This window comes from Phacochoerus africanus, chromosome 2 (genome assembly GCF_016906955.1).
Source record: "Phacochoerus africanus isolate WHEZ1 chromosome 2, ROS_Pafr_v1, whole genome shotgun sequence".
Lineage (NCBI taxonomy): Eukaryota > Metazoa > Chordata > Mammalia > Artiodactyla > Suidae > Phacochoerus > Phacochoerus africanus.
Window position 1 is genome coordinate 19,745,036 of NC_062545.1, and position 144,179 is coordinate 19,889,214.

Below are 144,179 nucleotides of genomic sequence, written 5' to 3' on the forward strand. Positions count from 1 at the left end.
CTGCTATCTATGACAGTTCCTGGGCTAGGGGTCAAATCGGAGCTGCAGCTACCAGTCTATGCCACAGCCACAGCCACACCAGATCCAAAACACATCTACTACCTACACTGCAGCTTGCAGCAATTTTGGATCCTTAACCCACTGAGCAAGGCCAGGGATTGAACCCACATACCACGCAGAAGACTTTTAGTTTGATGTCATTTCATTTGTCTATTTTCACTTTTGTTTCTCTTACTTGGGGGAGACACATCTAGAAAGATACTTCCAAGACTGAAATCAAAGAGTGCACAACCTATTATTTTTCCTAGGAATTTTGTGGTATCTGGTCTTACATTCAAGTCTTTAATCCATTTTGAATTAATTTTTGTCTCTGGTGTGAGAAAGTGGTCTAATTTCATTTTTTTTTTTTTGCATGTGGCTGTCCAGTTTTCCCAACAGCATTTATTGAAGAAACTATTCTTTGTTTTAATTTTAAAAAGTTAAAAATAGAGGTCCTGTAAGACTTAGCAATTCCATTTGCAAACGTGTACCTGAGAGAAATGCAAACATATGCTTACACAAAAACTTGTACCCAAATATTCACAGAAGCTTTACTATTATTTGCCCAAAATGGGAAACAACACAAATTTCTGTCAATTATGAATAGATAAAAACGTGGTATATTCATACAAGGAAATATTATTGGCAGTAAAAAGAAATGACTGACTTATACATTCTATGACATGGTTGAACACTGAAACATGCCTATGTGAAAGAAGCCAGACACACAGGAGGTCACATATTGCATTATTCCAAGTACATGAAATGTCCAGAATAGGCCAACTCATAGAGAAGGGAAGTTAATTAGTGGTTTCCAAGGGCTGAGGTAAAAAGGATATGGAAGTTACTATTTATGAGTATGGGGTTTCTTTTTGTGGTGGTGAAAATATTTTGTAAGTATAAACTAAAAAGCGGTGAGTTTTACACTTAAAAAAGGTGAATTTTGTAGCAAAGCTCTAACTCAGTTTAACATATCATTCATAGAGTTTATTATCACTAACCTACATAGGGTTTTGAAAATTTCACCTGTGCTTTGTTTTGTCTGCTCTTATTTTTAAAATTTATTTATTTTTGGCCATACCCACCATTATGCAGAAGTTCCTGGGCCAGGGATCCAACCTGCGCTCCGGAAGAGGCCCAAGCCACTGCAGTAGCAATGCTGGATCTTTAACCCGCTGCAGCACAAGAGAACTCCTGCTCTTAATTTGATCATCAAAATTATGTGCTGTTGCAAATAGAAATGTTCAGAACATTAATCTCAGTTGTGTGCTGTAGAGTAGATCTAACACTCATTTATTTTTGCCTTCTTCTGCATTAAAAATTTATCCGTGTGTAAAATTAAAAAACATGATAACAGCATCACAACTCATTTTCAGTAATTGATAATCCTGCAACAGGTAATGGTTTAGCAGTAATAGTCACCCATCAACGACTGTGGCACAGAAATAGACTTGGGTTATTTATCATTCTCTTCATGCCGACTCTAACATCCTCTCCTTTCTTCCCTTTTCAACCAGACATTTCTGGAAAGCCAAGGAGTGGACATAATGTTTGCATAGAGATGAACTTTAAACAGTGCCTTATTGTCAAACTTTGAATCTTTGATACTATAGCAAATTAAGTAGGAGACACTGTAGCTGAGAACTTGAGGACAGTGCAAGTCTTACATTTACCTCTTAAAATAACCTCTTGAAAATAGTATTTCTTATTGTATGATTGAATTCACATTGCCACTCTCTGCCATTGTTCAGCTCTGCTTTCATCTTTAATCAATGCTTTCTGGAGGTTGCAAGTGCCACCTTAAGGAGGCATCCTGTGAACTCTAGAAACTTCTGGTATCAAAGAATGTGTGGAAACTTTTAGCTCACTGTTCTCACCGAGAGTCAATGCCAAGAAAGTATTTGCTAGACAAAACCCCAAAGGGCACGCAGAACTCCTCAGCCACTCTGTGTTCCCTAAGAGTCTAGAACACCTCTGTTCCTCCACTCTCAGCAGGGAACTTACTTATAACATGACAGGAAACTGAAGACTCAGTAAGACAATCCAGCATTTTCCTTCCCATGTTTATTCTAACTTTTTTTTCCCCCTGCATGTGTGCTTATTTTTATTCCTCTTCCCTCTTTTTTTTCCCTTAAAATACTATTCCTAGTTGGTTACAGAGTTAATCTCTTATGCATGCTCTGGATTCCATCTTTCTCTGCTACTTACTCTTAGGGGAAATATGCTCCCTCCATCAGCATGTATTGCCCTGTCCATTCAAATTCTGTCTCCTTACTAAACTTACTCTCAGTTTATAAAGATGATTGTGTTCTTCTCAAACAGAAACCTCCATATGTGCTTCACTGTCCTCCTCCTTTCCCTCCAACCCATCTTATCTCTTGGTTCTTCATGCCAAGCCCCTTGAAAGAGGAGTTTACCCTCTCTCTGCATTAATTAGTACATGTCTCATTCATTAGCCACTTTGAGCAGCTTAATCTCCCTGAAACAATGGCAAAGAGACCACACTCAGCAAAGACCTTGTCATTGCCAATTCCTTTAAGATATTTTTTCTATCCTTAAACTCAGTGACACTTGAAAAACTCTTGCTTCCCATATCCTCCCTTAACTATTCTCTCTTATTTTCTTTTAATTTATTTTGGCTGCCCTTAAATGGACTTTTCAAGGGCATGGACTATGTCTTCTTTGTCTTCCCATTCCTGAACTCCTGCATCAGTGGAGCAGACATACATATATTTGTCAAATGAGTGAATAAAAGCTCTTTTTCAGAGTCAAGTCTCTTCTTCAACACCAGAACACGGAGAGCTTAGTCCTTGGTCCTGTCTCCACTCATTCTAAACATTTAACCGGATAATTACATTCCCTTTTCACCTTCAGGCACACCAGATTTGCTGACTTCCAAATCTAAACCTCGTTTAAACTCTGTAGTGATTGACCCAACTGTCTTTCAGTTAACATCTCCTGGATGCTTGCAAGCACCACAGTTCAACACGGACAGGGTTTTCCCATCTCTTTCTTTTCAAAAGCACTCCTTTATATCTGCATGAGTATTGATCAGTTAGTTAGCAGTGTAAATCCTGAGGCTGAACTATTTCCCGTTTAGTTGCTTCCTAAGTGCGGAGTGCTTTGATTCCTTTAGTTTTCAAAGAGAAACATTTGTGAGACAGACCAATATTTTTCTTACTAACATACCACTTTTTATAGCATAACCTATACAGCTCTCTGAATCTTTTCTATGCTTTGTGAAAGTCTAAAATTTCGTTTTGGATTATTCTGTTTTGGGATGGACCGGAAGGGATCAGTGGGAAAAGCGTGTGTGTGTGTGTGTGTGTGTGTGTGTGTGTGTGTGTGTGTGCACCGCATGTACACCACTGTATGAAATAATTTGAGAAGAAATAGAAAAAAATTCTACTTTGCCACATTTATAATAAAGCTTAAAATAGGTACTTTTTAAAAGATTTTTACTTCTATAAAGATACAGATATATATTAAACATCAACAAATTTTGAATCTCATCAAGCACAAATGTAATAAGATTATGTTACAAGCACTTTGGTAGCTCTTTGCAACTGACGTTTGCTGAATAATTTCATTTACTAAATCATATTCAGCTTCATGTCATTGGGCTAAATGCTTGTCTAGAATTGCCTCAGTTATTGATTATAAATAACCACTGGTTTAATACTCATAAATCTAAAGATTTTACCACATATACTTAAGTAAAAGTCAGTTTATTCACAATTCATGTATTTGTACAATGAACAGTTCAAATATTTATTGGTTCCAGAATATGTTACTAGTTATGACATTTTTGTTCATTCAAATGCTTTTTGCTTTGATACTGAACTATCAAAGTATTAAAAATTAAAAGATTAGTAACTATATGACCACACTTATTTAATGACAAATATATTCATAATAATGCAAAAAGTTGTCATATGGTTAGGAAGTCAAAATTGACTGGGAAAAAAATTATCCTCATGACTTGAGTGCTAGGAATTAATATATATTCATTGTGCTATAAAACAAGCAGGACAAGAACTATGCTGCTATCATTGCCCCTATCTTTAAAATGATGCGAATGAATCAGCACCACAGAAGGTGGGAATTCTACAGTAGGCCTCGTGAGTAGGCAGTATTTCTCAAAGTACTTCAGAGATAGTCAACCACTCTGGCTTCCATTTTTGCTATGAAAAATCAGCAGTCAATCAACTTATCTTTCTTTTGTAGAATTATCTTCTTTTTTTCCCCTCTACTTTCAAGATAATATCTTTATCATTGATACTTTTTGTTTTCATTATAATAGTTCCAGGTATAGATTTTTCATTTATCCTGTTTGGGATTCATCATAATTCCTGAATCTGAAGATTTATATTTTGCAAGATATGCTATAAATGATATAAAAAAGTGTGAACACAAAATAGAAGATGTGAGAAAGAGAGAGATTTTGTTTTAAGATTTGAGAAATAATAGGATAAATGTTACTGATGTATCTGATCCAATAAAGACAAACTGTGACACAATAGGGAAAGAAGGAAATCTCTGCAGAGGTGGCTTTGTGTATGTGAGGGGATGGGATCACCCAGAGATGGAATTTTAGCCTTAGACATGAGGACTGACACATATTGTGAAATAGGGGAGGCAGAATATATGAATCCAGGTATGTTTTGTTGGGTCAGAATGGAGGCAAGAGCTTGTAGAAACTCTTTTTAGATTAATTCCATTTTCAGTAACAATTCTTCAGGTTGACTTCTTTGTATGTTGCTATGTAGGTCCACATGGAAAAGCAGTTTGTGTCAGAAAATTGTAGGGAGTTTAGAAAAAATGGTATCTTGGCTAAAGCAGTGGTTCTCAGTCAGGGGTGATATTACCTTCCCACCCCTACCCAGAGACGTGTGGAAACATCCGGAGACATTTTGTTTGGCACAACTACAGAAGTGCTACTGGCATCTAAGTGGGTAGAGGCCACAGATGCTGCTAAATATCCTACAACGCACAGGAAAATCCCACAAAATAAAGAATTATGTGGCTCAAAATGTCAGTAGTACTGAGGCTAAGAAATCCCAGTCTAGAACAGTGGTGAGTCAACTTTTTTTTTTTTGCTGTTTCTTGGGCCGCTCCCGCGGCATATGGAGGTTCCCAGGCTAGGGGTTGAATCGGAGCTGTAGCCACCGGCCTACGCCAGAGCCACAGCAACACAGGATCCGAGCCGCTTCTGCAACCTACACCACAGCTCACGGCAACGCCAGATCGTTAACCCACTGAGCAAGGGCAGGGACGGAACCCGCAACCTCATGGTTCCTAGTCGGACTCGTTAACCACTGCGCCACGACGGGAACTCCTCAACTTTTTATTAAAGGGTGAGATACAAAATGCTTTAGCCTTGGAGACTATTTGGTTTCTGTTGCATCAACTCAACAGTGCCTTTGAAGTGTGAAAGCAGTCACAGACAAGGCACAAGTGAGTGTCACTTGCCTGAGTTCCAATAAACTTCATTTACAGAAAGGGATGGGTTGTCCAGTTTGCTGACCCCTGATCTAAAGAAGTTATTTGCTTTTTGTGCAAACACCTAGGAAACAGAAGCAGAGTTTGGACTAATCATAGATATCAACCATGATGAAAGCCTTGGCGTTCCTGATGAATATTGATGCTTTGACATGTTAGCTATGCAACTGGTTGGCACTTAGGGAATACTTTGAAACCCAAATTTAAATAATTGTTAAGTCCATAACTCATCTATCTTTTGATTTTGAACATCAAATATCCTCCTGTTCTTTTTTCCCCTGAGTCCATCTCCACTGTTCTTATCCACATCCTTATGATTTGGAGCTGATCAAGGTAGCTCTTTCCCACAACTGGATGATCTCTCTTCTCCATCCCCAGGCCCATTAGTACTCTTAAATACAACCCCGCCCTCCACATACACACAGACACACACACACACAGACACACACTCTCTCTCACACACACTCTCACACAGAGCCAAACTACATTGAAAGGTCAGTATTTGTTATCTTCCTCATTATTCTTCTAATAGTAATGAGGTTTTCGTCTATTGTTATTAGTCAGCAGACACTCATCCTAAGAGATATGTGTTTTTGCCATTTTATTGAAAAAGGCTCACAAATTCACTTTAGGATCCGTCAATCCCAAACCTTATAATATAATTTAACCAAATCTTTAAGTCATCCAAAATTGAATCTTCACTGGTCAGAGATTGAAAAGAAATTCCTTTAGCAGAACCAGAAAATGAAATTTATTTTATTACTTTACGATTTTCAGAAACTGAGAAAAATGCTACCTGACATCTCTTTTTTAAAACCATAGGTTTCTCAGAAATCTATCATTCTTGATTTTGAGATACAAAGTTAGTAATATTGACCAAAGTTTCCTTCATATGTTATTTTTAGCTTAGTTAACAATAAAAGAATCATATCTAGACAGTGAGTAGAAAAATTATCTTGACATTTTTAATATTTTCCACTGAAGATGGGGAATGTATTACATTTGGAAACTTATATGTAATTTTACTATTGAAAACTTCTTTCTTATAATATAGTAATTAGTTTTGTATTTATCCTCAGTAAGGCTGAAGTTCAAAATAAATATCGTTCTTTAAAGTTCGACCTTTTTTTCTAATAAAGGATCACTTCACTGTGAAGAAAGGAAGATAGCAAAGTTGGTTCAGGCATTTCAAAAGAATTTACTAGAAGTTAAAAAGCAAGATAAATAAGAGAAGGTAAGCCAGAGAATTAGAAGTTTAGAGAAAAATGATGATTAACTTATGTAAATTAGGTGGAAATTAGATGGAAAGGATAAAATGCAAGGAAAAAAAAAACTCTTATGCATGATGGGCAATGAGCAGAAGAACAATGAAAAAAAATTTTAAATCTTCTACCTTCGAAGCATCTTGAAAGGGTTAGGTTATACAAGAGCATTATTCCAGTGATTTCAAGTTTTCTTCTTCAGAATAATATCAAACTTTGATGTTATTGGCCATCATGCATAAGACTTTTTTTCTCTTTCATTTTATCCTTTCTATCTAATTTCTGTAAATTAATCATCATCTTCTTACCCTCTGGCATACCTTATTTTATTTATCTTGATTTTGAACTAAATTATAAGAAAAAATACAAGATAAGTTAAAAATTTATCTACCAAAGTGAACTCTCGTTATAACAAAAATTGGATGGATTTGAGAGGGAACTAGAACACATATCTCTGTGAATTTGGGCATTAAATTCTTCCTACTTTATGATCTACATTATTCTACTAATTAATACATATTTTTTCCTAAGTTGACATTGTTAAAACTGACTTCCCAAGAATAGAACATTCAATATTTATTTTTAAATAGAATTTTTTTCTAATTTTTAGATTACATTAATCTCTTTAGTGTTTAAATATTAATAATTTTTTTGTTGTTTAGTTTAGAAACATATTTTCAAAGAAGGTATAGATTGTTTATTAAAGTGGGCACCCAGATCTCTGCATAACTCATTCTGAATTGTTTTGGTAACCTAATATCAAGTCTCAGTAATACGTTTGCTGTCTCTATTAACTTAATGTCATTTAAACTGTGGCATCTTTTCTGTGACAGCAAATAAGATCGAAGCCTTCCGGAACTTCCTTGTGGTGCAGGGGTTTAAGGATCCGGTGTTGTCACTGAAGCGGCTCAGGTTGCTGCTGTGGCATGGGTTCGACCCCAGGCCCCAGGAACTGGGAACTTCCACATGCCGAGGGCACGCCCAAACAAACAAACAACAATAACACCAAAGCTTTCCAAATATTTTATAAAAGACATAGAGCCTTTGGAGCCCAAAATCTTCAGGTCCAAATATTGGCTCAGCCCATTTCTAACCTGTAACAGAAAGAATTTACTTAACCACTTGGTCTTTGATATCTTAACCAGAAAAATGGGATTTGAAGTTTGAGCCTCAGTAATCACCACAAGGCACCTCCCATTAAGTGGCTGCTTCTATTATTATTACCAAATCATTTGAGAAAATCCAAGTATTTCTGGGGCAGTTAGACTTTTTTCCAAACATTTTACTTTTTTTATTCAGACATTTCACTTATCTAAACAACAAGCTGCACTATCAACTGTTCTATCTAAACAAATACTAACCCTGTGAAATTTCTTTGTGCCTAAAATAGTTTTGTTTTGCATTTTTCTTCTTGTAGAAAAATGTCACACTTTCAGTTTTCCAAGTACAAATTGTCAAACAGGTCCTATGTAAAAGAGACTGTTTCCTGAAGCCAGTAAATGCCAGGGAAGTTTGTAAAATTTTCCACTTTTCATCTTTTTTTTCCAGTTGTTACTTAGCAACCAGCTAATACTTTGAAAAATCTCCTTTGAATACTAAATCACCATGAGATTTGTGTCTATTGCTAAATTAAAGATCAAATATGCAGCCACCATTTCCCTAAAGGACATAATCAAAACCTAGTTAGTATTACCTCATTGTTAGTAAGAGACCAATGTTTTGCCCTTGCTGTTTAGGAATATCATTATGTGCTATTACTTAGGCATAATAAATTCATAATAATGTCTCTGAAACAAGGATCGTAAATGGGACTGTGTCATGTAGCCAACCCCCCCCCCCCCCCGCTCCCGACCTTCAATGCTTAATATTAGTGAGTTCTCCAGAAGCATTTCTTAAGTGGTTTGAGAACACACACTGAAAGTGTGATACAAGTAAAGTACATTCTGGTTTACCTAAAATGGATCTCCTTCACATCTGTTGTAAATCAATGTACATTGACAATACCTCTTTCCCTTCTCAAAATTGACCTGCTTTGGACACTAAATTACATGGTCACTCTAGATTTGAAAAATTGGGAGAAGTCCAGAAGAGAGCAATGTAAATCATTAGAGGCACAGGAAAGAGGCTCTACGAAGAAATAGCTAAAGGGATTGGGTTTATTTATTTGTTGAAGAAAAGAGAAAACTTAGGGAGATCACACTCTTCAAGGAGAAAATACAGAAGGAAAAACTCTAAGAAGAATCGTACCTTCTTTCCTACCCAGGGCTGCATAGAATTAAAATTCTCACATTGGAGATACAATGTGTAGAAAGTAGAGGTTATACATCATTGTAAGTCAGATATACTCCAATAAAATTAAAAACAAACAGACAAAAGTTCCTAACTGAAACTCAAGAAAGAAAGACAGAGAAAGAAAAAAGGAAAGAAAAGAAAAGAAAGCAGAGGTTAGGAAGATGTTATACACACTGGATTGCACCATGGTAAAGGATATTTTTTCCCTATTTTGAATATTATTTAAAGAAATAAATATGAACATAGTCTATGATTTAGCAGTTCTACTTCTAGTTATGTACCCCAAGGAATCTTGTGCATGAATATTAGGACGATAGCAGGCTGTACTGTTTATAATAGGACCATATTAAAAATAATTTGTCTACCCATTAACAACAAAATTTATAAAATATGAGATATTCAAACAATGAAATATACTGTATATAAACAAAATTGATTGAACTTACATGCCCCAATATGAATGTATTTCAAAAAAATAATGTTGAGCAAAAGACTTCGGTTACAAAAGAATACATGCAGTATTGTTTTATTCATACAAAATTAAAAAAATAGGTGAAAGTTAATTTTTAGTATAAGTGCCCCCAGAAGCAGATCCTAAAGCAAGGATTCAAGCTGAAATATTAAGTTGAAATGTATGAAGCTACTGATATTCAATAGTTCTTGACCTATAAAAATGGCAAATATGTTTCAATCAAAGTTTATTTGGGAGGAAAAGAAAAAATAGCAATAGAAGGGGGAAATAATAGACAAGAAGTGGAAGCAAACCATATAAGGTGCTCTTTAAGCAGGCTACCACTGTGGATAACTACAGCTTGGTCCCATTAAAGAACTCAAGGCAACTCATGAAAAACACTCACCAGAATTAACTTATCTTAGAGGCAAAGAAGTTAAGATGTTTATGCACCATTTCCTGTTAATTTTTGTTGGAGAGTTGCTCCAGGTTTTGCAGAGATGCCACTTAACATTGCTAACTACCTCAGACATCACTAAGTTGATGGGATCAGCGGGGGCATAGGTTACAGAGGCATTATCACTTGCACTGTATGCTGGAAATGCTGGAGAGACCTGTTCTGGGCCCAACTGCAACTGGTAATCTTCCATGTTACCTAGTGAATGGGTTGAGGTGATATTCTCATGTGATATATGTTCTCCAAAATCCAAAGAGGCTGACGAATGTCCCTGCCTCTTTCTTAGTTCTAGGAATTGCAAGGTACAATTCTTTGCTTTAAGGGGATATGCTGGCATGTCTCAGACCCCTGAATCTCAAAACACTCTGTTGGTGCTGCAGACTTCTGAATTTATGAAGGAATCATTTCCTTCAAATGGTGTGACTTTTGTCTTACTAAGGCATTCAGAGTATTACAACTTTCTGATCCTCGGTTCCAGTTATATTGCTGTCAAAGGTAGTGAAGTTCTGAGAAATGTCCAGATGACTGAGGTGCCCTTGAACTATATTGTGCTCGAGATCAGGAGAATGATCATAGTCCTGGGAAGGCTGTGATGCAGTCAGCCAACATCCATCATGATCCATAAGATTTTTTGCAAAGACCAGATCGGCAAATTAAGTGGCGAGGTGGTGGAGACATGCCCCTGCAAACTTTCAACTTTTGCTGGAAACACCGATCTCTGCCATTTCATTTGCAATGAGTCTGTCTTGCCTGAAGTGAAGGCATTCAAGGACATAGGCCATTTTCTACTCACTTTTATATGACTACGCTTTTACTCAATTTATTCGGCTGCTCCAGAAAAACAGAAGCAATGGGATATAGGGAGAAGAAGAGATTTCTTATAAGGAATTGGCCTTTGTAATCATGAAGGTTGAGAAGTCCCACCATCTACCATCTGCAAGCTGGAGACCCATGAAAGTTAGTGGCGTAATTTAGCCTGAGTCTGAAGGCCTGAGAACCAGGGCCATTGGAGGCAGGTTTATGTCCTCAGCTCAAACAACCAGGCAAGGAAGAGAGAATTCGTCCTTCCTCCACCTTTTGTTCTATTCAGGCCCTCACTGTATTGGATGATGTCACCCACATTGGAGAGGGCAGTCTACCTTACAGGGGAGTCCACTAATCAAATGCTGATTTCATCTGGAAACACCCTCACAGATGCACCCAGAAATAATGCTTAATCTGGGCAACGTTAGTCAAGTGGACACATAAAATTAACCATGGCACTCCACAAGTCAAGGAGCCAATTTAAGTTTTATCAGTATGACAGCTGCTAAGTACATCCGTTCTGATTATACACTTGAGGACTGGGGAAATGACCATGGGTGCTTTGATGGACACATTGGACTCAGTGAAATGGACATTGCCCAGGACTCTAGCTGTCAACTGACCTCTGAATGCCACCTTTCTGACTGGATGGCCATGATGTTTGGGGTTCTTGACAATAGTCAAGTCAGATCCAGGAGTCCTTGAAAAATATAGGTATTCTGTAGCGTCCAATTACTGGTATGGCCCTCTGGCGGAAGGATTTGGAAATTCCTATGTAAGTAGTTGCCGTGGCATTGAAAAGTCCTTCCTTAAGGGGACACACCTTCCCTTCAATTGATGATCTACCCACATTCCTTCTGATGTCAGCAGGCTGCCACCTGGCATCTTCTCTTCCAGATTCTTAAGTTTTCTCATTGACGATGGGAAGCTCAGCTCCACAGCAGTCTCCTCTACCAACAGCCCTGGACACAAAGAAGAGCTGCCACAGAAATTCTCAAAAATACTGATGCCTCCCATATAGGTGGCTTTCTTATTGCTTTAGTGAAAGGATATCCTCCGGGGCTCCCAAGGAACATGGTCAGCTAGTGACTTCTCTTACCCTAAGTAAACTCTAGCCTGCTCTCCCTCCTTGAAGCTTTCTGATCCCTTCCTCAACACTCTGCCAGGGCAATTTCAACATTCACATCATTCACTATGCACCACCTCTACCCCGGGATTTGAAAGAGCCATTCCAAAAATGTATTAGGACTGACTTCGAGAGTCCTTCCTAAAGGTGCTCCATCCTGAATCAGAGGAGAGGGCCTACAAATTAATAAGCCAATGTCTTATCCAGCTTATATTCCACATCTCATTTTCAGGTGTATTCTCTCAACTTCTGTTTGTACATAAAGCCTTGTACGTACTAGCTAGGACTTTTAGCACATTTGGTAGTTTGTTTGCTCTCATAGAAAAAGAGTTCATTTCCTATCAAAGATTCTGTTGAGACACAATGTTAGTAATTACTAGGGACATGAATAAGTTCTGCCACACAATATGAATGTGTACGGAGGAAATAAAACTATGAGAAGAAATAAGGAAATGATTATCGCAAAATGAGAGTCTTCAGTGCTCTTTAATAGATATGAATTATTTAACTAGTTCTAAGGATATTCTGGATTTGCACAGGTAGCTTTTGTCTTGGCATTTCAAACTGTTGAAGCATTATTATATTTTAAAGATTCAGAGGGACATATTATTAAATATCCAGTTTACTAGTGGACATTTGCCAGCTAGGTGATCTGTGTAACCTAGCTAAGAAAAAAGCAACATGACTTTTATTCCCATGAATCTTATTTTATTCCAACTTATTTTATTCTGTTCTATTCTTTCTAGTCTAGTCTAGTCTAGTCTAGTCTAGTCTAGTCTAGTCTAGTCTAGTCTACTCTGTTCTATTCTATTCTATTCTATTCTATTCTATTCTATTCTATTCTATTCTATTCTATTCTATTCTATTCTATTCTATTCTATTCTATTCATTTTTAGGGCTGCAGCTGTGGGCATATGGAAGTTCCCAGGCTACAGGTCTAATCAAAGCTGCAGTTGGAGCCTATGCCACAGCCATGGCAATGCTATATCTGAGCTGCGTCTGTGACCTACACTGCAGCTTGTGGTGATGCCAGATCCCTAACGCACTGAGGGAGACCTGGGATTGAACCAGTATCCTTATGGATACTAGTTGGGTTCTTAACCTGCTGAGCCACAGCAGGAACTCCCAGCCCTTGCATTTTAAACATAGAGCCTCACTGCTTATTCTTATGGCCATGACTCTGTTTAATATAGCACATTCATTCCTGAATTCTGAAAATATCAGACTTAAAATCCATATTGACAGTCCTTTCCTTCCATTACCATCATAATCCATATTTTGGGAAAATTTTTGTTTGTTTGTTTTTAGGGCCATACTCTCGGCACTTGGAGATTCCTGGGCTAGGGGTCGAATCGGAGCTATAGCTGCCAGCCTACACCACAGCCACAGCAACGCCAGATACAAGCCGTGTCTGCAGCCAATATCATAGCTCATGGTAATGCCAGATCCTTAACCCTCTGAGCAAGGCCACAGATCGAACCCACAACCTCATGGTTCCTAGTCAGATTTGTTTCTGCTGTGCCACAATGGGAACTCCTTGAAGGGAAAAATTAATAAGCTCTATTTGCCCAGGTTTGCCTGTGTGAACAAACTGTTTTCTCCTTGAATGAAAATGTAACGTTCTAGATTTATGTTGTCTTCTTGCAGGCAACCAAATTATTAACAAAGGTGATAATGATAATGATATATTTGCAAAGTTTATTATCTGCCATGTACATGCTTCTAAGCTTTTTCCCATATAATAACTTATTTGATTTCCTCATCAACCCAGTGAAATAGGTCTATTTTTGTCCCCATTTGGTAAGTGAAGAAAGTTAGAGTTTGAGAATTTAAACAAGATTACATAGCCAGGGATCATAAGCATAAGACACACAAGAAGAATCAGCTTATGCCAAAAAAGAGACTAAATAGGTCTGTGTAACCAAAGCACAGAAGGGCAGGGGAAGTGTTGCCCTCATGAAAAAATGCATTCACAGTCTTGAATTCTGAGATGATTCTGTCTCTTGTCTTTGCTTCTCTTAGCATGTCAGCTCCATTCTCTCAAACTAAATGTCCCCACGCGGCTAGAACCTTTGATGCAGGTAGCTCTCAGTTTCAGTCTTAGAGTCTGGTAGTCAAAGAGGTTTCCTTCTCCAGTTGGACTAGCGTAGATCATGAACTTGTTCCTTCAATCAAGGGTCAATAAACCACAGGTTCTCTATTTGTGTTGTCAATTTTTTTGAAACACAACCATGCTCATTATCTACATATGACCCGTTAGTAGTTGTGACAGAAATCAGGTGGCTCACGATGCCTAAAATATTTACTATCTGGCCTTTCACAGAAAAAGTTTGCTGACTTCTGCCTTGGGGCAATCACTATGTCACTAGATCATAGCTCTTTATATCGTTCCCATTCTATTTGAGCTATGTGTTGAGTTTGTCCTACATAATATCTTCAAAAAGATTTCAGTATGACCCAGTCTAAAATCTTGAACACTTCTCGTGTACAAGAAAGGTTAGGAATGAGCAAAGTATAAATTTTATACTATTGAGGTATACATTTATTATTAGTGAAAAAATCCCAATCCCTCTTTTCTCACAAAGCAATATCCAAGGGCTATATGAGACCTGGCAAAGACTGCCCAAGTGGGTGAAGCAGAGTTGTTGCGTTATCCAGGTGCAAAAGGCTTGTTTATCACATGCCATGTGATGTAACTAAAGGCAAGAGGGGTACCATACCTCTTAGGATAATTACACCATATTTAAAACTGTGACAGGGTGATGTGAACAACTATCACTAAGGTATCACACTTCACATTTCAGAAACTATATACTGCTTTAAACTAAAGGAGGCATGCGAGTCTATTGAGAGAAAACAGTGCGACTCTAACTTTAGTGAATAAGAAAAGTACCAGCATCAAAGCTTGTAGACCGGAGGTCAGTGGCTTGTAAAGACACTTCAGAAACAGCCCTGGCACCTTAAGATGGTTCCATTTGGATGAAATTTCCAGATTAGGCAAATTCATAGAGACAGAAAGTTGAATAGGGATTGCCAGAAGATGGAAGAAGAGGGAAGTTGAGACTAATTATGAACATGTGTGGGGTTTCCTTATGGATTGATGAGAAGTTCTGGAATTAGATTTTGGCGATGGTTGCAAGACATAGTGAATATATTATCGTCAGTCATTGCTTGTGTGTGTTCCAGTGGATGCATCATTGACATTTCAGGTTACTACCTTCTTTGAGAAGAGGACTGAGACTGAAGAACATGGAAACAAGAGGAAGTGTGTCTCTCAAAAAATCTGGAGTTCCTGTCTTGGCTCTGTGGAAACGAATCTGACTAGGAACCATGAGGTTTCAGGTTCGATCCCTGGCCTGGCTCAGTGGGTTAATGACGTTGCCATGATCTGTGGTGTGGGTCGCAGGTGCGGTTAGGATCTGGCATTGCTGTGGCTGTGGTGTAGGCCGACAGCTGTAGCTCCGATTAGACCCCTAGCCTGGGAACCTCCGTATGCCGAGGGTGTGGCCCTAAAAAGACAAAAGACAAAAAAAAAATCTACAGTTCAAAATACAGTAGTTCTTTGAATTTTCTAACTCAGGGCAATGTGGTAAACTAACTATATGAAACTGGCTGAATATTAAAGGCATTAATCTGGTGAAATAAATTATGTTTTCATTTATTCTATGGAGGAATTTCTAAATTGAATTATAGAATCTATCGCTACTCTGCCTGGGACATACGAACTTAATTAAACCACAGAATTTTTTAATGCTGAATTTAGTGGCCCTGCAGTGTCTGTGTCAGAGTAGGACATTTATTGAAAATTAAAGAGTTCTGAAAAAATCAATTCTTCCTCAGAGTGATAATAAATCACATTTTCTAAAAAGTATGTTACTGCATACCAAAGATATTTACAAAGCAATCTCATGTATCTAACCCAATACTTCAAAAAGTTTGATAACTAAATGAGATTAGGAAACATATATTAGTCTTGCCATGATTAATACTGTTTGCCTGATAAGCTTGTGGGTGGTTCACCCTCATACTCACTCCTAAAGGCAATGAACAAATAGATGGTAACAATTTACAATGTACTTGTTTCTGCTGTTATGAAATAGCAGAAATGAACTTGTGCCTTCATATTGAACTAAGGTGCATGCAGTGGTTCCCCTCTTGATTTTCCTAAGTTTGATGTTCTTACTTTGGACATTAAACACCCAAGACATTGCCTTTTCTTTCTTATTTTCCATCTTTTCATTATAGAACTATTATAACGTGCTTGCATCTTTATCCATTTTTTTTATTACAAATTGTGATATGTGGAACATGTGAGCTAAAGTGCATGATTACTCTAAAACGTGACTAAGGCCAAATACGTGATTGTCATATAATTATCTCAGAAAAAGGATTCATGGGATCCTTACCGTTTGTTCCTCTAAAATTACCTGAAACATGCCTTAAGGTTTTCTCCTTCTCTGCTTTTGTGGATGCAGTTCCCTGATGGGATACCTGTGTCCCCTCAACTCCAGGTTTTTCCTGCTTTCCGTCCCTACCATGTTCTGGTTCCAAGTCCCTCCTGACCTAATGTCATACCCAACCCATCCAGGTCCTTGCTGCTTCGATCCTATTCTGATCTTTAGGATTCCTGTTTTGAGTTGTCAGTCATTGCTCTGTGACAAGTAATTTAGTATCCTTTTATTAAAAATTTAATATCTATGCAGCTATTCAACTTTTCATGTGTCTTTACCTCCAACAACTACAACAACTCCTTGAGGGCAAGGATCTCATATCTATCTGTGGAGTACAAGCCACCTAATCCTGGGCTGTACACGCCAGCAGTATTTGTATATTGATTGTCTGATATGAATTGGTTGTGTTTGGGGGGAGGATTTGAAAAAAATGAAAAGTTACTCTTCTTATCCACCATTGTGAAGTGTAAATCTGTACCATAGTGTATTCTGAAGGGGTCAAATTCTTCTCTTCTAGATTTCTAGGAACCAGTTTTATGTGTATATTTCTTTGAAAAGCAGTGTTCGAAACTCAGATGACTTAAAGAGGCCATATTTCTGGTTTAACAGTTCACTTGATTTTTTTTTTTTTCTTTTTTGGTTCACCCTGAAAGCTCTTTTTTGTGTGGTGACATAGGGAAAATAGCACCTCACGCCATCCGATCACATTTACAAACTGAGGTGTGAAATATGCTGAGTCGTGTTCAGAAAATGGTTTCCTTCATCCTAGCCTTCGCTGGCCTCCTTTCAAGGACAAATGAATTCGGATTTCTGTTCCCTGTTTCACTGATCTCCAGAGTTCCCTGAGCTACAGAACAGCCGAGAAGTTTCTGGTGAAGTTCTCCCAGAACCAAGTCTTAGCAGACGGTGCTGCATCCCCCACGTGGCAGACCCTTAAAGACGGACAGTCTCTTCATAGTGAATGTATGTAATGTCTAGGTCTACCTCTAGTTAGATACATCTGTGTTCGTCCAGGCTGATACGTATGTAATCTGCTCGTAGCTGTAATTTTGATAAGGACATGTCCTAAAGAGTGAAAATATTGTGATTTACCCAGATATGTCTAAATGGTTAAATTTTTTTTTCACATTTTTAAGTTGTTTTCTTATCCCCTTCCCCTCCCTTCTTCTTACACAAGCTTTGGATGTGGTACTGTGTCTATGACAATATTATGTGACAGACTGTCTGCTGCCTTTGTTTTTGTTTTTCTAGATACAGTTGATGTACAATATTACATAAGGTACAGCTGTGCAATATAGTGATTTACAATTTTAAAGGTTATACTCCATTTATAGTTATTAGAAAATGTTGGCTGTATTCCTCATGCTACAATATATCCCTGCAGCTGGCATGATACCTAGTAGTTTGTACCTCTTAAATCCCTACACATATATTGCCCTTTCTTCCCTCTCCCCACTAGTAACCACTAGTTTGTGCTCTCTGTGAGTCTGCTTCTTTTTTGTTACATTCATTAGTTATATTTTTTAGATTCCACATGTAAGTGCTATCATGCAGGATTTGTCTTTCTCTGTCTGACTTATTTTGCTTAGCATAATGCCCTCCAAGTCCATTCATGTTCCTGCAAATGGCAAAACCTCATTTTTTTATAGTTGAGTAGTATTCCATTGTGTATCCATTCACCTGTGGACAGACACTTAGGTTGCTTCCATATCTTGGCAATTGTAAATAGTGCTGCTGTGAACGTTGGGGTTCATATATCTTTTTGAATTAGTGTTTTAATTTTTTTCAGCTATATACCCAAGAGTGGAATTACTGATTCATATAGTAGTTCTATTTTTAGTTTTTGAGAAATCACCATACTATTTTTCACAGGGGATGTGCCAATTTACATTCCCGCCAACAGTGTACAAGTGTTCCCTTTTCTCCACATCCTGGGCATCATTAGATATTTGTATTCTTTTTGATGACAGCCATTCTGGCAGATGTGGGGTGATATCTAATTGTGGCTTCAGTTTGCATTGCCATGATGATTAGCAATGGTGAGCATCTTTTCTTGTGCCTGAGGCCACCTGCATTTCCTCTTTGCAAAAATGTCTATTTGGTTCCTCTCCCCCCTTTATTTTTCTTTTGGAATCAGGGTTTTAGCTTTACTTTGTCGGGAATTGGAATGCTCCCCTCTGGGAGAAGGAAATAGTGACGTGTGTCACTCCTCAGCAGTCGCAGCTCCCATGGCTTTACATAGGTTGACCCTATGGCACCAGGCTTACAAGGAGCAGGTATTTTATGGGAAGGAAAAAGCATCAAGAGCAAAAGGCCTTGCAAAGAGAGCATGGGCTGCATTTCAGCCCTGACTGACCCCTTCAGCCCAGTGCTCCCGTGCAGTATCTGGGCTGCAAAATCATACGCAGAGTCCTTGGCTGAAGAGACATTCTTGGGTACAGTTCCTGGCTCTGTCATTTATTAGTTGTATGGCCTTAGGTAAATCACTTAATGTTTCAGAAACTTTCATCATTCTTCAGTAAATGGAGATCATAACTCTGTCATGGACATGTAGAGAAGGTTAAAAAAGATAAGGTATGTTAGACATCCAGCCCAGTGCCTACCTCATGGTAGATAGGAGCTCAATAAATGAGAAGTTATTATTCTTATTATCCATTGTTAGGAAAAGTATTCAAAATGTAGTAGTAAGGTGCAAGGTTGACTGCATGTCTGGCAGGCTGGAGCAGTGTCCACTAGATCTCTTGGAGAATTATTTCATTTTTTTTTTATGAGATAATTTGTGCCTTGGTTTATGTTGCTGTTTACTCTTGGTTAGGGCCCTACCCCCAAAGTTATATATTAAATTTTATAAACGTTTATCTGTAAAAGATGCAAGTGATTTCTGTGTGGAAGAATAGATAAACCCCCAAGTCACAGTTTTACTGTGCAGTGGGGAGTTAACTTTGTAACTAACTTAGGAATCTAGCAGTTCTTTCAGTGTCTGTATACACTGCACTTTGAATTCTTTTTGAACCATCTTTATCCTCTTGCTGTTTCCCTCATTAATTTGCAAGAGACACATTCTGGAAAATTATACTTTGACCCTGTCCTTAGTACCTGCTTGGACAAGTATATATTATTTAAAAAGTAGCTGATTCCGTTAATTAAAATATGAGGACATCCCCTCCTTCTAGCCTCTTTCTGCATTTCCAGGGAGCCCCTGAAGTCCTAGTAAGAACTAGAGATTGAAGGAAGCCTAAAGCCTTTACTCAGCTCTTGCTCTATCTTTTCTTTCCTCTTGAAGGCCAGTGGGGCTACACCTCATGCTTCTTTATAGCTCCCACCAATGCCTACCTTAACCTCTGGGATCCTGGGCTTTGTCCAGATGATGGTGAAGGAAAAGCATGTCTTCAAACCAACCTACTCTCTGCCCACTTCTCTTCAGAAATAGACACCCTAAACAGTTTCATGTTTAAAATACCTATCTTCTTTTTCTTTCTTTTCTTTTTTGGGCTGAACCTATGGTATATGGATGTTTCTGGGCCTGGGGTCGACTCCAAGCTGCAGCTGCTGGCCTGTGCCACAGCCACAGCAATGCCAGATCTGAGCAGCATCTGTGACCCATGCTGCTGGATGCTTAACCCACTGAGGGAAACCAGGAATTGAACCAATGTCCTCACAGACACTAGTTGGGTTCCTAACCTGCTAAGCCACAATGGGAACTCCAATTACTTTTATTCTTAATATAAACATGTAAAAAATGGTTAGGAAAAATGAGCAAAGGGTGATTTACAGAGTGTTCAAATTCTTAAAAGGTGCTGTCAAGTTTACCTTGAGGCTTCTCCCAGCAATTGCCCTCCTCTCTGACCTCTGTCTCCATTATCCATTTAAATATAAATGGGTCAGCTGTTTTCTGCTGACTTCTTTAGTTTTTCTCAAACTCTTTGAAAGTTCCCTTGGGAGTTTCCAATCATCCCTTCCAGCCACTAATCTTAAATTCTCAAGGGTTGAGTTATCAGGCCCTCACCCTCTTGGAGAAAGGTGTTATCTAGCCTGCCTTTCAAGTTACCCCAGACTTAGGAGGATCTTCTTACAACTGAAGGAAGCTCTAAGCTGGTGTCTCTAATCTCAAGCTGGTGTCTCTAATCTCAAGGTCCAGCCACCTGGCTTGGCCTTCTACTTACCCTAGGAAAAGTCAGTTGAGGTCATTGCCTAACAGAACACAGGCTTGCTTGACCTGCTGAGTGGATAGAGGTTCTCAGTTGAGAAATAGGGATAGGACGTGTGGGTTTTACAATGTTCACAGTGGGATGGGATGTGCAAGAGAAGAGACAGAGTCAATATCTTTTGAAAAGAAATATGTTTCATTGTAATTCTATACTTGGAGCATTTTTTAAAAATAACATATTTTAATTGTATAAATTACAGAGAAATAACCATGACAAAACTGGCTGCTCATGATGCACCGAAGAGCAGTACTTCCCTATGACTGCGTGGGGTGAGAAATGGAATTACAGGAATCTCCTGGAGATAGAAGATTTTTATATATATCAAAATGAGACACAGATTTTTTGAATAGTTGAGAAGTGTTGTGGGATTTTTGGACAAACAGTTGATATAGCTCACATTCTTCTCTTGCTTCAGAGCCTCAAAGGGATTTTAAGGAACCTAAGCTATAATTTTCCAAGCTAGGGAAAATGTCAGCTGTAATATGCAAAAATTTCTAAGCCGTATTCAAATCCTCTCTTCAAGGTTTTATTTGTTTTTGTTTTTATTTTTTAAGCTGTAAAATTGGAAATGGTGTATGTGACACATTTAACTCAGTGTGTTCTGACAAGTAATAAACTAATACTTACAATGGTTCCTAAACTACTTGGATGAAATATGGTTTACATCAGTGACTGTGTGAATACATACATAATATTCTAAGGAAAGATTTATGATAATGCACTGACTAGTGAAAGATTGCTTCAGAAAACATAAACTACCAGATATCTGAATAATAGCTTTCCCTGAGGCAGCTTTGAAAGAATCTACATTTGAATTGGATCCTGAAACTCTGAATTTGAACTTAGCACCCATTCTTTAAGAAATATTGTAGTTATATATAAGATAGCGTGATAGAAATAAGATTCAATGATAGCAAATTAGTTCGGTCTTTTAAACATTATTATAGGAATTATGTTACTCTACTGAGCCAATTTTTGCTCTAAATTCAGCTTGCCCACATAGGATCAAGAGTCTTATCCCAAATGGATTTCAGAAATAATCCCCCTCCCCTGTTTTTTGTCTTTTTTTTAGGGCTGCATGGCACATGGAGGTTCCCAGGCTAGGGGTTGAATCAGAGCTGTAGCCGCTGGCCTACACCACAGCCACCACCACAGCAATGCCAGATCGGAGCCACATCTTTGACCTATGCCACAGCTCACGGCAACACCTGATCCTAAACCCACTGAGTGAGGCCAGGGATCGAACCTGTGTCCTCACGGATGCTAGTCAGATTCATTTCCACTAAGCCATAATGGGAACTCAGTAAATAATCCCTTTTAATATATATTATGAATCACTGAAATATAAAAATAAATCTCACATGGAGAACTCAAGAAGAAAAAAGAGCTGGAAATAACACAGCTTAATAATTGGTAATTTTTTTTCATCAAAATGTGCACATATTAAGGCATAAAACTTACCATTTCTAGGAGGTCAAATCTATTTTAAATACAAAAATATCTATGTCTTTACAGACTCATTGATCTATTTAGACTGCCATGTGTGACTCATCTGTTCCATTATTCCTAAGCATGAAGTTATTTACAGGAATAATTATAGAAATTTCATCTTTATTAAGAACTAATGGAAAATAACTTATTTAAATATGCTAGGATTTAAATGCATTCTATAAATGATTTCTTTATCAGAAATCAAATATTATGCTACATTATGTAATGTTATGTTATATCTTTAACTGTAAGCTGAGTGGATGTATTTTATCACCTGACTCTGCCCCTTCCTTGCTGTGGGCTATTTGCTGAAATTTTCTTGCCTGTTTCCACACATATAAAAATGGATATGATAATTGCAGTTATAGAATTGGTGAGAGAAAAATGAGGTAATGTGAATATGAAAACCATTTGTCTGGCACATTAAAAGAGCTCAGCAGCTATTTTAATTATTTTGGTTAGTGATTTCAAATAATTGACCAAGTACAATTGACTTTGAAATATCTTTTAATCCATATTTTGATATTTTTCTCTTTCCAATTGCATTTTGCTTGGGGCACAAAGTAGTCAGCACATTTGGTATTATATTTAAATCCATGCAATAAAATAAGCCCATATATTTTGTCTAGGGGTTTAAAAGAGTGCTTTCAACTGTTAAAATTACTCAACCTCTTTATGAGGGGAAAGGAGAAAAGGAAATAATGTCTGTTGAACAAATATATTTTGGGGGGATTTGTTATTGTTTCATCTGCAGAATAGGCAGTACTCCCCTTGGAAGAGCTGATGGGAATAATGCCATTTGGAAAGTACCCAACATAGGCAGCATGGTAGAACACAAGAAAGTTCTGTACTGTCAGCTTCCAGGGCACTTGCATGGCCACAGGACTCTTACTTTTCTAAAATTACTGTGAGAATATTTTGAAACAGCAATCTGAATAAACTGACTCACTTTCCCCTGTGATTTAATGTCTGCTTTGCTACTGAATCAGCTGTACTTGGCCAGCCCTGCCGGCCTCATTTTTCTTTGTGCTTATCCTTAAGCTTAGCAACTAACTAAACACTGAGTGGAATTATCAATATTTAGAAGTGAAATGTATTAATAGTTTACTAATTGTTCCACAGAGAGACTGAGTTTGTATGGCTTACATTTTGGTACTTCTTTCTGTTTTATTTATGAATGCATGAAAGTTTGGTGCCCCCCCCCCCCACTATTCACAAGCTTTCAAATACTGGAAAAAAAGTATCTCTATGTATCTTTAGTTCGCAAAAGAGAGTTAAGCCCTGGTAAATACAGAAATGTTAAGGCGATCACAAGAGCAACTTTAATAAAGAATTAAAAATTAACAAATAAGTAAACAGCACAGTTGGTTTTCTTAAGGCAGTGACAAAAATTAAAGGGCACCCCCCTAAGTCCCCCACTCCATATAGTTTTCATTTGACCGAATAGCTATAAGCCTGTGTTTTCTGGGCACACAAAAGTTTTAAGTTGAAAAAACAGATGCTGATTTTTTACTGAGAGCAAAAAGTTTTATGTTGTGCCATTTAAAAATTATGAAGTCATTTATATTTATGGCCACAGAATTACCATTTTTTTGTTTTTGTTTTACCTTGGAAAGGCTTGAACATTCTTACTCTAAATCCACTTTACACCTACTACAAATACCCCTAATAGTTTTTCCAAAAAAGAAAGTGATCATGTGTCATGTCAGGCATCACACTGGTCCTGACAAGGGAAAATACTGTGTTTTTGTATCAGCTCTTGGTTCTGAATGGCGCCCCTTCCACCAATCAAGCAATCTTTAGAGCTGACAGGGTCTTTAGAAATCGTTATTTAATACCTTCAGTTTACAGATAAGACTGAGACCCAGAGAGAGAAAGTGACCTGTGTAAGGTGCAAAGCTCTCCAGATACAGATGCAGGATCTTAAACCAACTTCACTACTGTGGAGGTTGCTTTCTAAATGCCATTCACTTTGTCTTAAGGTCCTCACAATGATAATTTCGAGTCTTTGGAAAGATGATTGGAAAATCTCAAGGCTTATGAGATGTTTCCTTTTCCAACCCCGTTCTCCTTGCTTTCGCCGCGTCCCCAGGCGCCCTTGGAGCCGGTGGAAGAGGCAGCGGACGGGGGGCCAGCCTCCTTCTCCCAGAGAGGCGGGTGGCGAGGCTCCCGCCTGGACCAGGCCCGGGCTCCTGAGCCGCGTGATGCAGCCCAAAAAAGGTGCAGCATCGCACGTGTCCCCGCCGGCGCCCGATCCTCTCGCGTCCAGGCCTCGCGCTCCACCGCCCAATCGCCGCGTCCGCGGGTCACAGGGACACTGGGACCGGGAGCCGCGCCGCCCGCCCGCCGCCATGCGGTTCCGCTTCGGGGTGGTGGTGCCGCCCGCGGTGGCCGGGCCCGGGCCGGAGCTGCTGGTCGTGGGCTCTCGGCCGGAGCTGGGGCACTGGGAGCCGTGCGGGGCCGTGCGCCTGAGGCCGGCGGGTACGGCGGCGGGCCCGGGGGCGCTGGCGCTGCAGGAGCCGGGCCTGTGGCTCGGGGAGGTGGAGCTGGAGGCGGCGCAGGACGGGGCGGAGCCGGGCCGCGTGGACACGTTCTGGTACAAGTTCCTGAAGCGCGAGCAGGGAGGAGCGCTCTCCTGGGAAGGTACTGGGAGCTAAGTCGACCTGCACCCCAGCCTCAGCCTCGGCCTGGGGCAAGCCCCACAGTCCCTGTTGCGGCCTCCTGGGCACTTTGCCCGGCTCTCGGGCTTCACTAGTCGCCAGAACTTCCCGGGCGCCCTGGGCTGACCCTTCTCTGCCCGCCCAGCTGTCGCCTCCAGCTCCAGACCGATTTCCTGGGCTGAGGTTGTGTTTCTGGCTTCCCGCCCCTCGATCTTTGCCCCTCCGATCTCCTTCCCACACTGTCCGGACCCCGCAGCCCGGGCCTCGGCCCCGCTGCTCCCTCCGCGTCCTTTCTGGGCCAGTCCCTGGGCTGCTTGAACCCCGGCTGCTCCTGGGTTCGCTCCTCAACCCCGCCTTGTCTCTGTGCCCTCATTTTCTTGTCCTAATTCACTCACAAATGACCTCATCAGTGAAGCTAGCCTTTCCGCTAGCCCTAAACAGCAACATGCTACTTCTCCCCCCCCCCCCCCGCCCCTTAAATTTGAGAGTGAACTAATGGAAAGACGTTGAGCCTTTCTCTTTTTGGATGTTTTAAAAATCTCATTTGACAGTTGAGATATGCTCTGATTTCTTAAAATATAAAAACAGTGCATGCTGGCTGTAAGAAAACAAAGTAAAAACTTTACATGTACAAAGTAAAAAACTTGTTTCCTCCGCATACCCTAAACCCGCTGAACAGTGTGGATTTATGGTTCACGCACAAATTGTATAACTTACGATTCTCTGTCTTGCTTTTTCTTGCTCAACAACGCGTTGTACGTTTTAGTGTCACTCCATATAGATATTATTTAATTTTTAAAATGGCAACAAAATATCCTGCATCTTCCGATGTGCATTTAGGTTGTTTTCCGTTTTCCTCTGTGATAAACAGTAATAGCTTAATTGAAAGTCCGTGTATAGAGTTATTTTTGAGTATTTGGGCAAGTCGCTCTAGGGTAGATTCTGAGAAGTGAAATTGTTAGGTCAACGTGTAACCATTTCGATAAGGACTACCAGATTAGTCCGTGAAAAAGGTTATGCCCATGTAGACGCCTGCCAGCCGATGTATGAATTTAGACCCCACCCACACCCATTTCTTTAAATGTTCAAAGTAGGGGATTTGAGTGTTTATGGCTCAGTAGTTGTGTACAGCAGATGAAATGTCTCTAGAAGTTTATGTGATAAAAGCGGGCCATTTAGTCCATAATGATGTGGGAACAAAGAATCAGCAAAGAGCATGAGTGTTCTGTAGTATGTTTATGTATTATACTTGTTCCTCTCTTCGTGCCCGCACCGAGTTTTATGGTCTGGTGGCATTTACTGTCCTTTTGTGTTACCATGCCAGAAGCGACAGATACTCTCATTGGTTATGCCCTTTACATGATATTACTATTATATTAATAATGTATTATGCTTATAATACCATTATGAAATTATCTTTCATAATAAAGTAATACCTAATCATTTTAATAAAAATTAAAATAGGAGTTCCCCGTTGTGGCACAGCAGAAACGAATCTGACTAGTATCCACGAGGATGTGGGTTCCATCTCTGGCCTTGCTCAGTGGTTCAGCGGTCTGGTGTTTCCATGAGCTGTGGTGTAGGTCACAGAAGCGGATCCCCTGTGGCTGTGGTGTAGTAGCTCCACCCCTAGCCTGGGAACTTCCATAGGCCGCAGGTGCAGCCCTAAAAAACAAAAACAAAACAAAACAACCAACCAACCAAACAAAAAACTTAAGATGGTTAAAAACAAAGATCTTCCCTTTCCCCAGTCCCCTTTCTTTTCTATGTTTAGTTTTTCTGATATTCCTCCCGAAATGCTGAATACTTTGCTTAGATCGCTATTTCTGAATATATCATCTTTAATTTCTTTTGGTTTTAGGTTTTCTGAGAGCTACCATATAACTTGTATGTTATATGTTGATTAAAATTAGGCAATATCTGTTGACAGCTACTGTGTACTCTTATAGGTAACCGTCATAATTGCTAGGAAATATGAGGAATTTAGCTGAAGTGCATTCTCTCTCTCCTCCCTGCTGGGTTATTATTATTTGAAATTATATATATGTAGTTGACTTTTGACTTGTCATTATCTAGAAAATTCTGTTATACTTCCATTATCTAGAAAGTTACTCCTATATAAAAGGATAAGGAAAATAGCCCATCTACACATTGCTTTTCTTACTTTGGTTAATCATTATTTCTACATTAATTTCTACGTCATTTATATTCTATTTTACAAAGGTTACTAAGTCTTCTTGTTTTAGGTTGGTAGGTTTATTCTGAGAATTGTGCGTTAACAAAGAGCATTATGAGAATTGGCAGAGCCAATGTTTAAGAGCAAGGATTCTAGAGCCAGAAAGCCTACCTTCACCAAGGGTGTGAACTTGGGCAAGTCACTTAACATTGTCGTGCTGTTGTTGAAAGGACTAGACTGGCTAATAAATCTTACGAACTTAGAATAGGACATATATTAAGTGTTTAATAAGTGTTACTTTGTTTTTTTTTAAATTGAGCATGATTTATAGTGTGAGGGATGAGAGCCTTTCCTTCTGGTACACAGGTTTCATATCACAGAATTATATTTCCTTTTTTATGAGTCTAATTGCACAACATGATTTCGTAGTAATTATTTCCTAACCATAATAGCAAAAATAACAATAATTCCCTATAAATCATGCTTGAATTTTATTTAAAATAATGCCAGAGTTCATTTTACATTATATTTAAGTGGTGATGTTCTTCTATGCCTTGTTTTTAAATTTCTAGTTACATTTTTTAAAAACAGAAACAGCACAATGGTCCTCAGAATTTCCTAGCTGAATTTCAGTATTTGATGAATGCAAATTCCTTGCTTTTTGAAAACCTTCTTTTCCTTGAAGGATTGGAATTTTTGTTCTAATGTTCATTAATATATAGATTTCTGAGCACAGCTATCTGGGCTTTTATAATTGTTGTTTTTAATAGAACTCCTCTGTTGCATTATTTTATTCTATATCTGCTTTCTTGAATATCTTAGTAATTTCATTGGATTTTATCCTCAAATAATTTCGAAGAAACAGTAAGTGGGAGATAAAATATCTGAGTCCTTAAGTGCCTGAAAAGGCCTTTATTTTGCTCTCACACTTGATTAATCATTTGATAGAGTATTCTAGTCACAAAATAATTTTCCCTTTGAAGGCACTACCTCAGTACTGTCTAGCTTCCCTTGAAGTTGATAATTATGATGTCAAATTAAGCCCATTTCTTTGTAGGCAATTTTTTCCTCTCTTTGGAGCTTTAAAATTTTTCCTTACATTATTTTATTAGGATATATCTGAGTCTTTTTTTGTTCATATGACTTGACAATTGGTTGGTTTTTTCATTTTCAGGAATTGTTTTTTTCAACTTATGGAAATTTTGTATTATTTCTTTATTTCCTCCTCTTCGTTTTATCTTTTTTCCTCTGAAATATCTGTTAGCTGTATATTGTGCCTTCTGTATCTGTGAGAATATCTCTTAAATTTTCTTAGGTATTTTCCATCTGTTTTTGGATAGATTTTCCTGACTGTGTTTCCAGATCGCTGTTTGGTTTTTAATACTAGTCATTTCATTATTACTTCTTACACTAGATTTTTTTTTTTGGCAATCATTTTTAATCTCCTACATTTTTCTGTTATTCTCTGATTTCTACCCCCCACTGAGTTGATTGTTCTTCCTGTATTGATTCAAATCATACTTGACTCTTATCTGAGGACATTAAATAGAATTGACTAAAAGTTGTTTTTGTCTTACATTAACTTTTTTTCCCTCTGTAGTCAATTTTTTTAAACTTTTAATTAATTAATTAATTAATTAATTTATTATTATTATTATTATTATTTGCTTTTCAGGGCTGTACTCACGGCATTGGAGATTCCCAGGCTAGGGATCCAATCAGAGCTACAGCTGCCGGCCTACACCACAGCCAGAGCAATGCAGGATCCGAGCCGCATCTGCATCCTACCCTACAGCTCTCGGCAACGCCAGATCCTTAACCCACTGAGTGAGGCCAGGTGTCAAACCCGTAACCTCATGGTTCCTAATTGGATTCATTTCTGCTGTGCCAAGATGGGAACTCCTCAATTTTTTTTTTTTTTTAACGCTAAAGGTTTTCCTCAAGTATCCCTAGGTTACCATTTATTTTTATGAATAAAGGTTGTGTTGATTGGTATAGGCAGCTGTACTGGTTTCCTTTTGAAGTTACTTATGTTCGTCCAAAATTTCCTCTAAATGGGAGAACACTCATGAGATACTGTAATTCAGCAGATTTTGCGGAGGGGTAAATTTCCTCACTTAGGGTTTATGGCTGGGGATCCGGTGGGCTCCAGGTCCTTATCATTAGCAAAGTAAAACAAAACAAAAAAACCTTTACCATAGGAAGAGATATTTCAGTCTGTTTTATCCCTGAATGGTGTTGCCTTTTCCTCTTACCTCCAAGTCTGTTGGTGGGTCCATAGACATCTATCTCCAGATCTGTTCTGCTAAGATTCCTGGGGCACTAGGGCGCTTCCCAAGAAAACCATTCCCTACTGTGTTTAGAGCACACTTATTTCATGTTGGAGACAGGGTGAGGTGGAAGGAAGCACATAGGAAACCTTTCCTTCAACTCTTCTCCAGGTGGAAACCTATTTGTTAAGTCTCTTCTTACTTGTTGCATTTTAAGAAGTCTTCCCTGGAGTTCCCTTCGTGGCTCAGCAGTTAACGCATCTGACTAGCATCCATGAGGATGCAGGTTCCATCCCTGGCCTTGCTCAGTGGGTTAAGGATTTGGCATTCCTATGAGCTGTAGTGTAGGTTGCAGACGTGCCTCGTATTCTGCGTGGCTGTGGCATAGGTCGGCAGCTACAGCTCCAGCTCCGATTCAACCCCTATCCTGGGAATCTCCATATGCCATGGGTGCAGCCATAAAAAGCAAAATAAAATAAAAGAAGTCCTCCCTAACTACCTTCTTATACTTTCTCACAGTACCATTTCCTTTCCTTATAACTCTTATTACAGTTTGAAACTGATTTGCTTATGTTGGCTTTGATTCTGGTTGCAAGTAAGAAAAACTGAGTATAAACAGGTAAAAAAAAGAATTATCATTAACTCCTATAAGCAAACTAAAGAAGCGTGGGGTCCAACCTCTTTCCTCACTTGCCCTCGAGCTCTCTCTCTCTTCTCAGTGCATTTGCTCTGCTCAGGTACTGGCTTCACTCTCTGAAGCTAATTGACTCTCCTAAGCTGGATTACCCCCGGGGAGCTCCAGGATTACATACTTGGAACCAGAGAAGAAAAATATGGTCTTCCTTGCCAGAACTTCTTAGAAAAATCTGGGGGAAGGACTGGGATTCACCTTGTTGGAACCTATCACTCCCTTGCCAAGGAGGTGGGAGTACAATGATGAGCATTTCCAAAAACAAACACTTCTTGCAGTAGGGAGGAGGAATACCCCCCGCCCCCGGCAAAATGTACAGTTTCAGAAGGAGTTTGAAATGCAGTGGGCTTCAAGTTAACAGAACACACAACAAATAGTTGCTTAAACAAGTAGGGATTATCATTTCTGCTATAAAAAGTTCATAGGTAGGTCAGTTGTGGTCAGGGTCCATGGCTCATGGATGTCAGGTGAGGTGCCATTGCATTTTCTTGGCTTTTTCCTCAAGGCAACAGCTGCTGCTCTAATCATCACATTTGCATTCAGTGGAGTAAGGGAGGACCGGAGAGGGTGGTGGTGTCAGCCATGGTATCCTCTTTTATCTAGAAAGCATTAACTTGGCCAGAATTCTTCCCACCCCTCAACACACGTACACATATACTTTGTTTTATTGCATTTCACTTTATTGAGCTTTGCAGATATTTCTTTTCTTTCCTTTTCTTCCCCCTTAAATTAAAGGTTTGTGGCAACCTTGTGCTGAGTAAGTCTGTTGGTGCCATTTTTTAACAGCATTTGCTCACTTCCTGTCTCCGTGTCACATTTTGGTAATTCTTGTAATATTTACAATGTTTTTCATTGCTATTATATTTGTTATGTTAACCCGTGGTCAGTGATCTTTGATGTTACTACCGTAATTGTTTGGTGGTGTCACCGATTGTGCCCTTATAAGACAGCAAACTTAATACTTAGCAGATAATAGTTTGCGTTCTGACTGACTCTTCTACCAACTTGGCCACCCTCCCACCATCCTTGTTCACTCCTTCAGGCCTCTCTACTTCTTGAGATGCAACAATATTGAAATTAAGCCAATTACTAATGCTACGATAACCTGTATTTCAGTGAAAGGAAGTCGAATGTCTCGTTTTAAATCAAACCCCAAAATGATTAAACTTATTGAGGAGGGCATGTTGAAAGTCAAGACAAAAAAATTGAAAAGCTGAAAGTTACAAGTCAAACTAGGCCTCTTGCATCAGTTAATCAAGTTGTGAACACAAAGGAAAAATTATTAAAGGAAATAAAAAAGTGCTATGCCAGTGAACACAGGAATGATAAGATGGTGAAACAGTCTTATTGTTGAAGAAGAAAGTTTTTGTGGTTTGGATAGCTCAAACCAGCCACAACAGTCCCTTAAGCCAAAGCCTAATCCAGACAAAGGCCTTAATTCTCTTCACTTCTGAGGATTGCGAGGTGAGGAAGCTGCAGAAGAAAAGTTTCAAAAGTTAGTAGAAGTTGGCTCATGAGGTTTAAGGGAAAAAGGCATCTCCATAATATAAAAGCATCAAGTGCTGATGTAGAAGATGCAATAACTTGTCCAGAGATTTAGCTAAGATAATTAATGAAGGTGGCTACACTAAACAACAGATTTTCAGTGTAGACAAACAAACTTCCAATGGAAGAAGATGCCATTTAGGACATGCATAGCTAGAGTGGAGAATTTAATGCCTGGCTTCGAAACATCAAAGGACAGACTGACTCTCTTGTTAGGGGCTCATACAGCTGCTGACTTAAGGTTGAAGCCAATGATCATTTACCATTCTGAAAATCCTAGGCCCTCAAGAATTATACTAAATGCTTTCTTTCTCTATAAATTGAACAACAAAGCTTGGACGACAGCACATCTGCTTACAAAATGGTTTTCTGAATATTTTAAACCCACTATTCAAAAGCTACTACTTAGAAAAAAGATTCCTCTCAAAGTATTACTGCTCACTGACAATGTAGCTTGGTCACTCAAGAGTTCTGATAGAGATGTACAATGAGATTCATTCATTCTGAAGCCAAGGGATCAAGTAGTAATTTTCACTTCCAAGTCTTATTATTTAAGAAATACTAGTATATGCTCAATATCACTAATTATTAGAGAAATGCAAATCAAAACTACAATGAGATGCTACCTCACACCATAAGAATGACCATCATTAAAAAGTCAACAAATAACAAATACTGGAGAGAATATGGAGAAAACGGAGCCCTCCTACACTGTTTGTAGGAGTGTATGTTGGTTTAGCCACTAGGGAAAACAGTATGGAAGTTCCTAAAAAAACTAAAAATAAAATTACCATGTGACCCAGCAATCCCACTTCTGGGCATATAACCAGACAAAACTATAATTCAAAAAGATACATGCACCCCTGTGTTCACTGCAGCACTATTCACAATAGCCAAGACATGGAAACAACCTAAATGTGCATTGACAGAGGAATGGGCAGAGACGATGTGGTAAATACATACAGTGAAATACTGCTAGGCCTAAAAAAGAAAAAAAAAATACCATTTGCAGCAACATGGATGACCTAGCAATTATCATATCAAGTGAAGTAAATCATAAAGAGAAAGATGAATACCATATGATAACTCATATGTGGAATCTAAAATATGGCACAAATGAGCCTATTTATGAAACAGGAACAGACTCACAGACATAGAGAACAGACTCATGGTTGCCAAGGTGGTGGGGGAGGAGAGAGGTTTGGGAGTTTGGAGTTAGTAAATGCAGACTACTACATATGGAAGGGATAAAGAACCAAGTCCTATATTCAATATCCTGACATAAACCATAATAGAAAAGAATTAAAAAGGAATTTATTTATATGTATAACTGAATCACTTTGCTATACCTAGTCTATGATTTGTCTTTTCATTCTCTTAACCATGTCTTGTATAATGTTAAAATTTTAATTTTAATACAGTCTAATTTACCATTTTTTTATGGATTTGTGCTCGTGTTTTTGAATTTAAAAAACTCTTCCTCAGATTCAAGGTCATCTATATTTTCTCATGTTATCTCTAGAAGTCTTATAATTTTGCATTTTATATGTAGGTCTATAGTCCATTTTATGTTAAGTTTTATCTGTGGTTTAAAGTCTTTGTCTAGGTCCTTTTTTTCTGCATGTGGTCCTTTTTTTTTCCGGCACCATTTGTTGAAAATACTATCCCTTGTTTTTGTCAATCAAAAAAAGGTTGACTATATTTGCATGGGTCTGTTTCTGGGCTCTTTATTTGGTTCCACTGGTCTGTGTCTATTCTTTCACCAATATCTCACTGTGTTGATTACTGCAGCTTTAAATTAGTCTTGAGGTAGTTTGGGGGCTCCCACTATGGCGCAGTGGGTTAAGAATCTGACTCTGGAGTTCCCGTCGTGGCGCAGTGGTTAATGAATCCGACTAGGAACCATGAGGTTGCAGGTTCGATCCCTGGCCTTGCTCAGTGGGTTAACGATCCGGCGTTGCCGTGAGCTGTGGTGTAGGTTGCAGACGCGGCTCGGATCCCGCGTTGCTGTGGCTCTGGTGTAGGCCGGCGGCTGCAGCTCCGATTAGCCCCCTAGCCTGGGAATCTCTATACGCCGCGGAAGTGGCCCTAGAAAAGGCAAAAAGACAAAAAAAAAAAAAGAAGACTGACTGCGGCAGCTTGGGTCACTGCAGAGGTGTGGGTTCAATCCTAGGCCTGGCACAGTGGGTTAAAGATCTGGCATTGCCACAGCTGTGGCACAGGTCACAGCTGTGGCTTGGATTCAATCCCTGGCCCAGGAACTTCTTTATTCCATGGGGTAGTCATGGAAAAAAAAAAAGAGATAGTGTAGTGTGAGTTCCCTAAGTTTGTTCTTCAGTATTGTGTTGGCTTTTCTTGGACTTTTGCCTTTTCACACACATTTTAGAATCAATTTGTTGAATCTGCAAAATAGCTTGTTGTAATTTTGATTATGATTGCATTGAATCTATAGATTAAGTTCCGAAGAATTAACATATTAACAATACTAAGTTTTTTAATCTATGAACATGGAATATATCTTGATCTAATTAGGTCTTTGATTTCTTTTATCAGTGTTTTGTAGTTCTCCATCTACAGATTCTGTACATGTTTTGTTAGATTTATACTTAAGGTTTTTTTTTTTTTTTAATGGGGGGTGCTATTTTTAATGATATGTTTTTAAACTTTTCAACTTTCAATTTTAATTCTTTATTGCTGGTATATAGGAAAGAAATTGACCTTTATATCTATTGATTTTTGTTTGGATGGTAGCCATTGCAGTTTTATACTGTTTCAAAGAAAGTTTGGGATGATTTTCTGGCCATTTGTTATGGATTAGCTTATTCCTTTTGAGGTTTATGTTCAAGGTTTATAAGAGCATGCCTGCAATAGCTTTTCCTCTAGGGCTAGTTTAGCCCCAGTACTAAGCAATGATCCTTCTATGTTCTCTGCTGCATGATCCATGTATTAAACAAAATCTTCCTACTCTGTCTGGTGGTAACTCAAATATTTCACAGTTCTGTGTGAGCTCTGCCAATTCTTTGGCTTACAATTTTCAGAAATTATGCTGTTCTCCTTAGTTCTTTGTGTGGCTCTGTTAAATTCCAACTTATGCATCCACACATTGGCAAGAAGCCAAAGAATCTGAGAGTTTATGGACATAAGGACCTCTCTGCTTGGCTTTCTCATCTCTGGAATTTGGACCTAAAATTTCTAGTTACTTTGTTCCTCCCAAATTTGTGTTTCTATTTCCTTGATCAGAGAGACCATTGCATTTTATTTGGGATTCCATCCCAGTGCCATGGTTCAGAAATTCTCTACAGGCAGAAATCCATGGCATTCAGGTTGTTCACCTTGTTTGTTTTCTTCTCTCCGAGATTCTTCTTCACTAGCTTGTGTTCAACATCTAAAAACAGTTGTTTTATATATTTTATAGTTGTTGCTTTTATAGGCAGAAGTGTATGACTGATTTCTACAAGTTTTCTGTTAGATATTTTTGTAACATGTTAAAATATTTGTAAAATGGCAATTCCAGATTTGGTTGTTGAATTTATTTATAATGTATTTATGTATGTGTATGTATATATGTATACACACAGACATGTATATATAGTCTAATCTATATCTTTCTTGTTAAAATTAGGTTATTTTCTTTAGTAGTGTTTTCTTTCATGCTGAAGAATCCTACCTCTTTAATTATAAATTAGAATTAAATTTTGTTTCCACTCAATTGTACACTGGATTAAGCTTCACAGTTTTAGATTTTTAATGACCATGAATTCAACATTCAAATTATCCATATTTCTTATTCCACTTTTATTCCTCTACAAAAACTGTAATTAGTCTCCATTTCATATTATGTTTTGTTCCACAGCAGTGATTATGTTAGAGCATTGACATGTTAAAGCTTCTAATCCTTAAATAATCTATTATTCTGATTTAAGAAGATTAAACAAATCAACATGCAACTTTATGTCTAAGACAATGCATTAGTTTGCTAGGGCTGTCATAATAAAGTGCCATGAACTGGATGGCTTAATCAACAGAAATTTATTCCCTCACAGTTCTAGTTCTAGAGGCCAGAAGTAAAAATCAGAGTATCAGCAGGATTTGTTTCTTCTGAGACCTGTGAGGAAGGATTTTTTCTAGGTCTCTCTCCTTGGCTTGTAGATGGTTGTCTCCTCCGTATGTCTTTGCATCATCTCCTTTGTATATGCCTCTCTGTCCAAGTTTTCTCATTTTATGAGGACACCAGTCATATTGGAATAGAGTCCACTCCAGTGCCCTCATTTTGACTTTACTACTGCTGTAAAGACTCTCTAAATAAGGTCACCCCTAAGAACTGAGAATTGATTAAGGCTTCAGCATATGGACTTGAGGGGAGGGGACACAATTCACCCCATAACTGATAATAAATATTTTCCAATATTTATTTCATTTATCAAAGTGTTCTTTATATTCTAAATTATTAAAGAAGGTATCATTTGTCTTTGGGTAGAAAAACTTGCCCTATAGCAACCCATTTTCTGTAATCTAGATAAAAACATCTATTTGGAAGGCAGTATGAAGGGGCACCATATTAAAGTGGAAAGAGCAAGTATTTGCAATAAGACAAACCCAGATTAGACTCCAGATTCTTCCACAGATGTGTTGTATAACCTTACATAAATTACTTAACCCCATGAGTTTGTTTCTTCCTTTCTGGAAGGGAATTAACAACCACACTAAAGTTGTTGTGAGGACTAATTTATAAAGTGTGTAGAACGAAGTAGTAGCTATAACTTTAAGAGAGCCAATGGTTTTTGGCAGCTGAATTACCACCGTTTTCCCATTTTTACTGAGATAAAAATCTTAAAGACAGTTTATGTTCATAGAAGCATCTGTTCTATGTAATGTTGGGCTACTCCATACACTGACCCTGAACTATACATTTGTTGCCAGTCTGTCCTAAACTATGCTGCAACCTCCCGATAATGCCTTGCATCACCCATTTCTACTTGTGCTTCTACTCTGTACTGGGCCTTGGTGAAGGCTGCATTTAAGTGGAGGATAGATGGATGCACACTGCATAAGCGATATCATCCACCTTCCAGCCCAATTCTGTGAATACAATGCACTCAAAAAAAATTTTTTTTTGTCTTTTTGCCTTTTCTAGGGCTGCACCCGTGGCACACAGAGGTTCCCAGGCTAGGGGTCCGATCGGAGCTATAGCTGCTGGCCTACGCCACAGCCACATCAACACGGGATCTGAGCCGCGCCTGCCACCTACACCACAGCTCAGGGCAATGCCGGCAACGCTGAATCCTTAACCCACTGAGCAAGGCCAGGGATCAAACCTGCAACCTCATGGTTCCTAGTCGGGTTCCTTTAACCACTGACCCACGATGGGAACTCCAGTGTACTCAATTTTAATTGGATGTACTTTGAGTAGAAGAAAGTTCTCCTAAATATAACTCTGGTCCTTTGTTTCATGTATTAGGAAGTGACAGTCTTTCAAGCACAGAGGTATGCTTACTACACTCAAACTATCAAAGGAATCATTAGAAAGGGGATATAAACCCAGGAACCCAGTAGAGAGTTACATGTGAATAGCTGAATGAGAGAGTTATAAAAGACATGCATAAATAAAACTTTGAAGAGACATATGAAATGGTCAAGAAAGAAGGAAACATTGGAGTTCCTGTTGTGATTCAGGAATAACAAACCCAACTAGTATCCATGAGGATGTGGGTTCAATTCCTGGCCCCACTCAGTGGGTTAAGGATCCAGCATTACTGTGGTGGCTCGGATCTGGCATTGCTGTGGCTGTGGTGTAGCTCTGATTTGACCCCTTGACTGGGAACTTCCATATGCTGTGGGTATGGCCCTAAAAAGACAAAAAAAAAAAAAGACAAAAAAAGAAGGAATATATTTATATTAATTGTAGTTTATTGCCATTGAATGAAAAATCCTACTATCTAAAAATTACAATAAGGGAAGTTTTACTGTTTCTTGATCACCTGAAACTGTCCAAGGAAACCTGGATCTATCTTGAACTATCACATCATCAAATTAACTCTCCTCATTTTATAATGGAGAAAATGGGGCTCAGAGAGTCTAGGTGGATAACTTAGGCTCACACACTTCTGGCCTTTGAGAAACACTGGGCTAGAAGGCAGGTGTCATGATTTAGCACGGTTCCTCCCATATTACGTCATCTCTACTAGGCAGGGCATAGAGATATGATGAGTGAATTTTAACATCCCATGCATGAACTCTGAGCTCTGGGACTTCATAGATGAGAAGGAATTCATGGTGGCTGTGTAAAATCTGGGAATATCTCTGCACTAGCAATGAGAAGGGAATTGGTGTAGGAAATCAGAAAAAATGGAAAAGTGAGTTGAGACTCTTTCAAATGGTCTTTTCTCCACTAAAAAGTTGTTCCTTTCCTCTTCTTTTTCATCAGTGCATTCATTTAATATGTTGCTTCAGCCAAAATGACCAAAGGTTTTGAGAACAACATTAAGAAGAATATTCAAATCAGAATCAACAGCATTTTTTCCTGCTCTTGAACCAAACCATAGTCTACCATATATGCAAAACAGGTTATGCCCAACTAAAATACTTTAGGAACAGATATCATTTCAGTTTCTCCATCTCTTCCAGTACCTGACTCTCCATCGTTTGCCAGAGAATTAATGGGAGCTGAAATGAAAATGCTTACTGCTTTTAGATGACTTGTACATGTCCTCTAGAAGCAGAATGAGGGAAAAATTATAATTTTAGGGAACATCAAAGAAAATGCCATTGTATGTTTACGCAATGAGGAGGGAGAAATGCTACAGATGCTTTATTTTTCCTCCCCAAAATAGTAGAGCAACTAAAATCTTAAAAGGATTCCTTGGTGCTCCTGGAGCGACAAGTATAAGCTGGATAAAACATTAGTTTAAACCAATGTAACATATTTTATAGTGTGGAGTTTAGGGAAATGAAATACTTATGTGGAAATTTTATACTTCGTTGAATGTATTTCTTTTTGTGACGATAACGCTCATGAGTGTTTGAGACGTGAGCGTGAATGAGAAAACGATTTATAGATTGCGATTTGCAGAAAGCCACAGAGTGAGTAGCTTAATGAGATGAAAGAAGTCTGAGGAGATTTCAAGTTTCTGTGAAAGAGCTGGACTTGGCTGGCAGGTCAGGTCTGACTGGCTGGGTGGATCTCCACTAGGCGTGGGAGATGGCTTCATTCTTGGTACCAGCATTGGTGCCAATGCTCCCTTTCAGTATAATGTTTCATGATTCTAAGATGATCGTCAATTTGAGTTTCATTATGTAGAACATTTTCTGTTTTCCGCTCTGATGGTGGGGTCACGGTCTGTGCCTGGCTAGCTGAGGTCTGTTGTACAGCCAGTAGACAATGGAGTGAGAAGCTTAACATTTTCAATTCTATGACCTTCATGTTTTTAAATGTTAAATCATAATGTCACATTAACATAGAGCTTCATCCTGAATTTTAGCTAATTAAACCATAGAGAATCAGAGAAACGGTTACTTTGAAATCATTTTCTTTTTCAGTTTAGTTGTAAAAGTTCCTATTCTGTTTCCAGGAGAAATAATAGATCATCATTTGATCTGTTATTGCTCACATTTCTGGACGTTATATTTCTAGATTTTATGAACTATTTTTACCTTTGGAAAAAGTTAATATAACATTTGCATTCATGTCTTTTGCCATAAATTACCAATTTATTACCAAATTCATTGATTGCAATCACTGAAATCCTATTTGATGAGTGTGACAGTCGTTATCCAGAACTGGAGTACTTTGGAGTCCTGTACACAGAAAATTATATTTGAGAGTTATACTGTTATTTCCATGAGTTTAGCTGCAGAACTATTCTATGTATCACCTAATGAATTTTGAGGTTATGCAAATTCTGAATGCTGTGCAAAAGACATTGGTGTAAAGTGTTGCTTTAACCCTTATTAGTTCAGAATATCTATAAGGAAGAATTGAGTTAATATATAGCAACATTCTTTGGAAGTGATAAATACTTTGTATTAAAAATATTGAGGAGTTCCTGTTAAGGCTCAGCAGGTTAGAACCCAACATAGTGTCTTGTGAGGATGCAGGTTCCATCCCTGAACTCAGCGGGTTAAGGATCCAGCGTTGCCACAAGCTGCAACGTAGTTCGCAGATGTGGCTCAAATCTGGTCTTGCTGTGGCTGTGGTGTAGGCCGGCAGCTACATTTGACCAGCTGATTTGACCCCTAGCCTAGGAACTTCCACGTGCTGCAGGTGTGGCCATAAAAAAAAAAAAAAAAGGCATGATTTTGTCATTGGCTTATTTATGTTTATTATTTTTTGGTGATGTTTCACATTTTATTTGTAAGAAAGGAATATCCCACAAAAATTTATTTAAAAAGTTCTTTACCTTAGAGCTGTGCATACCTTTTTTGCACGGACTTCTGTCTTTACTTAATCTGTTTAGAAATTTGAATATGAAATTTTCACTTGATAATGTCTTTTGATTGTGGTTGCAGAGGTTTTATTATTTCTCAGAGAGATATACTTAGAATTCATTAACGGTCAATCTAACTAGGTGTAAGCAATGTAGAGAGACATAATCCAAACCAAACTTAAAACAGTAACTCTTCTAACTAGTCTGCTATTACAAAGGAAAAATTGACGTGAAAATAAAAATATATTAATATCAGTAAGCCTTGAATTTTAGTGTTATTTAAAACCTTATTTTGGTATTAGCTTTTGAGAAATCTATTATTTTTGCTCCCACAATTAGGAAAAAAGCCTAAGAATAAAAATTGATTTTTAATTCATTTACTCAACTCATTTAAAAATTTTGAGGCTCAGTTATCCATCTGGAATTTCAATAGATGCTGGGAAACAAAGATGGAAAATTCACAGCCCTTGTGTTTAAGAGACTTATGTTCTAGCTGAGGGGAAAAAAAAAGGCTTTTAATCAAGTAAGGGTTGTACCAGAAATATGAAAATCTGAAATATCAGCGTAGTGGAGGAAGTTCATTCTGATGGGAACTCAGGCAGGTGAGAGGTGTTTGGAAAGGCTTTATGGAAGCAATAGTATATTGAACTTTGTATTTAAAGAAGAATAAGATCCTCCCTTATTCATTTTCTTTCTGTAAATGTGGAAATAAAAACAAAATTAGTTTTTTAAAATCTGCCTGATGTGAATCCAACAGGAAATTTGGTGCCCTGACTTTATCCTCCACAAGTGAGAGTCATGGTTTTACTTAAGTGAGAAGGCAAAAGCCCAAATCTGAGAGCTCAAAGGCATTTAAGCCTTTCAGCCTTTCCAGGAGAGGCTCCCTGGGAGTCTTGGGGTGGGTTGGGGGCGCGCTGTAGGAAAGCTGGTTTTCCACAAAGGAATCCAAGGGAGGTGCTGTAGGGGCAGCGGGGAGGAGGTGGGAATGGGGTCTGCAGGAGGCTGGAGGCCTCACTGTGGTGGTGAGTAGGGTGTTCTTTCTCGGAACCCCAAGGTCTTGGGCAGAGATAGCTTTTCTTGCTGCAATGCTTATTTTGAGCCTCTCTCTTGACATCTTTTCTTTTTTTCCAAATATGGCTTAAGTAACTCTATGGTGAAGTTTTAGGTACCTCAGGGACCCCCCAATGTGATTGAGTGATAGGATCACCAGGACAGCCTTTTAAACATAAGGTTCTTGGGTCCATCACCAACTCAGCGAATCCCAAAGGAAGAAGCTTGGAAATCCATATGTTTTTAGCAGTTTAATTGATATATGTCACATATCATAAAATTCCCCCCCTTTAAAGTATTCAATTCAGTGGTTTTTTTTTTTTAGCATATTTACAAAGGTGTATAACCATCAATACTGACTCTCCAACATTTTCATCACTCCAAAAAGAAACCCTGTACTCATTGCTAATCAGTTCCTATTCTTCCCCTCCCCCCTCCTCTGGAATACAGTCGAACTTTCTGTCTCTAAGGATTTTCCTGTTCTGTGTATTTTCTATGAAATATGTGGCCCGGCATACAGACTTCTTTCACTTAGCATAGTGTTTTCAAAGGTTTGTACATACTGTAGCATGTCTCAGACCTTCGTTCACTTTTATTGCTGAGTAGTATTTCCTTGTATGGATGTACAACCTTTTGTTTATTCATTCATCAACCCATATAGACATATGGGTTATTTTCACTTTTTGAATAATGCTGCTATGAACATTTGTGCACAAGTTTTTGTGTGGATGCATGTTTTCACTTCTTTTGGGTATATACCTGGACGTGGAATTACTGAATCATATGGTAACCCAATCATTTTAACTTTTTTTTTTATTAAAGTATTGTTGATTTACAATGTTGTGCTAATTTCTGCTGTATAGCAAAGTGATCCAGTCATACATGTATATACACCTGCTGGCTCTGTTGCCCCCCAATCAACTGGTGGTTGGGTTTTACGTACGAGTAAGTTAAGCAACTGTTGTGCATTGATGCTGGATATAACTTGTGTACATCTGGCTCTGATATTCCAGCCCACTTGAGTATAGTTCTGGGTGTGTGTACATTGAGCAGCTCCGCATGTGTCTTCTGATGAGACTTGTTATCCTTCACTGAACATAGGCAGCTTCTGTGAGTTTGTACTGAAAAAGTCTCATGTCCAGAACTGGGACTTAGAGTCATAATTCATACTTACAAACGTTCTAAATACCTTTTCTCTATTTGTTTTATACATACTCATTTGTATCTCACATCTCTGAAGCATAAATATTCGGAGATCTCTAGCCTTCTATGATAATCCTTTCTTTGGATATTTAAGAAAAATTGCTTGAATTCCCATCCTGCCTACTGAGGGATCTGATCTCTTTCTCTCTGTTACCCAGCGCCACCTTTGCTCAGTATGTTTGGAAGAGTGGGAGTGTGGCAGGCAATTATTGTTTACCAATAGCCACATGCTCTCCTGTGGTAGGATTATTTTCTTTGCCCTGTTGAGGAAGTATATCTTTGCCATGTAGCTTGCTTTGGTCAATAAATGTAAGAGGAAATAATGTGTCACTTCCTGTTGCTTTGCCTCCCTTTTTTCTCTCTGCCGAGAGATGACTATTGATGTTCTAAAAAATTATTTGTGTGTCTGATGGCCCCAGCATGAGAATGATGACAATGTAAAGAGCTCTTACTTAGCCAATATACAGTGAACTCTAGCACAAGAGAGAAGCAAATCTTTGCGCTTCTGTGCTACTGATAACTTGGAGTTGTTCGTGATCACAGTATGTTCTCAGATCTAAAAAAATGCCTGGCATTTGGCAAGTGTTCACTAAAGACTTGATGAATGAATGAACTTGAACAAGACACTTTCCAGGTGTCTCAGACTAGTATTCATATGCTCTGTCTTCCCATCTCTGATGTGGTCCTGGTCTAGTAAGTCTGTAGCACAGGATGGGAATGCACCAGTATCTTACAGCAACACTTTTTGTAAAAGTATTTGAGGAGAAAAAAGACCCATATTTTCAGATTAAAACAGACACCTGTATCATATGGAATAGAACACAAATCTCACAAGAATTTTAAAAGGAGAAAAATACAAGAATTTTTTTTTTTTAACTTGGTCTTTTCTAGGGCCGCTCCTGACGCACTTGTGGTACATGGAGGTTCCCAGGCTAGGGGTCTAATCAGAGCTGTAGCCGCCAGCCTAGGCCTAGACCAGAGCCACAGCAACGCAGGATCCGAGCCGCGTCTGCGACCTACACCACAGTTCACGGCAACGCCGGATCCTTAACCCACAAGCAAAGCCAGGGATCGAACCCGCAACCTCGTGGTTCCTAGTCAGATTCATTAATGACTGAGCCACAACAGGAACTCCCCAAGAATTTTTTATATTCCTGAGACCCCTTGGGCATGTTTGAGACACCCTGGTCATCTCAGAGTCTCGCTTTTCTCCTCTCTGAAGTACAAGGTTTGGACAAGGGTAGGGATTTCAGAGGCTCTTTGGGATAGGCTGCATGATGTAAGCAGCAGTGGACTAGGAGCCAGCAGCCTTGGGCTCTGTGCTTGCTCTGCTGCTAGATAAGCATAGGACTCTGCAAAGGCATGTAATCTGCCAGAACCTCAGACCCAGGAATAAATATACTCACATGTCTGCTATCTATCCCACTGGATTTTTAAAAAAAGGAATACTATATCTGAAAGTACTTTGGAAATTATTAAAGTTCTATTATTCCAATTAAAAAATTTCATGACATTCCAGCCATCTTTTCAAAATTTGAAGATTTTATTTATATTTTAATTCCACTGGGTGGCAGTATTTCCCTTGCACTCTACTATAATTTTAGCATCTGTGTATGATCTTATAGAAAAGAATTTAATCACCATCTCATTTTCTCTCAATCTTATCCCCTTTTCCCACCCCTTGTCCTCCCTATTCCCCAAAACAATTCTGAGAAACCGTTACTATTCATTTAAAAGTGATGCAATGACAGAAATGTGAGGGCAATCACTAGGACTTAGCAATTTCTCCAGGATTTTACTTCTTTTGGGAAGAAGTGTTTAGGTAGCTTAATTTTGCTCAGATGTAGGTTAATTACTCTGATACAGGTAATTAAAATCAGTTAAGATTACCTAAAAATATCTTGCCATTGGCTCTTTTTGTGAATGCTTTAACAAGTTTTTTCAATAAACTAACGTAGACATTTTTGACTGATAATACTACTGATGCCTGTTTTATCCTATGTATCATAAGATGATAAAGTTGTTATGTTGATGTCTATGACATGTTTGCGAAACACTTTGTCATGGTTTCGTATCAGTTTACTTTGTGTCAGAATTTCTTAGAAAATTAATTCTACAAGATGAGTTAAATAAGAAAAGTACACTTGTAAAGCTAGTTAAGTCATTTCCTGACTTTTGTTGATATTAAGGCTTCTGTAAAGGGATGGTCTAGATCTACTAGAGTAGTCTTTTTGTGTAGCAGGAAAAAAAAATCAAGATTCTTTAGCAACATAATGCAGTGCTAGTTTTCACTTGTAAGGAAACCATCAATGCAATTTTTGTGTGTGTGTGTGTGTGTGTGTGTGCTTTTTAAGGCCGCACTCACAGCACATGGAAGTTCACAGGCTAGGGATCAAACTGGAGCCACAGCTGCTGGCTTACATAACAGCCACAGCAACGCTGGATCCCTGACCCACTGATCGACGCTGGAGTTGGAACCCCCATCCTCATGGATACTAGTCAGATTCGTTTCCGCTGAGCCACAATGGGAACTCTTCATCAATGTAATTGTTAAACTGCCATAATCACTGCATGCTATACAAGAAAAAGTAGCTGCTTTGAAAATTAGACGGTTGAAAAACTGTTTATAAAATGATGTCTTTGGAGAAATCTTTATGTTGAAATGGCTGACATTCGATAGAAATTTTAATTGTATTGTGCCAAATAAAATTTTGCTGTTTCCAAGGAGGAAAAAAAAAAGTTAAAATGGTAGAAGTCTAAACATGAATTGATACGTTAATGAGAATTTCACCTCGTCCCTTATGGTCATAATTATGAACCATTTCCTCTTCTCTAATATACAGGACAATGATAAGCTGTTTGCACCGTGTGCATGAACATTAAGTTTTTGTGGGTGTGTGTGGAAGATGATCCATAGCTTTTTGCTGATTCTCAAAAGGACTTAATACCCACACAAGTTAAAAAAAAAAGAAAGAAAAGAAAAGCTAAAACCCAAAACAAAATCAAAATAACGCAAAAACAGAAAAAACTGGTATTTCATCATAATTACATATTTTAAAGAAGGTTTAAAAATTGCTTTAGAAGTTTTACCTCATCAAATGTCAATCCTTGTTTGTATAAAGAGAAAAAAAATGGAGGGACAGTGTGTCTTAGTTAAGGATTTTAGAAAAATATAACAATTTTTTGCCCACTAATTAGGCAGTGACGGGCTGGCTAATAGATTAGTTAGGTCAATTCATTGCAAGTTGAACAACTGAACCTAACATGCTCTGATTAATAAACCAATAGGAACATGAGGGTGAGTACAAGTGGCATTTCATAAGTCAACTTTATTCTAGGTCCTTTCCTGCTAAATCATTTCATTACTAATTGAGCAAGCATGCTTCTCAAATTTGCTGATGAGAGCAGACTGAGAGAGACGGTTGCTGTTTTGTTTGAGAGAAGCAATATCCCAAAGAAAGGAATAAACCAACAAGAAGATATTATCAAAATCAAGTCTTATATTTGCATTAATAAGTTCTTTTCTAAAAATAGAGAACTAGAGAAATTTGTCTTCAGAACGATTCAGAAGTGAAAAGATTTAGGAGTTTCCATTAGTTTTGGTTTTAGAGAGACATTAGCATGGTTTAGGAAGAGATTGGTCAGAATTTGTAAACTGCTGAGTTGCTGGAAAAAAAATCAGTGGTCTTATCTTTGCAACACGTAGGTCTGAACAATGCTGTTGTTAAAAACAATTTGAGCTTATTTTAGGGGTTTACCTGTTTTGCAGATCAATGAACAGTTTTGCAAACAGACTGGAAGGACCGAAAGAGATGTAAGAGATGAGTAATAGTTAAAAGTTTGCATTGAGTTGTTGTTAAACACCAAGTGTGGTGGGTCCTGTGTGAAATCCTTTAAATGGATCATCTAATTGAATTCCCTTCCATATGAGGTTGATAGTACTGTGATCCATTTTTCACAAAGAGTAAACAGAGGCAAAGATTGCTTAACTGACTTTCTTCTTATTACTGATACATAGTAAGTGGTATAACTTGGGATAGAGTCCGAGTCTGGATATTGGGTCCATGTACTTAACTGCTGTAATATACTGCTGTCCAGGGGAAGAGTAGTCTGGAGTCAGCAGAGGAGAGTTTCAACAGAGCGGTTACTTTTGTTACATGCTGCAGACAGGTAAAGAAAGGTGAAAAATGAATCTGACATGAGATGACTTCCTCAAAAGTTCCCCCCACCCAGTGGGGTAATGAGGGTAGATCCCCAATTATAGGCCCCTGAGAAATGAGTAGGGAAGTGAGGATATTTGGTGAGGACAGGGCTAGTCAGAAGAAAAATACAGTTGTCAGAGATGATGGTGAGGCAGATACTGCAGGAAAACCAGGAGAGGAGGTATTTGGGGAGGTTTAAGGTGAGGCGTGGAAGGAGAGCCAGTGTTGTGGCAAAGAGGTTGTGCAAGCCTGACACAGTCAACAACTAGAGCGCCTATAGTCTCTCTCTTCTCCTCTCTCTCTCTCTTTTTTTTTTTTGTTGGGGGGGGAGTTGTGTGGGCAATTTTCAAGTTTTTAAAGTACATTAAAATGCTTTTAGTCTTAGTATTAATTTATTCTAAAATAACTTACCATTAAAAATTCATGCATTGATTACCCTTGAATTAAATCAGGTAGAGATATGTGATAACCTAAAGGAATGTAGTTTATCTTCCACAATGATTTGCTGGAGAAAGAGGATGTGTTCAAACCCATTACTGTCACCATCCAGGGTCTAATTAGCATTTGTTTTCTCCAGCTTTACCAGAAGAGCAGAAATGTTTGTTTCGATAGCAGTGGGCTGAGTCATTATTGCTCTAATCTGTCATGGTCGTCTTATTCACCTTGGCTAACACTTGGTCTAAGGATGCCTCTGTCGCCTAGTTCTGGCTAGTGAGATGTGGATGTCTTCCAGGAATGCTTTCAATTTTCTTCTCATGAAGAGGAACAGAGGCTCTGCACTCTTCTTCATGCTTTTGGAGTGTCCAGACATCATGTCTAGAGGTCATCCTTTGAACATGAGTTGACAAGCTTGTCAATCAGTGTAAAGGATGGCAAAGCAGATATTCAGAAGGTACTTGTGGTTGCCAAGGGGGAGGAGGAGGGCGTGAGATGGACTGGGAGTTTTAGTAGATACAACCTATTCCATTTAGAGTGGATAAGCAGTGAGGTCCTACCGTACAGCACAGGGAACTATATCCAATTTCTTGTGATAGAACATGATGGAAGATAATATGAGAAAAAGAATGTATATACATGAATGACTGGTTCACTTTGCTAGAAGCAGAAATTGATACCACATCGTAAATCAACTCTACTGTAATTAAAAGATACTACAAAAGAAGGTACTGGTCTTTCACCAGTTATGGGCTGCTTGGCCTCTGCTCTTGTTACACAAGAGATAGACGTGTATGTGTTTACACATACGTGTTGGGAGTTTGAAGTCACCGTTAGTGAGTTTTTCCACTGCTTGCAGTCAGACATAGGACTCAGAGAAGCCTACTTCTTTATCAACTGTTTCCTCTACATGTGTAGTTTATGGCTTTGGTAAATTTTAAGGTAATCTCCCTAATTGACCCTCTTTTATTTTTACAGCTTACAGTGTCTCATTAAAAAGGTTTTAATCTGGCTTATCAATTCCAGAAACAATTCAGTCTTTAAAATTGTGTTTGACCACTCTATCCTTTATTTCAATTAGCTGTTAATTTCTGGTTTATTTCCAGTAACTAGAACATTGCCTGTATATAGTTCACATCAGCTATGTCTCTGTAATATCAAAGAACAGTTTTGCCATAGAAGAAACCAAAGGATGAAGCCATCAGAGACAGTTTTCTCACTAGACCTAGATCGGCTCAAGGGAATGTCTCAATAAACCATTTAATCCTCATTCTAGAAAAGTTTAATTGAAGAGAGATTTCATGCCGAACCATTTACCTTACTATGAAACTACTAAAATGCATATCTGCTGGGTGAGCTGGTTTAGGATGGGGTTAAATATAAAATAATCCTCAGTGTTCTTCAGAGTTCCTGGGATAAATATGATTATTTTATGTTGTTGGCCTCTAAATGTTGGACACTTGAGTTATGGCCACTAGGGAAGTATCATCTTCTGCCTCAGCATTATTTGACTTAAAGGGTGCAAAGATAGGTGACATGAGAGTTTTGTCATGGGCTTCAAAGTATGCCAAGTAAAGCAGTCAAATTTGGTTAGAAGCATTTGCTTCCTCTAGTGAGTCTAATATTAATATAGATACTTTATTTTTATAGTGTCACTTGGATTTGTGTTCAGACAATGAAACACAATGAAATTTCTACTCAATTCTGAGAGAACTCTGGAGAGAAAAATCAACCTGACAATTTAACAACAACAAAAGTCTAGACACTACCATAAAAATTGTTTAAATGACAGTAGGAAAACAAACAGTAAAAATTATTTGAGCAATCAAATAAAAATATATTAAACACATGAATAAACATCTCTGCATGTGACACAGAAAGTAAGTGCAGTAAGTGGAAATAGATCCAATTACATAGAGATGGAGCATTTTAATATTCTAATCTTGTTTAATCCCTTGAGTCATGACATAATTAGCTACTGAAAGATTTGATCACTTCAAATCAGGTGGTCAAATCTTTTGGCTTCTCTCTAGATTATCATCACATTGAATGAATTATTAATAATTCAGTCTCAGTGGTTTGAGTCAAGCCTATTAAGAACAATCTAAGTTTCAAATTTTCTCTAAAAATTATATAAAAAGGAGAGCTCTGTTATTGTATTTAATTTTAAATGGAAGCATAATTTCTGGGTAATGCCATTTGGGTGATTTTTAAATAGAATCTTCAATCTTTGAGATGCTTCCTCTTTTAAGATGTGTGTATCATCGTGAATCACTAATTAATGTAAAACCTTTGCAATTAAAGAAAAATCTGACTTCCTAAATAATGGTTAGATGAATAGTAATTCTCTGTTTTTTCAAGGCATGAAATCCAGTCGTTATGTAGGGCTTGCTTTAGAACTTGGTTCAGTAATATGGACCCCCTACGAGTCCATATCATGTTGTAACTCTATGCACTGAAATAAACCCTCCTTGTTTTCAGCTTTGAACCATACTGATTCATACATCACTGTGCTCTTTGTATGTATCTAAAGCATTCTCTGTTGTCATCACAGCTTGAGACCCATCCCCTCTCACAAGCCCTTTCTCAAGTAGATGTAACTCACACTGATACAACCATCTCCATTTTTCAGGTTTCTATATCCATGTACACACCACGAATCTATCGTAGTTTCCTTACACACTACAAACCTTTCATAGTTTCCTTTCCTGGTGAGCCAATCGCTCCTTAAAATACATCTCAGAATAGTATTCCAATCATCATACGTTGAATATGTCATTGGAGATGAAGCTTATTTGCAGCCTTTGAATGGTCTACTTAGGTATCAGTGTCTTACAAAGTTTTTAAATTATTTTCATCCTTTTGTTTCATTCACTAGTTGCTTTGCATAACCTTTGTCTAATCAACAATACTCCATTAATTGTGAGAATCATGTTTTTAAATTTTTTATATGATTTTTATTTTTTCATTGTAATTGATTTACAGTGTTCTTTCAATTTCTGCTGTATAGCAAAGTGACCCAGTCATACATATATATACGTATTCTTTTTCTCAGATTATCCTCCATGAAATCCTGCTGTATAGCACAGGGAACTATATCTAGTCACCTGTGATGGAACATAACAGAGGATAATGTGAGGAGAATCATGTTTTGGATTTCATGTGTCCACTTCAGTTTACCAGAGGACTGGATATACAACAAACTCAATACTACTTGAATATTAACTGGATTAAACTTTTGAGTATTTCACTAAGATGAGTGCATTGGTCTGCTGGGGCTGCTATAACAAAATACCATAGACTGGGTGGCTCAAATGGCAGAAATTTATTTTCTCACAGTTCTGAAATTAAGCAGCAGATTTGGTTTGTGGTGAGGACTCTTTTCCTGGCTTGCAGATGGCTGCCTTCTCACTGTGTCCTCATGTTCCTGCATGGAGAGAGAGGCTGGTGTCTCTTCCTCTTCTTATAAGGACACCAATCCAATTGGTTTAGGGCCCCACCCTTATGACCTCATTTAACCTGAAGTCCCTTTCTAATGCCCTATCTCCAGAGAAAGTCACAATGAGGGTTAGAGCATCAACATATAAATTTGGGGGGGGCTCCAAAATTTAGTTCATAACAATGATATATTAAATTGTCAGTAAATCTTTTAAGACAGGAACTATTGAATTTTGCTTTTCTCATTACTATTTTTAAATTCTATTTCTTTAGCCTAGCTTGATCTAAGCCTCCATTTCACCTATATCTTATTCTAATTGTAGGAGTCTTCTAATATTTTCTGCTCTGTATGGTTTGGCAGGTGTTAATTAAGCTTTTCTTTAAAATTCTTAGCTTGAACTGATTAAGGCTCTTTTGGGAGTTTTACCTAAAAGATCCCCTGTGGAGGCTTGGCAGAGGGTGAATCCAAAGCTAAGCTTTATTAGTTACTCTTGCTCTTCCTCTTTTCTGCACACCTCAAGCTTACCTTAGAAAGGACCAATACATCACACCCACCCACCTTGAGGACTTCTGTTGACTGACTCTCAGAATTTGACCATATGTGAATGGTCTTAAGTCTGATTTTTAATGAGAGCAAGTGAAGCCACACCTATTATGTACAAAGATAGGAACCCCCTGACTGTGGTTCTATCTGAATTGTCTTAGGCTGAGTGGTTTTTTTTTTTTTTTTCTTTTCTTTTTTTTGGCCACCCTGTGCCATATGGAATTCCTGGGCCAGGGATCAGATCCTAGCCACAGGTGCAACCTATACCACAGCTGCAGTAACACCAGCTCCTTTAACTCACTGTGCTGGGCCCGGGATCAAACCTGCATCCTGGCGCTGTGGAGATGCTGCTGATCCTTTTGTGCCAAGGGGGAACTCCCTGAGTAGCTGATTTTTCACTAAAAGGGTTAGACAATATTCTTTACAGATTTACAGAAAGGATAATGCTTAGAATCTCATGTTTTAAACTTAACCGTTTGCCATAAAAATAGCAATCACCAATAATAATCAGTTTTATACCTTGAAAGATAATCAAACATGCATACCCAGATCTGCATGCATGCATGTCCATGCCCATGAGTGCATGTGTTCCCTGAGCCAGGTGTCTGATTTACTACCATAATCATCTTGTTACATTTGGTGTTTTCCTTTCTGGTCCTCTAAACTCTAACTTTCTTAGCAATAATATTTTCACATCTACTTTAGAAAAACCTATGTCTAAATCTAATTCCTATTTTCATCATTGCTAAGTGGGCCTCTTATTTGTCTTTGTGGTAATTATTATTATTTTAAAGCAAAACCCTTGGAGCTCTTTCCTGAAATTGTTCAATTGTTTTGTATTGGATTTTTCTTAGGAGTTATTTCAGCTTTAACTTTTGGCATAGCACTCTTGACTATAAAAACCTGCTATTATTTTAATGCAGTATTGTTATACAGGAACTGGGCTTTTGTCTACATACCTCCCTGAGTTAGTATAGAACTGTCTTCATACCCATGGATAGTCTTTGATTTTGTAATTTTCATTAGCCAAATTTCATTATTTTTGTCATTAGCATGAACTATCTGCTTAACACTTTGCATTTAAGATTTTTGTGTTCCTATAATCAAATAAGATAAAAATCTTATAAAAAATATTCTTCCTAAGTCTTGTATTGTTATTTTCTTACTAGCTTTTCTTGTTTTCTTTGTTAAAATTTTATTTTGTTGTGTGTGCAGATTCTAGGGCTGGTAAAGACTCTATAATTGCTTAAGTTAGGTTTTAACTGTGGTCTTACCTCCTGCTATCTGTCTGTCTGTCTGTCTGTCTATCTATCTATCTATTTATTGTCTATCTGTCTGTCTGTCCATCTATCCATCTATCTATCTAGCCCTGTTACTATAGGGTGGAGAAGATGGAAGCCTCTCTAATATGCCTAAGCAGGAGGGAAGATTTAAATCCTCCTGGTCATCCTTATCCTTGCTTTCCTGCTTCTGCTCTGCTTAGCAGATGCAGCTGCTTGTTGCCTTGTTCTATATCAAGTCAACATAGGCAAGAAATTAAGCTTTTAAGTAAATTTTCATTAGTGGACTATCCTCTTTCTCTCCATGCCAGAAATTTGTGTGTGTGAATATAGGAGGTTATACTGATGGTTGGGGAGGAGGAGAAGAGAGGCAAACAACTTCAAATTAAGTGTTAAATGCTGACCTTTACCCGTTCTCTGGTGATCTCGTGACCAGTGTGTTTTGATTATCTGCTCCACTTTATGTAGTTTGCTGGCTAGATCTTCTCTTCTGCCTTCTGTTTCTTCACCCCGCCTTTCTTTCTCCTTCTCAATCTTCACATCCTTTTCCGTATCCCCTCCTTCCTTGATTGCACCTACATCCTCTGTCCTGTGATGCAGTTCAGCTCTCTCTCATCACTACACTCAAACTCAGCTATTTTCTACCATTGCATATTGCAATGTATCAAAGTGCTCAACTGGAAAGGATCCTTTCTCTCAAAGAAGCAGTTGGTTGAACAAAAAATTTTTTTCTGCATTTTATTTTGTCTTGCGTTTGCAGTTGGAACAGACTATCAAAGTGCCAGAGTTGGTAATGATTATACCATGTGTGTACAACTTTATGCACCAATAGCTTTTGAAGCAGTAAGTACCAGATAGGGCATGAGAGAGATCTGATTTGTGTGAATTACTAGCTAAAATTAGAGATTATTATGTTAGGTTCAGAATTCGTGTTCACATGCTAGAAATAAAAACTGCAAGGTAATTAAACTCCAAAGAGGACAGAGTCAAAAGAAGTAACATATGTGTAATAATTAGAATTTTAATTTTAAGTAGACCACATTATGTAATAGATTTTGCTTATCTAATATTATTTCAAAATTTCTGACTTTATAGAAAATATTACTTTTAACCTGAATTTTCAACTTATAGAACTATTTAAAATAATGTATTAGTTCAGATTTTTTTATTTTGAGGTTTCTGACTTCTCTGACCGGAAAGTAATTTGTGTCTGCAGTGCTGGAAAGCAGGCCCCTTACTCCCTCATGTTTATTCACTTTATTTTTAAAAAAATTTATTGGAGTATAGTTGACTTAAATGGTGTATTATTTCAGATGTACAGCAAAGTGAATCAGCTACACATATACATATATCCATTCCCTTTCAGATTCTTTTCCCATATAGGTAATTATGCAATATTGAGTACATTACTCTTTGCTATACCATAAGTCCTCATTACTTATCTATTATACGTATAGTACTGTGTATATGTCAATCACAACCTCCCAATTTATCCCTCCCCTGAATGTTTTCTTCCAACATGGTAACCATAAGTTTGGTTTCAAAATCTTTGAGTCTGTTTCTGTTTTGTGGATAAGTTCTTTTGTATCATTTTTATTAGTTTCTGCATATTAGTGATCTCATAGGATATTTGTCTTTCTCCGTCTGACTTCAGTTAGTATGATAATTTCTAAGTCCATTCTTGTTGCTGCCAGTGACATTATTTTGTTCTTTTTAATGGCTGAGTTATATTCCATTGTATGTATGTACCACATCTTCTTAATCCATTCTTCTGTTGATGGACATTTAGATTCCTTCCATGTCTTGTTCATAGTGTTCCTATCAACATTGGGGTGACTATATCTTTTCAAATTATGGTTTTCTCTGGGTACATGCCCAGGAGTGAGATTGCTGGATCATATGGTAGTTCTATATGGTGTATCACCTCATACCAGTCAGGATGGCCATCATCAAAAATTATACAAACAATAATTGCTGGAAATAACGTGGAAAGAAGGAAACCCTCCTACACTGTTGGTGGAAATATAAATTGGTGCAACCACTATGGAGAACAGAATAGAGATTCCTTTAAAAACTAAATATTTGTTTTAATTTACCTAACTTGCCTCAGAAAAACTGGTAACATGATGACCAAATCTGCTCTGAAGAAATGTGTTTATTATTAATTAAGCCAATCCTTTTCCACTTTCTGCCAATAACAGACTAGTTTATCCCACCTTAGTGAGCTGTTTGTATGTTTATTTTAAATTAATACTAGTGAATGACTGGCAATGGGAAGTGCCAATGGAACAGATAATTCACTCTTACCTGCTCCCTCCCCTCCTCACTCCAACCACTGCCACAAAGTTACTCCTTTAACCTTATTGCAACATAGCCAACTGACTCCTTTATGAGGTAGAAACCTGGAAATGTTAAACTAAAATTCTGGGCATAACTGATCACTGGTGGCAAGCAATGTGTTATACATTGTACTCTTAGGGCAGCTCTGTGGAGGAGGAAGTGAATTAGAAACCAAAAAAAATGTCCAGTCTATTTGGAAAAAAACAAACAAACCAACATTTATTTTTTAATTAAACTTTTTATTTTGAGGTAATTATGTGTTCCCTTGCAGTTGCAAGAAATAATACAGAAAGATCTTTGTAACTTTTACCATTTCCCTCAATGGTAACATTTTCATCACCATGAGGATCTCCCAAGTTCCTCTTTTATAGCCTCACCTGCTTTCCTCATCCCCCAAACCCCCAACCTCTGGCAACCACTAATCTGTTCTCCATCTATACATTTACTTTTCATTTCAAGATATATATATATGGACTCATATATATATATCTTTTCATATTTACTTTTCATATATACTTTTCATTTCATGATATATATATGGACTCATATATATATCTCAAGTTATATAAATGGACTCATATGGTATGTGGGATTGATTTTTTTTCACTCAGCATAAATTTTTGGGAGATTCACCTAAGTTTTTGCACTATCAATTGGTGATTCCTTTTTATGGCTTAATCATGGGATGGATGTACCAAAAATTGTTAAATCATTCGCCTATTGAAAGACCTCTGATTGCTTTTTCTGTTTTTCTGTTTTTACATTCCACATATAATTGAGATCATATAGTATTTATATTTCTCCGTCTTACTTATTTTACTTAACATAATGCCTTCAAGGTCCATGCATGTTGGACTGATAGTTTGACCATCATATAATTTCCCTCTCTAGTAATTTTCTTTGCTCTGAGATTCTACTTCATCAGGTAATAATATAATCATCTCAGCTTTTTTTTTTTTTTTTCTTGTTACGACTGTATCCACCGCACAAGGAAGTTCCCAGGCTAGGGGTCTAATTGGAGCTGCAGCTGCTGGCCTACACCACAGCCACGATAATGCCAGATCTGAGCTGCATCTGTGACCTATGCTGCAGTTCGTGGCAATGCTGGATCCTTAACCCACTGAGCAAGGCCAGGGATCGAACCCGCATCCTTGCGAATACTAGTCAGGTTTGTAACCTGCTGAGCCACAGTGGGAACTCCTATCTCAGCTTTTTAAAAATTAATATTTGCATGGAATATCTTTTTCTTTACTTTTATTTTCCACTTGCCTTTATAATTTGAAGAGAGTTTCTTCTATAGCTGGTTCATTAAAAAAATTTACTCTGCCAGTCTCTGTATTTTAATGTGTATTTAGACTGTTTACATTTAATGAGACTATTTGTATGTTAAGACTTAAGTTTGTTACTTTATTTTTTGTTTCTGGTTGTTTCCTCTGTTTTTTATTCTCTGTTTCCTTTCTATGCCTTCTAATGGCAATGTGGTTTATGCTTTAACATTTTTTAGAATTTTATTTTGATTTATCTACATTATATAAACATATCTTGCCATGGTTGACTGGTTTCATCATTTGGCTAATTTAAATAAATTGGAGGAACCTTCCCTCTATTTTTTTTGCCCTTCTTATAATTGTCTTAAATATTTCCACACATAGGATCACATCAGACAGCATTATAATTTTTGTTAGCAACTCAAGAGGAGAAGTCCTATTGGAATTACCCACATATTTGCTTACCATCTTCTTCCTTCCTGGTGTTCAACAATTTCCTTTCTGTTTAAAGATCTTCTGTTTAGCCATGTTTTTGAGAAACCTACTGACATTAAAGTGGCTGCTTTCTTAAATTATCATTTTCCTGGCTACTTTCAAGGTTTTTCTTTGTGTTTAGTTTTCAGAAATGTAATTATAATGTGTTGTGGCATGAAATTCTTTTTATTTATCCCATTTTGAGTTTGCTTAACTTGAACATAGATTTATGCTTATTTACAAATTTTGAAAGTTTTTAAGCATTATTATCTCAAGTACTTTTTAGCCACACCCTTTCTCATCTCCTTTCCAATTATAGGAGTGCTACGTCTATTGTTACAGTCTCATAGGTTCCTAAAGCTCTGTTGTTGTTGTTGTTGTTGTTGTTTGTTTTGTTTTTCAGTCCATTTTCTCTCTGTTGCTTAGCTTGGATAATTTCTGTTATATTATCTTGCAGCTTGCTAATTTTCCTTTGTTCTTTCCATTCTGCTCTTAAACTCATCCTCTTAGATTATGTCAGTTGTTACATTTTTCAGTTCTAAAATTTTCAATTAATTCTTTTTTATATCTTCTATTTCTTTCCCGAGACTTTGTGATTTTTCATTTGTTTCAAATGTGTTCAGTGCATTGTTGAAACTTAAAATCCTTGTCAGATAGGTTTAACATCTCTGTTAGAGATGTTAGCATTTTGGGGGCATTTTTTTTTCATTCTTTTGGAGATCTTTGTGATTCTTGATGTAGTGAATGACTTTCCATTGAAACCTAGGCATTCTGAATATTATTTAATGAGACTCTGCATCTTATCAAAACTTCTGGTTTAAATAGATTCCTCTGATACTGTTCTGGCAGGAGAGCGAAGGTACCATTTCATTACCCAGGTTCCTCACCCAGTCTCCATTGATAACTGAAGGGACTGGGTTCCTTATTACCACTGAATGGGATGAGAGCTCCCACTCTCCACTCGACCTCTGCTGTTACCTCCCTGGCTGAGAGATAGATGAATTCTGTTACTTTTCTTAAAATATGGATGTGTAAAAATGAGTAATTCAAAAAACCAATTCTAGGAGTGAAGAATTCTTCGGGAAGTTAATGTTACATATATAATTTTTCTTGAATAGTGTAATTTATGTATACCTGAGCTCCTCAGTAATTATATTTATTCAAGTCATAGCATTTAAATTGTTGTAAGTCTTTTGTACTGAACAGTGGGAGCCATAGATATTATTCTCTTATAATAATAAGAAAAGTAATACCTTCTCTTTGTAGTGAATCCAATGGATTCAAAATAGTTAAGAGTAAAACAGACCTTCCTTCCCAATTACCTTCTCCAGATGTAGTTACTGTTAATAGTTACATCTATTAACTATTTTTCAGTCCAAATTCACAGTTTCCATCATGCTTCCCCACCTCACTTACTCCCTCCTTGTTTTCTTCTCCAGCTTCTCTTGTGCCTGCTTCGTAAGCTCATCTTTCACTATCTAGCTGTTAAATGTTGAGATGCTTTCAGACTTGGTTCTAGAAGCCTTTTCTTCTCAATCAATATTGTTTTTCTTTGTGACTCATCTATATCCTGGTCTCAATTACCATTTATACTTAGATGACTCATAAACTTATTTTTCCAGTTTAGGTCTCTGGTCTGAGTATCAAAATCAATAAATTCACCTCTTTACTTGACATCTCCTTTTGATTCTAAATAGCTCTCCAAGCCCTAAATGCCAAAACCAAACTGATGATCTTACCTTCCAACTCTTCTAGATTTCACATCTCAGTGAATGGTACCCCTATCTATTAAGTTGTATTTGCCAAAAGCCTAGGTGTCATTATTGATTCCCTTTTTTCTTCGCCTCCTATATCCAATTAATCACCAAGTCCCATGGCTTTTTGCTCCTGAATCTTCCTTCTCCTTTCCATTTCTACCTCCAGGCTTTTATCATCTTTTACCTAGGCTGATGCAATAGTTTTCTAAATGGACTTTCTGTTTCTGCTCTCATTGTGCTTGAATTAATTCTTTACTCTGTAACCAGAGAGATATTTTCAAATAAAAATTTGGTCATGTCATCTGCCTGATTAAAATATTTCATGTTTTATTGCCCTTATGGAAAATACCTAAGTCCTTAACATGTCTTAGTACAATGCCTATCATATAGTCGACATTCAGTAAATATTTGTGGAAGAATGGGTAGATAGATTTTTACGCAGATGTATGTATCTATGAATCTTTCTTGGCTCTTGTTATATTTCTGTTGGATGTTTTTCTAGAACTGGGATTGCTACTATAGTTTGGTTTTCATCCATTTAATATCACAGTTAATAGGGAAGTTGGTGCAGCACCTTGTAGCCATCAAGAGAAAAAGAGGAGGCTGAGCTAGGAATACCAGTGATGATTGATTAAAGAAGCCATCCTGTACCTTCTATCTTATGGAAAGGAGTTATATTCTAAAGAACTGCCCAATGACTTAAGGGTTTTTAAAATAGATTTAATGCTAAATAGCCTTAGGTAAAATATTTTGTAAGGCAGAACAAGGAACAAATTAGTTGAATTTTCATCTTCACAGTAAGGGTGATGACTTATTCCTATTTTATTTTGCCTATAGGTTTTCCTTATTAATGACAATATCTGGAAATTAGGTAGGTTAAGCAAAGGAATCATTTGAAATGGAATGGTCACATAAGAATAGCTAATACAAATTATGTACTAATTACAATTTTCATAGATATAAAGGGTGTGTTTACTACTGTAGTTGATACTGGGCAAAATTGTGATATAGGCAAATAGTGTTTTCAGAGATGTGCTCTTCTGTCTCTGCCCCTTTTGCTCCACTCCCTGGGAGGAGGAATATGTGTCTTGGTGCTTCTGAAGTAGGCAGAAAAATAGCATGAAGGTTTCAGGTGCCTGAAAGGTGAGAGATTAGGGCTGTCAGGTTACTGAGAGCTCTGCACTTACTAGTTCTGTTGCCCTGGACAAGCTAGTTTAATCTCTGTGATACTTAGTTTTCCCACTTGAAGTTAATACGAACCACTGATTTACATGCAAACTGGATTGCCTATGATCATTTATTTTATTATTTATTTAATTAAAAAATTTTGGATTTATTTATTTATTTATTTATTTTAGGGCTGCGCCCCCAGCATATAAATGTTCCTGGGCTGAGGATTGAACCCCTACCACAGCAGTGACCCCAGCTACTGCAGTGACAATGGCCAGAACCTTAATCTGCTATGCCACGAGAAAACTCCTATTTTGTTATTTATTAATGCATTTATATTTTAAAATTCATTTATTGTTTGAGCTGATACTGAAGCACTTTATTACTGATTTCAGTTATAAATTTGCATAGCAGGAAAATAAGAGTATGCAGTTCGGGGACGTTAATGCCTTTAAAAATCTTTTCAACAGCTTATGAGGTTGCAAAATGATTCACAAAGGACTCTTTAGGCACTGAGAGGTATCATGAAATTTGGAGAGTTAATACGATTTTGGAACTGTCCATGCATTCAAAGGGAGCATAGAACTCTATGAAATTCAGTCTTCACAAATTTTCACTCTCTTCCCTCTTACTCTAGTCTATTTTTGTTTATACTGAACTGTGTAGGTTATGCAGCTTTACATTTATTTTCATCTTACTATTAATTTTGCATCAGCTACTTTTTGGCTGTTGAAGCAATACATTGATATAATTGCCCTGTTTGTTGTTTTCTCTTGTTCTAGGCAATGGGCCCCACCATGACCGGTGCTATACTTATAATGAAAGCAACTTGGTGGATGGTGTTTATTGCCTTCCAATAGGACACTGGATTGAGGCCACTGGGCACACCAATGAGATGAAGCACACAACAGACTTCTATTTTAATATTGCAGGCCACCAAGCCATGCATTATTCAAGGTAAAAATAGTGCTGTGTTTATAAGCCTAGAAGTAGGACAAGGGTAGCATTAGGACAATGGAAGCATTTACTGTGTACAGAACTGCAGTATCTCCCTCTGGAGTGTTAAATAGGCCTTCAGTACTTTGAGAAGGTAAAGTACAGTGAATTACTGCGTGCGTGAATTTTTCTGGTTCTGGATGTAAAGAATTTTTTTATGGAATTTTAAAATTAAATACCTATTCTAGCATCAATATATCTTGACCAGACAGTAGTTCACCAATCTTTGTACTTACAGAGTGGATTAAAAAGAAAAAGCTAGACTGAAATATCCTAAATCAGCATTTGTATCTTTCATGCTACTGACCAACAGTGAAATAAAAATTGGTGTTTTTTTATAAACTATTATTCAAATAAACATGTGTGAAAATCTAGACCTAGAACTAGATCAGATGTGATCATTTACTCTTACTTATTAATATATTTATTTTATGTATTTGCCTGTTTAATTATTATTCCTGAAATATGTGCCACGGTACAAATTCAAACACCAAAGAGGATGCTAAAGGAAAAGTTAGGTTCAGTACACTTTCCTTCATTCCCACTCATCGGAAATAATAATTTTAACCATTTTATGGTTAGTTTTTCTGGAAGTTAAATCCAAGTCTCAAATAATACGCCTATACTTTATTTGCTAATATATCAATTTAAAAATTGCTATCGATTCCCTTCTATGATGTGAGAGAAATTTAGCTCACTTATCTTCTCTCTGCACTCCTAATCCCTACCAGGCTCCTTAAAAAATTCTTTTGTTGTTCAACTTCATAAAAATTCCATTTCTTGACGCATAAGTTTTTGACAATGTTCCTTCATTTCCTGCTGTGTAAGATCAGAGATTTACTTTTCCTGTGCATCTACTTCTACCCATTAACTTCTGTTTTTCATTACTTATACATTTTCAAGGTTTATGGAACTTATATTTAATTTAGCAAGTCTAAATAAGTTTTTCATACTTTGATGATTTAAAATTTATTTTATTTTATTTTTATTTATTTATTTATTTTTGTCTTTTGTCTTTTTTGTTGTTGCTGTTGTTGTTGTTGTTACTATTTCTTGGGCCGCTCCCACGGCATATGGAGGTTCCCAGGCTAGGGGTTGAATCTGAGCTGTAGCCACTGGCCTACACCAGAGCCACAGCAACGCGGGATCCGAGCCGCGTCTGCAACCTACACCACAGCTCACGGCAACGCCGGATCGTTAACCCACTGAGCAAGGGCAGGGACCGAACCCGCAACCTCATGGTTCCTAGTCGGATTCGTTAACCACTGCGCCACGACGGGAACTCCTGATGATTTAAAATTTAAAACCAACATCCAACATTTAAAATGTTCATCTATGTTATGTACTGTAGGTCATGTGGTGTTTGTACCATTTCAAAGAGATGTTCTTAAAAGTGGTATTGTTTTGAATGAGAGATATAATTAATAGAAACAGGGTTGTAAGGGTTAGGGGAGAGGGAGAATGTAATTTCATCACGCTGTTAGGGAATGAATAGTCTTCTTGGACACACCATTCTTATAAATTCATGTTAGAACTTGGCTTCTCTGGCAGATTCGTTGCACAGTGGGAGGAAGAGGAGTCAAGCATGACTTGGGATTTTAATGGTCTGAGCTATTGGCTTAATGGTGTTGCTATTAACTGAGATGGGGAGACTTAGGAGAAGAGCGGTTTGGAGTAGGGATTAAAATAAAAATTCTATTTTAGACATATTGCATTTGAAATGTAGATTAGAACGGAAATCAACTTGATGTCTGGAGTTTGCGGGAGAGGTTGGAAATGGAGAATTAAAATTAGGATTATCAATATATAGATGACATTCCAAATGATAAGTCTAGAAGATCATTTAGCAAATGAGTAAAATCAAAAAATGACAAAGAAAAAAAGAGCTCTCAGCTCCACACAATTTAGCAATCAAGGAGAAGCAGAGGATCCAGAGAAAAGAATGAGAAGGAACACCCACTGAGATGTTCTGACATTTAATAAGGATGTGTTTGTGTGTTCAGTGCTGGACAATCAAAGACAGAGCAACAATGCTCCCTGCTCTCGGGAGCTCAGGTTCTTGCGGAGGACAAGCCTGTAAACAGCTCCAAGATAGTAAGATAATCGCTATGATGAAGTTGTATATGCGGTGGAATGAGGGACAGGAGGAGAGATCTTCAGGGCGAGATCTTTATGAGTAGAACTTGATAGAAACGTGAAGGATTTTTCTTTTCCACGAGGGCATTTGGGAGAGAGAAGTCAAGGTAAGAAGAATAGCAAATGCAAAGATCTGGAAGCATAAGAGCAAACTTAAGCTGACCAATCACTTTGTCCAATCAGGATAATTTCCAGAATAAAAACAGGTACTTTTAATAATTAGCCTAAAAAAAAAAAAAAAAAGTTCCCCCCGTGGTGCGGTGGGAACAAATCTGACTAGCAACCATGAGCTTGCGGGGGTCCATCCCTGGCCTCGCCCAGTAGGTTAAGGATCTGGTGTTGCTGTGATCTGTGGTGTAGGTTGCAGACACGGCTCGGATCTGGCGTTGCTGTGGCTGTGGCATAGGATTAGACCTCTAGCCTGGGAATTTCCATATGCAGTCCTAAAACAATAAATAAATAAAATAATAATAATTAGCCTGCCCTTAGGCATAGAAGAGGACTGTCCTGGGAATACCAGAACATAGGGCAATCTAAAGAACAGGTCATGTAGGAGGGAACATTCTGGTATCTCTCCATAGTCAGACCCAGAGAGACAGGGTGAGAAACACCCTGCCCCAGTACGGGGACCACACCCATTACATGGTGTGACTGTGGTTAGGGTTCTGGCACTACTTTTTTTTTTGGTCTTTTCGTCTTTTTAGGGTTTCACCCACCGCATATGGAGTCTAATCAGAGTCTAATCAGAGCTGTTGCTGCCGGCCTACACCACAGTCACAGAAACACCAGATCCAAGCCGCATCTTCGACCTACACCATAGCTCAGGGCAACACCGGATCCTTAACCCACTGATCGAGGCCAGGGATCGAACCCACAACTTCATGATTCCTAGTAGGATTCATTTGCACTGCACCATGACGGCAACCCCATGGCCCATCTTCTTGATTGTAGTTTTTGTTATTATCTATTGATTTCACATCATTAAAAATGAAGATTTAGCTCTTTTTTCTTCCCTTTCTCCCACAAACCTCAGTGACATCCTCCTATTGTTCAATCCTCCCAATATACTTGTAATTATCTTTCTGATGAGATTAGCATGCCATGTGTTTTTTCATATGCCCTGTGTAAATGCTATTGAATACCCCTAACTGTTCACAATGTCTGAACCTCCTTTGACGAATGTATAGCTTTCAGGTTTGCTATTGAGTAGTTGAAGCCATTATGGCTCCTGATTCTTTATATTTGAACTGAGTTGTTCCCCTTCCCACCCCCTAGTGGAGAAGCTATTAGAAGCTTTTTCTTTTCAATATTATGAAATTTCATGCTGAAATGTCTTGATGTGGATCTCTCTCTCTCTCTTTTTTTAAATCCATTTTGCTAAGCTCTCAGTGAGCAGATTTTTTTAAATTCTGCCAATTCTGGGCTTTCTAATTCTTTGAAAGAAAGTTTCTCAAGTTATTTCTTTGGTGATTTATTCACTTTCTGGAACTCCCCTCATGCAGATATTGGAATCCTGGCCTGGGTCTTTTATATTTTGCATCCCTTTGGTATTTCCCCCTCTTCTTTCTAACTCATTTTCTCAACTTAATTGTTTATCACTGCTATTTAATTTTTCATTTCTGCTATCATTTTTTTTGCTTTCTGTGAGTTCCTCATTTAATTACCTGAATGACCCCCTCTAGCCAGACACTTGTTTAAGCTTCCCTAGAGAATAAATCTCCAGTCTTTCAAAGGCCTGGGGAGGCAGTGTGTCCCAGCTGAGAAGAGTAGGAAACTGAAGCTGAGGGTCTGGCTCTTTCCTAAAAAGACTTGCCCCTTCTCCTTATTCTCACTTTTTTCTTTTTAGGCCCACGCCCCTGGCATATGGAAGTTCCCAGGCTAGGGGTCGCTTCAGAGCTGCAGCTGCCAGCCTACATCACAGCCAGACCAATGCCAGATCCTAGCCATGTCTGTGACCTAGACTGCAGCTCACGGCAACGCTGAATCCTTAATCCACAAGACCAGGGATCAAACGTGTGTCCCCAAGGATACTAGTCGGATTCGTATCTGCTGAGCCACAGCAGGAACTCCTTCTGTCCTTGTTCTTTTCACACACATCCTGAAGTACTTGGCAAATCCAGTTTCTGAGCTCATTGGGGATTGTATGGTGTCATTCCAGTAAATTCTCAGCTTTCTCCACTATTGGCCTTGAGACTTTGTCTTTCTCAGTCTGTTAAATTATTCAGTAATCAACTAATTGCTTTCCACTTTCCACAGTTTTGTTGCTGTCGTCTTTCTTTCTGGTCTTTCTTGAGGTTTTATGTGTTTAATTTTCCACAAAAATCTCTTTAGTCCTTTTTTAAAGGGATTTGGTGACAGTCAGATTAGTTATGTGAAACCAATTTTTCTGCAATAAAATTAAAGTGAAATAAAGCTTTCAGAGTCTAACATAAAACTTTGTAAAGAGTAGCTCAATAAATATTAAGTACATTCTTTATTTTTAACATTTAGTCTGTGTTATGTTCCTCTGACCCAGGTTAAGATTCTATCACACTAGAATGAGATTTTATAAATCAAGGCCCAACTTCCATATTCAGTCTACACTTGGTACCAAACTACATCTCCCTCTTCAATAGATTTTTTTATGCAAAAGAATATATGTTTGCATTAAAGACACAGAAAACTAATTTAAAGAGACTTTAGTGGAAAGGGACTGTACTTTTTGTGTCTTGAAAAGTTTTATTGCCAATTAAACTCATTTCAAGAGCCATAAATTAGACTTTAGAAAAGTCACACTTCATACTCTTATGAAAATGTTGCAGTTAAGAAAATGTATTATAAAAGCATGCTTATATTTTGCAGCCTCTTTGGCTTATAAAGAAAAGATATATAGTAATTTTCAAAAGTCAAAATTATTTTATACATTGTAGAATAATAATTTCACACATTTTGATGCCATTTTTTATCTAGCACATTTTCCAAATGAGTGGAATTAATTACTTTGGAGAATTGGTGAGGGACTTAGAGAGAGCTCAGCTCTCTCATTTACTGTGGGGCAGCCGTGGGACAATCCTGTATCAGGGTCTGTATTTCAGTTTCCTGGATTTGCAAAGTGAGCTGGTTGAACTAGATGAATACTGAAAGAAGTTCTGGCAATAATCAAGGATTATAATTAATTAAAAAAACTAAGCCTTATGCAACATTTTGTCAATGTATTATATTGGCTTAACAGTGACCGTACCTCATATCAGCTTCTCTGACTTCTAATTCAGCCATCAAATGCCCGCAATCTAGTGCTGCCTGTAGGTGGCCCTTTCCCTCATTTTCATAGCCCAGGACATAACATTCAGTCCAACTCTACAGAAATATTTGGAAATATATATACTTTATTGTCAGGGTACAGTTAATCCTTAATAAGTATATGCATACTTATTATATGATGGTATTTTTACATTGCTCATATTCATAATCAAATTTTAACAAGAAATCTCTTTTGGACAAAATTCTGGTGCAACAGGCTTCTAATTACACTGTCCTGCTTCTGTAGTTCACAATCAAGACCTTACTGGTCAAAGGAAGAATCTAATTTCAATTAGTATTTGCATCTGATTGAATGATTTGAAGTTTTTCTAAATATTAAAACCAAAGGTTATAATTGTTCATCCTACTAGGTAAGGGAAACAGCATAATCTTCCTTCTTATTAAGTTCTGACTAGGCAATGATTTTTACCAAGTATTAACTGAGTGTGGGAGATTTCCTTGCATAGTGCAAAAAATATATATATTTTCCCTATATAAACAATGCTGCTCATATTTTATAATGTCAAATTAACTGATGGATGTCCTCTTTTTCTTATTATTAAAATACGTGTTTTTATATAAAACATTTAAATTGATTAAAATAAATTATATTTCATATTATTTATAATTATATTGGGATGATTTATTTTCAGTATCATATCAAAATTTAGTAATAGATATTAGCATCCTCACAGTACTATGAACATATTGTAAACATACCACTTAATTCTTGTTTCTTAGGAGTCATTTTCTCTTTGGCCATATCCACAGCATGCAGGTGTTCCTGGGCAGGGGGTGGACCCTGCACTGCAATAGTAACCAGAGCCACAGCAGTGACAATGACAGGTCCTTAACCCACTGAACCACCAGAGAACTCCCTTTAGGAGTCATTTAAAATGTATCTGCTAAAGTTTATAGAGAAGTCAGTTTTTGCTGATAGTGCTGTTGTGGATTCAGTACAACTATAAAGGAAGCAGCTGGATTCTGCGCTGCCTTGTATATTATCAACAGCATTGTTATTTAAATTACGACTGAAATGTCTTGGTCGGGCAAATGAGAAAGAAGCTTGATTGAAGGAGAGAACTTGATTGTCAGGTCTACGTTGTGTCTACTGGAATGGCAGTAAGAAAAAGAGAATATTCTATCGTATAAGTTAAGCAATTTGGATTCCTAAGTTATCATGTGGGGGAAATATGACAATTTTACTATAAAAATATGAGTTTTTTACTGCAAAAGAGAGCAGAGAAACAAGAAAATATAGAGTAGGGGAGGGTAATTTTAAGGCGGGTGCTATTACAGAATGTTTCGATGTTAATGACAATAATCTCATAGAATGGAGAAAAATTAATAATTAAGATGAGAAAGAGAAGAGTCATGGGAGCAAAATCTTTTTGTAAGCAAGAGTGATCTGAATCCAGGACAACAAAGAGTTCATCCTTGGTCGTGGAGGAAAACAGAATGGGCAAGGATGCAGGTAGGTCAGAGAAGTTGCAAGAGCATGTGGAAGTTCAATTTCTGATTGCTGCTCTTCTCTCCGTGAAATAGGAAGCAAGGTCATCAGATGAGGGTGAGAAGAGAGAAAAAAGAATTTTAGATTTGAAAGAGATATATAGACTGGGTAACTAATGGGATGTAAATGTGCTAACTCATGAATTTTAATCCCTACAATTCCAGTATTACAGTGGCTATGACAAACAAAGAAATTATTCTCTCATTTTAAACGAATACAGAAGTCAGACAAGATTTTTGACAGTTTTGTGTATGGCTCTAGCCAGATCAGAAAGAAGTCTAAGTAATGTGCTAAAATGGAGGCTTGGCATATTGGGAATTATATACTATAATTTTCAGAGCTAGAATTAAATTTATTATGCTAGCCGTGATGGAAGGTCCACTTTAAGAAGAACAGTGAATCTGTTTATACTGGAGTCAGTGAATACGTTGGGAATGCTCCTTTCTTGTTTTCAGAGGGTTGGTATATGCATATCACTTTGCCAATGACTGATTGCGATGATTTAAATTGGCTTAGAATGACTAATTTCTTAGAACATAGTCTCATCTTTGGCTGCACAGAATGGAAGGATGATCAAACCCATGGAGGAGGGATCAGTTAGAAACAGTGGTCAAAATGCATGGTAGATACTACATGATGGTGTTTTGCTGTTGGCTATTTCTGTATCATAAAGGCCCTATTATGACTTGTATATTCACAGACTTTTTTTGTAAAGCAAAGTCTTTATTTTCATGCTTTGATAAGGTGTGGATTGCCTTTCTCCTTCATTTTCTAAGTTCTTTTAATTTTTTTTCTGACTATCCTGTAGATTGATCATTTCCTGATGAATGAATCAATAGTGATGAATATTAATTAATTAATTAGCATAGGAATGCTAGGTACTTCACCACATGGTTGATAAATATTCTGAAAAAAATACTAGCTATAGCAATGCACACGTGCACACATGCACACACATACACACACGTATACACGTACACCCCACCCCCACACACTGATAACATCTGCTGTGCAGGCTCTCCATTTTATAGTGGAAGGATTGTTTCCTACCCACAGGCCACATGGTGATGGATGTGTATGACAGAGTGCCGGGGCAGGGTCTAGGATTCAGACTGAAGAAAGCAGGGCTGCCGGAGGCCAGCTCTGGCGGCCAGGGAGTGTACACTTTCCCGAAGAAGATGGACGGACGTCGGCTTTTGCATCAGAGGCAGCCTCTTTGTCCCTCCTTTCAGGGCACTGGACTGCTCAAACTTTATTGGCAACAGTGGTTGATTACATAGACGGTTTTTCACTACAGATTACATCGCAGTGTTAGAAGTATATTGGTTAACTATTACATGGTATAGCAGCTATGTGTCCTGTTTTAAGATCTCTATCTTAACTAAACTTAGTGAGTACTTTGAAGAGGCCATAGACACAAGAATTTGGCATTTACAAACCTTGTTTGTAGACTGGTGCTTATCTTCAAAGCTTAATGGTAGGGAGATAGTGTAAGTAAATATAAACCAACCTAACTAAACTAGCTATCACTTAAAAGCTTTTAAAATCAAAGACAAAACTCACAGCTAGGTTTTTTGGATAATATATGTCTAACTTTTATGAACCTCATTAAGATCCTAACTCTAAAGTGTACTATATAACTAGTTAGTAGATAAACACGATGTTTTAATTAAGTGGGATTAAAATAGGGGAAAGTCCGTCAGGATGAAATTCTTACTATATTATTGTTGTAATTTTGTTAAATCACAAATCACCACAGGAAAATGAGAATGGGAAATAAGACTAATAAGTAAATGATCAGGAAAGACTGAGGAAAACTGAATAACAAATAAAACAGCAGGAAAGACTAGGTCACGGGAGAAACAATCCATGTTCTCCAGCGCAAACATGGAAATTGTTTTCCCAGGAAAGCCCCAGTTCTTTCCCATCAGCATCAAAATGAGGGCTGTGTAACCTGAGGCCGGCCCTCGGCTTGTACCATGCAGGCAGGCTTTCATCCTGACCAGAGGCCCACCTTCGGCATGTACCGTTCAGGTGAGCTCCCTTCCTTGGTTAGGAACCTGCCTTCAGGTTTTTTTTTTTTTTTGCCATCAGGCAAGGTCCTTGTTTTGAGTCCCTGCATTTTCTTGGCCCCCCCGCACAGGGTGTAGATTTTAGGTGTTGGACCGGGAGTCTCTTGGACAAGTAAAACCGTAACATTGCTTTGAAGTCCTGAGCAACAGCTGACGATGGGAGAAAACGCATCTCACACAGCATTCCCTCCTGTTCCAGGAGAGCAAAATGGGAACCAGATCCACCAGGTCCTGCTCTGAGTTCACAGCAGCCGACCTCACTGCCACATTGTCCTGCTCATGCCTCTGTTTGCTCCTCATGAAGCGGGGCCTCCGCTGTCTTAGACCAGAGTGTTCTGTCTTCACCTCTGATCCAGACACGCATCTGGACACAAAGAGATGACAAAAAAATCCGCCTTGTTTTCACCAATCAGTTTAAAGTTTAAATGGTCTAGATAAGTCAAAATAAGTTGAACGAATTACAAAGAAGTACCTGAAAATTCTTCCTCTCTCCAAGCACCTTTATGCATATTTTTTTTTTTGGAAATTGACATATATTTGGGCATCAACTTACCTCGTTATCCTTCTCCACCTTATCATCTTAAATCGTGGTACTCATTGCTTGTCTCATGTCCCCTTTTCCTAGATGGCAGAACCTGTACCAATACCCCTTTCTTCCATGAGATTCATTTGTTTGGGCTGTTTGTTCTTCTGAGGCAATTATTATTAATCCTCTTAATTTAGTCACTGGCATTTCCATTGCCATGCCCTTTCCTTGGACATGTTTGTTGCACTCCCCGTTATGAATAGGCTTATCGATGTTAGAGGAAGGCGTTTTGTGAGAGGGTCCTCCACTATAAACTGTATCACATGCTTTTTCTGCACTCCTCCAGCCTAATTTTCTCCACTCCTGCTTGCTGTGACTCCTCAGGCTAAATTCTGTGAAAATATATAAAATCCCAAAGCTCAAAGAGACATTTACGTTAAATAGGAAGTCACCAGAGAGTTTACTTACATGGTGACCTCCCCAGATATTTAAGTGTTTGTTTCCAGGCTTTTTTTTTTTTTTTGGCCTAGCTTTATGAGAGAAGAGAAACTTAAAGCTAAAATTAATGATTAATCAGGAAGGAAAATTAGGCATCTCAAACATGATAAAGAAAAGCAGGATCAGTTTGTCACAAAAATAATAGATTTATACAAATTATCAGGGACCATTTTGCTGTGCAAAGTGAAGTATATCTATACCTATAAAGCTACTTGTATGTTTGCAGTTGACTTTTTGTCATGGCCTAGAAAAATTAAAAAGAAAGAAAAAAGGAGGAAAGATGGAGAAGAAAGTGGAAAGAAGGAAGGAACATAGACCTAGCCACTTGTCACTATTCTGTGATAGCAGGGGGTACCATAGGTTCTTTTCTTTGCTTTTTCCTTTTTTTTGCTTTTTAGGGCTGTGCTTGCGGCATATAGAAGTTCCCAGGCTAGGGGTCGAATAGGAGCTCCAGCTGCCGGCCTATGCCAGAGCCACAGCAATGCCAAATCTAAGCCACGTCTGCGAACTACACCACAGCTCACGGCAACGCTGGATCCTTAACCCACTGAGCAAGGCCAGGGATAGAACTTGCAACCTCATGGTTCCTAGTCGGATTCATTAACCACTGAGCCACAAAGGGAACTCCCAGGTTATTTTCTTAATCACATTTCCTTCTGAAGAATCCTCTGTCCCTTGAAAGCTCACTCTGAGTAATCTGTTGTTTCTGAGGTTTTATCAGAGCTTTGGAAATAGGGTGTCTTGTATGCCTTATTGCTTTTAGCCATGACAGTGAATTGTTATTACTTCAGATCTTAAAACAAAACAAAGCAAACCAAAAAACAAAGGTCAGGGATTCAGTGAAAATGAAGCACCATTCTGAGAGGGGTCAACAATGCGTAGATTAATAGTCTGCAGCCAGAATCACAGAGCTGCCTTTCAGTTCAAGATATTCAAAGCATACTTTTTTTTTTTTTTTGGTCTTTTGTCTTTTTTTAGGGCCGCATCCGTGGCATATGGAGGTTCCCAGGCCAGGGGTCGAATTGGAGCTGTAGCCGCCAGCCACAGCCACAGCCACAGTAACACAGGATCAGAGCCACGTTTGTGACCTACACCACAGCTCACGGCAATGACGGATTCTTAACCCATGGAGCGAGGCCAGGGATGGAACCCACATCCTCATGGATACTAGTCAGGTTCGTTAACCACTGAGCCATGACGGGAACTCCCAGATCATACATTGTTAATGAAGTCAATATGGAGTAAAAAGGACAGTAAAAATAACATCATGGATGTGGAAGATATGTGTAGTTAACTGATTACAGAAATCGATCTGAACACCAACTTTCAAAATAGCCTTTTCATGAGGCTAACATTATTCCCTCCTAAAAAAACCCCAAACCTAAAAAGCTTATTTACATATCATTTTGATTGTACATCATGTGCGCAGTACTCTGTTAGGGACTGTTAAAAATTTTCAGCTTCAATAATAATGAAATTATACGGTGGTTATTTATTTCACGAAAGTGTCCTTCACTCGCTTTTAGATAGGGTGGAGCTGACTGGGAAAGATCACTCTCTGGCCTGAAGTAATAATACCTGAGGCATGTTTCTGCCCTGGCCAATGCCACTGTGTCCAGGAAAAATTAATTGTAGGGAAACACCCCCAAAACTGTGAGCAGTAATTAACCAGCTAACTCACATGTCCAAGATGAGTAATGAGAAGTTTAAACTCTGACATTCATGGCCCTGGTGAACTGCAGATTGCAGGATGGCAGTTATACATTTTTTCGTACAAAAGCACCTTTGTCTAGGAGGTTTTGCCCTTATTCCTTGCCACCTATTCTGTTTCTCTACTGTTTTCTGTATTTCCAGTCTACTCCTCTCCTGCCCCCTCTTCTCTTTGTTTCTCACTGTCTCTTCCCTGTGCCTCTGATTCCCTGTCTGTCTCTTACCCTCCCTCTGGCTTTTCCTGTCCTTTTAAAAAACATCTTAATGTCCTTTCTCCCTTTCTTCATTTTTGTGTGATACTTTATAAACTGGCCACAATACTTAAAACATTTAATACTTTGTGTTCTTAATATGGTAATCAGGTGACTTTGATCTGTTTCCACTCATTCATTCATTCAACTATTTTTTTGAGTATGTACTTTTTGCCAGAAACTAGATGCTGAGGTCAAGGTTAAATGTGACCTAGTGTCTCACCTTCAGAAGCTAGTAGTCCTCAATAGAGACAAATAAAAATATGTATTATTGCGAAAATCTTTTTTTTTTTGTCTTTTGTCTTTTGTCTTTTTAGAGCTACACCTGTTGGCACATGGAGGTTCCCAGGCTAGGGTCTAATCGGAGCTACAGCTGCCAGCCTACAACAACAGCCACAGCCATGTCAGATCTGAACCACGTCTGTGACCTACACCACAGCTCAGGGCAATGTCAGATCCTTAACACTGAGCGAGGACAGGGATCAAACCCACTCACAACCTATGGTTCCTAGTTGGATTCGTTTCTGCTGCGCCATGATGGGAACTCCTATTGTGAAAATCTTAATCCAATTAATTTAGATTTTACCTTTCTGAGATTTTTTTCCATCTATTTTCTTTAAGTGGCTTTGAGTGAATTAAGGTCTTGAATTCCCATTGAAGTCTCAACATGTAAAATGTGACTTTGCTAACAAAAATTTAGTTAATATTTAATTTTCAAGAACACATTTTTTTAATAAAGGGAAAGACTGCGGTACTTAAAATTTTATGGAGTAAAGAAATTAATAAAAGTTTTATTTAACTCACATTCTTATTTTCTCATCCTATTAAAATATTTTAAATAATTATTCTGTTGAAGTACAGGAAAAACCCTCTGGGTAAAGTACAGAACTCTCTTAAAATTGTGCTTTAGATTTTTACCATTATTCAAAATAAATTTTCACAAAGGGTTGGATGTAGGATGGTTGCCTTGCATAACTCTGGAATATATAAGTTATGTAATAGTTTATGTGAATTCCCTCTCCACCCATACTGCTGCCACTCACTCTGTGTAGTGCAAAGTCTGTCTTGCTGCCTGTGGTGAACAAGTTGGGTAATAATTTAATTTAATTTAATTTTATTTGGCTTTTGGCTTTTTAGGGCCAAACCTGTGGCACATGGAGGTTTCCAGGCTAGGGGTCGAATTGGAGCTGTAGCCGCTGGCCTATACCACAGCCACAGCAATGCCAGATCCGAGCCCACGTCTGTGACCTACACCATAGCTCATGGCAATGCTGGATGCTTAACCCACTGAGTGAGGCCAGGGATCGAGCTTGCATCCTCATGGATGCTAGTCAGATTTGTTTCCACTGAGCCACAATGGGTACTCCAAGGTAATAATTTTAGACACCATACACAAACCTATTTGGTGGGCATTATAATTTTTTGTTTTGACATATACCTAAAAGCTTTGTAGTAGATAAGTTTGATTCAAGATGTGATAACTTCTGAGAAATTACCTGTATTAATCTTTTTAGTTTGTTAAGTCAACTGACTGGTATTTCATCATATTTCCTAAGGGACTCTGAATGAGTTAAGGTCTTTTGTTACCAAACCAAATTTAGATCTGCTTGCCCATGAGCAGTAAAGCCAATCTACTGACACCATACTGTGAAGACAGAGCAGCATTTATTGCAGGGTGACATATAAGGAGTCTGGGACAGCCAGGGCTCAAAAAGCCTAAAATCCCAAATGGGTTTCGGTAAAGCATTTTTATTTTACTTATTTATTTATATATAATTTTTTTTTCATTATAGCCAGTTTACAGTGTTCTGTCAATTTTCTACTCTACAGCATGGTGACCCAGTTATACATATGTATATACATTCTTTTTTCTCACATTATCATGCTCCATCATAAGTGACTAGATATAGTTCCCCGTGCTAAGCAGCAGGATCTTATTGCTAATCCATTCCAAAGGCAACAGTTTGCATTTATTAACCCCAAATTCCCAATCCATCCCTCTCCCTCCCCTTTCCCCTGGGCAACCACAAGTCTATTCTCCAAGTCCATGATTTTCTTTTCTGTGGAAAGGTTCATTTGTGCCATATATTAGATTCCAGATATAAGTGCTATCATATGGTTTTTGTCTTTCTCTTCAGACTTACTTCACTCAGTATGAGAATCTCTAGTTCCATCCATGTTGCTGCAAATGGCATTATCTTGTTCTTTTGTATGCCTGAGTAGTATCCCATTGTGTATATGTACCACATCTTCCTAATCCAATCATCCGTTGATGGACATTTAGGTTGTTTCCATGTTTTGGCTATTGTGAATAGAGCTGGAATTAACATGTGGGTGCATGTGTCTTTTTCAAGGAAAGTTTTGTCTGGATATATGCTCAAGAGTGGGATTTCTGGGTCATATGGTAGTTCTATGTATAGATTTCTAAGGTACCTCCATACTGTTCTCTATAGTGGTCGTACCAACTTATATTCCCACCAGGAGGGAATATAAGTTGGTACAGTGCAGGAGGGTTCCCTTTTCACCACACCCCCTCCAGCATTTGTTATTTGTGGACTTATTAATTACGGCCATTCTGACTAATAAAGCATTTTTAAAGGCAAGGCAAGGGAGGAGAGTCCCAGGGTATGTGATCAGCTCATGCACAGTTCTTCGATTGGTTGATGGTGAAGTAAAGTAAAAAAGCAGATGATAAGTTGTGGCAAATATTTCCTGGTTCTGCTGGATGTGATAACTTCTTCCATTTGGTGGGGTTTTAGCATATGTAAAACAACTCAGGGAGTGGATATAAGATACTATTATCTAGAAACTTCACAGAGAATAGGGAGGGGGCCTCTTCCAGGAAGGCCCCATAGCGTCCTGCTTGGTTACAGTCTCATGTCATTTATTTATTCAATTTTATTATTTATTTTTTTGTTTTTGATTCATGGGGTGGCTGTTTGGACTTGCCCACAGCATGCAGAAGTTCCCAGGCCAGTGATCGAACCCAAGCCATAGCAGTGACAATGCCAAATCCTTAACCACCAGGCCACCAGGGAACTCCTAATTTTTTTTTTTAAATTAAAGTACAGTTGATTTACAATGTTGCACCAATTTCTACTGTATGGCAAAGTGACCCAGTCAACATATGTAAACACTCTCTTTCTTATATTATCTTCCATCATGGTCTATCCCAAGAGCAATTTGGATATAGTTCCCTGTGCTGTACAGTAGGACCTCACTGGTTATCCATTTTAAATGTAAACTCTCGTGTTATTAAATCTTCAAGGATATCCAGCTCACAGTGATGGCAACATAGGATGTAAACTATTTTAAGCTGAAGGAATTCAAGGAATAATAGCCTATATGAGAAGAACTTTCTGACATCTCCTAAAGCAGGTATTAAGAACTTTATATGAACAGTGCCCTCCCTACATCAGAAGGAAGGAGCATCCTTATCTCTGAAGACTAAGAGGAAGTCAAAGGCACATGTCTTGCTAAGTTTCCCCCAGTTTACCACCTTCAGCTCACATCCTTTTGTCCTCTTACATTTTTCAAAGACTTTCCACTCTTCATCAAACCTAGTATAAAACTACTTAAGTTTTACTGCTTCTTCAGGTCCTCATTTCCTTGTGAAGTCTCCTCTGTACCATGAAAAATTTATATTAAATAAGTATACATCAATATAAATAAATGTGTATGCTTTTTTCTTGTTAATCTGTTTTTGCCAGTCTAATTTATAGAGCTTTAGCCAGAGAACCTAGAAAGGTAGTAGAAAGAAAGAATTCATTCCTCCCCTAAAACAGTGAAAAAATCTCCCTGGAATTTGCATAGGGAAAAGTAGAAATAACTATTTCTAAATACTATAAGAAAATGGAGGTTAAAAAGTTTACATAAAGCCCCCTAATCCACTGGCCAGTTTAACAGTTGACATTAGTGTAATTAAAAATCAAAACTACTTCTGGATTTTGAATTTAGAAAACTGCTATGGCTTTTCACTACTTTAACTTATAAAAGGCAAAGTAGATTTTTCTATACATTTAGGTTTTTGAACTAGCCTTATAAGGCATGTGTTATCCCCAAGTAGATGTTGTATTGCTTAATTATGAATTTTAATGAAAACAACATAACTTTCACCTGGAATTCAGTGAACAATGCCATTCTACAGTAAGTTGTATTTTAAATGAAAAGAATAGGAAAGGCATTTTCTAGGTTTAGAAATAAGGGTAAGGAACAACTAATTGTCTGACTGAAATTATCTCAGAGTGCTAGTAAGTGTAATAAGGAGAAATAATGAGTTTAGGAGCAAAAGCCATCTATTGTGTTGTAAATGATGAGTCCAAACTACAGATCTTCATTAAAAATAAGAAGCCTGTAAATTTAAAAAGGGTATAGAGTAGTACAGTACAGGTGAGTCATTTAATGGAGCATATCTAAAAATAAAATGCAAAATAAAGAAAGGGCAATGTATGACTGCCTGCTTGGGCAGATGCAGACAGTGCTTACCATGCAATTTTAGCTTCAAGTATTTTATCTTGTTGACTTGACTAATTTCTTAACTTCTTTAAAAGTGTTTGTCTTAGGCAACTATCTTGCTAATGCAAATAGCTTTTTGGGGAAAATCAATATAGCAAATATAGGATGCACATAAAGGCAGCTAGTGTACTGAGAAGAATTAAGGAAATGAGGTTTTATTCCAGACAGTTGAAGCAACAAACAAGTCTTATGATCTACTAAGCTGATGGGAATTTTGTATCATCAGTTTTAAGACAATGTTGAAGGGCAGGCCTACAAGATGCATCACCTGAATGACTATAGGTCTGAGTTCAGCAAACTCGGAACCAGAGATTGTAAATCTTCGGCTATTTTAAGAGTGAAATGACAGTCTTTTGATTTGAGTGTGAAATTGGCCCTTAAAATGAACTTGAAAATCTTAACAAAAGGCTGCTTCAGGTCCCTAATCTTAACAAACAAACAAACAAACAAACCCCCAAAAACCCTGCCCTGTAGAAGCATCAGACCCCAAGTAACCAAAGAGATTGTTACGAAAAAAGCCCCTTGCAGTCAAAGTCAAATCCCTGATTATGGATCAAGTGGTTCAGAGAAGGTAGCATAGAGGGAGAAGGAGCAAATGGAAGAAAAAGAATAAAGAATGTAAATGAAAAGAAGCAAAGGTCAGAAACAAAAACTAAATACAATTTAATGATGAGAATAAATCCTGTTGGTTAGATAGGAAACACCATTCCATAGGAAAACCACTGATGCATGCCTGGAAAAAAAAATCAGAAAGACTAAATTTCTCAAATTAAAAAAATTGTGGAGCATATTCTTTTGTTTACTGTAATTGATCGCTCTTCAAATTTTATTTTTGACTCTAAACCTACTATAAACATTCTTTAAAATGAATACTGCCTTATTTTATTAGTGGACACTGAAATTTCTAGCATTTCCTAAAAAAACCCAAAAAACTGATAAATATAAGATCCAGGATACTATTTTACCTATACAGGTATAATATTGAATTCCACCTGTATTTATTTAAAAATCGGGCAGATTTTATGCTCTCAGGCTAACAAAGGAGTGTTAAAGAGCCTTGGAGAGCAGGGATTTTTTGAGATTGCAAATACTGTCCACGGCAGAAGGAACATAGTCACACTGGATCAGGAAATTATCCCATCCAACTTCATATGGCTCCTTTGGCAACAGCACTGTACCTGTTTCAACTTTTTTCCATGATGCTGGCATCATGTCATTATGTGGACATGTATAGATATTGATCAGGCCCTTCTCTGATGCCACCTGCCCCTCCTCAGGTAATGAGGGTAAAGACTTTCTATTTTGTTCACTGTTGTAGTCCCAGTTGTGGTGTCTACACTTTGTAATCCATCACTTGTTTCATATAAAAATTATCTAATGAGGCTATCTTCTCTGAACTGCTTGATCTGTAATCAGGGTAGTCATCAAAATCATGTGCTCTAGGTTGGACTGCCAAGGATTGAATTCCAGCTTAACCACTTCCTAAGCAGTAGGACTTTGGATATGTTACTTAACTGCTGCATGTCATCTGTAAGATAATGATAATATAAACCTTAATATGCTATTGCCAGGATTAAATGAGATAAAACATTAACATACTTAGTGAGTGCCTAACATATGTTTAATTATTTTCATGATTGGCATTATGAGCAAGCAATAAATGTATTTCATCTTCCAGAATTCAGTAGGGAAGTACTCCCCCTGACCCTGGATAAAAATTTGGGCAGGTTGATAATTTCTTTGGTCACTTACAGTTAGTAAAAGCTCTATATTCATTTAAGTCATAAAATGTAATTTTAATTTTCTACTCAGAAGTTTGGCTTCTTTGAACTTGTCTTTCAGCTTAATGTAAAATGAAATCTTTTATTATCATTCTTGCCTTGAATTCAATCTTAACTGCTATTAAAATTTTGTACCTTGATTTATTTTTGCAAATAGTAATTTAATAATAAGTAAAAGATAAATTTTATCTATCCATTTATTTTACACATTTCCAAATTACATTGTTTTTACTATGCCTTTTATATTTAACTTGTAATTAGCCTTGCTTTTTGAGTCAGTGGTAGAGTAGTTTTCCTTTAATAGGTAAATATAGCCCATTAATATTTAGTGTTATAAAATGCTCAGTCTTAGTTATACCGTCTTGTTTCCTTTTTTTGAATCTTTTTAAACTTTTCCTATTATTTCCTTTTCTATATGATCATCCTTCTGATAAGTAGAAAACATATAGTATGTTTCTTGTTCTACTACAGGTTATCTTTTGAATGTGAACATACTATTACTTTGCATTCAATTTAATCAATTGAAAGTACCTAGAGAGACCTCCTTTTGAAAGACTATAGACATTATTACATATATGGATAAAAAACTCACTCCCCCTTGACTGCGACCTCAGTTTTTAGTATTAATGGAACTTTTTCCTGTCCCTTATAATTATTTATTTTTATTTTTAATATTGTATAGTTTTACTTTTATAAGTGATAACACATCATTTTATAATCATTTTTTAGATGTATTTACTTATTTAAATTGCTTGACATCATGTCTTTTATAAAATGGCATTATCTCTCCTGAGTTTTTTATAGAGTCATCCCTGGGTTGGTTAGATTAAGTCACGAGGTAGAGTTTTTTTAAGAAAGAATCATGGGAGTTTATTTCTTAAGTCATTCACATATTTACTATATGTCTTCATATTGTTTTTATATATGGATGGCAACTTGATCAGATATAGAGTTTTGAATTATTTTCAAATATATTTAGATACTGTTTTTGGTTTCCTTACTGGATTATAGCTATGGAGAATTTTGAGTCCAGGTTTATGTTTGAGGGATTAATGAGGATTTGTAAGATTTGATGTGCCCATCTTTGACCCTACAGAACGGACATTTTTATAGTAAGGCGTTCAGATAGTGGTTATCGTTATAATAACTAGAAAGAGGTACAGGGAGAATCTTTTAGGGCCTGGTAGAAGTTCTGTTTCTAGATTTGGGTGGTAGCTCTATGGATATATTATTTGTAAAAAATTTTATCGAGTGGTAAGCACACTTATGTGTATTTTTAATGTATATTATGTTTCACTAGAAAGTTTTATTTTTTTGTCTTTTCAGGGCCACACACGCAGCATATGGAGGTTCCCAGGCTAGGGGTCTAATCGGAGCTGTAGCTGCTGGCCTACACCACGGCCACAGCAATGCAGGATCCATCCGAGCCGAGTCTGTGACCTACACCACAGCTCACGGCAACGCTGGATCCTTAACCCACTGAATGAGGCCAGGGATCAAACCCGCAACCTCATGGTTCCTAGTCAGATTTGTTTCTGCTGCGCCACAACGGGAACTCCAATAGAAAGTTTTTAAAAGGGCAAATACCCAATTTTGCATATAATTAGAAAATTGATAGGGTGCAAAATCTTAGTGTGTTACAAAGACAAACAACCAAAAAAACTTGCTGCAGCTTTTCCCTGCAGTAGTTTTCCGTAAGAAAATTAGATTCCCATTAGAGGCAAACAAAAAGGGATGGTAAAATATTGGCAAAGTAAAACAAAGTTCCTTGAAGTCCATTAAATGATTTTCAGTAGATCCACCTAAATTGTGTTTTAGATCTTTTGTACTGTACTTATTTTACATGTTGATGTTCATCTCAAGGATGCAACAAGGCTAAATGATTGTATTTGTAAAAGTGCTTTTTGATGTTTGTTAAAACAGGATGGAAAAGCCAAAGTAATAGCAGTATAGCGTTTTTATAGATCATAAAAGGAACAAATAAAGGCTTTTAAAAGTAGATTTGAATGGTCCTAGTCAGAAAATGGAATTATTTAGTGTTTCAATAGAGCAGTGGGACCATTCTCTTTTTATGAACCGTTAATAACATGCCAGGCAGCTACTTTTAATATCAATGAAGAGTGTGCATGGAATTTTCACACATAGAATGTATGTGGGGAACGATAAAATGCACAACAACCTCCTTTTTTGCAGATCTCGTCTGACTATTTAGTGAAGTAATGGAATCGCGAATTGTGAGTTTTTATTTTTAAAGCACCTGCGTAGCTGAAAGATATCCTTACAGCAGGTGGGTTGGTCCCTGGGTGCACATCAACGTAGCTCAGTATTCTCAATCACCGCCACCCTCTTCTCTTTTGGTTACTTTATATTCATGACCATTCTTCTTTCCTTATGTAAATATAAAAAAACCTATGCCATTTAATTCCTAATTCTGTTAGCTGGGTAGAGAAGGCAATTCATTAACACATCTCTCAATATTTCCAGTTGCAGAAACGCTATGCATTGCCAAGCAGAGGAAAAGGCTCTCAGGAAAGCTTCCTTTACATTGATAGGAACAGGTGTTCTCTTTTAGTTGTCAAGTCAGCTCCCTTCTGAGAATCTCAGATAAGTGGTCCAAATTACATCTAAGAGGAAAATTTGCCAAAGCATAATTACTTTTCATCAGGGTGCACCAAATAATGAAAAGAACAGACCACTGGATGTATATTGTAGTCTACTTAATCACCATCATTTTAAAAAGCTGATATAGAATTCCTTACTTCAAGACAAAATTGTATAGCTTTGGTGGTCAATTAGGCATATTTTCTAAACACTAAATTATATTTCTTCTAATTCACATTTGGCTAAGAAAAGCTGACTAGTCTTTGTAGCAATGGAATATAAGTGATAAGGTTGCAGCTGCCATTTTAAACAGTGCTTTTTTTGTCTATTCTTCAATAGCTTCCTGTGTTTCTATTCATATTGAATGAATCCCTTTCTTTATCTTTCTTGGTGAGATAAATTTCGACATGGTTGCTATCTATGCAGGATGCGGGCAGATTCCTTACATCACCTTGCCCGTTCATTTCCCTCCTCCCTCCCCCACCACCTGAGAGCTAAACTTGGCAGAGAGCAATCGATTATTCCTATGGGTGGAAATAGTAAAGCTTTGCCCAATTGTGAGTACTTATTTAGCAGAGTGCATAAGAAATTCTGGTCATCATCACAGAATTGTATCTAGCATTTGTCTGCTTTTTAAAGAGAAGTTCTAAAACCGAATAACGTCAGTTGAGGCATGTTGGACAATTTGAGACTAGCAAAACTAGTTTTGACTAAGAGCTCAACCATTGATCAGCTGTGGGGAAAGTTGCTTAAACTTAGCAGTTTGTACATCTATAAAATTAGGATAATAATATTTATATAAAGAAACAAATATCATAAAAAAGCATTTTTTTCTAGGATTGTACTTGATTAATAATAGTGAGTATAAAAGAAATCTTATATTTTGGGAAGGATGAGTAGACAGCTGGGGAAGTGATGGGAGGACATGCCCATCCCTTATCGGCACCTTTATTTTCCCACCAGCAGCTCTTCCTCTCTGATCCTCACTGTTTATCCTTTCCTGCACATATAATCAAGAACCTCCCACCCCCATACCCACTCTCTCTTTGCACCCCACATTGATGACTGTTTCTTCTGTGTCTCCAGCCAACTGGGTCGATGCAATTGAAATGCCTATTCATATAATTTGTCTCTTAGGTTACTATGGAGAGGAGCTGTAGGCGCCCCAGTACATTTTATATCTAAGGCAAGGATTGGCAAAGGATTGGACAGCATATATTTTGGGCTGTGCAGGCCATATGGTTTCTGTTGCAGCTATTCGACTCTTTTGTTGTAGTGTGAAAGTAGATACAAACAATGTGTAAACAAATGAGAATAGCAGTGTTCCATGAAAACTTTACTTATAAAAACAGATGGTTGGCTGGATTTAGCCCATGGGCCATATTTTTCTAGGTCTCTAAGACATAGAGATGAATCACCATACTAGAGTTTAAAGGGATATGGCAGTCATGTAGTCCAGCTTTGCCCAGAGTGTGATCCATGCTGTCCCCCTGCAACTAAATGTTAACTGGTCAAATGTATCTTTGAAACACATCATATATGCCCCCTTCTTAGAGGCTCAGCAATGCATTAGCAATACCTCGCCCTTGACGTTTTTCGAGGGTATAATATTAGTAATAGGAATGACAACTAATGCTTTTATATAGTGCTCACTATATGCCCAGAACTATTCTAAATGCTTATATATATTATTTCATTTAATCTCAATAACCTGTGAAGTATATACTATTGTTAATTCCATTTTATATTTGATGAAACTGAAGCACTGAAAGGTTAATTAATCTGCCCAAGGCAGCGTAATTAGAGGTGACACGATTCAATTTTAGGCAGCCTGACTTCAGGGTCTGTGCCCTCAGCCACCCTTCCACCTCTGTGTGTGATCTAGACACCTCTGGGAAATAGTGTGAACTGAGAAAGTGCTTCTTTTATCCGTTCTCTCAGTTAACACATTGGAAAATCGAGGTCTAGAGAGATTCAGGTGACTTTGCAAAGGTCACAAGTGTAATTAATAACAGACCAGTCTACAAATCAATTAAATCACTATCTGGAACTTGAAGAAATGCTCAAATTAATCCTTTATAAAGACAGAAAATCCTTTAAAATAAGTAATCATCTGTAATTTCTTTTTTTTTTTTTAAACTCAGGTTTTTTACAACCAGCTTCACTCCAATGGGTGTAAATAAAGTTTGATTTTTAAAAAGTATAATTATTTTCACTTTAAAATCTGATCAGCAGTCTCCTCTGAAGAGAAAAATGACAAACATTTATCCCTAACTTGGACCTTTTCCCAGTCTCCAGGTCATTGATTCTCAAGCCTTAATGTACAGTAGAATCACTTGGAGTGCTTGGAAAAAAAAAAAAAAGATGCTGAGTCCCACCCTATTGCTTAGGAAATTCTGTTTAAATTGAGGATCTGGCATAAGTATGTCTAAAGCTTCCCCCCAGGACATTCTAGTATGGGGCTAGGTTGTGAATCACATTGCTTATTGTCTGCTAAATTTGTCCACTTACATTAGCAGCTAATATTTAAAATACTACATGGCATGAAATGAAACTTATGGCTATGGTCCATGGGTTATAATTAACAAAAATGTGAACACATTCCAAGCATGAGTGGAACTTTATTATGGCAGATAAATTGTACTGGTGGCTATAATATTCAATCAGTTTTATGAGAGTGGGACTTTGGGATTGACATGCATAGCTGCAGAATCAGACTGACTAAAAAACTCAGGAATTCTGATAGGTTGCCAGAAGACTGTATGTCTTGATTTTTAAATAATTGAAGTAGCATTGATTTACAACAGTGTATTAGTTTCAGGTGTAGAGCATGGTGATTCAGTTATTTTTTTCTGATTATCTTCCATTATAGGTTATTATGAGATATTGAATATAATTCCCTGTGCTAAACAATAAATTCTTGTGGCTTATCTACTTTATGTGTAGTAATTGTATCTGTTAATCCCGTAATTCTAACTCCTACCCCCCACCCCCTAGGCTTTACTTTTGATGCAGCTCTTTAATGCTTGGGACTTAAGGTGAAATAAAAACGTATTTTGATGGATTAGGTTTTGCCACCATTCTTCACCTACCTACAGATATTAAAATAATTTATAATAGATGAATTTAGGGAGAATAAATCATGTGTAGTAAAATAATTTAGGATAGAAATAGACCATCTATGACAGGAAATGGCATAGAAATTATCAGGAACTTGGGATGGTCTAACTACTACTATTGAACACTAAGTTTGTCTTTAATTTTTCTGGCAGTTAAGATAAAAAAAAGGAGACATGTTGGGTGACATAGTTTTATATTCTGGCTAAAAACAGCTTTCACATTTGTCTTCAGAGAAAAGTGTTATTTTTAAACTAATTTCAACCAGTAATTTAACACATATTCTTGGGACAACACAGTTAAAAATATCTTGCAAAGTTAGAGAAATGATGTTCAATGGGTGATAGTTGTATGAACCATCATACAATTGAATGAACCCAATGTTTTGAGTAAGTAAAGATATATCTATAGTTGTTCATTCATTCATTTGTTTATTCATTCAGTCACCTACTTGCTTTTAAGTACTAGTGTTATGATGGATACAATGTTCAGTTCTGAAAATATGATGATTAATAAGATGTCATTCTTGTTCTCAAAGGGTTCACAGTCCAGTGGGGGAAATGCTAAGAAAAATAAAAATTTTAGAGAGAGTTCAGAGCCTGAAATAAAGGTGTGTATATGTTATGGGAATGCAAAGAAGGAGGACCTATTTGAGATTATGGGGGATCAGAGAAGGTTGAATAGGTTTGCTCAGATAGATGAGTAGTGAAAACACATTCCAAGAGGAAGAACAGCAGAATAGGCGTCTGGGGAGGGAGGGTGCATGGTGCTTCGGGAGAATTCCAAGTATCTCCACTAAATTGGAGATGCGGGATGAGACACTTATGTAGGGGTTAGGTTCCAAAGGGTTGGGACAAAAACTTGAGACTTCCTATGAAAATGATAGGTAGTCATGTTAGTGTTTTAGGTTGTAGAGTCTCATGATCACATTTGTGTTTCAGAAAGATCCCTTTAGCTACAGTGTGGAAAGGAGACAGACTTTGGAGGTCACTTAGGAGGCTATTGGTGTAATTGACTTCTTAAGTGTTGCATATCTGAAGGAAAGCAGTGGTAATAGAGAATTGGGGACAGATTCTGCAGCTGTTCAAAAGCTTGACTTCTGTGACTGAGTTAATGACTGTAGGGAGGGGGAAAAAGGAAGAATGAAGAGAAGTTTCATGGTGTAGGTGACTAGGAACCTTGTGGCACAATTCATGCAGCTCTAGAACAACTGGGGAGAGTTAAATTTGTGGGTGGGAAGCAAAGAGTAGAAGATGGTGAAGATGAGTTTAGGTGATAGTTATGGGACAATGAGTGGAGAATTCCAACAGAGTGTTGAGGTTTGAGCTTGAGGCAGTAGATTTGGAATTTGTCAGCATGTAGATGGCAGTTATAGATGGCAATGTATATTAGTGAGATAATTTAAGATTATAAAAATCTAAGGGAGAAAAAGACAGTCTTTTCAGCAAGTATTTCTGGGAAACCTGGGCAGCTGCATGCAAATCAATGAAACTAGAACACACCCTTACACCATGCATGAAAATACACCCAAAAGGGCTTAAAGACTTAAATAAAGACAAGACACCATCAAACTCCTGGAAGCGAACATAGGCAAAACATTCTCTGACATCCACCTTATGAATATTTTCTCAGTAATCTCCCAAAGCAACAGAAATAAGAGCAAAAATAAACCAATGGGACCTAATCAAACTGACTTGCACAGCAAAGGAAACCAAAAAGAAAACAAAAGGACAACTTACAGAATGGGAGAAAATAGGTTCGAATAATGCAATTGACAAGGACTTGATCTCAAGAATATACAAGCAACTTATACAACTCAACAGCAAAAAAGCTAACAACCCAATTGAAAAATGGTCAAAAGATCTGAATAGACATTTTTCCAAAGAAGATGTACAGATGGCCAACAAGCACATGAAAAAATGCTCAACATCCCTGATTATTAGAGAAATGAAAATCAAAACTGCCATGAGATACCACCTCACACCAGTCAGAATGGCCATCATTAATAAGTCCACAAATAATGAATGCTGGAGGGGTGTGGAGAAAAGGGAACCCTCCTGCACTGTTGGTGGGAATGTAAGCTGGTACAACCACTATGGAGAACAGTATGGAGGTACCTTAGAAATCTATACATAGAACTACCATGTGACCCAGAAATCCCACTCTTGAGCATATATCCGGACAAAACTTTCCTTGAAAAAGACACATGCACCCACATGTTAATTCCAGCTCTATTCACAACAGCCAAGACATGGAAACAACCTAAATGTCCATCAACGGATGATTGGATTAGGAAGATGTGGTACATATACACAATGGAATACTACTCAGGCATACAAAAGAACAAGATAATGCCATTTGCAGCAACATGGATGGAACTAGAGATTCTCATACTGAGTGAAGTAAGTCTGAAGAGAAAGACAAAAACCATATGATAGCACTTATATCTGGAATCTAATATATGGCACAAATGAACCTTTCCACAGAAAAGAAAATCATGGACTTGGAGAATAGACTTGTGGTTGCCAAAGGGGAGGGAGAGGGAGTGGGGTGGTTGGGGAGCTTGGGTTAATAAATGCAAACTATTGCCTTTGGAATGGATAAGCAATGAGATCCTGCTGTGTAGCACTGGGAACTATGTCTAGTCACAATGGAGCATGATAATGTGTGAAAATAGAATGTGTACATGTATGTGTAACTGGGTCACCATACTGTACAGTAGGAAAAAAATTGTATTGGGGAAATAACAATTAAAAAAAATTAAACCTGACAAATAAAAATCTAAGGAAGATCAGTGTTTAGAACTCTGAGAAACACTCACACTTAAAATTCTTGTAGATGACAGAGTTTATGAAGGAAACAGAAGTATAGCAAGAATGAACTAGGAATGTATGGGGTAATGGAAGTGGTCAATAGCATACATGTAATTTGGGATAATATAGTAGGGATGCAATTTGGTAAAGATGATAGATGTAATTGGGATGTAATTCAGAACAGAGATGGAAAATATACCTTAGATTGTCTCTGGGAATTAGCCATTGTGTCAAATGGGACTTGATAGGCATTGAGTCTCTAGCTGCTGAACTGAATTTTCTTAATAGGAGCCTATAGGTGATTTATATCATTTGAAAAATAGATGATTTAAATATCCAGATATGTTTCAAATGTTTGAAATCTAAACATTTCTCCACACACATAAGCCCAGTTGTGAATGCAGATTGTTTCCTGAGAAATCTTGAAAATATCTACGCTCTTAAATAGCACAAGGTGTAGATGACAAGGTCCTTGGCTGTGAAAAACGGAAGAAGCAATTTTTTTTTTTCCCCACTGTACAGCAAGGGGGTCAGGTTATCCTTACATGTATACATTACAATTACATTTTTCCCCCAGCCTTTCTTCTGTTGCAACATGAGTATCTAGACAAAGTTCTCAATGCTATTCAACAGGATCTCCTTGTAAATCTATTCTAAGTTGTGTCTGAGAAGCCCAAGCTCCTGATCCCTCCCACTCCCTCCCCCTCCCATCAGGCAGCCACAAGTCTCTTCGGAAGAAGCAATTTTATTTTAAAAAATGTAAGACCAATTTTTACCAATTAAGCACTTCAATGAATAGAAGCTAAATATGCTCAGTGGAACAGATAATCTTAAATAAAACTGTATTTTGTCGGTCTGGCCAGAATGAATTAACGGCATATAAGAGTACCATATAACTGGATGCACTCTTGCGATGATTAGGGTTATTTGAAATTCATCAATTTAAATGTGACAGTTTCAGTTTGAGTATTTTTGGTGTTTAATTCTCCTTGTGAATTGTGTTAGACTACATATCTGACTGTTTTTAAAAAACCTAGGATTAGAAATAATGTAAGTAGATCAGATATCGTTGATATGTGGCATCTTTTTTTCCATATCAGTGGATTCTCTGGATCTCTGGGTCACTTAAAGAAAACAGAGGACTTTTTGATTTGCACATCCTTAGGAGACTTTGTTGACCATCATGACATTACTTGGGCATCATGAAATATATGTTCCCTGAGTCCAGGCTGAATGAAAGAAGCAAAACTTCCCAGGGATTGTAAAGATCCCAATATTATAATATTTTTAGCTAGGAGTTTTCTCTTCTCTCTCAGCCCTTCAAACTACTTACATCTCATAGGGGAGAGGAAGTGTTTATTGTTTGTCTTTCTGGAACCATGTCTAGTTTCTGACACCCCTGCCTGCAACACTGCTAATTGCATCCATGTTCTCAACCGTTTAAATTGCTTGATGTTCCATAAATTTTGTCTTGTGTATATCTTCTCCAGTTTTCAGCATAAAAATATCAACCTTCATTTTAAAAATATAACACAAAAGGGAACTTTAGGTCCCTGTTAAGAGGCTAATGAACACTATAAATTAGAAAAGAGGAATTTTTTAAAACCAAGGAAGGTCTTCATGTAAATACAACCATTTGGTTTCCTACAGATTCTTCACTGAGAAATCAAGAAAGAGGTCTAAAGAGATTTACATTTTTTTTTATAACTAATAGAATTTTTTAAAACAGCAAGCCTCTCTGCACCGTTATTAGGCCTCTAGTATTAGCAGCAACAATAGCGATAAAATGCTTATCTTTTTGTTTCTACTGGTGAGAGGACCTTATTTCATTTACTTCTCAGTGCCCCTGAGCATAATGAATTGTATTGCTCTATTGTGATGTATAATAATATAATAATAGTATTTAGATTAAATATCATTATTAGACTACTCCTTGCTACTCAAAGTGTGTTCTAAGGGGCAGCAGCATTGATCTCACTAGGGAGCTTTGGAAAATGCAGAATCTCAGGCTAGATTTACTGAATCACTATCTGCATCTTAGCATGACACCCAGATGATTCCATCGCATATAAATATTTAAGAAACACTGGTCTTGATGAATAATGGCCACACAAATATCCCAAATGATTTATTTTTTTGGTCAAGAAAAGGATAAAGAAAACACTAACTGTGGCTCAAAATAATTAATAGGATCCCTTTTCATAACAGATATTCCTTGTATCTCAATAAATTAAATGATTAGTTGGCAATAATGAGGAGTTAATGTAAGAAAAAAAATCATGATTATTTTCATTTTCCAACCATCTTATTTTCTAAATTCATTTTTGTTCTAGAACTGAAATAGAGACCCATAGTTGGAAAGAATAAATTTTGAAAATATCACTTTAGTGAATTGATTAAATAAATCAATCAGTGTCATTGTGTACCACTTCGGTTACAATGGTATTTCCTTGATGTGAGTTAAATCTAATCGATGGGCAACATTTCCTGTGTACAGAATTTTTACATCAATAAAACCTGACCTTGTTAACATTCCATAATAGAAATTTTAAAAAGTAGACAAGTGCATATGACAGTATTTGCATCATTAGTATATTTATATGCATATAAAAAGATCTGAAATTTAAAAAAAAAGAAATAAAGATTTGAATTTGATGTTCCCAAGACTTTAGGTGTATGGATACCATTAGCATGAGGTCTAGTAAATGAAATATTGGTTAATCTGAAACTTGTAAAACTATACTATAAAGAAACTTTGAGGGAGTTCCCGTCGTGGCGCAGTGGTTAACGAATCCGACTAGGAACCATAAGGTTGCGGGTTCGGTCCCTGCCCTTGCTCAGTGGGTTAAGGATCCGGCGTTGCCGTGAGCTGTGGTGTAGGTTGCAGACGCGGCTCGGATCCCGCGTTGCTGTGGCTCTGGTGTAGGCCAGTGGCTACAGCTCCGATTGGACCCCTAGCATGGGAACCTCCATATGCCACGGGAGCGGCCCAAGAAATAGCAAAAATAAATAAATAAATAAATAAATAAATAAATAAATAAATAAATAAATAAAAATAAAGAAACTTTGAGAGATAGGCTTCATTGAAGGAACACTTGGTTAAGAAATTTTAGATTATAATATCATGTTAGTAAACTTGGAGCTGTTTTGGAGTCTTCCCTTTTCCTCAGTCCTTTCATCCAGCTAATATGCAAGTTCTGTTGGTTCCCCTGCCAAAGTATACCTTGAGTTAACTCACTTGTCTACCTCTACCACTAACTGTATTCCAAGCCATCAGTGTCCAAAAGGTGTTCCCTCTTCCTCATAGCAGCCGGAGTCACCTTTTAAAAACCCTTCATTGCCATTCCATTGCTTTTATATTCTTAAATAGAAAGTATTTTTAAATTCCTTAGCACATCAATAAGACTTGACATGGTCTTCTCAATCTGTCATGGCATACTTTTTCCTTGTTTCCCTCAGGCCATGTCTCTAGGTTTCTCTTGTTCCTAAAGTGTACCTTTCTTTCTCACCACAAAAGCATTTTATGTTGTGCTCCTTTTTCAACATGATGTCTCAGTTTAAATGTCACATTTTCAGGAAGTATCTTCTTCATTGTCTTATCTGAATTCTAAATTCTCTGTGGTTCTCTATTTTAACTCCTTGTTTAAATCCTCAAAAACACATTACACATTAATTTTACACATTTCGTGTATTTATTTGCTTATTGCCTGTCTTCCTTAAAGAATGCAGGCTCAAATAAGGGCATACTTTGACTGTCTTGCTCAGCATCGATTGTTGAGTACCTGGCGAAAAAGAGGCATCATTATATTTGTGTTGAATAGACAGAATGATTTTAAAATAAATACCAAAAAAATCACCTGTTTAATTTTGTATTGCTTCCTTGATCTTCTGTGGTTCCTAATTCATTATGCAAGTGATTAATTTTGAACAAATCCTTTCAAGTTCATTATGTGAAAAAATGATTAAACATGACATTTTACTCTTTCAAGGAATGCTCAGTATTGGAAACAAAATTAATATGCCAAGAGGATGTTTTAATAGAACATTCATTGAAATTGTATCAGGGTAACCAGTTGTGGCTGCTACCCTAGTTATTTGTCTTGGTTTGTGGTACCTTGTGATTGACAGAAAGTGAAGTATGCTAGTTGCCTTACTTACTGTTATGATCTGTCAATATGGCAGATAAACCAAACTTTGGGGCACCACATGTACAAAAATAAGAAGGCTAAACTTTCTGGGACTGAGAGTCTGAAGAAATTATGAGTCTGAGAGACTGTGCTCTTAGGCATATCAAGTGATTCTCCATTGAGGTTCATTCTCTAAAAATCAAACCCAGAGGCCCAAGGCTCTACTGAATTGATCAAAACTAGATACCTCAGGACTTTAGAACTGGTTGTTAGATCAGGAAAAAAGACAGATAGTCCCGCCAGGGGCCTGATGATCTCTTGCACCACGTTGGAGGTGCCTGCGTGAGAGACTGAAAGATGTGAGCAAAGGAAGGAGGGGGTAGTAATGTGTATAAAAGAATAATTTGGTACCACAACCAAATGTTCGTTGTATTTGTAGGAGTGCAAACATCAAGATGAAAGGTGAGAAATAGCTATGAAAATGCTTAACTTAAATTCACTTAATATATGGATATTGGAAGAGTCTGTAGGTATAAACTGTATGTATTTTAAGCCTGAATTTTTGACCTTGTATTTGTTTCCTGGCACTGCCATAACAAAGTGCTACAAACTAGGTGGTTCAAATAGCAGAAGTTTATTATCTGTCTTGGAGGCTGAAAGTATGAGGTCAATGTGTCTGTAGGACTGATTCGTTCTGAGGGCTGTCAGGGAAGGGTCTGCTCTAGGCCTCTTGCCTTGCCTTGAAGCTTGACATCTTATTCCTTTGTCTTCACATTATCTTCTCCCTGTTCACACCTGTGTCTAAATTTCCCCTCTACAAGGACACCATTTGCACTGAATTAGAGTCTACACTTGTGCCTTCATTGTAACTTGACTCACCCTGAAGAGACCCTATTTCCAAATAAGGTCACATTCTAAGGTGATGGGGGTTAGAACCTCAACATGAGAATTTTGGGGAAATGCAATTCCACTCAGACCTTCGTAATTAATTTAGTTACATGACATGTATAATATAGAAAATAAAAGAACATATGTCAAAAATATTTGCTTCATGTAGCTATAAGCTACATAGCACACACTTTAAAAAAAATCTAGGAAACTAACCTCGATTATAGAAATTCACATGTGCTCTGTGTTCTATATACACTATAGTCTATAACCCATAAGCAAATTATAATAAAATATTTTTATTAAAGAACTTAATTAGCATCACTCTCAAAATTGGAATTCATCTTTGACCAGTTATTCAGCCTTCACTGGAGTCTCTTATAAGCACCCTTTTGGGGTAGAAGTTTGGCATTAATAACTTAACATGACACCATTGAATAAATTTTCAGCAGAAGGAGCTATATGTGCTAATGAAGCTTGGAACTTACTGGAGGTTGATTTTAATGTTTCTCTTGCTTTCTCACTAATGAGATCTAAATTACAGGACTGATAGACTTTTTTCTTCACCCATTATTTAAAAGCTAGATCATATTTTAATTTCACATCGAATTGCCCATAAAATATTAAATAAGGTAAATGCAGCACAATTATCCACCTTAGGAAATGTCCTAATCTTTTTTTGCTCTGAAATTCATTGCTGGATTTTGTGAAGAATCTCAGCAAAATCTGCTTTCTCTGTCTTTGAAATAGTGCTGTGTTTGTACGGATAAGAAGATACTGTAGGTCAAGAGTTGTGGTCTCTGTGTGATAAGAAATAAAAACCTGTGTTCATACATTGATCCCACCATTCCTATGGTTTTCCTATTTTTTTTTCCCTGTGAACCAAAAAAACAGTGCTCATTTTCACCTTTAGGAAAGGTTATTCTGCTATTCCTCATGGCCATTAAGGATGGAACCTGCTATGTGGAGTCTTTACAACTGTCTTGTTTCTTGATATCTCTTGTCTTTTCCACGTCCCCCCCCCCAGCTCTTGTCAATACCCTGTGGTGTTTCTCATGAAATGCTTGGGTGCTCATTCTGTCTGATGTACTCATTATTACTAGCAAGGCCTATTTTGACTGACAGCTGAGATGGAGCAAGTGAGTCTGATTAATATGCTTCAGTGGCTGTTGTACCACAGGCCCCAGTCTGACAAGTGAAGCAAACAGGGTAGTACTGTGATGTGATTACCTGGAACCACAACTCTAGATTCACTCAAATGAATGAAATCGATTTTGATTTGCAATCCAAGAAAAGAAGTTTCCAGAATGTCAGCTATCCTTTTCTTTCCCCTTGTTTTTAACCAAGTTGTGATATTACTAAGATGGTTTTTGTTTAAATTCAACCTTGTTGAATCCCAGTGGCGATAGTCAAGACCCAAGTGAATAAATTTTGTTCTACAATAGTACATTCTTTCTTTTTTTTTTTTGTCTTTTTGTCTTTTTGCCTTTTCTAGGGCCGTACCCACGGCATATGGAGATTCCCAGGCTAGGGGTCTAATCTGAGCTGTAGCCGCTGGCCTACGCCAGAGCCACAGCAACGCAGGATCCAAGCCGCGTCTGCGACTTACACCATAGCTCATGGCAATGCTAGATCCTTAACCCACTGATCGAGGCCAGGGATTGAAACCATAACCTCATGGTTCCTGGTCGGATTCATTAGCCACTGTGCCAGGACGGGAACTCCAACAATAGTACATTCTTAATGGGTGTAACTATATTAAATATTTGTCATGACTCAGAAGTAGGTTTCCTTTTGACATTTTGAAAGATAATATATGCATTAAATACATGGACATATGTTCTCATCGCTTGTTTCTCTTAACAGTTTCCCCTTCCTCACTCTCTAGGAATCATTTGCAGTCTTAAAGCTATTTTTGTAGGAAGTAAGGACTTAACTTTATTTGTTCATGTGTAGAGCTGAGTCCATGTCCCCTTAATCTCCATTTTTTCACTGCTACTAAAAGGTATTATTATGAACGTTTACACTGCATAACCAAGGTGCTGGGTTGGGTATGTGCACTTTCCACCGAGAATGAGATTAATAAACTTTCCTCTTGGCTTTGCATCAAGGAAGTACTTCTGGGTTGGTTTACACCTGCAAAAGAGGGGGAAAAGTCATTTGATTTGGCAGATGCTTCAGGAGAAGCCAAGGGCTGGAACATGATGGCAGGTATCGGGTGGGAGGGTCAGATGATATCCCTGCTGAAATGCTATTGCCCTATGTTTATACCAAACTAATCTTGCGCTTCTCCATGTATTGGCTTTGTTTGACCCTCTTCTAATTCATTTCCATTGAAGTTTTAATGAAGTTCAACTTATTCTGTCAATTATCCCAGTTTCAGTGGAATCTTTTATTTCTGATTCATTATAACAAGAAATCATTCTCTGAGAAAAAAAAGTGTTGAGATTTATATGCTCGACTTGACTTCTCTTACATGTTTATTGGGATCTGCTGGCTAATGGTTCTGGAATTTAGCTACCTATGTATGTGATCTGGTTAATTTCTAAAAAAAAATCAAATAAAATCAATTCACAGAATCTTAAACCTCACTTTAGAGCCACTTTATGAATATCTCTGGGGTAGTTCCTGGTAATAGAAGTTTTTATGAAAGCATCTCACATGACTTGAATGCAAAGTCAGGTCTGGCAAAACCTCTGTTAGGTTTGACTGAGCGTCAATACCCATTTAGTACAGTGCTTTCTCTTTGACCTTTCCAAATAATCTGGAGTGGAGCTGCCAGATGTCTCTGATTAATTCATGATCAAGAGTTTGTTATTCATAAAATAATTCTCTGGAAGTTTTACAGTGTAATTTACAATGTAACTGTAAAGCTATGCTTTTTATTTCTGTTATTGTATCTTTGAAGTTAGGTACATCTTACATTAAAACTACTTTTACAGAAGATTTTTATTCTGTAAACCCCCTATTTCAACAAACTTCTTTTCACCTTAAAAAAAATTTGGATTTTAAAAATTGTTTAAAGTATCATTGACACCAAAAGAAGATTAAAACTAAGATGAGTAAAAAATTGACTTTTAATGGTGTCAAATCAGTCTTTTTTGAATGGATAAGTAAAAGTTTAATTACTGTTTAGAAAGGTCACCATGTATTTTATTACTATATTGTATCATTCAATTAGAAATTGTATCATCTCTTAGAGACAACAAGCTGAAATAGGATGCATATAAAGGGCACTTTAGCTGTCTGATTAAGCAGAATCTATTGATCTGTGTGTTTCCAACAAGCCTGGTATTTTGTCTTCGTATCCCATGTAATGGTTCAGCACAATTTACTTTACAACTCCAAATCTCTATCCTTCAATCCAGTGCTTGTTTTCAGGATTTATCTTGAGTTATCTATCTCCTAGGTTCAGAACATCTTGCTTAAAAAGTCAGGGATTATTTTTTATTGATTTATTATATATTGAATATGGACTCTGACTTCTAGTATTTTTGGAGAAAGAATTCATTATGTTATCAAAAATTTGAAAACATCTGATATAAAATATCTGGTGTTATTTGTATGTGAGTGAGTGGGTTTGTATTTCAAGGGCTTATTTTCATTAGAAACTTAACATGGGAAACATATATGTTAAGGTACCAACTTTGAGCCTGTTTACCTTTGATTTTTTTTGAGTTTCCTGAGAGTTCCTGGTTAGTTTAAACACATTTGAAGACCAAGGCTGAATGATATAATAACACCTTTTCTAGCAACACAATGCGATCTACATATTGAGTCTGGTTTGGGATTCTCATTTCTTGTTTTGTAGGCTCAAATGTCCTGATTTACCCTTTGTATATCTCTATGAGCTATTCTTTGGTGTTTATGCAAATCTTGCATGCTAGCCACTTTCCTTTGGCATTTATCTGCTAGATAACAACTGCGTGCTACCCACTCAAAAAGTACAATATTCAAGAGAACTCTGGGGGAACATTTGGAGTTTAGCTTGCTTGTCATGAATACTCATTTTAATATGTAACCAATCCAGTCAAGATTTTGCCAGTAAAAGTACAGTGATGTTTAAAAAGTTATAGTTTGGAGTTCTTGTTGAGGCTCAGCGGTAATGAACCCAACTAGTATCCATGAGGATGCCGGTTCAACCCCTGGCTTCACTCAGTGGGTTAAGGATCCAGCGTTGCTGTGAGCTGTGGTGTAGGGGCAGATGTGGCTCGGATCCCGAGTTGCTGTGGCTGTGGCTGTGGTGTAGGCCGGCTGCTGCAGCTCTGATTCAACTCCTAGCCTGGAAACTTCTATATGCCGTGGGTTAAGCCCTCTAAAGACAAAAAAAGGTTATATTTCTTGGTTATAGAACTGACATGTCCACTTCCTTCTTTTCCAGCTGAGTGTATATAAGCACGCTCAGTGAAACCCCAAAGTTTAAGTATGGCAGCCCAACAGTGCTACTTACTAGGCATCCCATAGGTGACAGCAGGAGTCTTTGAGGAATAATGGAAGGAGGGATGGAACATTTAGAGAGCGGAAGCTTCCTACTCTAACTAAACAGCCAGAGAGAAGGGCCAACGACCCAGGGGGTGTAAAGTTTCCATTCCTGCAAAGACTGTCTACTCAGCTGACAGTGTCCTGATCAAGCATAGCTCTGGCACTCTTGCCATGTCCCTGCTGGCATCTGAGCTCAGTCCACTGGGTCCGGTAGGGTATCTGAGCATTCTTTGGGGCCAGAAATAAGGTTAAAAAGACCTTTGCATCCTGTGCCTCTTTCCTCGTTAAGTCTTTCCTGGGTTTCTGATTTTTTTATTTTAAATTTTATCCTTTTCTTTTTTCCATAATAATTATCAATAATCCACAAGGAAATTTCTAATAACCCATTATTCTTAGAACCTGAGCAGAAATAAAAAATTAGTTTATTCTTTCCTGGAGGATTTAAGCTTTAGAAAGATGACGCGTGATCTTGTAAGATATTTTCATTGAGGATGGGTAATACCCACACTGGAGGATTAGTCAGTTGGCTTCTTATATTAACATCCACAATGATAAAAACAGCCCAAAGGGGAAAAAAAAAGCTGGATTTCATATTTTAAAAATAGGATAGCCTAGACTCTGCGGCATTCAAATAAAGAATATACAGAACAGTGAAAAATTATATGAACAGTCTTTTCAATACAAAATAAACTGCTAAAATAAGTAAATTATAATAACTAGAGATAAACTCCACTTGCATTTATTGTGTATCTGCTAGTGTCAATCCTATTCAAATACCCTACTTATTTGTATTTACTCCTTACAGAATTTCTGTGAACTAGTTTAGACCCATTTTAAGAATGTAAACACCAAAGGCTCAGAGATGATAAATAAATTGGTTTAAGATCAGACAATTATTACCAAGTGCTTTAAAAAATATTGTGTTAAAACTGTATTTGAACCCAGTTTTTCTAGCTTGTGTTTAGTGCCCTTTCCATTATACCACACTAAACATGTTATCCTGCTGTTCGGTGATCCAGTATTAGAACTTTGGTTCACTTCCTAGATCTCTTGTCTTATTTCTGTTCCACGCTCCTTTTCTTCCTATAAAAATAAACAGTTCTATTCCACTTTTATTCTCCTAAATGAAGGCTTAACCTCCACTCTATGGACATTTTGGAGAAAACCATTCTTTGTTGTGGGGAGCTGTCCTGTGCATTGCAGGATGCTCAGCAATATCTCTAGTCTCAATTTACTAGATATCACTAGCATGACCCAGTCTGACAATCAAAAACGTTTCCATAATCACCATCAAATATCCTCTAAAAAATGAAATTGTTCCCAATTGCAAATGACTGGTGTAAACTCAGAATGAAAGTAGCCAGATAAAAATGTAGTCCCTTTGCTCTGTTTCTTTCCCGCATGTTGGAGACTGCAACGGACTTTGTATTGGTCAGAACAAGTCAAGTTATGCTGTGGTAACAAATAATGCCAAAATAGGCTTAACGCAATGAGCCTTTAGCTCTCTGAGCAGCTGTTCTCCCTCAGATGACTTGATAATCCACCTGAGGATAAGGGTTTCTTCAGTCAACATCCAAATGTGTCTTCATGATCTTTTCAGCAGAAAGAGTGAAGAACCATGCATACAGTTTTAAGTGTGTCTCTGGAAGTGACACGTGTCACTTGAGCTCACGAGTTATTGACAAAAGCAAGTCACATGGCCATGTCTATCTTTGAGGCAGAGAGGAGTTTTAGTCCTCCATGCTGAAAAAGGGATACCTGGGAGCACAGGTGAGCATCAGTGATGCCTGCCATGTCATCTAATAACTATTGACTGAATGCTCCATCATGAGCCTTGGAAGGTTCTAGGAAATGCGAATCAAGTGAAGTTTGAAATATTTACCCATTGGTTCTGAAGGAAGGTGCATGTGAAATAATCAGTGAACAAGATTATATGCACTATATGCAACACATTATAATATATGATTAAATTTATATGTTTATTTGGAAAATATTTACATTTTTAAGATATTTCCATTTTATGATTTTAAGTCTTCCAATTACTGAGCACAGTATGTCTTTTGGATTCTGGGTACCACTTCCAATTTGTAGGAGAGGAAATTTTCTCACACATCCAGGCAATTCTCCAGAGACCAGCTTGGTGTCCTGCAGTGCAACTCAGTTCTGACATTATCTACCCACAGATAGCATCAGATTCCACAGGTTAAGTATTCAGTCCCACAAGACCTACCACCCCAACCTGCCTTCAGAAGCCAGTTGCAAGCTCATGTTGTAACCTCTGTGTTTGACTGACCAGCTACAGATGGGAGATTCCCCAGACTCACTCCTTGGACCTGAGTTTGATTAATTTGCTAAAGCAGCTCAAAGAACTCAGAGAAACATTTGACTTACTAGATCACCAGTTTATTATAAAAGGACATAACTCAGGAGCAGATGTAAGAGATGCCTAGGGGAAGGCATGGGGAAAAAGGCAGAGGTCCCATGCTCCCTCCCACCCCTCTGATCCTGCTTTCTCAGAACCTCCACATGTTCCCCAATATGGAGGCTCCTCAATCCCTGTTCTTTGGGGTTTTATGGAGACTTCATTTCATAGGCATGGTTAATTAAATCATTGGCTAAAGGTGACTTATTCAACCTCCAGCTCTTCTCCCCTCCCAGGAGGTCAGCAGGTGGGATGAAAGTTCCAACCCTCTAATCACAAGGTTGGTACCCCTAGCAACCAGCCCTCATCCTCAGGTGCATCCAAAAGTTGCCTCATTAACAAAAGACACCTTTTTGTCTCTCATCACTTAGGAAATTTCAGTGGTTTTAGGAGTTCTGTACCAGAAATGGGGATGAAGAACAAATGTATATATTTTTATTACAGGCTACAACATCACAGTATTTATTTGTTGCTATTGTTTTCTTAATGCCCTCCAGTAAAATTTTATATTTCTTTCTGGTTAAAGGTATTCCTGTATGTTTTATAAGTTTGTTATTATTTTTGAATGACCTCCCCCCACCCCATACACTACCTGGCTATTGGTAGTACAGAGAAAAGCTGTTTGATTTTTGTGTATTTTCCTTCACCCAGGTATCTTAATATTTTAATACTTTTCTTAGCTTTTATAGTTGAATATATTTTTACACATGGTTACATTTCTCCCTCTCATTTGTAACATTAGACGAAACATATAATGTTAAGTACCAATGGAAGTAGTCTTTACTTTGATTTTATTTCAAAGAAAATTGCTGTTTGCTAGTTTCTGTTAGTCTTGTACGACTTGAAATTTTTATAGAGAGTTTTAAACAGGAATAATTGCTAAATTGTAGCATGTTTCCCAAAGTTTATTGTATAATTATAGGTTTTGCCTTTAATTTGTTAGTATTTGATATATGTTGATGGGGAGTTCCCATTGTGGCTCAGCAGGTTAAGAACCGGACATAGTGTCTGTGAGGATGAGGATATCTGATCCCTGGCCTCACTTAGTGGGTTAAGGATCTGGCATTGCAACAAGCTGCAGCACAGGGTTCAGATATGGCTAGGATCCTATGTTGCTATAGCTGTGGCATAGTCCTGCAGCTGCAGCTCTGATTCGACCCTTGAACTAGGAACTTCCACATGCTGCAGGGATGGCTGTAAAAGAAAATGAAAAAAAAAAAAAGAAATAAGTAGACGGGTTTCCTAATATTGAACATATACATTCACGGAATAAATATGACTGAGTGGACTTACCTTAATATATTACTAGTTTGATTTTCTAATGCCTATTTCTTGGTGTTCCAGTTAATTGAATTATTTGTTTCCCCCAAAATACCACCACTGGTATTTTCATCTTTCAATAATAATAATATAGATTCTCATATTCCTCTTATAAATTTTTTTGCCTCATCCATGGCATGCAAAAGCTCCTGGGCCAGGGCTGAAACCCACGCCACAGTGGCAACCTGAGCCACAGCAGTGACAACACTGGATCCTTAATCTGCTGAGCCACTAGGGAACTCCAGTGTTCTCGTATTCTTAGTACAGCTTCTCCTGTGCCAGATTCAAAGGTTAATTGCATTTTAATTCTGCATGTTTTATGCATCTCCTCAGGTCTCAAATCCTAACATCGTAATAGTAACAGTTAACTCCATGTCTTCTTATTAGAATTCTACCCAATATCTGGCTGGGCAGCTGCCCTCGCCAAGTGGAACACGTAACCATCAAACTGAAGCATGAACTGGGGATTACAGCTGTAATGAATTTCCAGACGGAATGGGATATTGTACAGAATTCCTCAGGCTGTAACCGCTACCCAGAACCCATGACTCCAGACACTATGATTAGGCTTTATAAGGAAGAAGGCTTGGTCTACATCTGGATGCCAACGCCAGATATGAGCACTGAAGGTGAGCATCCAAGGGAGCTTTCCGGCTCCTTGTTGAATGTGTTTCAGACAAGCCCTTGCTATTTTTTTTTCTGTCCGTGTATCTGCCTACCTACCTACCTTTCTATCTATAATTGAATGACCTACATGTGAATGATAGATATGGAATAAATATATAAATATATATATACATATATATATATATTTCTTTTGACCCCTTGGCTAGGATTCCGAATCCTTCAATTTATTTATTTATTAAACATATATTTATTGTGTATCTCTAGGCTAGCGTGTGGGAATACAGCAGTGATGAGCAGGCACACTCCTGACTTCATGGAGCTTATAGTCCTGTAGGGAAGACACGCATTGACCAAATGACTACAAAAGAAATTCAAAACTATGATGAGTATTTTGGTTAGAAAGCTACATAGACATTGCTCTGAGAGCATGCACAAGCAAACCAGACTTAGGAAGAAGGGCTAGGGACGGTTTGCTTATGTACATTTGAGCTGAGATCTCAAAGGTGGGTTGGGCCAGGGTGAGGAGAGAAAAAGCTCCCAGGCAGAGGGAGCAACTTGGGAAGAATCCCCATTGCAGGAGAGCACAGAATGTTATAGAAATTGCAAGAAACCCGACATGGCTGCAGGTCTGGGGATGAGGGAGCAGAGTCCTGCATGATTTGGGACACGATAAAAACCTTGGACTCTATCCTAAAGCAGTGAGAAGCAGTTGAAAGGGTGCAAGGCTCAGAGATGCCAAGATAACCATTTTTTTTTCCTTCCAAAATTGCCCTTTAATCTCAGTGTAGGGAATGTGGGGGTGAGCCTGAAGTAGATCTGGGGACCCCAGTCAGGTTACTGAGGTAGTTAAGGTGAGAGATCAGGAGAAATAACACAGCTCGGGGTAGGATGGCGACAGTGATGCTTCACTTATTGCACAAATACTAAGTGTGTCTTCGTGTGCAGGGAATTAGGGTGTGACATGGGTGCTGCTGGGGAAACAGACAAATAAGGCACAATTTTGATCTAATGGTAAGAGGCAGTAAGACATGTTCAAAACTAATTATAGTACAAAGAATAATGTGAGGAGAAGAATGAGTCATGTGTGCTAAGAGGGAGGGTTATGGTGTGGGCAGAGCACTTTCTATAGAGGAGCGAGCCCAGGAAGGCTACGTGAGCGGTCTGGTATTTGAAGTGGACATGGCAGGTCACAGTAGAGGGAGGAAGGACATGCCAGGTGGGAGAAACAACATAGGCCAAGGCATGGAAGCATGATGTTTGAGAGGAATGATCTGTATTTCAGCCTAGTTGTAGAATAGGGTCCCAGTAGAAAGGAATGGAACCTGAAGCCGAGAGGACAAGTTACCCTAATAATATCAAACAGAAGTCAGCAGGGGGCAGCAGAGAGCTATGGTATGGCGCAGGCTGAGGGAGCCCGGGGAACTGCTATTCTGGGGGAAAGAAGGAAGGCAGTGATGCCAGGCGAGGAAATGTGTCTATCATTAGCCCTCTTCCCCCCAAAGTACATTAGGTATCAAATACTCTTTTCAGCAGTTTCAGGCATTAACTCATTTAATTCTTTTGACAAGCATCCAGGCAGATGTTGTAGTTATCTCCATTTTGCCGAAGAACGAGGTACAAAAAGGTAAGCTGGCTGAGGTCCTATAGCAGAGACACAGCCTGGATTTCAACACAGGCGGTCAGGCTCAGAATGTTGCTCTCGACACTATATGATGAAGCTCCTCTACATGCTCACGCAGACGCTTCCCTCACTCTCTGCAGGCCACTACCCCCACTTTCAATCTGTCATGTTCATCTTCAGCTGGAGTTTGACAAAGCCATGAGTGTCCAGGGGGCCACCTTATCTCCCCAGAGTCAACAGTCCAAGATGTGGTTGGTGGCAGGAGACTCAGAGAATCACAGGTTGCCTAAGTCACAGGACCGTGGCTGCCTGGGCTCTTTAAGAATCTCAGGTGGTCTTCCTGGCTGGGCTGGGCCCTTCTTTGTGTCTGTCTGAACTGAGGTGTCACTGGGGATGAAGTATCATTTTTCTTCTTAAAGGAGGAGATGGTTTGGTTACTCGTCTTGGTAATTAATGCTCATCCAGAGGAACTTGATTTAGTTGCAAGATCTCTGTCTTTTTTCAAGGAAGGAAAAAAACAAAACAAAACAAAACAAAAAGCCCTTTTATTTGCATAGAAGAGCGCTGGTGGAATCTAGGTCATATTTGCCCTGTCCAGTTTGTTTCTCTGGTTTCAAAAGAGAAGATTGTTAGGGTAGTGTGCCAGCAGCTTCCAGAGAATGTTTTGATTTTTTCTTCTTTGATCCTGATCTTATAGCATTGTTATCCCCTTGGAGTATTATATGAGAGGAGGCTCAGAGAAGTTACTTATGGCCTGATCCACCCCCTGCACTGATCACCCCCCAAAACCCTGCTGAAAAATAGGCAGTTTGCTTGATAGTTTGGGAAGATGAAGAAATCTGAAGGAAAATTCTATCGCCAAAGACCCACTGTAATTGTAGTCAGACCTTTTTTTGAGGGGTGGGGGTAGCTCATAGAGTCACCAGTCACCAGAACCCAGTCCTACAATGAAGTATCTTCTACACTGAGGCAGTCTGGGAACATGAAGTGGCAGCAAAATGAAAGCCCCCACTTGAAAAAGGCCCAACTCCAAGACCAAGGAAAGGGTTTCTTTGGTTCAGCATAGCCTGGGGGAGCAGTCAAAGGGCTAACAACTGCCTCCTAGTCACAGAGGCATTTTTGACCAATAAATCAATCTGTGTGGCCCACAATATTAGCACAATGAACACAGAGATTAATTCAGCTGAATATTTTTAATACTCTAGGGGAAAATCCATCTGGAAGTGTTTTGAGCCACAGCATACTGCTGTCAGATAAAGTCTGAGGAAAGAAGACAGTTTGTTAGGCCTGTTGTCACAGACCTGTTACAATCAATCGTGCCATCGATCCTTCCTCTTGTTCTTTTTGTCATATGCAGAGGGGTTGGGGTTTTTTGAGACTTTTTTCTTTTTTAAAAAAAATTGTGGTTTGTATCTTTCACCTGAGAAACAAAAAGCTCCCCAGTATAGCCCTCACCTGAAAACATTAAATCTGTTCATTGAAAGTCAGTTTTGGTCCAGGTAGGAAGTTCTCAGATTAGGTTTTGGCTTCCATTATTTCAGTGCTATTGATAACACATGGTCCATCCTTGTCTCCCAAAAAGGTTAATATGCTGTCCCAAGTCCGCGGCCACCCCTTTGTTGTCACAGCCTGCCTTCTTTCTCTGACTCAACACACTAAATTCAGTGTTGCCATGAAGCAAAGACATTGGCCTTGGAGCCTTATCACTGTCTGAGCTGCTGTGTGATATGGGCAGGCTCGTTCCTGCATCTGGAAAAAGGAGAGTAATAATTTCTGCCTTACAGGATTATAACAAGAGAATGAGATAATTGATAGGACGGTGCCTTGCAAATCCCAAGGTCAGGACTATATTATTAGTCCAAGTCCCTCAGTTTCTGCCAAAGGGTGTTATAATGTGGACCTTATCTATAATAAGGAAAAGAAGATATGCTCAAATAAAATAGTAATACATTCAGCTATGAATCTGCCTCTGGATTAAGAAAGGTCTGTGTGTGTGTGTGTGTGTGTGAGAGAGAGAGATAGAGAGAAAGAAAGAAAGAGAGAGGGAGAGAGAGGGAGGCTGAACGTTATGCTGGGAATGATTTCTCTCAGGGAGAGCTTAGCTCAGTCGCAGATATCTTTAGGATCCCCCATTCCCATTTATTCAGGTCCTAAAGCCTTGGGCTGCCCACCATACCCCTGTCCCCACCGCTCACAACCTCTGCTTGCTGGCTCATTGCATCTTTTCATGTAGTGTTTATCATTCCAGAGTTGCATTAGCCTGGAGGAGATGTGGACCAGAAGTTAGATTAGAGGGAACTCAGAGTATGTCAGATCAAATCGGTATTCATGGTTTTGTTTTACTTTGTTTTAATTCATGTACTTAACGAATATTTACTGAGCCTCTATGGAGAGTCAGGCCTGTTTTAAATTTCAAAGTAAGAATCACAGATGGTGCAGTGTTCTGTTGGACCTGCACTTTCAAATTTTAAATTTTTGAAATTTTCAACTTAGTTGCCAACATTTAAAATGTGGAATATTTTACATTAAAAAAGAATCAGTGGTTCTCTCTTGCCTTGAGGTATTATTGTTTTTGGAAAATGGAAACTTTTATTGAATTCAATTCTATCTGGAGCTTAAATATATGAAGCATAGAAATTAGAGGCTCTGGCTGACCCTGACTTTGTTGTGTGAGCTCTGATATGGGGACCCTCTTGTGATTTCTTGGTGGGTTATGTATTAGCTCAGGATCCTTAGAATGGGTTTTCAAGCAGAAGAACATGTGTCTGTAGGACAGAGGTGGCCACTCTAGGGTGAGGGCTGAGCCCCGGGATTCTCACAGTGGAGTGAGAGCCAGGGCATGAGCAGACAAGGTGGCTGCAAGGACTGGCTGAGAATTCAGACTGACTGCAGGGGAGCCAACAAGTGCCACTGACTGGGTAGATTAGGGAAGGACCATGGTACAGAAGTTAAGACCAGTCTTTAGAATCTGGATGGCCGGGTTTGAGTCGCCATTAGGAAATAACCATGGGCAGATTTCAGACATAACTAAGGATAATTATAGCACCAACCTCATAGTTGTTGAGAGGTGGCAGTCATGGAGCTATTGCACGCACAGTTACTTACAACAGTGCTTGGCAGATAGAAAGGGCTCAGTATAGTTAGCTGTCATCAATCAATGTGGGGCCAAAAGAAAACCGTCCAGCCGAGGCCAGGACCAGAGATAGATAGATGTCCTAGATCATCTGCTTCTCTGGTGCTCCTTTTTTGTTCTTTCTTCATTCTTTATGCTTTTTAAATAATTGTTTGACAGGTCTTAAGTGGGATGGCTGAGGGCTTCTAGGAGAAGACTCCTGGCGGGTGAAGCCTGTGTTTAAACTGAGAGCCTTCTGGAGTTTCCACGTGACATTTACCTTCCAGGATTATGCGTCTGAGCTCACTGAACCTTAAGCACCTATTCCTTTTCAACTTCTAAACTGTATACATACCTGTTAAGGAGTCTTTTACGGATAAAAAGGGAAGGGGGAGATACTAGGTCATTCGGCCATTTGGTGCAGACCCTTCCTTGGGTAACCTCTGGCCAGAGAGAAGGTCAGAGGAAGGGATCTTGATGGGTCCATAGAGCCGCCCTGGCTGCGGTGGGCTGCGTCTGCCGATACTGCAGAAGCTGAGTATTGACTCTGGGACTCTGACTCTGGCAGCTCCCCCTGCAAATGGCCACTGTGGTCTCCTTGTCTATTGGGCATTTGAAAACCCACATTAAAAAATGTTTATCTCCTGGCAATGCACATGGTAACTGGAGAGGCAGCTTTTACAGGGAACTTGAAAAACAATACCAGCTGTGGCAGGGGCAGGAAGAACCCAAGCTTCCCAGATCCATCACTGGGAGTTCCCTTCTCTGCCAATATTATGGAAAGTAAACCTCTAAAACCCTCTCAGGCCACAGAAGCTCTGCCCTTGAACGGGCTTAACCCTATCAGCAGGGTCACTCAAACCGACCTTGGAGGTTTTGCCTCCTCTGATGCCCCAATTCAAAGAGTGGATCAAATACACAGTACTCTCCCTGAGACATACAGCGAGATATCTGTCCAGTAGATATGCTCTCTTACACCTTGTTAGTCTCCGGTAATGTTTTACTGCCTCTAGAGCAACGGACTGTATGGCAGGCCCACCTAGCTATAACCTCAGAGAACCCTGCAACCAAACACAGAGGCACGGATCAATTAAAGTTTAACTTAAAGTTCAGTTTGGACTCAGAAACTCAGCAAGGCTGGGGAGCTGGTATGTCTCCACTTCAGATGCCCTTGGGGACCAGGAAGGGAACTTGAAAGTGTAGCAACAGGCTCTGGGAAGAGATGGGGCTTCAGGAAATGCAAAGTGTGCTCTGCCTAAAACATTCCTGTTAAAAACGTCTCTGAAATGCTGTGTGAGGCCTTTAGATCCCTTGTCAGAGGGATTAACAGAGCCCCAGCAGCAACATTAGAATATTATCTGGCTTCTGTTTGATTTCCTGCTCTGATCTCAGAGTGTGGTGTGCCTGAAGCCAAGACACCCCCCCCCCTCCACCGCTTCCATGGGAGGCCTTCAGGCCACTGTAGGGCTTCCATAAAGTCTCTCCTAAGGGGCTGATGCCTGATTGCAAGGTGTTGTGCTGGCCCCTTCAGGGCACTTGCATTTTAAAAGAGGACATCTAAGGAGGAAAGTCTAAACTTACTTGAGCGGCTCTTATGGGAGAATTCTAGGTCTCAGTAAAAATCTGCCATGAACTTTGAGAGAGGGCCTTTCCTCTCCTCTGCTGGGAGGCAATGTGAAGGCTGGACAGGTAGCTTCTCTGTGGCCCCTGAGGATCCCCCAGGACCGTGGTGTCCCTAGTGGTTGAGGACAGAGAGCAGCTGAAGAATGTCACAGCACAGTTTTCATCCAGGATTCTGTATAGCTTTCCTCTTTCCTTCCTTCTTGAAGTAATATATGCTGACCCAGGAGTTCCTGTTGTGGCTCAGCAGAAAGGAACCTGACTAGTATCCGTAAGGATGCAGGTTTGATTCCTGGCCTTGGCTAATGGGTTAAGGATCTGGCGTTGCTGTGCGCTGTGGTGTAGTTTGCAGACATGACTTGGATCCCCCATTGCTGTGGCTGCGATATAGGCTTACAGCTGTAACTTTCACTGGACCCCCAGCCTGGGTTCCATATGTCGCAGGTACAGCCCTAAAAAATATATATATTTTAATAAAAAATTTTAATAATATATATTTTAATAAATATATATTTTAAAATATGTATTTAAAAAATATATATTTTTTCCTCCACCCTCCAAAAAAATTCACTAAGCTAATTTTGCTCGGAGAATCTGTGTGCAGCAGAAACTAGGTATCCAGGGATGTGCTGATTTTAGGCAGCCCTCTGTCCCCAGGATGATGGAGAAGGTCTGCATCCAATGGGCCTCAGCGGAGTATTGCGTATCCTGTCTCAGTGTGAAAAAGGGAAGACATTTGAGTCATCTACTCATCAAAATAGCAGTCATAGAGCAGCAATACCTATAATCATAACCACCCAATAAAGATGAAATTAAATCAGTTTTCATACACATTCTATAAGGAGGCAACAAGTGAATGATTGGCTGTCCCATGCGTTTCAACTAATAAGTTAGCCATTCCATTGGGCACATGAAAATTAGTGGTATATTGAATAAGTCATATTCACTCCTTTAACCAATATGTATTAATTGTTTGTTTTGCATTTACCTAGAAGATCCTTAAAAATTTTTTTAAATTAAAGAACAGTAGATTTACAATGTTCTATCAATTGCTGCTGTACAGCACAGTGACCCAGTGATATATATATATATATATATATATACACACACACATTCTTTTTCTTATTGGAAGATCCATTTGGATGAAAGGAAATTCAGGTGACAGGACCTGTGAGCTTCTCTTTGAAATCCTTTAAAGCGCTGCCCTATCCGTACAGACCATTTTGATGTAAAATTCCATTCTTCTGACGATGGTTAGGCGATAATGAGCTTACCATTGAAGGGAAATTTGCACGGATGCAGAGGTCACTCGAAAGAACAGCAATATCAAGTGAAGATTCAGAGCTGACCTATTGCTCTGGCGGCTCTTTCCACCTTATTATGAGCAGGTTTTGATACTGTCCCACCGTTTTCTTCAAAACTACAGAGCGAAGCAAGCTCTCACATCCCTGCCTCTCCTCCATCCCACTGTGATTGTGCGCTGGAGGAGTCAGATTCGCGGCGACCCCCACCCCCGCCCCCCCGCCCCGGGGCGCGGGGGTGGTTGTCACTTCTCACTTGTGTGTGCTGTGCTTTCTCAATCCCAGGCCGCGTTCAGATGCTGCCCCAGGCCGTGTGCCTCCTGCACGCGCTGCTGGAGAACGGACACACGGTGTACGTGCACTGCAACGCCGGCGTGGGCCGCTCCACCGCCGCAGTGTGCGGCTGGCTCCAGTACGTGCGCGGCTGGAATCGCAGGAAGGTGCAGTACTTCCTTCTGGCCAAGAGGCCGGCTGTGTACATCGATGAAGACGCCTTGGCCCGGGCAGAGGAAGACTTTTATCAGAAATTTGGGAAGCTTCGTCCTTCCATATGCAGCGTGTAGGTGATGGAACTGGCGCTCCCCCCACCCCACCTCCGGCCCCGTTCCCTTAGGAAGCCTGGGGTGGTGTTAGTAAATGGCCTAGAAACCAAGATTCTTCCTCCACTGGAAAGACTGACCTGCATCTCCCCTGACCCGCCTTCTTTAGTCGGGAGGTAGCTTTCTGATGTACTTTGGTTGAGCTGTATCTTCTCTGAAATATATTACAAAGGAAGCTGTGATTGACACACGAGAAAAATCCACACGCGGCTGGGCTGTGTAGTGTGGTTCCAGCATCTGACAAAACATCCACATGCAGTTCTTTGTTGCACGGTCGCTGCTTTCTTGTGCTGTGAAGTCACGATTCCCCTTGCTTGTTGCATTGTGACCGCGTGTGGAAGAAAAGAGCGCGAGCCACAGTGTTGATGCCATCACTGTGTGTGTGCATGTACACACACACGCACATACACATACACGCGCAGCTTTTCTGCTGTACTGAAATGGAATTATAAAACGAGGAGCCTGAACTACGACAAAATAAGAGCCCCATATGACCAAAAGCAATGACTTTCTAGACTTTTTTTTTTTTTTGGATCCTGCTTCCTAGTTGTTATAGTGTGTTCCAAGGCCTTAACTTCCTTCTCTACCCACAACCTCAGTAGAATTTTTGTCTCTATTTGTTTTAACTGAGGCTCTGTGAGCAAAGAGCTTGCCCAAGGTCTCAGGGGTGTTCAGGGAGGAGCTGGAGTTTATAACTAGGATTCAGTGCTTTTTCCACACAACTTATGATTGGCCAGCATACTGTGATGAGTTCAGCATTTCTCAGAGTAAGGTGAATTTTTCTGCAGCAGTTCCTATAGTGAGAAATAAAACAGTGTTCTGATCAGTTGCCATAGAATTCAGGGAGGTATTTATCCGAATTTAAACCATGGAGAGCTGTTCAAGGCCGGAGTGGCCTTGCAGAGTTCACAAGGGGAGCTGTTTTCCCAAAAGATCTCAAAGTGCCAAAGTCTGCAGAAAATGGTCCCACAGTTTAGGAGTGATCCTGATTTAGCTCTCAGTTTAATACAATACACAGTTACTGTGCCTCCAGACTATGCATTTGCTATCCTGGTTCTATAGATAATGCAAAGATTAATAAGATCTTGCATTCAAAAAGGCTCATAGCCTAGAAACAGCCCCGTGTTCGAGTAGACTGCAGAGTTGAACTAGTAATGATATGCCAGTGTGAGGAAGGGGAGGTAACTTATTGGGTGCATCTTATGTGCTAGGTGCTTTACCATCTGATTCATTCAGTCTTCATGGTACCCTCTGAGGGAGTTTTTATCATCTCCATTATATAAATGGGGAAACTCATTTATAAGGCTCAGAGAGATTAAATCAATTGTTCTCTATCACACGGCGAATAAATAGATGAAATAAGATACAAAGCTTGTTTTGTCTGATTCAAAACCCTTACTTTTTCTATTAAACTACAATGCTTATTTATTTTTCTGTTCCTTTTCTTCCATAAATATTTATTGATAGATATGAGAGACTCCGATTTAGGAAGTATGGGGATAAGGATGAAAGGCAAGTTCCACTGGAGTTCAGAGGAGGAAGAGGCATCTTATAACTGTGGAACTCAGGGGAGATGGCATTTAATTGGGGCAAAGAAGGCTAGAGAGGACACATGTATTCTAGAATTTGACAAAGTTAAATGTATAAGCCAGGATTAAATATTGTTAAGTATAGCTCTCTTGCTAAAAAAAGTAGCAATATTCTACTGTACGGCATGGTGACCCAGTTGCACATACATGTATACATTCTTTTTTCTCAAATTATCATGCTTCATCATAAGTGACCAGACATAGTTCCCAGTGCTACACAGCAGGATCTCATTGCTAATCCATGTAAATGAGCTATAATGGAAAAAAATAAAAATCATTATGTTAAAAAAAAGTAGCAATAATGACTGTATTCAAGTAACCCATTTATTGTCATAATGTGTTGTGTAAAATTTAATCTTAAAAATGGGATATGTCTAGCTAATTGTATAAATGGGTCTGTGTGAATTTCTTTAATATCTAAGAAATCCAGCTATGCAATTTCCATTACAGAAAGACTTTTTAGGGTGGATTTTTTTTCTCTTTTTTGCTTTGATGGACAAAATCAGTTGGGGGGCTATTACAAATGTTTTGGAAGAACCTCTTGTCCTCAATGAATGGGATGGCAAATATATTTCAAAATCCCGTGGAATATTGCTAAATAAAAGCACTAAAAATGACCTCTGTGTACAGGATTTTAAAAAATGTTATTAATTTATCTTGAAATCCAGAAGAACAAACTGTTTCCTTATTTGTAAAAGAGGCAGTCAGCTGAGCTAAGTTGTTATTTCCTTATCATTCTCACTTTCTCATTAGCCAATCAAAATTGGCATTTACAGGACAAGAGAAAGTCAGAGGTGAGGGCACCACAAAGAAGTGAGAATGAACAGCTCAAGGCAGATATGGTGTTAGCTGCTTGTCATTGGCGTTAACAAAACTTTTCCAGTCACAGATTTTTCAAAGAAAATCGTAAGATCTTACTCAGGATAAAGAAATAAAGATAAAGAAAGCTTGCTTTCTTTTAGACTTGAAACATTGTCATTCAATTATTTTGCATGCTAATGTTAGGGAAGTTTTTAAAAAAGGAACCCATTCTTTTGATGAACATTAAGGTGTAGGTGATAACAACCTGGCCTGGCCTGAGAAGTAACAGTGTAAACAAATGTGGTTAGAACTTTGGAAACTATAAGGAACTGATGAAAGGAAAATTTTGAGGATGAGCTAACTAGGATATGAGGACTTGCCATGCATGAAAAACTACTGAAGAGCTAAACAGAGAGTCGGTTTGATCAAAAGTTAAAACCGAAAGTATCTTTGGAGATAATCTAGGAATTCCTTTATTTTACAGAGAAGAAAACTAAGACTTGGAGGCCTCAAATGGCTTTCCTGTGGCAGAAAAGCTTTGATTGAGGACCAGCAGAAGGGGATAAGCTAGGGAGATAGGTCATGAGATAAGGGGCTGTAGGATAGTTCATGGGAGTGAGAGCAGGTAGGATTGCTAGTGGGGAAGAATCAGTGAGGAGATTAATGGAAACTGAAGTAAGTGGAAGAAAAATGGCTAAAATGAAAAAAAGCAAAGAGCAGTGAAATTTCTAAAAGAAGAGCAAGTAGGTGTTTCCTTTTATAGCAATACTATGGGGGAGGGTGAGAAAGAAGGTGTGAATATAGAAACGGGGTAGAATTAAGGGTATGTTCCCAGGACAGAGGGTCATGCTGAGTATCCATCTACTTTTGGGATAAATCACAGTAGGAAAAAGGACCAGCTTGATGCAATTTGCTGGCCAAATAGAGGGGTGGGATTCGCAGTGGCTTATCACCTGCTGGGAAAAAGAGAAAGTCTGGTAGGAGATGGGACTGAGATAAAGAGGGAAGGACTGATGAAGCTCCCTTTCATTGCAACAACAGTGGTACTAACACTAAAGAGAAGAGGAAGAACAGCACTAACAAAGTTGTTCTTTCCTTCCCAAAACCATTACTCCAAAGTCTTTCCAATTTGGTTAAGGGAGGTATGCTTCCAGAGTCTCAGGTTCAAACCTCACCTCAGAGTCATCCTTTGTCCATTCTTTCTTTCAAACATCACACTTAATCCATCAGGAAAACCTGTCACCTCTCCTGTCAAAATATCTATCGCCTGACTCTGTTTTACCTCCTGCCCCAAACAATCCTAGGTAGAGCCGCCATGACCTCTGGACGGGACTTCCAAAATATCCTCCTGGTCTCCCTATATCTCACCTTCCCTTTCCCCCTGCCCCTACCTCTATTAAATCCATTCCCCATACAGTGGCTTAGGTGACTCTCGCCAGATCACATCATTCCCATGTGTACAAACTCCAGTGTCTTGCCATGTCACTCAGAATAGAAGCCAAAGCCCTGTAAGGACCACACAGCCTGGTCCTCTGTTATGTCTCTGACCTTGCTTTCTACTGCTTTCTGCCTCATTTTGCTCTTTCTTGCTCTTCGTTTACCCCATGAGGGCCCCTACTTCAGGGCACTTGTGCTTTCTCCTCTCTTGACTTGGAATTGCCTTTTCCAGGAATGCCCAGGGCTCACTCCCAGCCTCCTCCAGGGAAGCCTATCTAGACCACCTTACTAAAAATTGCCATCCTGAATCCCAACCCTCCCTCCCCTCATTCTCCACTTCATTTCTCTTCATGGAACTTATTACTGGCCCGTGTGAAATTTAATCATATAATTTCCTTATTTGTTTTATTTCTGCCTCCTCTCATTATAAATGTAAAAATCATAAAAGCTAAAATTTGTAATTTGTTTGGTTTGGTGATGTACTCACTACATATAATGGAGCTTGGCATGTCATTTAGTGAGTGAAAGTCAAGAAGAGCCAGTGACTGTTGATAAGAGGACATGGCCCACGTACTTTTCTTTAAGTGCTTTACATATATCAGCATATTTAATCTCCCCAGCAAATCTATGAGGAAAATGTTATTATCATCCCTATTTTACAGAAAAGAAAGCTAGAGGCACAGAGAAGATGTGAACAACATATTCTAAGGCCAGCCAGCAGGACCGTTTCACTCCTGGTTTGGTGGAGTTAGCACCTAGTGAACCACCCACTATGAGTTCTGAACATACCACGTGTATAATCGTTTGTAAGGGCGTCCATAAAAATGTACCACAGACTGAGCAGTTTCAACAACAACAATCTATTGCTTTACAGTTCTGGAGGCTAGGTTCTGAGATAACGTATCAGCAGGCTTGGTTCCTTCCAAGGACGCTGAGGGAGATTCTGCTCTAGGCCGTTCACCTGGTTTCTGATTTGCTGGCAGTTGTTGGCTTTCCTTGGTTTGTAGAAGCATCACCTGAATCTCTTCATCTACTCATGGCATTCTCCCTCTGTGTATGTCTGTATCCAAACAAATTTCCCCTTGTTATAAGGATAGGAAGTCACATTGGATTAGGGGTCTACCATAGTCCAGTATGATCTCATCTTAACTAGTTACATCTGCAAAGAACTTATTTCTAGGTAAGGTCAGATTCAGATTCTTGAGATACCAGAAGTTAGGACTTCAAAATATGAATTTTGGTGGGGATGAAATTCAAACCATAACACTATAGAAAACAACTATCTGTAAGGTGATGGCAAGTGGAAGACCAGGTAGGTTGGGGAACAGTAGAGATTTGAGAGAAGGGATCCAAATAGGCTGAGTTTCCCATTTTCACAAATTTAGCCTGATGTGAGGTCAGACACAGTGTGGCTGAGACAGCTAAAGCCCTTGACAGGAAATTCTCTCCTCCTTGGTTCAAGAACCCAGAATTAAGTAAAATTAAGTGTTTCCCTGGTGATAGAGATGAGTTTGAAAAAAAATATGTGACTTAACATGGACCCCCAGAGATACATGAATAATTTCTGGGGGCTACTGTGTTATCTCACTCTTGAGAAAGAACCACAGGAAGAGATGCTCTTTCTTCTTTTGGTGGTTGTTCTGTGTGGATGTGTGATCCAGACTAGTGGGACCACCTTCCTACCAGCCTGAGAATAAAACTTATATACAGAATCCTAACACAAAACATTCAAAATTCTCTTCGGTTGAATAATTAACCATTTTTCTCCATGTAAGATCATTTAGAGTTTGGTAAAAATGTATTTATGTATTTAATATATAGTCCTCTGAGCAGCTCTTTTATCACCATCTAAAGAGGTCTCTTTAGTCTTTCTTGTTTATCTTTGATTCCTTAGCATTGATTTAGTGTCCACATAAAGTATGTGGTTAGTGTATATTACCGTCGACATGGAGTAGTTAAACAGGTCAGCTTTGGGCTAACCTGCAGCTAGAGGATATGAATGGATATCTAATAATCTGTCCAATGGGGAAAAGGTATAAATTCAAATACAATCTGGAAGTTTTCATTTGGTCCAAAGAACAGAAACCCAAAAACAAGATCCAGAGACAGCTGAAAGAATAGATGGAGGCAGGGAGAAAATGTGGGGCCATTCTAATAACAGGATGAATTCCTGAACTGTAATTGCATCAGGCATTACACCAGTATTACTGAAGGAAATACTGCTTAGCATTCAGTGAATAAGACTGTTGTCATTTGAAACCTAAACTATAAATAATTAGTATTAAATGATCTGGCATAGCATCAGGGTGGTATGGACTACAAAAAGGAAATTCAGAAGAAACTGGACAGTGAAAGAATCAAGTGCTGGACCTAGCACAGAACAGCACGGATAATTGTCACTGTCACACCTATCAAGGCTTTCATCAGTTCCTGGTGAGAGAAAACTCAGAAGTCAGCAAATAAAGTTTAGTTTGTTCTGTGAATTGTTTAAGAAAATGGGATATATTTTTCATTCCATAAAGATCCTTATTGTTGCCTTCTCAAAGTTAAATGACAAATCCAAAGACAGATTCATGGTCCAGACAATTTCAGTAACAATTTTGTACCTATTGTGGACAAATAAGATACATGTCCTCCATATACATATATATATTTTTGCCAGATTCAGAGCATGTAGAAGTTCCCAGGCCAGGACCAAACCTGCACCACAGTTGGGTCCTGCACCACAGCTGCCATCCTCCGTTTCTAATAGACTGGTATTCAAACAAAGCTTATGTCTGCCCAGCACCTCACATGTCTCAGGAACTTATTAAGCCATTTCTGTTTATTATGGTTACTGATATATTTGAACTTGTTTCTATTGTTTAGTTTATATTTCAAAAATTTTTGGCTTTTTCTATGCTTTTTTTCTCTTCTTGCTTTTATTTATGTCCTCGTCCTTAAAAGGAAAGAACATGAACATTGATTTATAACCCCTGATCCCTCCTTCCTGTAGACATGATTACAATTGTAATTATAAATTGTTTCATATGTACTTTTTTTTTCTTTTTTGTATATCTAATTTGTTGTTGTTGTTGTTAGGGAGGGTGAAGAAAATGTTGGTAAGGACATAATCTTCATTGCCAGACTTGCAATTGCCATTCCATCTTGTTTTTGCTTCCTTATCTCTTCCAACTTTGGTTATAATTGAGAATTTATTTTTCTTTTTTCTTTTGTTGTTGTTGCTATTTCTTGGGCCGCTCCCGCGGCATATGGAGATTCCCAGGCTAGGGGTCGAGTCGGAGCTGTAGCCACTGGCCTACGCCAGAGCCACAGCAACGTGGGATCCGAGCCGCGTCTGCAACCTACACCACAGCTCACGGCAACGCCGGATCCTTAACCCACTGAGCAAGGGCAGGGACCGAACCCGCAACCTCATGGTTCCTAGTCAGATTCGTTAACCACTGCGCCACGACAGGAACTCCTTTTTTTTTTTTTTTTTTTTTTTTTTTTTTATAATTGAGAATTTTAAGCCCAGCGACTCTCAAGTTTCCAGTGAGTCTGTTATTTTCCATTTCCCTGCAGGACTGTGTCTCCATGTTAGGTGTTCTGAGCCCCAGTCTCTTTCCTTTAGTTCATCCATCTGGAAGTTCATCTGCACTTCCAGAAACATTCTTTCATGCTGAAATGTCTTTATTTGATGGCAATCCTTCTTACTTTTCTATTCATTGTTGCAGGTGGAATTCCATCCTTCAATTGTGGTAACTTCCATTCAGGAGGAAGAACACATTTGCCATTTTAAATCAGAATTTTGTCAACTATCATCTATGCCAATGACACACAAATCTCACTCAATTCTAAAGCTCTTTCTTGAGTGCTGGGCCCATGCATCAAAAAAATTTTTTTCTGAGCATTTTTATATGGACATCTCCCAAGATACCTTTCAAATTCAACATGCCGTGAAGTGAAGTTTTCTTTCTTTTGCCAAATTTCCCATTTCTTCTCCTCTGAGTAAACAGTGGCAGCACTTTTCCCCAAGTTGTCCAACTCAAAACCAAAATGTCATTTTTGCCATTTTCCTTCCACTCACCATCCTTCTAATCATTCAAGGAGTTCTTTCAGTTACACCTCCTAATATCTCTTAAATATGTCCCAACTGTCAGCTCTGACATGGACAACTAAAACCTTCTGACTTACCTTCCTATTATTAGTCTTACCCTTTTCTAGACCATTCTTTATATTTCTACCAGAGAAACCTATCAAAATTTCAAATATGATCCTATCTCTTCCTTGCTCAACATTTCTCCACGGCTTCTCATAGTTCTAGGGAAAAAGTTAAAAAGTTCTTATCATGACATATAAGCCCCCCGCCCCCCATGATCTAGATCTTGCCTTTTTCTCTAATCTCTCTTGTCACTCCTGTAACGGTCCTCCAAGAGTACACGCCAGTCACCATGAAGTACTTAAATGTTCTGTGACCTTTCTTACCCTTTGACTTTTGCACATACTCTTTCCTCCACCTGGAATCCGCTTTCCTTCCATCTGTGCCTGAATTAACTCCTCCTTGTTTTCCAAGGTCACCCTCTCTGAGATGTCTTCACGGGTCCTCAAGGTGGCTCCTCCCAGGCATGTTCATAGGACCCATGTTTGCTGCTCTTCAAGCACTTAACATATCACATTATATCATCTTTTGGTAGGAGTTGTAAAAGTGTTTAGCAACGTAGTCTTTTGCACATTCTCATATATTATTTAAACCAAATATTTCTTTGGTGCCTATGCTCGGCTTGAATGTATATTTTAATCGAAAAGAAATATGAAGAAACTATTTCAGAGTAACTTTTTTTTAATATGAGTTAATTGGGATAATTTATCGAAAAGTACTACTGAAGGCTTCCTTTTGTTGTTCTTGTTTTAAGCCTTTTAATGACTTTTTTTATGTATACCAGTACTATTCAATGACATTAAATCATAACAAATATCCTATGTTATATCAGAGAACAATGATCCTATAAAACTTTATATTGCATTTGCAACCCAGTCTCTTGATGAAAATTGCATTTTTTCATTCTGCCTTTGGTTTGCCATCATAGGCTAATTCTGATGGCCTTCAAATTAAAACAGCCTTATGAAATATATTGCTATGTGTACTAAGAATATTATTGAGTGTATTACGCTGCACAGTATTCTTACAGTGAGTGAGCTCTTGGAAGAAATTGCCTTCTGGCCAAGGAATTAGGCACAGTTGTTTTCTTGAGCAATACAAAATACTTTATGCAACTGTGAAGCTTACAAATAATTATGTTTTCCTCTTCTCAGTAACAATTAGAATTATATAGTACACATTTCTTGAGCTAACTTTACTCCATGGTCTGCCTTGTATTTCTACCCATTTTTACTCCATTGTCTCATCTTTCTTACTTATTTAAAATTTAATTTTCATTTTCCTATATTGTTGGATGCTTTGTAAGTGTCATATTTAGTTCTTTTTGGAGAAAGAGAGGTATAAATAAATGCATAAATAAAATAGTTGCCATGATGAAGCCCTTGCACAATAAAGAATGAATATGAATACTGTTTGTATAAATGTCAAAAAGAGGTGAAATGTCATATATGTTCAGGGTAAAATTCTATCTTTTGGAAATGAAGATAGTCTAAAAATAATGCTGTGCTTTATCCTTCACCTCATGGGCACACATATCAGAGGATTGTCTCAAACACACAGAATGTCTTCATGCCTACGTGTTTTTATTTATTTATTTATTTTTGTCTTTTTGCCATTTCTTAGGCCACTCCTGTGGCATATGGAGGTTCCCAGGCTAGGGGTCAAATCAGAGCTGTAGCCACCGGCCTACACCAGAGCCACAGCAACGTGGGATCCGAGCCGCATCTGCAACCTACATCACAGCTCACGGCAACTCCAGATCCTTAACCCACTGAGCAAGGGCAGGGATCGAACCCACAACCTTGTGGTTCCTAGTCGGATTTCTTTAACCATGGAGCCACGATGGGAACTCCCTATGTGTTGATTTGATTGATAGATGCACGCTCATGATCAACCGAGGATTAGCTAGAATTCAGGTCATCATTGTACATTTTCTGTAGTCTAAAATTTTACAGACGGAGGGATATTTTTTCTTTTTTTTTTGGATTAATCCAACAATTTGCCTGGTATCCATAATTTCATTTATAATCAGTGGAGTAAATAATCAGATGTGAACACCTGTTCTTCCTCTATATATTCTGTTGAGCAGAAAAACAGCTGCAGGCCTCAGAAAGTAATAAATAAAACTTGCAACTAAAGTATTAGGCAAATCTAATGACCTGTACATTTCAGATGTCTGAATAGGGGAATTCTGTCTTCCAGAGAAAATTGCAGACCTGATAGTATTTTTACGACATTGGCAGTATTTCCTTATTAAGTTAATGCCAAGTTTTAATTTTTTTACAGTATATTGTTTTCTCTAAGGGTAACCAAATTTTTTTAACTTATTACTCAGAAAGATTTGCATTTCTGTACACAGAAATTTCTTGATTGTTTTAAATATATTAAACTGATTGTTTGAAAATGGAGGTGACACTCTTTGGAAGATAATAAATCGTTACATATGTAAATCAATTAGATAAAGAGCTCTGTATGTAATCACTGGTAAGCAGTAATTGGAGTTGTGTAAAGAAAATTTGTTTTATTATTAAGCATTTAAGTAGTTCTGACTATGCATGAGGAATAACAACTGATAAAAACAAATCTCTTTTGCAAAGTGATATTAAAGTGTCTACAAGCCAATATCCTAGTTCAAGTTGAAGCATTTGCCAATATTCTTTCTCCACAAATTAATTTTGCAAGAATATTTGCTGTTAGCACAGAATACATTTTAATCCCTTGATGGTCTATTTTCTTTCTGATCAAAGGGAATCATTTTTTTGACCCATTTGATATATGATTTCTGATTGTCATTTTTAATAACAGAAATACAGACTATATAAACAAAATTCACGTTTTAGTCAGGAGTCAATTTTTCCATAATAAAAATGTTATCAATAAGATGCTTTGCAAAAATAAAAAAGGGAGAAACATGGTTTAGTAACAGTTCAAGTGAAAACAATCTAATGTATTTAAATGAGCCCACCATTTGCTGTTGTGGCTAAAACGGCTATAATAAAATTGTGGGCTAATAGTTTACACACAAAAATACATAAACAAACAAGGAGTGCTCAGGTGTTGACTGTATAGCACAGAACTTTTGCTCTGCCCACTAACTAGTTGAAGGATTGGGTTCCATTCTGTCAACAAGTTTGCAGTAGGATATTGACATTTACAGGTTAGACAGTTTTTCAAAGAGGATTTCTGATTTCTTCTGAAGTAGAGATGGAGAAAACAAGACTCTGAAATCTTTTTTGTACTCGTAAATTCATCTTTTTTTGTTGCTGTTATCTTTTGAAGGCCCTGCTGCACATGGAGGTTCCCAGGCTAGGGGTCTAATCAGAGCTGTTGCTGCCGGCCTACACCACAGCCATAGTAATGCCAGATCTGAGCCGCGTCTGTGACCTACACCACAGCTCACAGCAACGCCAGATCCTTAACCCACTGATTGAGGCCAGGAATTGAACCCACAATCTCATGGTCCCTAGTCTGATTTGTTTCCACTGTGCCATAACAGGAACGCCCTCATCTTTTGAACAATCGGGCAAACACTCACTATATTCTGGTATTATTCAGGACTTTCCCTCACTTAATACTCACTATGGCTTTGATAAATGGATGTGATTATCAAAATATATTGAAAGGAGCTTAGGACATGTAACTTGGAGAAAAGAAGACTATAGAAAGAAATAACACTTTAAATATTTGAAGGACTGATAATATAAACAAGCAATTACCTTGTTCTTGCTCCAGAGGGTAGAAGTAAAATTCACGGCGGAGAGTTACAGGATGGTAGCTTTTAGCTTCCATTATGAACTTTCTAAATCGAGCTGGAGAAAGGTGAAACAGGTTGCTTTGTGAGATAATGAGCTTCCTGCCTCTAGAAGATTTTCAATCAGAAGTTGAAACCTCCCTCTCCAAGCGTTTTAAAGGGGGTCATTAAATGCGTGGAAAACTTGATCCTATGACTTTCCAGGTTCTTTGCAAAGTTAACAATCTATGCTTCTAATTACTGATTTATGTCAACTTTCAATTTTCTCTTTTCCCTCAAACATTAAAAGTGACAAATTAACATTTATGAAGACAACCAAAGGACATGAGGGGACACTCCCAGCATCCTACAGTGTTCAAAGAGAAAGCTGAATCCTCAGTTGACTCCTGCTATTCTTAGTGAGGTTGGAGAAGATGGGGTAAAGGAACAAACAAACAAAGCAACCTTCTGTAGCTGAGCAGGGGTTCACAGCATGTGAGGAATACTGGAATAACATATCTGGGAACAAATGGAATGAGCTGTGGATAAATTGTCCAATAAGAAGAACTTTAAAGGAAAAAGAGGGTCGTAGCCTGGAGAAGAGAGACCATCTTTACCACAACCCCTGAAATCATTTAGAGCTCATGTAATTTTCTTGATTGAATATACATCATTGTCTTCTCCATGTATTGTCCACGCAAGACTTTTATTCAGAATTCATGAAAATCTCACTTTACGACATCTCTGACAAAAATCCAATCGGGTGTCAGTGAGACAAATTTAAATTTGATCACTGCTGGACACAGTTCTGGTTTATTAGATGACAATTCTGTGGACTGTGTTAGATTAGGTATATTGACTGGTTAAGTCCTGCTCACTTTTTATTTTCACTTTGAGCCAAGCATAGAATAAGATCAATTAATTGACTCAGAACACTACTCAAGGCAAGTGTATTAGACATGCCAGGATTTTACTGATTGCCCTGTCTCATGGCTAGCCACCACCCCCTGGCTCCCACTGGAACAACTTGCTTCCTTTTACTGTTTCATAGGACCAGAGCTGTCTGCTGAGATGATGTCTTAGCCAAGTACATTAGAGAGAAGGATACTTACGAATATAATCACATCTCTCAAATAATCTCCCGAGTAGCTTTCTCCCTATTTTTCCCGCTGTTTAATTTTTTTCCCTTTCACATAATTTGCTGCCTATTCTGTTACAATTAGATGCTTGTGTTAATTAGATATTTGTTGTTGTCTATCCTAAAGTGGAGGTATTTCGCTCATGATGGGAGCTGACTCTCAGAAGCTCATTCTAAGAGTAATTTTTAGTTTTGCTGTTTTCTCCGTGGCAGACTTGCATCCATTTCTTCAGCACTGTGCATGGCTCTCTGGAATGACATCAAACTTAAGTGGGCCAGCAAAGCAGCAGTTCTGTATTGTCTATTATTAAAAATGTGTTGACTCTAATGCTTTCTTCTGTAGTACCACTGGAGAAGGGAGGTGACCAATAATGTAATTATGTAACCTTTCCTCTCATTTACCACGATTCAGCAGTTCATGAAGGGATACGTGTGAAAGGAGGGATAACCAAGGGATTTTTCATATGTGTAAGTGCTGAGAGCAAAATTCATTTTATGGAAGAAGGTGACATGAAAAGGGCATCCGTTTCTTAAGTTTAATTCTGATACTGTTTTCTAGCTTTGGAAGGTGTATGTGTGTGCATGCATGCTGCAGTTGGTGTGTCCATAAAACTATTCATATGGTGTGTCCATAAAACTATTTTTGAATCTTGTGTACTGACTTACCCCTGCACAGGCCAAGCGTTCAACTATCGGACAAATGACAGTGACAAAGGGTTAAGGATAGGAGAGAAGCAGCAAAGGGTTTAGATAGTAAGTGCTAACCTCACATGATATCAAGAGCTTTGAAATGCAAATGTAATTTTCCTTTTGCCTGCTCACACTCTTGATTTCTATTCCCCTGAACATAGGCTACATTGGAATGGAGATCCATGTCACCTGGTTTCAAGAATCGTGGTATCTTTTCCTTCAAATGCTTTCTGTTTCCCCCGTCCCCCCGTCCATCAGAGCAGCTGTGTCATCATCATCTCTTTACCATTTCAAGCCACAAACTAGTGTCATTTCACCTTCTCTGCATTCTGCCTTCTGTTCATGCATTGTATTGCTAAACTAGACTTTATTTTGCTTCACGCTTTCCCCTCAGATCTGTCTGAATTTTTTTGCCACTCTCGATGCTACCACCTGTCCTGGGTACTTTTTATTTTGTTTCTTGATCCATTTTAGTCTCCTTCTGGACTCTCTGCCTACAGATTTTCCTCACTGTCATCCTTGTGGTCAGCACTGTTTTCTCATCCTTCCCTTAGCCCCTTAAAGTTCTTCCTGAAATGCTCTTGCCATCTCTCCCCTCAAAGCCTTATCGTGTCTCACCACTGATTACGTTCTCCAGGACTCTTAAGATCCACATGGCGCACATCACAGCCCTGTCAAGGACAAGCTTTGAACTTCAAAAAGTAAACAAAAAAACTTATTTTTTTCCCTTTGGTTCATGGGTCCTTAATCATGTTAGGCAAACTTGTCTCAAATTCCCATGATACAGTCGTTCCAGTCCAAATTCCGAGCCTTTAAGATAACAGCCTTGTAAACCTAGATTAGGCTCTTTTCTTTCAAACCCACCCAGTTGTGTCTCTCCTGTCATGAAACTGTCACTGTCACTACTCTTCCATGAAGCCTTTAGAGATTAACCAGAGGAGTCCTCTACTTTCCCTTGTGGATTACAGAATTCCCAGGGATGTCTATGGACATCTCCACACCCCTTCCTACTTACCTTTAACCTGTTTCTAATGTCAGTATAGCACAATGTTCTTAATTGGGTATCTCAGAGTTTGATACAGGCCATTCTGTTGCAGGATGCATGCCTATATACACGTGTGGGTCTGCAGGTTCTGAGAGGACTCAATTGATGAACTTGTGTACCTGGTGTCTAGCAAAGGATCAAGTATAAAATTGATTCTTTGGGAAGACAATGAAAACAATACCAACATATCTCCCCACTGGCACTAGGCACAATAGTAACAGTATTGATTTTAAAATAATAGGTTCTATCTATTCTTAGAGGTGGGTACTATGATTATTCTCGTTTGCTGATGAGGAAACTGAGGCACAGAGAGGTTAATGCCTTTTGTAAAGTCAAACAGCTTGAAAGTGTTAGAGACAGAATTAAAATCAGACTTTCTGATGTCACAAACCCCACTCTTAACCCCATGCCGTGTTGCCATTATAGCTGATTTATTTTTTAAATTTGTGTTGAAGACAACTCAAACTATATACATGGGTTTTTAAATAGAAAAATAACATAAGTAATATTTTAAAATAGTTAATAAAATACTACGAAGCAAATATTTATGCCTTGGCATAGCTCAAATGGATTCTGGTTAGCAATTTAGAAATGCTTTCTGCATAAAAATTTAATATAATATATAAATATTTAATTGTGAAAAATTAATATAAAATATAAACACATGCTTTAAAAAAGTATATACATATTTTTATTTATACCAGGGTATGAGTATTAGTTTTCCTGTATGTAAGAAATGCAAATGGGGAAAGAGAATGATGATGTCCAAAAAATAAAATGAATTACACAGTTAAGAAATGAAAAATTAAATTACACATGTGTATGCCTCCAGAAGTTCATGCAGGGCACAGAAATAGCTGAGCAGGGAACCCAAGAACCACAAACAATTGGGTTTCTTTTCATGTAGAGTCAAACTTTTCTACTTTTATTCCTGGATTAGATTTTCATTTTCTTATTTTTCTCTTTGGTAGATGTGAAATTGAATAAGAATTTAGATGATTGCTAAGGGAATTATCAATCGGCAGAAATAAATTTCCGTAGCTAGTCCCATGGTTTGACAAGTATCCTATGGGATAAAGAACTGTATGATGAATAGGCAGGATTGTATAGGGCTGCTTTATCAATGAATCTACGGTGTGATGAAAGTTTCCTACAGCTTTTTTTTCTTTCACAATTTCTTCTTAAACATATGCTATCCTTTGATGTGTCAGTTTTTGAGTTATTTCTTCTGAGCCTGAAAGCAGATTTTTTTGTTTCTTCTTTTTTTTTAATTTATTTTTTTGTCTTTTTAGAGCTGCACTCACAATATATGGAAGTTCCCAGGCTAGGGGTCAAATTGGAGTCATAGGCTGCAGCTTACGCCATAGTCATAGCAATGCTGGATCCAAGCTGCTTCTGTGACCTATGCCACAGCTTGTAGCAATGCAGGATCCTTAACCCACAGAGCAAGGGCAGGGATCCAACCTGTATCCTCATGGATACTAGTTGGGTTCTTAACCTGCTGTGCCACAATGGGAACTGCTTTTTTTTTTTTTTTTTTTTTTTAATTAAAAAGTTTTTTCCCCCTTTTCGGCTGCACCTGTGGCAGGTAGACATTCCCAGGCCAGAATTGGAATCCTAGCCCCACCACAGCTGTGGCAATGCCAGATCCTTAACCCACTGTGCTGGGCTGGGGAATGGAACCCCCAACGCCATAGAGACAATCGGAATCATTAACTTAATGGCACCACAGTGGGAACTCCTTTAGTTTCTTCTTGACTATAGGGTTTTTAATTTAAAATCTTTTTCATTTTAATGGGAATAAATGTTAAATTATGATATAAACATTTGATGCCAAGGTTATCACTCCCTTTTTGTATCTGGAAAGCTGCATCATAAACAATATGCTTTTCTCTGCCTGAGAATACTTTCTTTTCAGTGTCAGTTTTTCTGAATTACGGTGATGTTGGTCTGTCCCTGAGCCGTATATAGGAGCCATATATATTTCTTTTTGAGACTTGCAGTCAGCATAATCATATTCTTACCTTTCACTGTGGCTGAACTTCAGGATGACTAATTCTTATTTAACATCCTTGCTTCAGAGAAGAGACTAATGGAACAACATGAGCTTATGAAGTATTCAAATCCTGGTACATGGCCAGGTACCAGGCGTTAGTGATGTCAAAAGTTAGAGTAGTGCCCAAACTGTTTAGGTTATATTTTCTATATTTCTATAAAAGATCAAACACAGGGGAAAAAAAAAAGCCTTTACATATTCAAGTGAGAACATGCTAAACTGAAGGGTATTTTACTTACCATCTATGGCCTTTTGCTATAATTGTTGTAATTGGTAAATATTTGTTGCTATTGTTAGAAATTCTGAGCAGTCTCTCAAAGGAAAATGAAGTACAGATTGGGAGTGAAAGCCACTTTCTGACTTTGATAAGCATCTTTTCCATAAGTAGATCACAAAACATATACTCTGTGTCTGGAAAAACTATAAATGTAATTTTTGCCATCATCTTGCTGTTCCTTTGAAACATTGGTTAGTCTTTCTGTCCCTTCCTTCCCTCTCCCCACCCCTGTGATACCAACACGCTCCACTAGGATCTATGGATGGCTCACTCTGGTCCTCTAGGACTTCTCTCCTTTGTTATCAGCCCTCTATCCTCATCTCTCCAATCTATCTGATATTCCTTCCTAATGTGACTTACTTTCATGGTTGGGCTGACATATTCTAAGTTCTAGATGCAACATGATTGAATAGTAAGAGTTTGATGTATTTAGTACTCTCTTCAAAATTACACTCCAAAAAGGGGAACTTGTTTACACGTGGCCAAAATCCCCAAGGAGTGAATCCCTAGTAGTGAACCAACTGATCCTATGACAGTCTAGGTCAGTTCATCTTTAGAGGTCAGTGGTCCTCGCTGGTGTTTCTCAAACTTAGATCTTTTAGCAAATGCTTGCATGCTTATATTAAAGTCCTCATGGTCATTTGAAAGGAGAGGGTGGAAGGAGCTGGGGGTAATATACTTTATTCTATTCTTCCAAAAGGAAGTAATGTTGGTGACTAAGGGATGTATTTTGCAAGAGGTTCTGAGAAATAAAGTAGTTAACTCTCATTTACCATTGTTCTCAAATTGCCTTCCTTTTCTTTCTTTTTTTTTAAACATCTTGATGTTTAAAATTTAAATTTGATTTCTGAAAATTATCCTCAGGCTCTGGTGCAAATTCCACTAAATAAATTATTTATTTTGAAGATTGAAATAAAACTAAATGGGGAAAGTTTTCTTTACAAGGAAAACATTTCATGCTGCATAGGCTATTTCAAGATACTCTTTTGTGTCCGGATTAGATTCTCCAATAGTTGCATTCTATAGATTCAATATAAAATTTACATTTGTAAGAGAAGAGTGAGAGTTAAAACAAAATCACTCAAATATATCCATTTTATTCTTAACCAGAAATCATATTTGTTAAAAGAAAGTCATCTTAAATGGGCCAATGTGCCCAAATGTCTAACATATTTTTCTCGAGTATATTATTAAATTCCTAAAAGAAACTTTCAAATCTTTGTAGACGGTAATGCTATCCAGCAGGCATAATAACATTTCTCAAATGCCCAAGAAATACAAACTACTTTATTTCCCCAAATGATGAATTTTTTAAAATGCACACATATTTTAGGAATTTTTCTCCATGGCTCCAGAAGAGCATAAATCTTTAGGTTATCCAATTTTATTGTTTATAATTCTGTTGGGTAAAAATCAAATAATGGGCAAATTTCTATCTGTATAGTTTAATGAAATTTCTCCCTACATTTTAAATTCTACCATGAAGGCCTTTTTTTCCCTCATTTAAATTGCTTAAGATATTGTTAGTGATTTGAGATATGAGAATGCATTTTATATTTAGAATTATATAACTTTTAGCTTTTTAATTGGAAAGGATCCTAAGAGATTATTTCTAGAATAACTTCACTCTGCAGATAAAAAACTTGAATCTCAAAGAGGGCGTGTAAGCTATCTGATATACCTGGCAGAGATACTAATTCCTAGCATAGGGCACAGATCAGTTCAACAAACATTTATTGAGTACTTATTGGGGATTTTTTTTTTTTGTCTTTTTGCCTTTTCTAGGGCTGCACCCGCAGCATGTGGAGGTTCCCAGCACAGGGGTCTAATTGGAGCTGTAGCCGCAGGCCTATGCCAGAGCCACAGCAACACGGGATCTGAGCCGAGTCTGCAACCTACAGCACAGCTCATGGCAATGCCAGATCCTTAACCAAGTGATCGAGGTCAGGGATCGAACCCACAACCTCATGGTTCCTAGTCAGATTCGTTAACCACTGCGCCAGACGGGAACCCCTTATTGGGGATTTTTAAATAATTGAGAAATAACGTTGATATTCTAGGAACTTACACTCTAATAGAGTATGCAGACCAATAGTAAATAATATCAATAGAATGTATTAAATATGGCAATAAAAGCAAGTACAGGATAAAAGTATAGAAGCAAAAAAGTGGATTCATTTGATAAGTGATTTTATTTTTCTTCAGCTTACATTTATTGGGCACCTACTAAGTACCAGGTTACTGGTACTTATAAGCACTGGTGAAGTAAAATAGACATGGTCTCTGATCTCAGGATGCTTAGTCTTATGAGGGACAGATATCAATGAACTAATCACATAAAAATATAAAAACTAAAATACATGCCCTGCATGCAGTTCTAGAAGGGCACATAACAGAAGAAGCTGACTGGCCTGGGGGTTTGGGAAAGACTCCCCTCTTATCCAGTCTCTGGGATAAGCCACAAATTGGAGGGGTCAGGCTCACAGATTTTTAACAGTTGGAAATTTTTTTTCCCCTAAATTTAGAAGTAGCAGGTTTTCTTCTAGATAGTGTCAATGTGTGTTAAAGGTGTTCACTAAGGCGTATTTGGCAGCTTCAAAGGCTTGGGAGAGTTACAGCCAGAAATGAGGTCCCAGTTGCATCACTGGGCAGCTTTGGCAGAGATTCTGTTGTCTCCATGGACAAGCACAGACACAGCAGAATGCCCTGCCAACATGGTGCATGTGTGCCAGCATGAAAACTTCTGTTGTTCTGTCTCTGGACGCAGGAGGTCTCTGGCCACTCTACTGAACAAAAAGCCAGGAAGAGCTTATGAATTCATGCTTATTCCTTCCAAAATTGAAGTCTCAAGAGCAGAGGTAGGAGTTCCTGCTGTGGCATAGCTGTAACGAACCCGACTAGGATCCATGAGGATGTGGGTTCAATCCCTGGCCTTGCTCAGTGGGTTAAGGAGCCAGCATTGCTGTGAGCTGCAGTGTAGGTCACAGATGTGGCTTGGATCCAGTATAGCTGTGGCTGTGGTGTAGGATGCTGCCTGCAGCTCAGATTTGACCCCTAGCCCAGGAACTTCCATATGCCTCACATGTAGACCTTAAAAAAAAAAGAAGGCATCATCATACCTGTCTAGTAGTCAGGGTCCAATCAAGAGATAGGAATACCATGCAGTAAAGTAAACAGGGAAAATTTAGTATAACAAAGTATTAACTAAAACAGGGGCTTACCTACTAAAGAGCAGAGCAAAATCTAAGGAATATAAAGTAATGGATATGGGGAGCAATGCCTACCTCTAGGACTGAAGTGGAGCATCAAGGAAAGAACAAGTTTGAGCCACCAGTGGAAAGATGCCCTGCTGAAGAACTTAGTGAGAAGTCACCTGCTGGGACACTACCTTCTAAGTGGGCAGGAGAAGCTCCCCAAAGGGTCCTGGGCTGTGAATGTGGATTTGAAATTGAGAAGCAATAAGTTGAAAACCGGCATACACTCCTAAGCAAATATCATTGCCAAGAGCTTATAAGTCAGGCTGGTGTTGCAAAACCCAAGGGGGAAAAAAACCACAAACTAAAGAGAATGGAAACCAATGGTTTAATGTAGTAAAGAGGACACATTCCTTGGTATGTTTCCTCTGCTTTCCATACCTACCGCAACACTGCTTGACTTCGGACATGTCTGATCACCAAATGTATGGATTTTTCCCCACATCAAGCAAATATGTGACACCAGCTGTGTCTCCTACAATTTAAGTCAACTATGACACTACCTACCTGCAAATGGCATCAGATCCCATAGGTTAAGGGCTAAGTCCCAGATGATTGCTCCCTCCCCCAATTCAGACTGCCAACCAGTGCTTCTGACCAACTGGCTATAAATCCGAGGCTCACACGGCCTGTCCTTGGGTTTGATTAATTTTGCTGGAGATGCTCACAGAACTCAGGAAAACAGTGCACTTGCTAGGTTACCAGTTTATCGTAAAAGGATATAGCTCAGGAACAGTCAGAGGGAATAGATGCATAGGGCAAGGAATGCGGGAAGGGCCTGGAGCTTTCCAGCCCTCTCTGGGTGTGTCTTTCTCCAGGCACCTTCATGTCTTCACCAATCATGAAGCTCTCCAAATCCTGTCCTTCTGGGTCTTTATGGAGGCTTAATTACATAAGCACATTGATTAAACCATTGCTCTTTGGTAACTGATTCAAACTCTAGCCCTTTTCCCTCCCAGGAGATGGATGGGGCTTGAAAGTTCCAACCATTTAATCACATTTAATTATGTAGTTGGTTCCCCTGAAACCAGGCTTTAACCTGTGGGGTTTTCAAAAATCACCTTATTAACATAAACTCGGGTGTGGTTAAAGGAGCTTATTATGACTAACGAAAGATATTCATTTCACCTTTATCTCACTAGGACTCTCAGAAACTGGGAGCAGAACTGACTCTTCTAACAAAAGACGCCTCTATGGTTCTTACACAGGAAATTACAGGGCTTTAGGAACTCTGTGCCAGGAGCTATGGAGAAAGACCAAATATTTATTTCTTACTGTAAATCATAATATTGCAGATGTACATAGAGAGGAATGCACTGTTGGGATAAGAGTGTGATTTGGAGGTTGGAGCATGAACTGGGAGATGAGCAGTGAAGAACCCTGTTATCATTGCAGGTCAGGAACTTCAGTTTTCTGTTATGGGTAATAACAGAGAACTAGGCAGAGATGATAGGAAGAGCTCTGTTAGAAATCCACTCTGTGCGGTGGATTCAGATCCGGCCACACTAAGCTGCCTTCCAGCTATAGGTCTGTTCACTGTAGAAAGCAGTATGCAGAGAACCAGAACTTAGGTGAGTCCATTAATTTTATTAGGTTAAAACCGTTAAGTAGAACAGAACTTGCCTTGTTCATGGATAAGTAGGGAGAATAAAGCACCACGCATCCTATAAAATGCTACAGAACAAGGAAAAATTACATATAAAGGAATAATCATGTGTTTCATGAAACACATGTAAAGAGTCAACGGTTTCACAGTCAAAGTAATAAGATAAACATGGAAATAACAAGTATAAGGATTAAAAATAAGGAAATAATGTGATTGTCATTCTCAGATGATATGATGCTCCACACTAAAAATAAAATGGAATGTACAGAAATTTAGGACAATTAAGAGTTCAATAAGTTTGCCAATTATAAGATCAACAGATAAAATCTGGTAGCATTTCTATATTCCAGACACAACAAATTAGAAATTATAAAAGAAAAAGAGAGAATGTTATAATATAAAGAAAAACCATTGCTGGTCTAGAAATTAATCTACCAAAAGGAAATGCATGTAATTTGTGAAGAAAATTATAACTTTGTTGAAGAAAATAAAATTTATATAAATGGAGAGAGATGCTATGTTTACAGATGAGACAGTCTTCTTTTAATATTTAAGTGGATTCGTTAAGCAGAAACTTAGCCTAGCAGTTCCCTTGTGGCACAGTGGGTTAAGGGTCTGGCATTGTCACTGCAGTGGCCAAGGTTGCTGCTGTGGCATAACTTTGATTCCTGGCCTGGGAATTTTTCACATGCCAAAAATAAATAAATAAATAAAAATAAAGAAAGCCTAGAATATCCTAGAATTAAGTCCAGATTCAAAGGACTTTAATTGTACACATAAGATAGAGTCTAATGAGATTATTACTGTTTCATTCTTTAAAAATGTAGGAAAAGCCAAGAATTACAATGTATTAAAAAAACTTCTGATATATAAGAAAGAGATCAAAGCATAAGGAAACATAATACAGAAAACAACGTTTAAAGAAATATCTTTAAAAAATAAGAGAAATTATGACATTATGAAAAAGACGATGCTATTTAAAAAAATCAGAAAAATAGAAAGAATACCTGAAAATTAAAGATATGATAAATGAAGTTGAAAAATCAGTAATGGGTTTGGAAGATAAAAGTTAAATAAATCTTCACAAAAAAGAACAAAGAGGTCAAAATTGGGTGATAAGAGAGGAAAAATAATAAAATTGGAGAACACCAGAAGTACAGCATCTCACTAATAGAAATTCCAGAAAGAGGGAAAAGACAAAATATTGGCGAGGAAACTATAAAAGGCGTAATAAAAGAAGATTAACCAAAACACAGGGACATCAATTCCAGACTGAAAAAACCCACATGTATGTTTATGAGCAATATTGGTCTGTAGTTTTCCTTTTTATAATCCCTGTCTGGTTTTGGTATTAAGGTAATGCTGCCATCAAAGATCGAGTTAGCGAGTGTGTCCTCTGCTTCTATTTTCTGGAAGAAATAATGGAGAACTGATATCATTTCTTACTTAAATATTTGATAAAATTCCCCAGTGAAGCTAGGGCCTGGTGCTTTCCTTTTAAAAGGTTATTCATTATTAATTCAATTCCTTTAATGGATCTATTAACAGCTACATAGTGAAAACTACATTCAGAAAATTTTTTCTTCTTGTGTGAGTTGTAATATTTGGTAACTTTTAAGGAATTAGTCAGTTTGATCTAAATTATCAAAATTGTGGGCATAGTTATTTTTTAGGATTTCTTTCTTATCCTTGCAATATTCACCAGGTCAGTAATAATAAGCCATCTTTTCCTTCTTAATTTTTGTCCTTTCTATTCCTCCCTTTGTCCTCTCTTTCCTCCATCCTCCTTCCCTCCCTCCCTCCTTCCTTCTGTATCTCTCTCTGTTATTATTTTGTTGATCTTTTCAAAGAACTGGCTTTTGGTTTTATGGATTTTCTCCATGTTTTTCTCTTTTCCATTTCATTGATTTCTGCTCTAATTTTTTAATCGAAGTATAGTTGATGTAAATATTGTATAAGTTATAGATGCACAACACAGTGATTTACAATATTTTTTTTGTCTGTCTTTTTAGGGCCACACCTGCGGCATATGGAGGTTCCCAGGCTAGGGGTCGAATTAGAGCCGTAGCTGCTGGCCTACACCACAGCCACAGCAGTGCGGGATCCCAGCCATATCTGTGACTTACACCACAGCTCACAGCAATGCTCGATCCTTAACCCAATGAGCGAGGCCAGGGATCAAACTCGCATCCTCGTGGATACTCGTTGGGTTCGGTAACCTCTGAGCCATGACGGGAACTCCTGATTCACAATGTTTTAAAGTTATACTCCATCTGTAGTTGTTAGAACATATTAGCTCTATTCCTTGTGCTGTAAAATACCTCCTTCTAGTTTATTTATTTTATACATAATAGTTTGAACCTCTTAATCCCTTACACGTATCCTGCTGCCTTTGTCTTGGAGAGCATTCTGGGCATATTTCAATATGATTAGTCTCCTTTCTCTCACCAGAACCATGAGGAGACCCCTCTTGGTTTTTCACTGTGAGAACCTTGTGAGATTCCTGGAGGTAAAACTCGCAAACTTGTGAGGGTTTTCCTACGACTGTGCCTCTCCTGGAATTTTTCATTTTCAGTCTAGTCTACATTCAGCCTCAGCAATTTGTTAAAATGTCCATTTACATGTTCCTACAGTATATGGCTCAGCAACTTCTATGCCAGGTAGACATATATCAGCTGCAGTTTTCTATATTATTTTGTCTCTATAGATTTAGGTGCAGTGGTTTGCCCTATGACCTCAATTTTCTGATGTAGGTCATTGGTTTTTAGTTTCCTTTATTTCTCCCTGGTTTTAAGGATGAGGAGTGACAATTTCCAAGCTCTTTATATGTCAAAACTGAAACTGGAAGTTGGGATTGCTTTTTTTTTTTAAGTTTTGCTTTTGTAATGTTTATTTCTTTTAAAAATTTGATTTGTACAGTAACTATGCATTGCTTGAATATCCCAGATGTTAGCAGTTTTCCCATCCATTCAAATTGATCCTCTTCTGGCCTAACATCAATCAGTACATGAAACTCAGACCCTTCACTTAGTTTCACATGAAATCCAATTGTACTTGCTATTCATCATCATTCTTTCTTTTCTTCTTATTTGTGTAAGCTCTGGCTATGATTTACAGAGGCACTGGAAAGGATGACAGTCATACTACCCAATATCATACCCCTAGACCAATTCCCATCCAACACGTCTCTTACAAAATCCCTCCATCCTGTTGCTACTTCAGATAGTCTATCTCCTGCACCCCTGGCCACCGTGCATACCCTCTCCAGCAATGAGACTTGGCTTCCATTTCTCTAGGAAAAGTTGGATGCCACACATAAAGCATCTGTTATTTTGTTGAGGTAAGCACATTTTTACCTCCACAGTAGTAGAAGGGAAATAATGAAATACTCTGACTAGTTGCGTTTCAGACCATACTTTCCTCCACCAATAGCCACTTCCAAGTAGGTCTAATCCATGCACACTCTCTTACAGTGAAGGGCTGCTTCTGTAACCCAATTCCAGGCTGCCCACACACTTCAGAAACGTGGGCTGTTTCTACAGAAGAGCACTGTCCCTTTCCCTCTGGCAAGTTTCTTTGTCACCAGCAAATTTTGTGTTCTGGTCATAGACATCCTCTTTTTGAAGTGGGCTAGATCTCGTCCTTGGTTGGGGGCAATGTCCCCTCATTAGGTGAGGCAATCAGTAGCCATTAGTGTCCATATTTTCTGCTCTTCCTTAACCTGGGGGTAGCAGATTTTGCATCTGATACCTTTGGACCCCTTAGAGTTCTCTTTCATCTCTTGAATTGATAACTCCTTATAACACAATTACCCTGTTCAAATAACAGTGTGATTTCTGTATCCTGATAGATCCGGTCCATTTTTCACAATACATTGTTTCTAAATAGTTTCCTTTTTCCTTATGGTATTAAAAGTTTAAGTTTATAGACTATAAAACATTAATCATAGAGTATATTCTGCTCATCTTTTAATCTAACATCTGCACTATTTCTGGCATACAGTAAGTGCTCAAAAATAATTTGGCAAATAAATAAATGAATAATGGTGATGATTTTTAAAGCAATACACTGGGAATGTTGATATACATTTATGACACAAAGGAAAAGCTACTTAGAGCAATGTGTGACAATTAATATGATTATTTTCAAACTTTTGTCCTTTCTCAAATTTGAATTACTTTTGACCTGAATAAAATTTCTGGAAGGACATTTCTTTAAAATAACTCAATTCTCCAAGTTAAGCATGTTCCAAATGAGGTATTTTTAACAAAATTATTTTGATTTACAATATTCTGTCAATTTCTGCTATAAAGCAAAGTGACCCAGCCGTATATATATTCTTTTTCTTACATTATCCTCTATCATGTTCCATCACAAGTGATTAGATATGTAGTTCCCTGTGCTATACAGCCAGATCCCATCACCCACCCACTCCAAATGCAACAGTTTTCATCTGCTAACCCCAGATTACAAGTTCATCTCACTCCCTCCCCCCTGGCAAACACAAATCTGTCCTACATGTCCACGGTCTTTTATATTTTGTTGACAGATGATTTGTGCCTTATTTTATACTTCACATATAAGTGATATCATATGGTGTCTGTCTTTCTCTTTTTTACTTCACTCAGTATGAGTCTCTAGTTCCATCCATGTTGCTGCAAATGGCATTATTTTGTCCTTTTTATGGCTGAATAGTAGTCCATTGCATATTTGTATCACATCTTCTTTTTTTAAATGATTTTATTTTTTCCATTATAGTTGGTTTACAGTGTTCTGTCAATTTTCTACTGTACAGCAAAGTGACCCAGTCACTTTTTCTCACATTATCCTCCATCATGCTCCATCACAAGTGACTAGATATAGTTCCCAGTGCTATACAGCTGGACCTCATTGCTTATCCATTCCAAAGACAATAGTTTGCCTCTATTAACCCCAGATTCCCAGTCCATTCCACTCCCTCCCCATCCCCCTTGGCAACCACAAGCGTGTGCTCCGAGCCATGAGTTTCATTTCTGTGAAAAGGTTCATTTGTGCCATATATTAGTTTCCAGGTATAAGTGATATCATATGGTTTTTGTCTTTCTCTTTCTGATTTCACTTAGTATGAGAGTCTCTAGTTCCATCCATGTTGCTGCAAATGGCATTATTTTGCTATTTTTTATGGCTGAGTAGTATTCCCTTGTGTATATATACCACATCTTCTTAATCCATTCATCTGTCAGTGGACATTTGGGTTGTTTCTATGTCTTGGTTATTGTGAATAGTGCTGCAATGAAAATACAGGTGCATATATCTTTTTCAAGGCAAGTTTTGTTTGGATATATGCCCAGGAGTGGGATTGCTAGGTCATATGGTAGTTGTTTTAGTTTTCTGAAGTATTTCCATACTGTTTTCCATAGTGTTTGTACAGTTTATATTCCCACCAACAGTGTAAGAGGGTTCCCTTTTCTCCACATACTCTCCAGCATTTGTTTTTTGTTGGCTTGTTACTGATGGTCACTCTAACTGGTGTGAGATGGTACCTCACTGTAGTTTTGATTTGCACTTCTCTTCTCACAGGAATTAATTCATGAATTGCATGATTTGTCCATTCTTGTTAAAGGAAGAATATATAGGCTTCTAAAGTAAATCTAATTTATTTCCCTAAAGCACTCATGCTTTTTTATTAGGTTCTTTCCAACATTAAATAATGTTAAACTGTGAAATTATATTCTTTTTCCCTAGAAGATAAACATGTCAATGCTATACTCAAAGAAGTCTAAAAATTCTATATTTGGCATTGAAGACACATTATTAAGGTATTCCTGTCATCTGTGTAAATCATTATGGTTCATCAGAGAAACTTATCCTGAGGCTTGTGGTGTTGATTGCCAACAACTGATAAGCATGCCCTTAATGCATTTTGCAACAGAGTGAATGATAGCTAAACCTGCAAGTAGTTTTCCAACCAGACTACTATTTGATTTGTGTATTATAACTTATTTTTAATTCAGTTTTATTTATGAGGTTTCCCCAACATTAAATTTTGATTTTCAATTTTTTGATAGTAAATCAAACTACAGAGAATAAGATGGATTTGTTTAAGAAAAATGGCACACCCTTCAACGTTTTAGATGTTTTGTTTTGTTTTATATTTCATGAAAAGTTACTTCAACTCAAATTCTTGGTTATTTTTCCTCCTCTTTGGAATGATATAAGAGTTGGGTAAACTGAGAATTGTACTCCATAAAGGCAATTAGAATATATGAATTGGGTACTCAATTTGTGTGATATGTTGCAAGGAATGGCAAATAATATTCTGGTCCTAGCCTCACCTGTTTAAAAAAAAAAAAAAAAGAGTCCCTTCTCTTCCCAACTTGCTGTACTGAGAGAATTCTTATCTACAGAAGTCAAGGAACAGCTGTTTACTAATGGATCACAGCAGGAGGATAAACACAGCGGTCTGGGCAGAGGATATTTTTCACTCTTGTGCAACTTGTTTTTCAATATTTTGTCCTCTGTTGTGGATTATAAAGTGTGTATGTAAGAGTAAACATCAGGCAATCACTCTTCCTCTCCCTGCATGAGCAATAACACTTGGAGGCATATTAGTAATTCATATATTCTGAGCCATGTGCAATGCCGTTCTTTATTGAATAAAATGAGTGCAAAATAGAAACATGGATTGGGTTTACTTTTCTCATTAATCATAAGAACATCATGTTTAAGATGGGAATATTTCTTTCTATGTGGGACATCCCTGATTTGGCTGTTTCTTTTTTTCTTTTTCTTTTTTTACTTAGGGCTGGACCTGCGGCATATGGAGGTTCTCAGGCTAGGGGTTGAATCGGAGCTGTGGCCGCTGGCCTACAACACAGCCACAGCAATGCCAGATGCAAGATGTGTCTGCAAACTACACCAGTTTATGGCAACACCAGATCCTTAATCCACTGGGCAAGGCCAGGGATGGAACCTGTGTCCTCATGGATACTAGTCAGATTTGTTTCCGCTGAGGCATGACGGGAACTCCTGATTTGGCTGTTTCTATGTTCTACTATATGGTTACCAATTTCTGCATGCTCTTCATAATGACCCAGTTATTGCAATAGTCTAGGTGAGAGGTTAGGAGAGTTAACCAGAGGAGAAGTGACTGGAATAAGAATATTTCCAGATGATAAAAGTTTTCAAGGATTTCAATACTTCAAAGAAGTCATATATAAAAGGAAAAGAAAAAAAAAACCACCCTAACTTAAGAATACTGATTGAATTTGGGAATTAGGAAGGTTTTGGTAATGCTTCAGTACACTCGTGAGCCATACTACAAAGGATAAAGATTGATTACTGATTACTCTTTCAAATAGGTTGGCATTGAAGACCATCAGAGTTCATTTGGAGTTTTGTTTTAGGTAGAATAGGCAGTATGCATTTTCTTGGCTTGGGGTTATAGCTGGAACTATCTTTATCACATTAATTTATAAAATTTTCTGTTTGGAGTTTGGGCTAAGGTTGTGAAGGATGCTTAGAAATTATTATTAAATAAATAGGAAAGATAATTTTGAGGGGCACTGATTGTCTCTATGCTGTACAAAAATCTAAATAAAGGAATGTGGGAGTTCCCTTCATGGCTTAGCGGTTAATGAACCCAACTAGAATCCATGAAGATGAGGGTTCAATCCCCGGCCTTGCTCAGTGGTTTAGGGATCCAGTGCTGCTATGAGCTCTGCTATAGGTTGCAGACTGCGACTCAACCTATAGCAGAGCGTAGGCTGTGGCATAGGCTGGCAGCTGTAGCTCCAATTTGATGCCTAGCCTGGGAACTTCCATATGCCATGAATGTGGCCCTAAAAGAGCAAAAAAGAAAGGAAAAAAAAAAGAAAAAAAGAGAATGCATCTTTGGGTGTATAACTTACCATATCACTTTATCTTCAAATTTAGTGCATGCATTGTTCTGGTCTATATCTTAGTGCTGCTCAAAAAATAGATACCTTGGCTTAAAACTGTCCACAAAGAAATGCCAGAGCCAAACGGCTTCATAGTTATTTTCTATAAAAAAAGGAAAAACTAAAAGGAAACTATTTCCTAATTTTACAGAGACACTGAGAAAATTGAATAGAAAGGCATTACTTCCTAACTCAGTTTATGAGGTCAGCATTACCCTGATCTGAAACTAGACCAAAAAAATCCTAAATATATAAAAATCCTGGAAGAAATGTTGGAGAAAATCTTTGTGACATTGGGCCAGACAAAGATATGACACAAATTCACAATCCATAAAAAAAGAGAAAAGGGAAATTAGACCTCATCAAATGTAAAACTTCTGCTATTTAAAAGATACTATTAAGAGAATGAAAAGACAAGTCACAAAATTGGAAGAAATATTTTCAAATGATGTATGTGCTAAACTTCTACCTAGAATATATAAGAATGCTACACTTTAAGAAAAAACAACACAACTGAAAAATGGGCAAAAGTTTCAGGCAGGCATTTCACCAAAGATCATCCAAAGATAATGTCAAATTAGCACATGAAAAGATGCCCAATGTAATTTACCACTAAGGAAATGCAAGTTAAAACTATGATAAAATACTGCTACACATCTATTTGAATGGCTAAAACTAAAAATAAATTTAATTACACCAAATGTTGGAGAGGAAATTAAAGAACTGGAGCTTTATATGTTGTTGCTGGGAACAAAAGTGGTTTAAACACTTTAGTAAACAACGTAGCACATCCTTAAAAATGTAAACATATGCCTACGATATAATCCCCTCATTCTACTTCCAGTTATTTATCCAAACAAAATGAAAACCATACAAAGATTTTTACTTGAACATTCCCAGCAACTTTGTTCCTAATAGCCCCAAATCGGCAATAACCCAAATATTCATCAGTAAGTAAATGGATAAACAAACTGTGGTATATCCATACAGTGGACTGTTACACAACAATAGAAGAAACTGATCATATACCCAGCAACTCAAAATAATCATGCTCAGGAAATGAGGGCTGACAAAAAAAAAAAAAAAAAAAGAGCACACAATGTGTGATTGATTCTGTTTATATGAAACTCTAGAAAATGTAAATAAAAAACCAGGTGAGTTTCTGAGACTGGAATGAAACGGGAGGGAGAGATTACAAAAGGGAATGAGGAAACTTTGGGCGATGAAGGATATGTTCACTACCTCAATTGTGGTGAAGGTTTCATGGAGTTGACATTTGTTAAAACTTATTGAATGGTGCATTTAATATGTACAGTTTATTATATGTCAATTACACCTCAATAAAGTTATTGTTTAGAAAGAATTGCTATTTATTCCTGTTCCTTGGCTCTTAAACTGCCATATTTTTTCCTTTGGGTGTTTCATAAATTAGGATAAACCGCTGCTGCATTGTCTTGGTGAGGATATTTCTTGCCTCTTCAAATCTGACCCCCACTCTCTCCCCAACTAATCTCTCATTAACTGGACAACAAAAGGCGAAGGAAGCGCAGAACAGAAGAGGGAGACATTCCCCAGAAATCCCTAATTACTGATTCTTTTCATTCCCCATCTAACATTGTTTCTAAGTTCTAGAACAGTAGGTTTAATCTTCCCCGGGGGGGGGGGGGGGGCTTATTCCAGAGCGGGAATTGTAGGTGGGGAGAGAAAGGGAGGGGATGGAGAGCAAGAGTTTATTACAATCTTTGGAGGGTGGGATGGATGGGAAGATGTATGAAGTTTAAAAACAAAGCGTATCTATGTCCTGTTTATGATTTTTCTTTGTTAGGATTCTTTATTTTGTTTCATGTAAGAGAGGATTCTTTATTTTGACTCATGAAAGAGGAAGTTTTATAAAGATTTGGAAATGCTATTTTAGGATATTTCTATTACCTTTGAGTTATTAGTTCCTAACTTCTGGAAGGGTTTTGAAAATCAGAGGCCCTTTCCCCTGGAAAATGAACAATGCTTTGTGTTTTGTAAGTGTGTACTGAGTAAGGGTTCTATAGATGCAGCTCCCAAGTGCTCATGGCTTCCAGGCTCAGAGCCTCTATCTTCAATCACCTTGTTTTCAGATGCCCTCAGGGCTCTTTCAGGGTATTGGAAGCCCTGGACACAATCTGTGCTCCCAGGAAGAAGTATTTTTAAAAATGAGTCTGACTGGTAAAGAGTGGAACAATGAGCATATACAGGTCTTGTAGCCTTTAGAGAGGAAGCAGGAAGTGAGCCTTGGCTAAGAATATCGATTTTATTTTCTGCTAGTTGTGTAATCATGGGCAAAGCATATAACTTCTCTGAATCTCATGGTTCCTTGTATTTAAAAAGGAAGATAATAATATCTGCCCAATCTACTTTATAAGCACCGTGTGAGGCTCAATTAAGACATTATTAAAATCTGGCTGTGTATGTGCAATAACTCTCAAAGGTAAATAATTATTTGCACAAAAGGATAGGAACTACAAAGTCAAAGGAGGCTTTAATAATGCGCTTGAATATATGCTCTTGAATTGGGATGAATGAAACGACTTCCAGAATGATGGAGATGCTATAGAGATTGCAAGAGTACTGTACAGATGCCAGAGATGAAAATCAATTCATTTGCCATTGCCACTAAGGTTGTGCAAATTTTCCTCGAAGGTTGTGCAAATTTTCATCAAAATCTTTCCATAATCTGATGCTGCAGGATACATGCTGGGGGTTTATGAGATCCCCTGTGTTGTCATGAATGTTGTCCCTCAAGTGATTGTATTCCACATGTACTGTCCAGATGTTCTCACAGAGTAATGCTAGTAGCAGTGAAGAATAAAACAGGTTTGCAAAATTTACAGCTGCTTAACAGCAGTTTTTTAAAATACCTGTCTAGGCTATTATTACAAAAGTGAGTGTTGAGTACACCAACCTTGCAGGAGTTGGGATGGAGTCAGTGCTGAAGTGCCATTTTGCCTTTTCTTCCTCAAAGTGTAAAGCTTTTAAAGAGGTTGTAAATTTTCCCGAACAGCATTTCAGCAATTCATAAATCATTTGGTTTTGAAAACTCCATGCCTGTGGCCACCTCCTCTCCCTCCAATTCCACTGTATTGACTGTGGTGACACCTCCAGTGCAAACTCATTTATAGCCTGGGCATCAGCAAACCCGAGCTGCTTGAACACCCCACAGGGAAGAAATTATTCCATCAGGGGCCTCTTATCGTCCTCATCATGCCACTAATTTCTGCCTGATTTAAATGTGCATTTGCCACTACCTATTATTTGCCTGGTGCTGACGCCACAGGTGCCATGAGCAGAGAGGGTCTGGCTGTCTATCTTTTTCTTTCCTACTGTGTCAGATTGGTATTCTGACATTTCAAAAGAGAAAGCTTGGCGGTGATTGGAATCTAGGTCTTGGTGTGCCCTTAGCAAAGCACTCTGTACTACATTAAAAGTCACAGATCCTAGGCTCCTGTTCTGGCTTTGCCATTTACAGGTCATGTAAATACAGATAATTTACCCAGTCTTTCTGAGTCTCACTTTCCCATTTCAGAGTGAGATGGCAAACCAAGGGTTTCAGCCTGTTGGATAACATCTCACTTTTAGCACCTTTGGGATATCTGAAATGCAGAAGCAGGTGATGTGGTTTTAATTAACATAAAGTGACATTGTTATGGGACATCCTCCTTTATACTGTCAAATTCTTAATCTCTGAGTCTGGAGGTACAAGGACAAATATTTGTAGTCAACAAAAGAATGGCTGAGATGCACACCATGAGCCTAAATTGGGGGAAAGTCACATATTCTGGACACTGCACAGAGGCAGAGGAAGGCCAGATGTTAGACTCTGAAGGAGTGACCTCTGGGCCTTCTCTGTCTGACCAAAGAAGCACCAGCTGTTCCTTGGCATCATTTGGTTTCAGGATTCAATATCAATGTGATGGAGTAAATCGTGGCACCCGCCTCATCCTTCCCATCAGTGAGCTTGGTTGGGGGCACGGAGGGGGGCAGACACAGTTGGCACCCACTAGATTTCTACATTTAGTCCTTCCCTACATTTCCCAGGCTTTAAGTTATACAAATTTGGGGGATTGTCTGTTGCAGTTCTGATGAGTGGACTTGGAACACATGTGTTGGTGCCACTTAGAGCCAAATTTCCACTCCCACCCAATTTCTGTTATCCTGTCTTGGCAACATGAGCCTCTATGGCTCTAAGATGGAGCTGGCTCTCCAACTAGCACTGGACTTGAGCAAGAAATAAACCTTAAAACCTTGTTTTAAGTCATCCAAATTTGGGGACTTGTCTGTGGCAGTTGCTAGTGTCAACTGTCCCATTTAAAACAGGGTAAAAGATATGGGAGAGAGAATGAGTATTTGAAAGTTATCTAGAAGTGAAGTTCCCATTGTGGATCAGTGGGTTAAGAACCTGACATAGTGTCCATGAGGATGCAGGTTTGATCCCTGACCTTGCTCAGTAGATTAAGGATCCAACATTGCCACGAGATGTGGCCGTAGGTTGCAGATGCAGCTTGGATTCGACTCCTACTCTGGGAATTTCTTTTTCTAAAAAAAGAAAGTTATTTAGAAGCAATTTCAGTTCCTAAGGAAGAGTGTTCTAAGAGAACGTTTCAAAAATAGACTGGTCAAGAAAAAAATATTGTCCCATCTAGTGAGATACTGAGTTCTGGGTCACAACAGTGTTTAAGAAGAGTTTACATGCAAAGATGCTGTGAGGTAGCTGTCGAGATCTTCCTGCTGCCTCTTCTCCCCCAGACGGTGCCTGGGAAAGGCTAGGTGAGGGTAAGACAGAGTTAACTCACTAAACGATGGATTTATGGAAAGTGTACCAAGCATGCTTCCTTTCACCAAAGTCAACGTACTTTTTTGTGATTTCTAAGGAAGAAGACTCCAGACTCAGCTTCCTGGATTTTCATTGTCCTTTTATAGGACTATTAAAGCAGAATGACTTTGAAATGGGCAGCAGACACTTTTCTTTTCTGATTTACTAGATCTCTTCAGGCCTTAGGCTACTCTTGCTTTTAGGATTGTTGCCAGGCAACCGTCTAAAGCCCTTGGTCTCAATCACCTCAGAGAAGCTCATCCTTTAAGAGAGTCAAACTTAGTAGTTTCTTTTGACCCCAGTGAAAAGCAAAAGATTGACTAGCATTTTGAAAGGTGGCCTGTGGTACCTTCAGAATGTTCTTTGCTATTGAGGGTGCTGGTTTTGGCTTTTGGCTTTCTTACTCTTGGGCCACATAATAGCAGCTCATTCCTTCAATAACCTTCACTGGTTATGCTTAGGAAAAGGAGGTAACATGGTAGCCAAGGGGATCACTACTCAGCAAACAATTGAGACTGTGGTTCTCACCTTGAAAGAGGTATTAGGGCACTAGGTGAGTGAGAGATCGGGCTGGGAATGGCACAGCGAGATAGAGAAAGTTCAAGATAACAAGTCAGTTGTGTGCAAACATAATAACATACCTGAATAAGAGAACCGGCTGCCAACAATCCAGAAACTGACTGGAGGAATGTTTAACATTTCTATTTTAAACCAAAACTT

At 38.2% G+C, this 144,179-nt stretch overlaps 1 protein-coding gene across 1 annotated transcript; it reads left to right on the forward strand.

The window, feature by feature from the left end:
• The first annotated feature begins 24,309 nt into the window (after window positions 1-24,309).
• EPM2A (EPM2A glucan phosphatase, laforin) lies at window positions 24,310-110,670 on the forward strand. The gene is made up of 4 exons (XM_047769998.1): window positions 24,310-24,726; window positions 59,792-59,966; window positions 100,441-100,682; window positions 108,620-110,670. The coding sequence occupies exons 1-4, from the start codon at window positions 24,435-24,437 to the stop codon at window positions 108,895-108,897; spliced, it is 987 nt and encodes a 328-aa protein (XP_047625954.1). The 5' UTR covers window positions 24,310-24,434; the 3' UTR covers window positions 108,898-110,670.
• Window positions 110,671-144,179: the final 33,509 nt, after the last annotated feature.

Excerpts from the sequence above, each read along its gene's own strand:
- EPM2A (XM_047769998.1), top strand. The coding sequence starts at position 24,435 with ATGCGGTTCCGCTTCGGGGTGGTGGTGCCGCCCGCGGTGGCCGGGCCC. Across the intron at positions 24,727-59,791 it reads AGGAGCGCTCTCCTGGGAAG|GCAATGGGCCCCACCATGAC; the intron begins GTACTGGGAGCT and ends CTCTTGTTCTAG. Across the intron at positions 59,967-100,440 it reads CAAGCCATGCATTATTCAAG|AATTCTACCCAATATCTGGC; the intron begins GTAAAAATAGTG and ends TCTTCTTATTAG.